This window comes from Periophthalmus magnuspinnatus, chromosome 12 (assembly GCF_009829125.3).
Source record: "Periophthalmus magnuspinnatus isolate fPerMag1 chromosome 12, fPerMag1.2.pri, whole genome shotgun sequence".
Lineage (NCBI taxonomy): Eukaryota > Metazoa > Chordata > Actinopteri > Gobiiformes > Gobiidae > Periophthalmus > Periophthalmus magnuspinnatus.
In genome coordinates, this window is record NC_047137.1 from 1,582,976 (window position 1) to 1,727,154 (window position 144,179).

General features: G+C 41.2%; 1 protein-coding gene and 1 long non-coding RNA gene across 2 annotated transcripts; one reads left to right on the forward strand and one right to left on the reverse strand.

Moving 5' to 3' along the window:
• Positions 1–720: 720 nt before the first annotated feature.
• Positions 721–1,523, reverse strand: LOC129456692 (uncharacterized). Its single transcript, XR_008648901.1, has 3 exons — positions 1,213–1,523; positions 942–1,010; positions 721–811 (listed from the first exon to the last, which is right to left on the reverse strand). It is a non-coding gene; the product is annotated as an uncharacterized LOC129456692 (long non-coding RNA).
• Positions 1,524–15,230: 13,707 nt separating this feature from the next.
• On the forward strand, positions 15,231–101,980 carry kcnc2 (potassium voltage-gated channel, Shaw-related subfamily, member 2). Its single transcript, XM_055225628.1, has 4 exons — positions 15,231–16,008; positions 84,736–85,672; positions 93,794–93,958; positions 101,661–101,980. The coding sequence occupies exons 1-4, from the start codon at positions 15,454–15,456 to the stop codon at positions 101,678–101,680; spliced, it is 1,677 nt and encodes a 558-aa protein (XP_055081603.1). The 5' UTR covers positions 15,231–15,453; the 3' UTR covers positions 101,681–101,980.
• Positions 101,981–144,179: the final 42,199 nt, after the last annotated feature.

Sequence of the window (144,179 nt, forward strand, 5' to 3'; positions counted from 1 at the left end):
ATGAATATAGAGTGCCTTTACTAAAGTATTAGGCTACTGAGATACAAAATGGTGTTTGTAAAGATGTATGTTGGTAAAGTGTGACCTTTTAAAGCCAAAATAAGGAATGATTACACATTCATGAACAAGTTGAATTTATTCAATGACATGAACTGAATCTTCTTTGAAACAAAGAGATCCTTGCAGGAGTAAAGTCTTAACACAAACAATTGTGCTGCAACAATTGCCCATAATATTGCATTTCTAACCAGGGCTGACAACAATTATTTTAGTAGCCACTAGTCAGCGTTTATTATTTCGATTGATTGACTAGTCAAACAGTTATTTCTCTTGTGAATTGAGAGCTTTTTAAATGTGTTTTTTTTAGCCAAATAAACGTAAAATCTGTGCAAATTAGCAGTTTGTGTTTTTCTTTAATAATGCAGCTGCCTTTGCTATAAAAAAAATAAAAATAATTACATGTACTTTAGAGTGTGTAGGGCATTTAACAATAACAGTAAAAAAAAAAAAAAAAAAAAGATTAGTCAACTATTTAAAAAATGTGTTGACTAATTTTTCTAATCAATTAGTCACGATTAGTCGACTAATCCCTTTCTTTTCAGAGTTATACCCCGATTCCTGACAAAGTCGCTGATATTTTGAAGAGAGCGATCAGTCAGTGTGGGATGTTCTGTTGTCTTGCACTGTTCGCATTCAATCATAGTAGCCAGTTTTCCTTTTCTGATATGTTCTTCAAAATGTCTCATCATAGCTTCAACCTCCTTGGGAGACCACTGTCGTTTCTGAACCCTTCTTGCATTTTCCAAAGAAACTACAAAACAATGGAATAAAAAATGGAACATTAAGAAAAAATATGAACTATAATTCAACTCTTGTTGCACTGTGATACTCTTAATACTGACGTTTTTCACTGAGACCAGGGACTGTTTTGTGACATTTACTTGATTGTTTCATCACTTTTGCTTTTCTTCTGGGATCTTTGGCCTTTCCATTTGCATTTTTAATTACTGCTGCAAAACAGGCAGAAAATAAAAGAGAAGGATCACAATTTGAAGATTAAACAACAACAGCAACAAAACTATTGTCACTGGGACCAAATAATTAAGATGATTATTGATGGTGTATCATCATTCATTTTATCTTCAGCTTGACTAACTTAAAATAATTTCAGAAGAGGCTGCTGAGGTGAAAACCTTTCTATTGTCCATTTACCTTGAGATGTGTCTGTTTGGTTGGCATCGATAACTAAATGAGAAAAGTAAAAGTCATTATGAACACATCACATACGCCATTTGTAAACCTACATGCTATCAAATTTGTTTTAAACTGGAATTCTCCTCCCTGAAACTACTTAAATCGGACTGTGCCGTATGTTCATCTCTTAACTCCTTCTGTTTTGATGCTCCACCATCTTACAATAAGTAATGCCCCTGATTTGCTCAAGTGTTTATCTGCAAGTCATTTTAACAAAAACCTAAAAAACATGCCATCAATCACAGATAACAGCCTGAAAGACTCAGTTTGAGGGATTACCTTGTGGCAGTATGGACATCCCTGGAGGTTCAACATGTGGCCTAGGTCTTTCCTTGTCTGCAGAAAAAAGTTCATGATAGCTCATTAAAAACACAAAAAAGAGGAACATACGTACTACAGAGTCAGTTATGATGCCATATGAAATTTTGAAAAAGTAAACTCAAGTAGGGAGAAAACAAAACAAAAAAGCTACATTTTTTGTGAATGGATTTTTCTGCAACATTTTCTGACTTATTTTCAGTATCCTGAAAATTTTAACATTCTAATTTATTCAAAACAAGCCGGCCTTTAAGTTAGACATGATATGATCATTACAATATTCACATAATTTAACGCAGCACTGTTGTAGTAACTTGTCTAGCGCTGCAAGCAAAATGTACCAAAAGCAAGTTCACCCATTAAAGGATTCACAGCCAGATGTCAAAAACATAAGACTGTATTTGGACTGAAATCTACTGTACAATTCTGTAGAAGAGAACAACAGTCTCTTGCCGTTCTCCTGTGAAGGAATAATGAGAGACCCTCATTATTCTTCCACAATAAATTTCTTCACAGTAAAATTACAGTTAGCTTGAAATACATCAAACTGTCACACTGTTAGAAGCCTAACCTTCTGATGATAAAGATGTGCATGAAGGTTTCTCAACAGGTTGCCTAATGATGCTCATCCCTGCAGAATCTGTAAAAAAAAGTTTAACACTGATCATGTGATTTTACAAATACACACTTCTTACTCAAAAATGACACTGTACTGACCACTGGCAATCTGTGAATCTGTGGGCAGATTTTCTTCCTCGACCTCACCATCACTCTCCTCACTTTGCTCAACATCAGTCAACACTAGGTTATCTGACAAAATAAATTATTACCTCAATTATGGAGATGAAATGCTATAGATTACCTACACACAGTACCATTTTGCTACATCACATATTTGTTGAAAAGTGTTGTAATCTTTGGAACTTTAAAAGACTATACCTTCGATTTCAATTTCCTCAAGTGTTTTCCCTTGCAGATTTCCCAAAGACCCTTTCTCCATAGCCAGCAGCAGTTTTGATATTTTGGCCAACTGTGTGGTAGCCTCTGGTAGTCGGTAAAACTCCCTGTGGACCTGAATATCATGGCCAAGGAAGTCTGCCACTTGGTCCAACTCGTTATTTCGGAGATTAAGGACCTGGGATAAAGTTGCGACGTGTTTGCGCAACTGTGTTGACCTGAGGAGTTGAGGGTTCTTTGCCCCACATTCACTTGCATAAAGTCTTAGACAGTCCGGTCCTCTGTACGGAGTAAGACACTGCGGTCTTACAAAGAGAAATGGGTTATCCTCTGGAACGCCACAGTCTTTTCTTTTATTTATTAGGTGTGTTAGAGCATTAACCATGTCTGGTGATAGCAGAACAGCAACCTTTCGTCCTCTTTTACCCCTTATTTCCACTCGACTGAAGTGGTTACAAAGTTTGAGTTCAAATTTTGTGAGTCCAACAGCCACATCTTCATGTAAGGCAGTGGTGTTCCTCTCAAGAAAGCCTTTTAGTTTCATTTTGGAAACTTCTCCTCCACGACGCCGGTTGAATAGTATGATGTTTGCCATAGTTGCTTTGCACAGTTCACCATATGATTGTGGTGATGACGTTTTATCCAAGTTTTTAAATGCTTCTTCTGCAGTTTTTTCGAGATGTTTGTGAAGACGTTGCACATCTTCTGTGAAAGACAGTGTGCAAGGCTTGTTAAAGTGTCTCTCATTCAAGGTAGTTAAAGCTGTGTGTGAAACAAATTCAGCCCACTTTGTAGAATACAGGGTTTTGAAAGTCTGAGTGGACTTTACCAGCTCAGAGTCTTCTGCCATTAGAGCTCTGCAGTGTATAATGTCACTTATCTTCTGCAACAAGTGACCCAACTTCAGTGCAAGGCTTGGAGTTTGGTAGCAGTGCTTTTCTTCATCAAACCCAGACACTTTCTTGACAGCTTGAATAACCATTTGAAGATTTGCAGGTCTTACAGCATCCTCAAGAGTATATATTGAGAAGTCCTTCCGAAGCGTCAACAGAAGTCTTCCAATTTCTCTGAGTTTCTGTCGAATGTACTCATATTTGGTGGGCTTTTGTCCATGTTTGTTAAAAAATGATTGAGCCAGCTGAAGAATATAGAAGTCACTGCGCACTGTAGCAGTTATCTCATCATTTTTCATCGCAGTTAACAGCTTCCAAACACCTGGTGACACCTGTTGACACAAGGCTGAGTCAAACATAGTGGCCAAAGACAAGATCTTAGTTCTTCCAATCTCTGAATTGGTTTCAACTGGTTTTGAAGAACATTTTCGAACATGTCGCCACAGATCTCTTCGGAGGTATAGGGCCTGGCAGTACATGCAGTGCACATAGTCTTTAGGATTATATTTTTTCTTAGATGTGCGTCTAGGTTTTAGCAGTCCATCTCCACTTGATAAAACCTCTGTGTTGTGGTTGTAGTTTCCCTTGTTGCGTAGCTTATTAAGCATTTTCATGCGCTCTTTAGACTTTTTTGGAAGAATCAAAATTCGAGCAACATCAGCGTTTGTCTTCACATGAGTTTTTAAGTGACGTGCAAACCTTGTCTGTGGTTTTTCACAAATGTAGCAAAATGTTTTATTTCTGAGAGAGGAGGATGTGTTCAAGAACTGCTTGCCCTCACCATCAGTATCATTCCCAGCATTTGCCTGAACTCCTGATAATTGAAGCCGATTTGTGTTGACTGTGTCTTCCAGTAATAATTCTGCAGCTTTAGGACCTGATTCTTTCTCTTCATCCAAGAGATTTTCTTGGTAGTGCCTTGTCTGTTTTGAAGCAGACTTACTTGTGAACACCTCAAAATTTTGTACTTCCAAATGGTTGTGATGATTTTTGAAATGCTCTGATCTGTCTTCACATGAGTTATTTGAATTACTGTGGGAATCAGGCACATATTCCACGTCTGATGATGTCACCTGACTTGAACTATGTTCTTCAGAGGCCTAATAATAAAAAATAATATTTTGTATTTTTAGAAAGTATATTACTGAGAAAATTAAAGCTAATACACTTACCATTGACAGAGGTTCAGTGATGTTCTTCACATGTTTAAGATAACAGTTTTTGTGCCACGACTGGCAGCAAACTAGACAGAGATATTTAAATTATTTAACAAAAATTAAAATTATTTAACAATGTCAGTATATGTACTTCACAACCAGTACATTTGATTAAATTGATTATTAATTGACAAACAATTTGTTCACCAAGCTTTAACATTTGGTTAAATCCAGTCTCTCAAAGCATCAATCAGACACACTTTGAAACCCATACAACATATGTGCAAAAAAAAAGCATTATAACATGTATTGCAGTATTATTAGAAAAAGCTGCCACAGAATCTAGCATTTAGGCAGAAACAATAAAAAATAAAAAATTACTCCTTTTTAGTTGCATGTCACCACCAACCAGATAAACTGCAGTCAGCAAGCCATGTATACCTATGTACATACATATATACACATCAGTCTTAAATATGGATGTTGCAAATTCTAAAAATTTGATGTTGCACTGACTACAGAATCTGCACAGTTTCAAGGTGGCTACTTGAAATTAGCCTACCAAACTCAATACCAAACCAAATGTTACAAAAATATAGTCAGATTACAACTATTGGGAGTGTTCCTGTGATTTCATGTTCAAATGATTAGGACCAAACTCACCTATACATCTCTCTCCAACCCATCTCAGAGGTGCAAATGGTCCTCCACAAAAAGCACATTTTTCGAAACTTGACATCTCGCCAGGGACCAGGTCATGTTCACAGTTCTGTTGACCAAAAAGTGCAATTATATGATCACATTATTTTATTCTGACATTTGGAATTCAAAACCCCAATATTTATTATGCTTACAATGTCAAAATGTGTGTATTTGGTATGTATTCTGCTACTATTTGAATGTAAAGTGAAAATTGAAAAGACATTTTCTAAGTTTGTAAAAAAAAAAAATATATATATATATATATATACATATATATATATGAATGACTGACATGCCAGGGCACCTGAAAAAACTAAATAAAAAATAATTTCCCCCCTTAATTAACCCTTTTTCAGTTGAAATACAATTCTGTAAATATAGAGAATCCAAACTGATATTTATTCCAAACTGTATTATTCTATAAAATCGCTGATACAGAGTTGAGTTTTCAAGCTTCGTAAATTTATCAGAAACAGACAACCTGAAATCTGAAGACAGAGAGCCTGAAATGACTTGGTGCAGAATTGCTACTTTGGCACAAGGTTTAAAAATTCTATAATTTTTATTTATTTATTATGAACAAACTAAATATTTGAATATTTATTTGTTGCTTTAATTTTGTGCATATCGATAATAGCATTTAGATCTTTTTGTACAGAATGTTTGTACTTGTCCAGTTGAGGAATACCCTGAAGTTTTCATCTGAGTTTCTGTATTCAACATAGTTGAGTCATTGGAGATTAATTTACCTTATCAATGATATCCAGGAATGAACAACACATAGTAACATCAGCAGGCTCCTAGGACATTGATGAATGTGAGTTTATGTTTCAAAAAACAAAACCCACAATCCCCCTAATGCTGTTATCTGTCCAGTTAGCATTATACAGAACTAGTCTATCTACAAACTGCTGAAAATAACCTAGAAATACAAAGCTCACAATCCTCCTAATGTGAGGACCTGTCCATTTGACTGTTAAACATGTTTGTAACTCTACATACTGCTGAATTATATTTGAATGACTTGATCATTTCAAAATCAAGTCCATACAATCCATTTACCTGGTCAATGTTGTCACTGAGTAAACTGCACATGGCCATTTCAGAAAGCTGGTCAAGTATCTCTTTGGGTATCTGGACAAAGACAATCACTGAGTGTGATTTTGGTTTGCTGTAAAAAACTCACATTCCTTCTAATGTCAGCACCTGTCCAGTTGACTGTTACACAGGACATGTGTGTGTACGTCTACATACAACTGAATATACTATATCTCAGTACAAAGCTCACAGTCCTTCTAATGTCAGCACCTGTCCAGTTGACTGTTACACAGGACATGTGTGTGTACGTCTACATACAACTGAATATACTATATCTCAGTACAAAGCTCACAGTCCTTCTAATGTCAGCACTTGTCCAGTTGACTGTTACACAGGACATGTGTGTGTAAGTCTACATACAACTGAATGTATGTCAGTTTTTGACTATAAAATGATAAATGTACTGGAGAATAATTTACCTGGTCAGTGTTGTCACTGAGGGAACTGCACATGGCCACTTCAGAAGGCTGGACAAGTATCTCTTGGGGCATCTAATGGACAAAGACAATCACTGAGTGTGATTTTGGTTTACTGTGCAAAGCTCACAGTCCTCCTAATGTCAGCACCTGTCCAGTTGACTGTTACACAGGACATGTGTGTGTACGTCTACATACAACTGAATATACTATATCTCAGTACAAAGCTCACAGTCCTTCTAATGTCAGCACCTGTCCAGTTGACTGTTACACAGGACATGTGTTTGTAAGTCTACATACAACTGAATATACTATATCTCAGTACAAAGCTCACAGTCCTTCTAATGTCAGCACCTGTCCAGTTGACTGTTAAACAGGACATGTGTGTGTACGTCTACATACAACTGAATATACTATATCTCAGTACAAAGCTCACAGTCCTTCTAATGTCAGCACCTGTCCAGTTGACTGTTACACAGGACATGTGTTTGTAAGTCTACATACAACTGAATATACTATATCTCAGTACAAAGCTCACAGTCCTTCTAATGTCAGCACCTGTCCAGTTGACTGTTACACAGGACATGTGTGTGTACGTCTACATACAACTGAATATACTATATCTCAGTACAAAGCTCACAGTCCTTCTAATGTCAGCACTTGTCCAGTTGACTGTTACACAGGACATGTGTGTGTAAGTCTACATACAACTGAATGTATGTCAGTTTTTGACTATAAAATGATAAATGTACTGGAGAATAATTTACCTGGTCAGTGTTGTCACTGAGGGAACTGCACATGGCCACTTCAGAAGGCTGGACAAGTATCTCTTGGGGCATCTAATGGACAAAGACAATCACTGAGTGTGATTTTGGTTTACTGTGCAAAGCTCACAGTCCTCCTAATGTCAGCACCTGTCCAGTTGACTGTTACACAGGACATGTGTGTGTACGTCTACATACAACTGAATATACTATATCTCAGTACAAAGCTCACAGTCCTTCTAATGTGAGCACTTGTCCAGTTGACTGTTACACAGGACATGTGTGTGTAAGTCTACATACAACTGAATGTATGTCAGTTTTTGACTATAAAATGATAAATGTACTGGAGAATAATTTACCTGGTCAGTGTTGTCACTGAGAGAACTGCACATGGCCACTTCAGAAGGCTGGACAAGTATCTCTTGGGGCATCTAATGGACAAAGACAATCACTGAGTGTGATTTTGGTTTACTGTGCAAAGCTCACAGTCCTCCTAATGTCAGCACCTGTCCAGTTGACTGTTACACAGGACGTGTTTGTAAGTCTACATACAACTGAATATACTATATCTCAGTACAAAGCTCACAGTCCTTCTAATGTCAGCACCTGTCCAGTTGACTGTTACACAGGACATGTGTTTGTAAGTCTACATACAACTGAATATACTATATCTCAGTACAAAGCTCACAGTCCTTCTAATGTCAGCACCTGTCCAGTTGACTGTTACACAGGACATGTGTTTGTAAGTCTACATACAACTGAATATACTATATCTCAGTACAAAGCTCACAGTCCTTCTAATGTCAGCACCTGTCCAGTTGACTGTTACACAGGACATGTGTGTGTACGTCTACATACAACTGAATATACTATATCTCAGTACAAAGCTCACAGTCCTTCTAATGTCAGCACCTGTCCAGTTGACTGTTACACAGGACATGTGTGTGTACGTCTACATACAACTGAATATACTATATCTCAGTACAAAGCTCACAGTCCTTCTAATGTCAGCACCTGTCCAGTTGACTGTTAAACAGGACATGTGTGTGTACGTCTACATACAACTGAATATACTATATCTCAGTACAAAGCTCACAGTCCTTCTAATGTCAGCACCTGTCCAGTTGACTGTTACACAGGACATGTGTGTGTAAGTCTACATACAACTGAATGTATGTCAGTTTTTGACTATAAAATGATAAATGTACTGGAGAATAATTTACCTGGTCAGTGTTGTCACTGAGAGAACTGCACATGGCCACTTCAGAAGGCTGGACAAGTATCTCTTGGGGCATCTAATGGACAAAGACAATCACTGAGTGTGATTTTGGTTTACTGTGCAAAGCTCACAGTCCTCCTAATGTCAGCACCTGTCCAGTTGACTGTTACACAGGACATGTGTTTGTAAGTCTACATACAACTGAATATACTATATCTCAGTACAAAGCTCACAGTCCTTCTAATGTCAGCACCTGTCCAGTTGACTGTTACACAGGACATGTGTTTGTAAGTCTACATACAACTGAATATACTATATCTCAGTACAAAGCTCACAGTCCTTCTAATGTCAGCACCTGTCCAGTTGACTGTTACACAGGACATGTGTTTGTAACTCTACATACTGCTGAATTATAATTGAATGACTTGATAATTTCAAAATCAAGTTAATAGAAATCCATTTACCTGGTCAGTGTTGTCACTGAAGGAAATGCACATGGCCACTTCAGAAGGCTGGACAAGTATCTCTTTGGGCATCTAATGGACAAAGACAATCACTGAGTGTGATTTTGGTTTGCTGTACAAAGCTCACAGGCCTTCTAATGTCAGCACCTGTCCAGTTGACTGTTACACAGGACATGTGTGTGTACGTCTACATACAACTGAATATACTATATCTCAGTACAAAGCTCACAGTCCTTCTAATGTCAGCACTTGTCCAGTTGACTGTTACACAGGACATGTGTTTGTAAGTCTACATACAACTGAATGTATATCAGTTTTTGACTATAAAATGATAAATGTACTGGAGAATAATTTACCTGGTCAGTGCTGTCACTGAGGGAACTGCACATGGCCACTTTAGAAGGCTGGTCAGGTATCTCTTTGGATATATATATATATCTTACATAAAGGGAGGTTGTATTTGCAGATGTTGTAAGTCAACAATATAATCACATAGACAAGCAATTAAAGGCAACTTGTCTCCATGTAAACGTAAAACAAATGTGTTCACTTGTTTCCAATGATCATAATTACAAAGCAAGCATTCCTATTATACCACAAATAAAAGATTCTATCTAGTAAAATTTGATCATGACTGCTGTAATCTCCCTCCATGAACTGTTGTCAGGCCTCATTCATATACAGCTTGAACAGGAATGGTGCAGGAACGGCTGCTCGCTGTGTGTGAACTTCACACCAAACAGTCTGAGGGTTTGGTGTGGGAAATGTTGTTTTCTGACTCAATATAAAATGTAACTGCTGAGTGATGTAGGATAATTCTTTGTGGGTTTGCAAAACAAAACTTTAGTTCAAATTGGTCAGTAGGTAGGTACTCCTGTTAAGAAAGATGAGAACATTTTCTGTGGCTGTCCTGTGTCCATGTGTGCAGGCTCCACACATACTCCAACTGTTGGTGTTAAAGAACTAATCTATTTGCAGAACCACACTGAACAAATCCGCACAGTGCTCACACCTGTAGTGCTAAGTTACAGATTGGTATAGAATGCTACTCCGTCAACTGATCTGTGTAAATACAAGCATGGACAAATACCTTGCTTCTCCATGGCCAATCAGAATCACCGTAGTTATACGTGATTTCTTCTCCTGGACTAATGTCCTTGAGTGCAAACAAACACAAATGGGGCCTTCCGTCCACTCGTATTATTTTCATTTTGCTATTTGGATTCAGATGGTCATCATTAACGAGTCTCCCTAGAGAACCATCTTCTCTGGAGGCATCGACACTGAAATACAAAAAAATAACAATAACAATCATTTTGTGTAAAGGCAGAGAATTGGGCACATGTAGTTTTAGCATGATTGAAGAATCTGCATCTACAGTTTAAAATATTCGTCAAACAGTAAAAAGCTCAACACTATTTTATAACTACATTCCACAATTACAACTACTTTTAATAACAGTGAAGTTGGAGAGTTAGTATTTACAGGAATAGAAACAAATTTAGAGAAGACACCTTAAATTAGATACATACCAAAACTGATTTCCATTAAAATGGAAATCAAACATGAAAACCTTGAGTACTTTATGATACACTTTCAACCTGCATTCTTGTTCCTTTTTTGTTATGACTTCCCCTCTGTATTCAATAAGAAAATCTCCTTTTTGAAAGTCCCGGCAGCTGAACACACCTCGACCTAAAGACACACAGAATCAGAATCAGAATCAGAAGACTTTTATTGCCATAGTCTGTGAACACAGTTCACAAACTAGGAACTTGATACGGTGAAAAAGTGCAACATAAACACACTGAATAAATACAAATACAAATAAGGGCATGCACAAAGTTAAAAAGATATGCGATTATGCGACAGGAGTTAGCAGTTAAGCCAATACGTTTGAACAATAATTTTACAAAGTAGAGCTGTGTCAAACAGATATTTATCTTATTACTAATAGCAGAGCTATCAAGTTATTTGTATGAATTAATCAAGGGACTATTTTTGTGTATTTTTTGTAGAAATCTAGACAAATAAACACCTCAATCATTTCCACATCATCATTGATCCTTTTGTTTGTAATAACACAGTGGGGTTTTAAGTTTTGCTACAAAAGAAACTTTGATAAAAAAAAAATTAAAAAAAGTAAAATGGCAACTTACCTTTAAAAGAATTTATGTATTTTATGTCAAAGTCATTCTTGTCTTTTCCCAAGGATGAAAAATAGGTAGCTTCTTGTATAGGGTTCCTTTTAGGTCTCCGTGACCTTGTTGATGCCATCTCCTGCAAAGTTAATCACTTAGCACATGATGACTATATGATGTGACGCATCAAAAATGATTTAATGGTTTAGAATGAGGGCAATGAATGAGAAATTGAGAATTGAGATAACAAAGGTGGAAATTGTATCGTATACATCAGTAATAGGGCTGTAACTATTAGTCAACTAATCGTGACTAATTTATTATAAAAATTAGTTGACAATTTTTTTTTTAAGTCAACTAGTCCTTTATTTGATAATTGTAATTGTTAATTGCACTATAAAATACATGTAAAACCTATTTATGGCAAATGTAGCTGCATTGTTAAATACGAAAACGTCAAAACACATGCACACATTGTACAACTATAAGCTTTTGTCACCATATTTCAATAATACTAATACTAATACTAGTGCTAACATCATTGACAAACTGGAACACTGTGGAGGCTCATAAGCAGCTATAAACATTACTAATTGCAGAGATTGTGCTAATTTTACTGAGTTTTCACTGAGTCTCAAGAATCAAGTCCAAACTTTTCAATGGACAGCAGAGCATTGGAGAAATGAGCTAAACTGTTTACTTGCTAAGTAGCCACGTGCTTCTCTGGCTTTTTGTCTATTTTACACCTTCAAACCTCAATAATATTTGCATGTTTTTCCTAGTTGCTAAAGGGACAAAATAAATGTAATATAGTTGTATATAAGTGCCTTACCTGGTTCACCACACCTACCGGAAACAGACCAGATGTAGCACTCAATTAGCCCTACAAATCTATGCTACACACACCTATTTACAGAAACCTGAATTACAAGGACATTGTACGAATACACAGGACCTTCCGGCAGACAGCCAATCAGAAGCTTAGAATCATACACATGTGTGAATATTCATGAGGTCCTGCTATACCACTTGCTGGCTATAGGGGGCGCTGTGGTGATACACAGATTATACACAAAAACAGGTCTATGTGTATTAGCAGGTCATCTCTTTTTTTTTGTATATTTGGGGTCTATGGACCAATAGAAACACTTCTACGCTTTTAGAATTTTTTCCAAATTAGCAGGACACCGACCCTGTCCTGCTAATTCCAAATGTCCTTCTAGTGTGGTGAGTATCCTGACCAAATGTCCTTCTAATACACATAGACAAACACACACACACACACACACACACACACACACACACACACACACACACACACACACACACAGCTGGAGTCAATTTGGAAAAACAATTCAGTGTTTTCAGTTTTGATGCTGATAGTGATACAATACAAGTTTCAGAGACTGAAAATATTTTTTTTTTAACATTTATTTCCTTTAAACAAAAATGAAATGAGACAAAACTGATCCAAATGTGTTATGTAACTGTTATTTATCTCTCAAGTAACGACAGAACAAGTTTATATAAATAAAAGTTCAAGCATTATGAGACTTTATGGGCCAAACAATTAGTAAATAGTCTTATTACATCAATTTATGTGTGTCCAACCAGGATATCGTCTGAACTGATATTTGGAGGTCAATATCCGATACCAGCATTGGATCGGTGCATCCTTAAAAAAAATATTTTTTAATTTTTTAATTTTATTTTTTTTACATTATCTCGAAAAAGTGGTGCCATTGTTCAGTCTTAACAGTTATCATATTATTCTAGGTCATCAGGTTGTCTCTATAGAAACATATTAGTTATTGCTTTTTCTGCAATGTTCCGCAGTATGGCATTAAACTGATTGATCTTGCATTCATTTTATTGCAGGTGTTTTACTGTTTTTATCGTTCGCACAATACCTAAAAACCATGTGCTATTACTGTGAGCGGGTCACAGATCTGACCCTTAACTTGGCCTGGTGGTGTTTCCTGTCTGTCCCCATAATGCTCTTTTGTGGATCATTCCACGCAAAGCAGTAACATCTCCATGGACACAAGCAGGTGGCTGACCCCCCTTACACCAGAAAAACAGTGCACCTTTAAATCATACGTGGGTTAATGTACCTGTCAAAATGTGTCAAAAATAAAAACGAAACCAAGAAAGCTCGATGATAGGACGCACATTTCATTACATCCATGGTGACTTTTGAGACATTTGTACCAGATGTCCTACCTGTAGCTGCATGAGTAAAGTACGGGGGTCATTCAATAAATAAGGTGAATTTTTCGGTATAAAGACTTTGAATACAGTTAGAAGCTTACTTTTATTTTGTTTGTTTGTTTTGCACCCTTCAGCAACCAAAAACTTGATAACTGACAGCGGTTCAATCCTGGAGCATGCTTCTTGGTCGGCCAGCTTTGTTAATCGCCAAAACTCTCACTTTTTATTTTTAATCTGCAAAATAAATTAAATCCATGTGAAAAACAAGTAAAACAAACAAACAAAATAAAAGTAAGCTTCTAATTGTATTCAAAGTCCTTGTACCAAAAAATTCACCTTATTTATTGAATGATCCTCATATCTGGTCTCCTTGAAGTCTGTGAGGCGGTGCTGTTTAAGTGCTCAGCTCATATTACGTCTCTACAGCAGCAGTAAAATGACAAACATGCATGCCATTCCTCACAGCAGATATGGACTGAGACTGACTCTGTCACTGCTGCAGAAGAGTACAAATATTTTCAGCATCTTAAATCTCCACGGACATTTCCTCAACAAAACATCCACTGTAAACACAAGTCATGTATTTAGCACATGGTCGTAGTTCCAGCAGCCAAGTTCCTTTGTAGCCAATGAAAGACACTCACATAAATGTGTGTATCCATGGAAGGGCATCTGATATGATGAAAGTTCTGGTCCATAGATGATTAAATAAGTTTGTTTGTTTGTTTGGTTAAAGAATTGCCATGGCTAGAGCTGATACTTTAAAATAGGATAAATTATAGTAAATATATAGGTTTTCAAATTCTGTGCTCAAAGTTGGTGGTTCTATCCCTGTTCATATTGTTGTCTCCAAGACACCAAAGCCAGGGCATCCGGGGCAGAAATCTGAGTTTATAGCTGTTGTTGTTGTTGTTGTTGTTGTTGTTGTTGTTGTTGTTGCTGTAGAAAAGCACATTAACTGTTCAGACTACAATGGTATCAAATGTCAGGAGAGACGACCTCGTGGTCCTGAGTGCTTAACCACTGTGCACCTGTCTCTATCAGACGCAGGTGGAGTGACGCCTCCTGCTCCCGTCTCTGCTTTAATCATTCCACTGACGGAGATGAGTCGTGTCATTATGTTGCCTTGTTGGCTTAGACTGAGACGTGCACTTTTCCCTCTCAGCGTGTCCATCGCTCGTGAGGGGAGACCTGAGAGACCTGTGTCTGTGTCTCAGAGCACGCGGAGAGGACAAGACACGCACATTGGGCTCTAACTGAACAGCACACACTTATGTCTCTGTGAGCGCGGAAACTGTCCGTCTGACTCTGACAGACACAGATGAGATCACGCGCAGATCCGTGATTGGTTTATTCTTTTGTCTGTGCGGATAATAGGGCTGAAATTGGAGCTTAATTAAACTGTCATTCACCGTAAACTCCTGATCCTGGTGCAAACGTTTGCGTGAGTGCGTGATCTCTCCTTCTCCGGCGTGGCAGGTGTGCTCTTAGGAGCCTGACGTCACCATAGCCTCTCCCTCTGCTTGTGTTTCAGAATGAGCGCACACGCACGAGCCCCTGATCTGAGCATCTTCTGAGCGCGTGTGGCGCTCGCGCCTCACCGCCTGTTGTGTGGAGGGCGGCACCGCGCGCGTCCGAGGCTGACGCGGCTGTGCGTCTGGAGAGAGGCAAGCGCGGGGCGAGTTCAGTCTGGATCCACGCACCATCGCATCCCCACGCGTTCCACAAAGCTTCCCACGCCAATCGGACACCACGCACGGACCATGGACCGAGCTCACCGCTTCGGCGCACCGAGCGTCGGTTGAGCGCGTTTTCTCCCGGACCGCGCGCGGTGACCGAGTCATGTCGGAGCCAGAGAGATGGGGAAGTTTGATGACAACGAGAGGATAATCCTCAACGTCGGAGGCACGAGACACGAGACATACAAGAGCACCCTGAAGACACTCCCGGGCACGCGCCTGGCCTTGCTTGCCTCGGACTCGGACCTGGACTCGGTTCTGGATCAGCTGCAACAAGTCCCGGGCTTTATCGAGTATAACGCGCGCACCAACGAGTACTTCTTTGACCGCCACCCTGGCGTCTTCGCCTATGTGCTCAACTACTACCGCACTGGGAAACTGCACTGCCCCGCGGACGTGTGCGGCCCGTTGTTTGAGGAGGAGCTGTCCTTTTGGGGCATCGATGAGACGGATGTGGAGCCGTGCTGCTGGATGACGTACCGGCAGCACCGCGACGCGGAAGAGGCGCTGGACGTGTTCGAGCTGAACGTGGATAACGGCGAGGAGGACGACGACATCGGGAAACGGCTGGGCATCGAGGACGTGGCAGCGGACGGCAGCGTGAGCCAGTGGCGCAAGTGGCAGCCCGTTATCTGGAACCTGTTTGAGGATCCGTACTCCTCCCGCGCGGCACGGGTAAGCGCGCGGCTCTGACGCACGGCTCGCTCCGGTGACCCCTGTGTGTTATACATGTGTGTTATACATGTGTGTTATACATGTGTGTTATACATGTGTGTTATACATGTGTCCTTCACCTGGACTTTAGGGGAATCACAGTGGTCCGGATCTCCACTTGTTGAGCGGATGTCTGTGGTAGCCCGGTATGAGCAGGTATGCGCCCGGTGTAGCGGGTTCTGTGAGAGCTCTTGGAGGCTCTGCCCCACTCACGCGCTGAGTGGGATATAACGCTGAATATTCCGCTGTGTGATACTATAATTACGTGGAGAGTTTCGCGGCTCTGCCTCTTGTTTGTTTGGCACATACACTCTCTCTCACTGTCTCTCACGTGCTCGTGTAAGGCCGCGTGCTCATGGTTTGGCCTGGTTGAGCTGTGCGTAATGATGCTTTTTGTTCCTGGCGTGGGGCGGTTTTTGGCGCGTCCTTATTGGCATATAGCACATTTGGGTTCAGGATCAGTTAAATACGCACTATTATGTCCTCATATATTCGCATATACAGCCCTATTATCGCAATAAAAAACGTCAATGATTGCTCAAAAAATTATGAAAAATCTTTGCCATCATTTAGATATTTTTTGTTCTGGTACTGTTTATCTCTTTGAAGCAATAATGATTTGACGTGAAAACAATGAAGGACACGTGCCTTATGTCGCACCTGAACAAACGCTCCCAGCATGCAGTTCCCTGTCTCATTTCAAACACAAACACACAGACACACGGATGTGTGGATCAGAGGTGTTAGTATAATTCATTTTATTTACACATATACGTATAATGTGATCCTTTACACATATTTAATGTGATTCTTTGGATCATTTCAAAGAGCTCTGTGGTTATATTTTGGACTTCACCCTGATCATGACTTTCTGTTAGTAGTTAGGAGAGGAAAAAACAAAGCTGGATTTGATTCAAACTGTCCAAACTTGAGGTGGGGCTTTGTTAACTGCTAATAATGTATAACAACAAAGAACAACAGCCTGTAGATCTGTGCCAAATCTGTTTCAAAAGCAGAAATCACATTTCTGTCTAGTGTCTGTATAAATGTGCTGTAGTTTGTGGCTGTCTGGCTGTTCTTGTAAATGAGCCAGTTTGATGTCTTTAGTTTTTCCCTATAGGCAGAAGAGCATCAGACAACATCAGCTCTCTGTCTGCATCTATAATAATGGAGTTTGTTTATTTATTTATTTATTTATTTATTATTATTATTATTATTATTATTATTATTATTATTATTATTATTATTATTATTATTATTAGTAGTAGTAGTAGTAGTAGTAGTAGTAGTATTGTTGTAGTTGTTGTTAAAAAAAGACAAAGTTTAAATCTGTCAACTGGACAAATTGTTGTTAGAGTGAAGACGTTTTGCTCCTCATCTAAGCCCCTTTTTCAGTTCTGGTCAGATTGCTGGTGGACACTGCCTTATATCTATCTGAAGGGAGGAGCTAACTACTCTGAAACTGTAAACAGCTATTGTCTCCTGTTTCATCTAAAACTACTCTATTTCAATTCAACCTTTAATGATCCTGTTATTGAATAGGGTAGTTTCACCTGAACAATTTGTCCAGTTGACAGATTTAAACTTTGTCTTTTACTATAGATCAGACCTGGATGACTAAGGGATTACACAGACATTATTATTATTATTATTATTATTATTATTATTATTATTATTATTATTATTATTATTATTATTATGTCAATGACAAACCTGGACAGAACGAAATGCTGCAACTGCATTCTGTGCATAAGCCAAAAAGTGGATAGTTTTGTCTCTAAATTAACATTTGAAATGTAGAGGGTAGGGCTATTAAAATAGAAAATTCAGATCTTAGGGAAATCAGATCCTAATCGATACTATAACTTGTATCAAAACTAAATACACATTTGAGCAGATATAAAAGTCACATTGGCAGGACACCAATGAACTTTTCCTGAATAGCTTTAGAATGATCTTGAGCAGAATAAGTGTAAGACCACATAGACTAGTATACGCCCATGGACCACTATGGAACATACCGGTACCTAGATGACTGAGGGATTACGCAGATATAAGGCCATATGGGAATAGAAAAGAAAGTGCTACCATTTAATGTTTAAAATCACATTCTATTGATTAAATAAATAGCGTTGTTTATTATCATTGTGGTATCAGAATCGGTATTCAGTACTGAGTCTATTCCATAGTATTGAAATGGAGTTTGAAATTGTAGAATCGTGACCACACTAGAGCATATTGTAAAGCAGCCATTGTTGAGAGAAACATTTTGACAGTCCTGATAAGAACCTGGGAGGGATGTCGTGTTCACTTTCCTCACACAGTTAAATATTGTCCCTCTGCTCTGGCTGCATGTCTGTGCCAAACCTATACTGCCTATTTGTGCTCATGTTACAATGTACTGTGGTCTGTATACACAAAGTGATGTACATAAAGTTCTACAAAATTGTAAAAGAAAAAAGGAAGAAAAAGAATAGAAAAAAAATTAATTAAATTAAAAAAAAACCCTTTACAATAACATAATTAGCCCAAATAAAGCATGAACAATATTTTTTTAACTACCATTAGTAACTACTTATACTTTAACCCCTAACCTATTAATTAAATGATCTGTTTTTCCAATGTATATGAGCAAAATGTGTCTTGCCCCAGTACAGATATAAAAGCAGCTATTGAGGTCAAAATAAGTCCACTGTGTGCTCTCTGCATCTAATTATAAAGCATTTTATTGTCTGATAATCAGAAAATATGTGTTAGCATGCAAGTTGTTGTTAGCTTTATGGTCTGCTCTGCTCTCTGAGAGTTGTGAAAAGTGCTTATACACTCATCATGGTGAATAATTAGGATGCTCTGAATGCATAAGGTAAGTGAGGAATAGCTTTGGACCATCGCAAACGGTTTAAAATGAACTAGTTCCTTTATTCTTGTTTTTAAGACAGTTAAATCAAGTACAGAGACTTAAGGATTTACTGAGCTTGTATCATTTATCAAATTTTTTTGTGAATTAGGTCTTGGTTCATGCTTTAATGAGGCTAATTAAGGTGCAGTTATTGTTAAATGGTACTATAGTCGTAGAAGAGAATGTTACTGAAATTTGAATGTTTACAATAATCTAAAATGATCTGAAAAACCTCAGAGTGTAATGTGGAATCCAGTCAAATGAAGCATATCACTTTGAGTAGAGGTTTTGTGTTTTTGTACTAAATGTTTGTCCCTCTCGTGTCTCTGTAGTTGGCCGTTGGACTGTGATGGTAAACCTCCATTAACCTCCCACCTTTCTCATTCTTTCATTATTCATTCAAAATGCTTGCTCAATGGCACAACTCCCAGTCCTCCACACTGCAAAAACACAATTTATACATGACTTAAAATGACTTCAGTTCAGAATATTTGAGTCATTTTTACTTTGTACTCTAAAAAATATTGTCTTTAAAGCTACAGTATGTAACTTTCTGGAGGTGGCACATCACTTTGTAAAGCGCTTTGAGTGTCTTGAAGGTAGAAAAGCGCTATAGAAAAATGTGACCATTTACCTGCATGATCCTATGGAAATAGAAAGTGAAAACCATACTACAGAACATTCTCCATGGAGATAGAAGACAGACGTTTTATGCCATACTGTGGAATATTATAGCCAAAGAGACAACATTTCCATGGAAACAAGCAGGAAGATGTGGAGATGCTTTAAATGTATCTAAATGTTTACAGTCAATCTACATACTCCAATCTTTTGTGCATAGACTGTAAGATACATTAAAGATGCACTACGTAACTTTTCTGTTTGGAAATCCACTACCTGCTTGTCTCCATGGAGATATTCATTCTTTGTCTAGAATGTTTCAAAGTATGGCATTAAACATGACCAACTACAGGTGTTTTTATGCTCAACAATATCTAAAAAAGAAAGTGAATTCTTACTGTTAGCATGGCCTCTGCACAAATCTGTAACTTGGTGATGTCATCAGCTTGTCTACGTGGGGTTATATATAAAATTATAAATGCATAAAATTAATGTCACAACGGCATACAGACATTCCAGGCAAACCAAAAACATTTCAATGGAGACAAAAATAGTTAATGTACCCTCCTTAAGAAAAGTTACATAGTGTCTCTTTAACTACAATTTATATACTATTTTTTGAAGTATGAAAAATGAAATAATAAATAACAGATTAAATCAAGTCCACTTTAAATTGTAAACTTGAAGCCATGTTAACGCGTGTATTTGTGTATTTGTTTTTGTATACTTCCACATGCATATGACCAGTCCCTTTGGAGTTTGCTGCCTGCTCTGTGCTTCTGAAAAGGTTAAACTATGAGAATGACTTAACACTGAGCTGGAGGACAGGGCTAAATTCTGTGCTACCATTTCTGAGTTGTTGTTTTTTTGTCCTGGTTGATGGTTAATATCTCTGTAATTACTGGGCCTATCCACTGGGCCTATCCATGTCTTCTCTATCACTTCAAATGTACCAAGATACAATTCATCTTTTAATTTCAAATAGCGTGGTAAAGAAGATATGGTAAATGTTCTAGATCAGGAGTCTCAAACTCGTGGCCCGGGGGCCAATTGCGGCCCACGAGATGATATTTTGTGGCCCGCAGGACAATATGAAAGTTTAATGTTAGTGTGGCATTACCATGTTGCATGTAAAAGGTTCCGCCAAATCGGTAAACCCCAAACACACGTGTCACTCGTGCTGTGTACTCCCGTCACAAAAGATTCAACAAATAACAAGGTGTATCCATAAAATCCACAATAATTGGCATATTTCTTTATGTATGTTGAACACAGCAATAACTTTTGAGAAGATTTTAACAAAGTTTTTTTGTGGAATACCTGATGCAGCCCAGCCTCACCCAGACTGTGCGTCCTGCGGGCCACAGATAATTTGAGTTTGAGACCCCTGTTCTAGATGTTCCCAATCCTAAACAAATAATGATAAGGCTCAACATTTGGAAATCATAAATTTGGATATTTCTTTAAAAAAGTGAATCTCTATATGAGTTGCATGGAATTGTTATCTGATGATGTCACTTTCATCACAATTCCAACCAGAAACGTCACAGCTGATCTTTAGCTTTGTTTTTTTCTTTCTTATTAATCAAACAAGAGACAGTTACCTTTCAAAAGTGTATGTTTAACCCATAGACTGTATATATGAATTGACATAGCTTATCTGCTAGCTCACCCCTGCTAGCAAGTAGCATGGGTGCACCCATACTCACCTCCAAATAGGAAATGAGCATGGGTTCACTTCCGGCACCATTGTCTCTGGCTCCAGTTCACTTTACATTAAAAAACTGTTGGCCCTGTCTCTGTAACTGCTGCTGTGAGACTCATCATTTTGGTCTTAAATGTTCATATTAACCTGCTCTACATGACCTTCATGTTTTTATTTTGCTATTGTGTCTGTAAAATCAACATATGAACATTAACAACAGACAAATCAGGTGCCTTCTTCTCTTCCTTCTTTCACTCCCACTAGCATTAGCAACAGGTTTGATTGACAGCGTTGCTAAGTGCCTGCTCCCTGGGAAGGGACATAAACTTCAACAGCCTTGCTCTGGATTGGCTCTTTGGTTACTACAATTCTCGGAATTCCAAATAATATAATGGCTAGGCTCCATTAGCTTCACTCCCTTAGTCCACTTCTGTATACAGTCTATGGTTTAATCACAAACTGTATCAAAAATGTATAATAATGTATGTGTAATGTAATGATGTAGTAATAAAATAAAAGTAGCTTAGCTCAGCCTAGCCTAGCTTCTTACCTCAACATCTCTCATACATGACAATTATAGTTAGCTTTAAACGACTGCAATCCCCTTTTCACTCAAGTTGTGTCATTGCAGAAAAGAAAACAGCACATTGTAAATATGTCCATTTTTTTGGACGTGGAAGTGACATCACATGTAACAATCCTATAGGCTCCTAAATAGGTATTAAAGAACTACTGATGAAGTTGTCATAAAGGGTCATCTGCCTGCCTACACTATAGATACATATGTGACGTCATCTGCAACCCAGTCAAGACATGACCTCAGAGTTTATAACCATGGCAAATGTGTACTAAAGTCACCATACTTACAGGTGGAGATTTGAACTGCATGTGGACGATGCAATAGATTTTACTGCATGTTTTCTGCTAAAATGAAGAGGAACAGATTGCTCGGAGCATGTGTCAACAAATATAAAAATACTGAGGAGTAGAAACATCATGGGATAGCTGATAGTAGATTTATGCATCACATGTTTGAAACCCTTTAAACAGCTCTGCATGTAACAAATGTTTAAACTTTAAGTCTATGCATCGTGATGAACTCTGCTCTACTCCATGTTGTTCTGACCACAGTTAGAAACAAGTACACATAGTCCTTATGGTGTATTTACTGGACTAACCTGGACAAAGCCACACTGCCAAACCTGTATCAATAGTTTTGACACTAGCTAGACTGATGTGTCTGCCTGGGATCCAGAATACACACAGTACTTTAAGAAGATGTGAGTCTGGTGAATCTCCTCCAGTTCAGATGGGAGTGAGTGACAAGTGAATTAGCCAATTAGGGACACATATGGTCCATCTAAATTTGATTTTGTTTTTTAAATGATAAGTGACCAGAGAGCTTTTTTGTTTCACATGTGTCACTGAAAAAAACAAATCTGATTGGACGAACAGGTTTGGTTAGACTCGAGATGTGACAGATGGAGTGGGGACCAGACTGATATTCCTCTGTATAAAAATGCAGAGAGACATCAGCCTGGATTTGCCAAGCAATTTTTAGTGTCAATACTGATCTAAAAGAATTAGTATTTCAAGAAGCTTAATCATATCATAACATTAATAATTCAGATCAGTATTGGTAGTATTAGTACTGTTGATTCCAGCCTTAAAATCAACTGGTATGAATCAAAAGCAAAGAAGTGGAATCACACATCCTTATCATTGTTCAGGCTTATATTGTTTATATTGTGAACAGCGATGGACCCTGTGTGTGTGGGCAGGTATTTATATATCAGTCTGTACACACATACACACAGGGACCTGCCACTCCCAACGTATATCCTTTATTATTAAGTGTGTGTGTTTGCATGTGTGTATGTGCATGTCTGAGTGCGTGTGTGTGTGCACATGTGTGTAAGTGTGTGCATGTGTGCGTGAGTGTATCCGTGTGTGTGTGTGGACCACTGCTGGGCTGTTTAGACTGTGTGTGTCAGTCAAGTCAAAACAGCCGCCAATCACTTACCTGCTGTTTATACAACTACAGAGGAGAGAGAGGAGGGGGCGAGTAGATCACACACTTATGAGAGTAGATGAGACTCTTAGAACGAGAGTAGATGAGACAGAGAAGACTACAGAATCTCAGCTTCACAAAGAGCCCAGCCATTTGTCTGTACTAGGGAAATATCAGATACTAATCAATATTAAAGCTTGTATCAACACTAGATGAGCAGGTATCGATACTAAGAAGTTCCATTCACAGGACAGAAATAAACCTTTCTTGTACAGCTTTGGAATGATCTTGAGTATAAGACCGCATAGACTAGTATACACCCATGGACCACTATGGAACCTACCTGGACCACTGAGGGATTACACAGATATAAGGCCACATGGGAATATTAAAATTTATAAATGTAGTGTCTAAATAAATATTTTTTTTTATAATCATTGTGGTATTAGAATCAGTATCAGTATGAAGTCTGTTCCTTAATATCGAAGCTGAGTTTCAAATGTTGGCATCTTGACAGCACTAGTTTGCTCTCCAGAGGGTTCAGACTCAGATCAGTTTGAATTGGGAGGTACAATAGTGTTTTTGTACTTTTCACCCGCAGAGTCTCGGCTAATGTGAAAATACTCTGGAGATTTTACACAAGTGTTTGAGCTCACATTGACTCATGAATCACTGAGGGAGAGAGAGAGAACAAGAGAGAGAAAGAGACAGGAGGAGGGAGTGGGAGAAAGAGGAGAGGATAGGAGAGAGAAGGAGGGAGTGGGAGCGAGACAGTGATAAAAGGGGAAGAAAGGGGAAGAGAGGTGTGAAATAGGAAGAGAGAGATGAGTGGAAGGAAGAGAGGAAGGAGAGAGAGATAAAGAGGGGAGGGAAGGGAGGGCGAAGGCGGGAGGAGAGAGAGGAAGACAGAAAGAGAGAGGAGAGTAAGAGGAGGAAAAGGACAGAGAGAAAGAGGGAGGGATGAGATAGGAGAGGGAGAAATGGAGGAAAGAAGGGAGAGTCAGAGAGAAAAATAAACAGGAAGAGGGAGAAAAAGAGATTGAGGGAGAGAAAGAGAAAGGATGAGGGACTGGGAGAGAGAGGGGAGAAACGTAAGGAGGAGGATATAAATACGACAAAAAGTGAAGATAGCTTTGAAAAGAGGAGGGAGGGAAGAAGAAGGAGAGGAGAGAATAGGAGAGATGGGGGGAGAGTAGGAGAGAGATGAGAGGGAGAGGGAGGAAGAGAGAGGAAAGAGTGGGAGAGAGAGGAGAGAGGGAGTGAAGAGGAGAGAGTGGGAGAGAGATGCATCCTGTGTTTAGAGCAGAAGTGTGAAAGAGGAGAGTGAAAATAGAAAAGTGATCTAATCATGGGAGGAGTTCACAAAAGAAAAACAACCACAAGAACCAATCAGACGTGAATATACACAAGAGATACGACAAGAAAGTAGCTGAGAAAGGGAGAGAGGAAGAGGAGATGAGAGAGGAAGAGGAGGGAGAGGAGGGGAGCAACTCTCTCCTCTGCATCCTCTGTGCCTCTCCTTTGCTCCTCTGTCTCCTGTCCCTCTCATCTGCTCCATCTGAGCCTCTCCCTTGCTCCTCTGACCCTCTCCTCTGCTCCTCTGACCCTCTCCTCTGCTCCTCTGACCCTCTCCTCTGCTCCACTTGACCCTCTCCTCTGCTCCTCTGACCCTCTCCTCTGCTCCTCTGACCCTCTCCTCTGCTCCACTTGACCCTCTCCGCTGCTCCTCTGACCCTCTCCTCTGACCCTCTCCTCTGCTCCACTTGACCCTCTCCTCTGCTCCATTTGACCCTCTCCTCTGCTCCACTTGACCCTCTCCTCTGCTCCATTTGACCCTCTCCTCTGCATCCTCTGCTCTGTCTGAGGAGCTTAGTTCCTCATTTGACTGGTTCATAATTTAAAGGTTCTTCACAGAATGCATCTGTCTCTCTGACAGCTGGTCCCAAAAGTGAAGTGAAAACCAGGGCCCAAAACCTTAACTATTCATAGGGTTATATAAGTAAATAGATATGCTGCTTTTTCATAGAAATTCTTGAATCAGGGTTGTGCTATAATGACATTTGAAGAGACTCATTTCTAATCATGAGTGAGGAACTTCAGTGTTTTTAATGGGCAGGTCTACAGACACTCCTCTGCCAGTACAAACATGTGGTACAATGCACTCTTAATATTCAAGGAATTATTATCCAAAGACATTTTAATTTGTATTAAAGAGGGGGTATTGCACTTTATGGGGTATTCAAACATGCAGAATTTTGTAATAATACCTCCTCTTTAAAAACTGTTAAACGCTGTAATTAGATCAGTAATAAAATATGACTCATGAAGATAAAATAAAATACAAAAATGTGAATTGTATTGAGTTGTTTGGTGACAGATGCTACAGCACTCTGAGAAACAAGAGCCTCCCCCTGGAGCTCTGCTCCCCTGCAACCAAAGATCTACACAGTTACCAAGATCAGATTCAGAAGATGCAGAGTAAATATTATCTATAGAACAGCATGATCCAGTTTCAGACGAGATAGTGGTCAGTCTTTTCCTGAAGCAGTGCTGCTCAAACTGTGGTGCAGGTTCTATTGGAGGCAAATGTCAGTTTAGGTGGTATACAATTCTTTAATATTTCTAAACGTTTCATTTGTTCATGTCACAGTTTGAAATATGTGTGGAGACTTGGCCACACAACAAAATGCACAGTTCAAATTTATAGGAGTTTATTACAAGCTAAAATGTCCAAATTTAAAATATAGTAGAAAAATGAAATGGATAAGCCCATGATAAAAGTTCCAGTCTTTCTGAGCAGTGCAGGTCGTAGGGCTACAAACAACTGGTGGACTGGCAAATGGGATGTAATTCAGCCCCAGCAAGCAGCTACTCATTTTACTTAGCTGCATGTGTAAGCTGCACATCTCCACCAGTGCAGTCCTCGCCCCGGTCACACCCCGTCCTCACAGCTACAGGCAGATTAGAGATGGACAAGAAGCTGTAGGGCATAAACAGCAGGCAGTGAACTACCCCAAAACGAATCAGATGCTCACACATGCAAAACAGCAGCACAGGTTCATCCCTTAATTTAGTTGGATTGTGGCAGTACAGCAAGTCTCTCCTCCTCTTCTCAATCTCATGGTAGTCCCCGGTCTCCATGCTCACTGGTGGCTGTCGCTCCTTGGGTTTTTTCTGGCTTCACTTTTTAAAAGAGTCAGGTGATTGAGCTGCACCTGTTGGAGTCTATGATTATTTATTCAGGTGGAGTAGTCCATTGTGACTGGAGTTCACACTGATTATAAAACACTACAGTTCATTCAACAGAAACAAAAACATGCAAAAACTTGCGCCTGCCCTCCCAGTTTCCCATCCTGGCTTTGTCTTCCTCCATGGATATGTCAGTGCTTTAACTTGAATGTTTCACAATAAAACATTAAACTAATCAATTTTGCATCTTTTCATTTACAGGTGTTTATAATGCTTTATAAATTCAAAATCTTATTGTACATATCTGTATATTTGTTTGGTCAGTTGAAGTTGTTTTACATAAATACACTTGAATTGAATTGAATACTGCGAGGGGTAGTCTCTCCACATATCTGACCACCTGGTCTGGTAGTATAGGTGACACGTTTACATGGAGATAGATGCTACGTTTGGAACATTCCAAGCAAAGCATTAACATCTCCATTAAGACCAGCAGGTGATGGACCCTCCACCAGAAAACTTTTTACTAACTATTTACTTTCCTGTAGTATAGATCAATGGAAAATCACTTCTTTTTGCTTCTGAAATTCTCTTTATTCTCATCTTTTAATTCTTACACTTGATTGATGATTTTGATCTGTTCAGATGCCAGGCAAAGAGGTGTGTCTGTAATTCTGACCAAATATGGTGAATAAATAGGATGCTCACAATGCATAAGGTAAGTGAGGAATAACTCTAGACCACCGCAAACTGTTAAAAGTGAACTAGTTCTATTTTTCACATTTTTAAGATCAGGTACAGCGTCTTTAAACTCTACTTTAGGTTAAAATGTGTTGAAGGTGCATGTGTCCAGAGCATCTCCTCTTTCAGAAAATATTCTCTGATCTATGTTATAATGTAGTTTCCTCATCACAATCAGACCTGGAGTTCATTCACACATGTTTAACACACAGACCCTGCATATTTAGCCTGAGTTCTTCTCTCAAATAAAAACACTTGTGGTATCACGCGGTAATACAGGAAGTGCTCTACTGTGTTTTTAAACTGCATTCACTTTCACTAGAATCATTTGGATAATTCAGCCCTGGAATCCCCAGTCTCTGCTGAACTAAAGGTAAAAGGAGCTGTTAACATGTAAACTACCACTTCATGACATCACAAGGTGGAATAGAGCATTTTGAGCTTTGGCGATGTAGACAGATTAATAATAAACTGTTACTCAAACATGTGTGAATGAAACAAAACACAACTCCAGATATGTTTCTAAGGTGGTAACATCATTATAATATGACTTAAAGGTCCTATTCCTGTAGAGTGTAGGGCCGGGCCACAACATCATTTTTTAAATGTCATCACCTGTTTTTGATGCTAAGTTTCATTTGATGACATTTTTCTGGGCGAGAGAGCTCTGGATTTATCCAGTGAGTAGGCTGAAGATAGTTTGCTTTGTAATTTAATTTCTAGTGAATCTTATTTGAAGTTGTGTAAAACATAGGATTTTTAATGACAGTTCCCTTAGTTTTATTTAAAGAATTGTTTCCTCAATTTAAATATGTAATTCAGTACATCTGAATTACAGACATTTTTGGTTGGAGGTTCCAAGTTCTTCGATGAGGGTTCACACTTACATATACACTTTTAATATTCATGAAAAGTAATGAATAAATGATTAAATAAAAGGACAGGAAGACTAAATGGAACACACAGAAGAAAAGGTTTGAAGGGCTGTAGGTCTTGGAGAGGTGGGCCTAATCAGGGTCCATGGCTTAAGAGATGGCATGAGAAGAAAGAAGAAAAAACTGAAAATAAGATGGGTGGAGGCTTAAAAAGTAGAAACACAACCAGGTGAAACCACAGACGTGCTGATCGACACTGATTATCTCAACATCCTCCAAGTAATCGTGTCACAATAACACATGTTGTAGTGCGATATATTGTTGAAGGAAATATAGACGATAAACGATAATATTCAAATTGCCACTGATACAATAAACAAAGTATTCTAAATCTACAATATTGTAAAAAGAAAGAAGAAACAAAAAAAACATGAACATTGAAAAGAAAAACAACAGCAGAAAAATGAAACAATTTAGTATTTAGTTTGCATCTGTAAAGGGTCCTTCACAGCTTCAAATAAAACTAGAACATACATTTATAAAGTTATTATTATGCCATGTATATAGTTGTTTACAAAGCAGTGGTGTTGAAAAGGGTTGGGTCAGGAGAAGAAAATAAGATGATAAAGGAGAAGGACAGAAAATGTTCTATGCAAAGGAATATAAATTATTGTGAGACTACTTTATCTTTTAGAAGCTCACGTGGTCTTGTAACTAAAACTCACTCACTCAAAGTGTTAGGAGAACCTTTCATGTGAACCCTTTTGTTACCTTTTGGTTGTTAATTTTGTTAAGATGTGTTTGTAATGTATTTGAATATTGATGCAATCAGACCAGTTGGCTTTTCAGGTCTTTCTCCGTAAAGTGTAACACACCCTGTATTATTTTAACTCTAAATATTACAGCCTGAGGCAAACCAGCTCGTGAATGCCACCAGGAGCATGTCTGGCCATACCTCAGTAGATACTGTCACATTCTTACTTTAAAATATATGTTCTGTCATCTCAGACTATATAAACTTTGTGATTTGGATAATTTGGAGTCTGACTTTGGGGGAGATGCTGTTGGTTGTTTATTTCTTGCAAGAAGTCTTTGCTTCAACATTCATCAGTGCCTACAAAAGGAGTCTTTTCCCACAACATTCTATACTTGTTAACAGTGCAGGACATCTTGGCTTCAGAGCTCCACTGGACAGACGTTATGTTTCCACACCAAGCCAGGTAGTGTCAACAAGTGAACAAGAACTATCTGAGCAGATTCAAAAATACCAAATAAAATGTAACATAACAGTCAACATGGAAAAAAGTGTAAACCCATCTTAAAAAAGTCTGTGAATAGAGGAGATAATCACCAGTGAGAAGGACAAAATGGCAGGCACAGAAAATTCAAAATCTCAGCTCTAGAACAATGCACATGCACCAGCCTCTCCATCTGATGCCACATACTAATGAGCAACGAAACAGCCAGTCTCTGCATCTGAGGTCACAAACTAAGGAGAAACTAAACTGTGCCAGCCTCTGCGTCTGAAGTCATACACTGCCGAGAAATGAACCTGTGCCAGCCTCTGTGTCTGATGTTACAAACTAAGGAGAAACAAAACTGTGCCAGCCTCTGCAGCTGACGTCACACACTAACGTGAAATGAAAATGTGTCAGCCTCTGTGTCCGATGTCACACACCTCTGCATCTGATACAAGAAAACTAAATAGAAACAAAACTGCACCAGCCTCTGCGTCTGACCTCACACACTAACAAGAAACTAAACTGTGCCAGCCTCTGCATCTGATGTCACACACTAACGAGAAATAAAACTGTGCCAGTCTCTGCGTCTGACATCACACACCAATGAGAAACGAGACTGTATCAGCCTCTGCATTTGACGTCACATGCTAACTAGAAATTAAACCCATTGATTCAAAGCAGAAATAACCCTCGAACCAAAATGTTTTACCGTTATTTCATAGCACCACAGTGTACTTTCAAAACATAAAGCATTTATCTCCATTAAACCAATTTTTAAAATGTACCTCAGATCAGTTGCATAGAGGTTTGACTTTTTTTAGTGAATAGATATCTTAGAAGAAAGAAAGATGTTTTATTATCCTTCAACCAGGAAGTAAGGCTTGTGCACAATTTGCACGCTCGGTTGTTAGCTTTACTGTGATGTCAAAACTCCGCACTGGTCTCTGAGAGTTGTGAAAAGCTTTTATAGACTTATCCTGGTGAATAATTAGAATGCATAAGGTAAGTGAAGAATAACTTTAAACCACTGCAAATCGTTCAAAATGAACTAGTTCTATTTTTTTATGTTTTTAAGATTACATTGACTTTAACTATAATAAGCTACAGTAAACATGATGTAATCCTTGTTGTTATTTTGAGAAGAGTAGACACAGAGAGGTCACATCACATGGTTTATGGAGTCTGTCTGTAGCTCTCTTATTACTGTCCATAAACCTCTGTGGTTTGGATCAATCACATACAAGCCTTTTCTATATCAGCCATTAAACTATGAGAGGATTATGTTTCTCCTGCTTTAGACCAGGATTAATACTGGTAAAGGTGGTCTTGGTTTAGTTCTGGTTTAGTCATGGTTTAGACCTGGTTTTGCCCTGGTTTTGCCCTGGCTTTGCCCTGGTTTTGGACATGTTTTAGTCTTGAGTTAGTCCTGGGTTAGTCTTGTAAATCCTGCATTAGATAATTGGCGTAATCCCAGTTTAATCCTAGTTCTGTATTAGTGGTTTGGTTTGAATGAGACGGATTTGGGCGACTTGTTTGCTGCAGCGAGAGGCTATCATCTGTCAGTGTCCAGTGTCAGACAAGAGAGAGGGGAGGAGGAGGGACAGAAGATGGAAAGGGGGAGAGAGGGAGAAGGAAAAAGGAAAGAAGAGAGTGAGTAGAGAGAAAGAAAGAGGAAAATGAGAATTAAGGGCTGAGGGGCGAGAAGGAAGAGGAGAGAGAAAGAGAGAGACTGAGAGCATAACTAGAGAGAGAAAAGAGGGAGAGGGAAGAAAAGTGAGAGAGGGGAGAGTTGCAGAGAAGGAAGGGGGAAAAGAAGAGGGAAAAAAGAAGGGGGAGATTGATAAGAGATTGAACTGGGGTAGAGGGGGAGGACAGAGAAGAGGGGGGAGAAAGATGGAGAGAAGGGAAGAGAGAACAAAAGGAGAGAGAGAGGAGCAAGAGGGGAATAGTGGGTGGAGTAAAGTAGAAAAAGAAAATGAGAGATTGGAGAAGACAGAGTGAGAGAGATAGAGAGATAGTGAGAGATAGTTAGAGATAGCTAGATAGATAGAGAGCTAGAGAGAGACAGAGAGAGCTGGAGAGCGATAGAGAGCTAGAGAAAGAGAAAGATTGAGATAATGAGGAAGAGAGATAGAGAGAGACAGAGAGGTTAAAGAGAGGCAGGGATAGCGATAGAGAGAACTACAGAGACATAGAGGAGGGCGTGAGTGTAAATGATGAGTGTTGTTCTGAGCCTGATGGATTGTCAGGTTCAGTCATTCTGGTGGTCTATTGTAAACAGCAGATTGTGGAGCGCTGTTTCTGCCCTCTCACAACTAACTAAACTAAATACATTTGAATAAACTGCTAAACAGTAGTAGTTAGGGTTAGGGTTTTCAGACCCCATACTTACTCCTGCTTATATATTGGACATTAAGGTTTGTTTTGGGACAGGTGTAAGCGCCACCCGGAGTCTGACCTCTTCAGAACTGTATCCCAGGCACAGAATGTATAAAGAAGTGGACTAAGGGAGTGTGACATCACCCATAGCTTTTGGTTCCACTCAAATAAAGCTCATTGAGGCTAGTAGTTAAAGACGCCAAGTTTCATATTTGGAACTCCGACCGCAAGTAACATAGCAAACAAAGAGCCAATCCAGAGCGAGGCTGTTGAAGGTAATGCCCCTTCTTGCCTGCACTGCTGGTTAGGCAGGAAGCGAATGCTGTCAATCAAACCTGTTGTTAACGCTAGCAGGAGCGACTTCGGGGAAATAAGGCACCTGATTTGTCTCTTATTAATGTTCATATCTTGATTTACTGACAAAATGGTGAAATAAAAATGCCAGGATCATGTGGAATGAGTTAATGCAAATAATTTAAGACCAAAATGACGAGCCTGACAGTAGCAGTTACAGAGAGGGAGTTAGAGAGAGGGATGATAGTTTTTGAATAGAAAATGAAGTCGAATGACCCGTAAGTGCACCTCTGCTTGCTTCCTATTTGAAACGTGGCAGCTGGCAGGTTAGCTGTATGTCCATTTATAGTGAAAGCAATACTGTCAAATAGACAAACAATTGTAGGAGTGAAGACGTTTTGCTGCTCAACCAAGTCGCTTCTTCAGTTCTGGTGGATGGAGTTATAGATGGGAGATAGATGATGTCTAAGGACCCCATTCCTGTTCAAGGAAGGACTGTTTTTTCTAAGAACATTGCTTCTTTAATTCCCCTACAAGAAGAAAATTATTGACCATTGACTGTATTACAGGCTCTATCCTGTTGAGTACTCCTCAGACCCATTGTATGCATCACATAAAATGTATAGGAGCATCATTTTAAGAACACAGATAAATTTGTTAGCAAAGTCAAGCATTGCTAATTTGGGTGAGACAATGGTTTTAATTGATGCAACTTCTCTTTTCGCATGTATCCCCACATCAGTAGCGGTTGAGGCAGCAAAGAGGACACTTCTGCAGGATACTAAGCAAAAGAGAGAACTAAACTGTCACCTGACCAAATCTGCAAACTGCTGGATCTTTTTAAATACCACATATTATTATGGCTAACAGAATGCATTGGCCTCATTTCCAGGCACTCCACCCATTCATTAGTATCAGTACGTGGATGCCAACTGGACTAAAATTAAAAGATCTGGAACCCTTTACTGCGCATATTAATGCTGTGGATCACAAACATTAAGTTCACATGGGAAAAGGAGAACAAACTACCTTCTTAGTGCATGCAGTAACTATAGGAGAGGACTGGCGACTCCAGGTAGACCTTTACAGGAAACCCAAACACACTGACTAATACCATCTGTTTGATTCACACCATCCACTGCAGCACAAACTGAGTTATCTGTACACTACAACACAGAGTTCAAGTGGTTAATTAAACATAGAGAGTAATGTGAAGGAGCAACAACACATGGAGAAAGCCCTCTCAGCTTGTGGATATCCAAAATGGGCCTTCAATATGTCTAAGAAAGCTAAAAAAAATTTTAAAAAAGGACAACAGGGAATCTGAATCTATAAGGAATGGTTACACCTTTAACCATTCCTTACACACATGGTGTGTCTGAAAACCTTCTGAGAATTTTCAGACAGTCTATTTCAAACCTACAAAGACTTTGAGACAGAAAGTGGTTCACCCAAAGGACAAAATCCTAAGCCATGAACAAAGCAATGTGGTCTACTTCAGTGAGAGTAATAATGGAGAAACTAAACAGCCACTCCATAAGAGAATGTGCCAACACCGTCACAAGAGCTCCTCTGGACCCCAGTCCACAGTACATCTCCATCTTAAAGCCACTAACCACTCCTTTGAAGATAGTGAGGTACAGATCTTAGCCAGAGAAAATAAATGGTTTGAGAGGGGAGTTAAATAAGCAATTAGAAAAGACAATCCTTCCTTGAACAGGAATGGGGCCCTTAGACATCATCTATCCCCATTTGTAACTCCATTCTCAGACCCAAATCAAAATAAAGAAAACGACAGGGCTAGGGAGGATGCTTCTGGGTGGGAAAGCACCCTTTAGGGGCCATTAGGGGCCTGAATGATTATGTTAAGTGTGACTCAGGCATAGTGCACACTTGTGAGTGTAGCTCAATAGACCTAACCTGCAAACAGAAACTGTACACAATACGTGTTTTTAGTGTCAGTGTAGTTAGCTCCTCCCTTCAGATAGATATACGGCAGGTTCCACCAGTGATTTGACCAGAACTGAAGAAGCAGCTTCAATGAGCAGCCAAACATCTTTACTCTTATTACTTTTTGTCCAGTTGAGAGATTTTACATTTTGTTTTTACTATGGATTATATCTGGACCACTGCGAGATTACATAGATACGTCCATTTATATATATACACTATAATTCCAGGTGTGACAGAGAAGACACACCCCCTCATCCTGATTTACAGTCCCATTGTTGGATCAGGGAGAAATCGAAATCTGGAAAACTGCCCACCAGACTGTAATTCGGGATGAGGGGAGGTACCAAGGTGGTACTCTCATACACCTGGGATATGGTTCTGGAGAAGTCGGACTATAGATGACAGTGGAGTCTTGTGGGTGGAGAATCGTACTGCTAACTTTAAGGAACCTTTGACTGAGAAGAGATCGCTAGATTACTTAAAAATGCATGGATGACATATAAACCCTTTTCAGGTATGTTTATGACGATATAACATGGTAAGATGCCGATTTGGTAGAACCCCCTCTTTAAAAGTTGAAGTACTTTGGAGATGCATGGACAGATTTGGGGTCCTGTCTAAGGTCTGTGATTTGAACTGTTTTGATCTTTGGCAACAGACAGAGACTCTCGACGGGAGGCAGTGCTCTCTCCATCTGCTCCTATCTTTGTACACACACACGTCTTATGGAGACATTACATTCACTAGCCATAACGGCCCAGTAACCATTTTTCCCATGGATTTGAGCAAATGTGTTTTGCCCCAGTACAGATATACTGTATAAGCAATTCTTGAGGTCAAAATAAATCACCTGTGAAGCACACATTAGCATACTAGTTTTACAGTTGTTTTACAGTGACTCTCCGAAAGTCATGAAAACCACTTATAAACTCATTGTGGTGAATAATTTGTAAGGTCTGAATTCATAAGGTAGGTGATGAATAACTGGATGACTGCAAACCATTTCAAAAGACCTAGTTCTGTTTTATTTTTTTTTCCTCCAATTGAACTGCCATCTTATCGTGGTGGGGGAGTTTGCATACCTGAATGATCCTAGGAGATATGTTGCCCGGGGCATTATACTCTCCCATGGCAAACAGGTCCTAGGTGATGGGTCAGACTAAGAGCAGTTCACAATACCCGTATGTTGAGAAATAAAACACGGATCATGACATCGCTGGACCTCCCTGCTGAAGCTGCTGACATGGCCCCAAATAAAGCAGAAGAAAATATGAAGATGGATAGTTCTGGTTTTTACTCTTTTAAAACAGTAAAAATCAGATACAGTGCCTTTAATAATTGCCTTATGTTACCCTAAACTCCAACCTTCACCTATTTTAACCCAGATCTGAACTGAACTTAAACCACGGTCTTGATTACAGACTGTATAAAGAAGTGGACTAAGTGAGTGTGACCATAGTGTTCGGCTCCAAATGAAGCTCATCCATGTTATAGGGGCAAATTTGGAGCCAAGTTGCATATTAGGAATTCCAACCGTGAGTATCAGAGTAACCAAAGAGCCAATCTGGAATCAGGCTGTAGAAGGTAATGCCCCTTCCCGTTCACACCACTCGTTTAGCAAGGAGTGGGCAATTAGCAATGCTCTCAGTCAAACCTGTTGCTAACGCTGGCGTGAGCAACCTTGGGGAAAGAAGGTACCTGATTTCCATCCATCCATTTTCTTCCGCTTACCGGGGCCGGGTCGCGGGGGCAGCAGTCTAAGCAGGGACTCCCAGACTTCCCTCACCCCGGACACGTCCTCCAGCTCCTCCGGTGGGACCCCAAGGCGTTCCCAGGCCAGCCAAGAGACATAGTCCCTCCAGCGTGTCCTGGGTCTTCCCCGGGGCCTCCTCCCGGTGGGACATGCCCAGAACACCTCCCTACGGAGGCGTCCAGGAGGCATCCTGAGCAGATGCTCGAGCCACCTCAGCTGGTTCCTCTCAACGTGTACGAGCAGCGGCTCTACTCCGAGCTCCTCCCATGCGCCCAGCCACCCTACGGAGGAAACCCATTTCAGCTGCTTGTATCCGCGACCTTGTCCTTTCGGTCATTACCCAGAGCTCATGACCATAGGTGAGGGTAGGAACGTAGATTGACCAGTAAATCGAGAGCTTTGCCTTTGGACTCAGCTCCTTCTTCACCACAACGGACCGATACAGCGACCTCATCACTACAGACGCTGCACCGATCCGCCTGTCAATCTCATGCTCCATCCTTCCCTCACTCGTGAACAAGACCACGAGATACTTGAACTCCTCCACTTGAGGCAGAGACTCACCACCCACCCGGAGAGGGCAAGCCACCTTTTTCTGATCGAGAACCATGGCCTCGGATTTGGAGGAGCTGATTCTCATCCCAGCCGCTTCACACTCGGCTGCAAACCGCCCCAGTGTCTGCTGCAGGTCCTGGCTCGAAGAAGCATCAGGACATCATCATCTGCAAACAGCAGGGATGCAATCCTGTGGTTCCCAAACCAGACCCCCTCCAGCCCCTGGCTGCGCCTAGAAATTCTGTCCATAAATACAATGAACAGAACCGGTGACAAAGGGCAGCCCTGGCGGAGTCCAACATGCACTGGGAACAGGTCTGACTTACTGCCGGCAATGCAAACACAGCTCCTGCTCCAGTCATACAGGGACCGGACAGCCCTTAGCAAAGGGCCCCGGACCCCATACACCCGGAGCACCCCCCAAAGGACACCATGAGAGACACGGTCGAATGCCTTCTCCAGATCCACAAAACACATGTGGACTGGTTGGGCAAACTCCCATGAACCCTCAAGGACCCGATGGAGAGTATAGAGCTGGTTCAGTGTTCTGCGACCAGGACGAAAACCATACTGCTCCTCCTGAATCCGAGGTTTAACTATTGGTCAGATTCAGACTCTCCAGTACACTGGAATAGACCTTACGGGGAAGGCTGAGGAGTGTGATTCCCCTGTAATTGGAACACACCATCCGGTACCCCTTTTTATACAGAGGGACCACCACCCTGGTCTGCCTTTCCACAGGTACTGTCCCCGACCGCCACGCGATGTTGCAGAGACGTGTCAGCCAAGACAGCCCAACAACATCCAGAGACTTGAGGTACTCGGGATGGATCTCGTCCATCCTCGGAGCCTTGCCACCGAGGATGGTTTGCCAGAATCTCTTTGAGGCCGTCCGATAGTCCTCCTCCATGGCCTCCCCGAACTCCTCCCAACCCCAAGTTTTTGCCTCTGTGACTGCCTGAGCTGCGGCACGCTTGGCCCACCGGTACTCATCAGCTGCCTCAGGAGTTGCACGAGCCAACAAGGCTCGGTAGGACTCCTTCTTCAGCCTGACGGCATCCCTTACTTCCGGTGTCCACCACCGGGTTCGGGGATTGCCGCCACGACAAGCACCGCAGACCTTACGACCACAGCTACGAGCAGCCGCGTCGACAATAGAGATGGAGAACATGGCCCACTCAGAGTCCATGTCCCCAGCCTCCCCCGGGATCAGGGAGAAGCTCTCCCGGAGGTGTGAGTTGAAGACCCCTCTGACAGAGGGCTCCGCCAGACGTTCCCAGCAGACCCTCACGAAGCGTTTGGGCCTGCCAGGTCTGTCCGGCTTCCTCCTCCGCCAGCGGATCCAACTCACCACCAGGTGGTGATCAGTTGACAGTCCTGGTGCCACGTGCACCGATGGACACCCTTGTGCTCAAGAAGTCCAATAACAAAACACCGCTCGGGTTCAGATCAGGGAGGCCGTTGCTCCCAATCACGCCCCTCCAAGTGTCACTGTCATTACCCACATGGGCATTGAAGTCCCCCAGGAGAACAACAGAGTCCCTGGTTGGTGCACTGTCTAGTACCCCTCCCAGGGACTCCAAGAAGGCCGAGTACTCTGCACTGCTGTTTGGCCCGTAGGCCGACATAACAGTGAGAGACCTGTCCTCGACCCGAAGGTGCAGGGACGCGACCCTCTCGTTCATCAGGGTGAACTCCATCATGTGGCGGCTGAGCTGTGGGGCAATGAGCAAGCCCATACCAGCTCACCGCCGCTCCCCACGGGCAACGCCAGAGAAATGGAGAGTCCAACCCCTCTCAAGGAGTTGGGTTCCAGAGCCCAAGCTGTGTGTGGAGGTGAGGCTGACTATATCTCTATGTCGTCTATATATATATATATATATATATATATATATATATATATATATATATATATATATATATATATATATATATATATATATATAGACGACAATGAAACCAATCCAGCCGGTCTATAAACAGGCTCTCAAAGTCCTGGATATGAAACCTTTTCGCCATCACCATTGTAAAGTCTTGAGCAAACACAAACTTTTAAATTGGGACAATCTAGTAAAATTTCAGGATGCTAACTTGGTCTTCAAAATCCTTCATGGTCTTGCTCCTCCTCCACTCTCTAAATTTTTTTACACAGAGTGGTAGAAACACCAGAGCTGCTGCCTCAAACAATCCAGTTGTGCCTCTGAGAAAAAGCTCATTTAGCCAATCTGCTTTCTCAGTTCGAGCGGTCCAGTTTTGGAACACTGTCCCGCCTCACATCAGAAGTGTGGAGTCACTCAGGACTTTTAAAATCATGGTAAAAAAAATGGTTATTTCTGAATCAAGCCTGTGATCACCAAATGTGGAATGGTGCTGCCATGTGCTGCTGCCGGCCTCATCTGTTCTGTGTTATGTCTGTAGATTTTGTCTGTCTTTGTTACAGTGTTTTACTAATTGCGTGCTTACCTGCACTAACTTTTAGAACATTTTACTAATAACCAAATTAACTTTTAATACAAATTTTGTATTTTATGTGTGGTGGCATTTTACATCTTGCCATAGGGACTGCAGTTGGAAACTAGCTGTATAGCTAATACTGGCGCATTTACAGAAATGTTGATTAATGTGCATTGTCCTTATTCAAATAAACTAATAAATAAATAAAATTTAAAAATCTAGCCGGTAACGCTCAACCTCCTGCACAAGCTCAGGCGAAGGAGCCTGAGGTGACATTCCCCAATTCCTGTAACTATCAATGAGACTTCTGCACCTCTCATCAGGTATTTCACAGTAGGGACAGTGTTCTTTTCTTGATATGCTTCATTTTTCCACCTGTGAACATAGAACTGATGTGCCTTGGCAAAAAGTTCCACTTTTGTCTCATCTGTCCATCTGTCTCCCAGAAGCTTTGTCGTTTGTCAACATGTAGTTTGGCATGTTTGAAAAGCAATGTCTGACTTTCATTGGTTAAGTTTCATAGAATTTTTATTTATTATTACTTTTGTCAGATTCAAGTTATTTCTGTGATCATGAGTTGAGTTTTTCTTTCATTAACTGAAGGGTACCAACAATTTTGTCCACGTGTCTATATACAGTTTCTGCTGTTGATCCAACAAAATGAGATTTGTGTCCCGATAGGAAAGGCAGGTCCACATGATATGAATGTGTGTACAGATTTTAGTCCCCACAATTTGATAAAAAGGTGTTAGGGGCTTTGTCATCTATTGGAAATGCATCTTCATGGAAACACTGCTTTGCTCACAATATGGCATTAAACTTGCCTTGCATTAATTAATAACTGGTGTTTTCAATTCCTAAATAACACTATGGAAATATGTGCATTCTTACTAAGTTAAGCAGTCTCTCCACAGATCTGACCTGTAACCTGGACTAGATAGATAGGTTTAGTGGTATATAGTGGAACATTTCAGGCAGAGCAATAACATCTCCATTGTGACCATCAAGTTTAATCCTTAATTGAAAAAGTTACATAGTGGGGCTTTAAGTTTGTGATTTAGTACAATTCTCCTTTACAATTTAGTCTTTATGCTGAAAATCATTAGACAAGCCTTGGATCACAATAGTACTGATCCTAAGTCAAATGCCTGTCATCTTTTTATCATTCTAAATATAAAACACATTTATACAAACAAAGAGTTTATTTCAAAGTCTGACAGTTTGAGAGTTGTATTCTGACCTCACCGTTTGTTAAGTCTGCGTGTAGTCTACAAAAGCAGGACTCTGGCTTTTGTCTATTTTGAGATTTCAGATCTAAAAATACTAATCACATGTTTATTTTCATTGCATTTGAGGCATTTGCCGTCACTTTTCTTACATAATATACTATACACTGGACTCATTACAAAAAAGCCAATCTCCAATGGCTGCAAGTGGCTTATAATGATGCTTTACAGATGGTTTTGAGGAGGCCGTGATGGACTAGTGCAACACTTTGCAAACTGTACTAATAATTTTAATGTACAGGTTGTTTTGCAGGCGTATTCAGAGAATGAAATAATAACGTCTCTCACAAATATAAGATTCAGTGCAATCCACTATCAGTCCAGGATGTGGAGACACTAGTATGGCTGTCTTTTTTTAAACCTAAATGTTTACTGTTTGTAATGTCACTGTCCTTGTCTGTTTTACAAGACAAAAGAGTATGGAATAAAGAATGAACTGAATTTAACCCTGAAGTTATCCTGGGGCCAAGGTCTTACTTACCTTCAACATAAAGAAATTGTCCCAGTCTGGAGCAGTGTCCTCCCCTCTCCCACCTGTGACACTGGTCTGTGTCTGGAGCACTATCCTCCTTCTATATCTTCCCCGTTTTCACTTGTGACATGAGTCTAAGTCCCCCCCTCCCACCTGTGACTCTAGTCTGAATCTGGAGCAGTGTCCCGGGACTCAGATGACCTTGTGATGGGCTCAGGTGGAACTATTTATACTGGACTATTCTGGAATATATACAGTACAGCAGAGAGAGAAGGGCTGTAGAGAGAGAAGGAGAGAGCCGGCGGTCGGGAGAGAGAAGAAAGGATATATATATAGGAGGAGAGAGAGATGGATAGGAGAGAGGGACAGGAGAATGAAAGAATGAGAACAAAGAAAGAGAAAAAGAGGGAGATTAGGACAGAGAGAGAGAAACAGAGGGATGAAGTACGGAGCCTCACACTGTATCCATAAAGGTTCTAATGGTTTATATCAATCTCACATCTGCTTCTCCAACTGTGTGTTCACTGTTCCGGTCTCAGTCCACACATTTAGTTTTGTATTCTGTAGTTCCTCCTCTCTTTCTCTTTCACTATAGGATAGGAAGAGAAATGGAGGGAAGGAATGAGTGAGTGTGGGATCATGTTAGGATCATGTATGTGTATGAGAGTGTAGACAGCTAAATATCAACACAACTTTATCCCTAAAAAAGGGGGAGAGAAGCCATCTCATCCTATCTCGACCTCTTTATTCATGTTTTTTCAATAGAATTGGAGTCTGTGTCAGCTGTAGCCAGAGCCCATGTTCATGACAGAATGTATTTTATTGAAGTCCATTTCATCTTTTTGAAATGTCGGAATAGTACTCTGCATTACTATTAACAATGTCCACACACCCACTGTGTATCTGTGTAACTACTTTGCCTTTGGGCTTGTCCTCTCTCCTTCTCTGTGTTTATTCTGTTATTACCTCCATCAGCTGTGGTCCATAAAGCTGTCAGGAGGGGGCGATGTGGAGGACTTCAGTCCACCAGACTAACTCTCTGACCCTGGCCAGGGTGGCTCTGTACTGCACTGGTTTTGTCCCTGGTTCATGCACTCAACTGGAGGTGATGATGGAGGAGAGAGAGGACTCACCTGCTCTGCTCTGTGACGAAAACCCACATTAAATTTAAATTTAATTTCACACATTTGTTCATTTAATTTTCTAGCATTTTTTCAATATCCAGCTAAACTGTTAGATACAACTACCCCAGGTTTGTTTTGTTTAGCTATAGTCAACCTTTCAGTTAAATACCACACATATACCAGTTACTTTATTTTATATGGTTAAACTTATTAATTTCAGTTAAACATACATCCATTCATTCTTACCTGAGTCTCCACATGGTCAGTAAAAAGAGAAGGCATGCTGCTGGCCATTTTTAAAGCCTTGTCTTTTACATGTCTTTGTGTATTTTGGTTTCAACATTTGTGTATTTATACTTTTATTTTAAACACTTTTAGTTAAATTTACTTAGGCTATCATAATTAAGCAGTTACATTAGAATACTGCTAAAGTTAAAATCTAATTGGCACCTGTGGAATTAGTACATATCTGGGGGAGGTCCTTCCTGCTAGGAGTGTATAAAAGCAGTCAGAGTTAGTCCGTTGGGGGACTTCAGTGTAGCTGTCTCCACATCTTTGAGATACAGATTTAATTTAAGTAGCTTGTTTTCTGTTTTGTGGGAATGATTTATGTTGTTTCCTTGAGTTATTTTGCATTCTACCAGAGTCATCTTTTAAATAAATTTCGTCCGGTAAAAGACTTTTATGCACGTCTGCCTCCTACTTTAACCACATTGGGTCTGCTTCCCCAAATGCCCAATAAAACTAGAGGAGTCATCACCATGGTAACCTACAGTAACAGACATCCCAGTCCAGCAGCCATGTTGTGACTGTAAACCTCTACTCAACTACTCCAAACTATAGGGAGAGCAGTCTGTCACAGTCAAATTTCTCTCCTTCCTTGTTCCTGTCTACCCTCTTCTCTCTATAGCCCTGCCATTTCCCTTTTTCCTCTTTCTCACTCCTTCACCAGTCTTTCCCCTTCATCTATTTCACTTACCCATCTCATCATTCACCTCACATTTTATCTCTTCTCCATCTTCTTTCTCTCCCTCCCTCCATATTGCTCCCTCTATCACTCACACCCTCAGTTTCTATCTGCCCCAATATCTCTCTATCTTGCCTCTCTCAACTCTCTCCCGCTTCTTTTCTCTCTCTCCATCACTCTCACTCTACCTCTTTGCCCATTTCTTCCCTCCTCTCTTTCCACTCTCTCTCATCCCTTACATACACATCTCTCCCTCTTTCTCTCCCCCTCTCTTTTGTTTCTCTCCCTCGCTTACTCCCACCCTCATCCCTCACTCTAGGTTTTTTCTCTATTCCTCTTCTCTCTATCGTCTGCCCCAATACCTCTCTATTTGCCTGTCAATGTTCTCTCTTTCTTCTCACTCTCTTTCTATTTCTTTCTCCCTCCCTCTCTAATTCTCCCTCCCTCATCCCTCTCTTTTCTCTCTTTCCCTGAAATAGAAAATCGACACAGCGACCTTTAGGATCTCTTTTTTGAGCTGGAGTTCGGTTTCAAATCAAAGTCGTCTGGAAATAGACAAACAACAATGACCAGGCACAAAAGTTTGAACCAAAGAACTTCATCTGCATCCTATGCTCCTCATCCGCTTTTCTAACCACCTCCTCTGCTCCTCTGACCCCCTCCTCTGCATCCTCTGACACCCTCTTCTGCATCCTCTGCTCCTCTGACCCCCCTCTGCATCCTCTGCTCCTCTGATACCCTCTTCTGCATCCTCTGACCCCCTCCTCTGCTCCTCTGACCCCCTCCTCTGCATCCTCTGATACCCTCTTCTGCATCCTCTGACCCCCTCCTCTGCTCCTCTGACCCCCTCCTCTGCTCCTCTGATACCCTCTTCTGCATCCTCTGCTCCTCTGACCCCCCTCTGCATCCTCTGATACCCTCTTCTGCATCCTCTGCATCCTCTGCCCCCCTCCTCTGCTCCTCTGACCCCCTCCTCTGTATCCTCTGATACCCTCTTCTGCATCCTCTGCTCCTCTGACCCCCTCCTCTGCATCCTCTACTCCTGATACCCTCTTCTGCATCCTCTGCTCCTCTGACCCCCTCCTCTGCATCCTCTGCTCCTCTGAACCCCTCCTCTGCTCCTCTGATACCCTCTTCTGCATCCTCTGCTCCTCTGACCCCCTCTGTATCCTCTGCTCCTCTGATACCCTCTTCTGCATCCTCTGACCCCCTCTTCTGCATCCTCTGCTCCTCTGACCCCCTCCTTTGCATCCTCTGCTCCTCTGATAGCAGCTGAGAACAAGAGAGGGAGATAGCAAAAGGGAGAGAAAAAGAAAGAGGGGAAACAACTAGGGACCAAGAGAAGTGGGAGGGAGAGAGAGAGGGTGCAATAGAGATATAGGGAGTGAGCTGCTGCAGACTCCCAGGAGGGCATCTGACTCTGGAATAGTCTGACTTTGACCTAAATACTCCTTCGCAGGTGCAAACTGTTTTTGTGTCATTTGGCAAGACACTTTGTCACTTTGTCTATGTATGAATGTAGTACGTGAGTGTGACTGGCAGTAGGAGTAGATAGGCAGCGGTAGCCATGATTCTGTTTGGGTGCATTCACACTTAAGATTTGATGATGTAGACTTGGTTTGGTCCTGTTCTAGTCTTGGTTTAGAACTGGCTTAATCCAGGTTTTGTCCCATTTTTTATGTTTTTATGAGATGTATGTGTGAATGCATTCCAAGTCTACCCCATTTAAAAGTCCTGTAACTGATTTTTTCCCCATGTATTTTAGCAGAATGTGTCTTTCAGTACAGGTATATTGTACAAGCAGCTCTTGAGGTCAAAATAAGTCAGCTGTGTACTGTCTGCATCTAAGTGTAAGTTTAGCTTACTAGCTATTGTTAGCTTTACCATTGCCGGAAAACTCTGGTCTGTTAAATTTGTGAAAAGCGCTTATAAAAATGGTGAGTGGTGAGTAATTAGCCTATGCCCAGAATGCAAATTGTAAGTGAGGAACCATTTTGGACCACTGTAAACCATTTAAAATGAACTAGTTCTGTTTTTCAGGTGTTTAAGACAGTAAAAATTGGGTACAGCACTTTTAAACAGCTTCTAAAATGTGTGACCTTTGCAGTAGTCTTAACACTGGCTTGTTATGAGCTGGTGGTAGTCTAACAGTGTTTGGGGGCTCATGGTCTATGTGACAAACGACCAACAACTGACCTCCTGTGGCAGCCATTTTGTGCCTAAACTCATTGATTCATTAGTGTTCTATAAATAGCCTGGCTCAGACATGTGCAGACTGTGGAGGAGAGGGGACACGCTGCATTGGTCAGTAGGACAAACATGAGAAAGGACATTCACAAATGACATCATGGACAATTTAGGAGTCACATTAAAGAGAGGGTATTGCAGAATCCATTTTTTTTTTACCTTTCTCCCATGTTATAAGGTTGTTCCCTCATCAAAAAACATGCCTGAAGTGGATTTAGTTGTCATCTATGCTGGGATGACATCCATACTGAGTCCTATCCAGACCCTCCTTACGATTAGCAGTGCGATTCTGTACAACGCTACACCCACAAGCCTATATCACCCACACCCCCAAGCGATAATTCTCCGTAAATATACAAAACTGACACAAAACTGTACACAGCAACTTGACAAGCTGATGTAATGTGCAGTAGTTTCAATAGTGGAATACATGCTTATTGTGTTGAAATAGCATTCTGAAGGGGGAGTGACTTAGCATGGAGAGCAAATGGAGGGGGGGCTCAGAGTGAAACTTATAAAACAGGTTAATATGTAGTTTTTGGTGACTATTATTTTCAAAACAATAAAAGATAACAAGGTGTCATGATCCCAGTCTGTCCTGCCTTTCTGCACTGTTTTCCCCCTCCCTTCTGTATCTGAGTCTGGAGCTGGGTGGAGATTTGGGCTCCTCCCGTGCACACCTGCACCTAATCAGCAATCAAGCTGCGCCTGGGGAGAACAAAAGGAGCCAGGACCTGACACTCAGCACCAGATCGTCCGCAAATCCATTGTGGTACAACCCTGCTTGGCTCAGTTTCATGTTTTTGCTCCTTGTGACCCATTCTAAGTTGGATATTTTTGCTCCTCGCCAGATCCCGCTCAGCTCCTCTCTCCACTACCGGTACAAATCTCACCCCTTCTGACCCATCTCACCTCTATGGGTACTGCTCACCTCGTATCAGACCTCGCTGCTCACGCTCCACTTCTGGACCATGATCGATCTAGCCTCATTTGCACATTTAAAACTGTCAATAAACATTGTTAAACTTTTCCCCGAGTTCTGTCTCGTCGGTCCTTCCTGTCAGTTGTTACGACTGGCCAACAAGGACTAATCAGACATTAGACGCAGCGAAAATACGTTACATGTGTGATTTATTGAGGGGGAGAGCACTCCAATAGGCAGAGGCTAAATTTTCTAACAATGATATAGACCATGTGACTTGATGGTTTTGTGGGAGAGTTTAGACTGGTATTCGATCACCCGCACTATCAAGCTGATGCCTCTCTCCGCCTACTAAGCCTTGTTCAGGGATCCTGGTCCATGGCAGATTACACCATTGAGTTTTGGACACTGGCGGTGGAGGTGGATTGGACCGGCAGCGCATTAAAGGCAGTCTTCATTAAAGAAAATGAAAGGACAAACTGGTTTCTCGACACGACCCACCTGACCTAAAATCTCTGATTTCCCTAGCCAACCGAATCGACAATCACCTGCAGAGCCACCAGAGAGAGACGCCGTTCGCCAGACTGTGAACCGCTCCACTCCGCCACGACCAGTTAACCAACTCCCAGTGACACCCCCGCCAGAGGAGCCCATGCAACTGACTTGAGCGCACCTGACTGTCGAGGAGTGCCTGCGCTGCCGCCAGGCGGGTGAGTGCCTGTATTGTGGCAAAAAGGGGCACTTTCTAGCCACCTGCCCGGTTCGGCCAAAAGGGGGCACCCATCAGTAGGACTGGGAGTACTGGTAGTTCAGCAACACATCCCAGAGAAGAAGAATAATAGCTTTCAACTCGACGCTACCTTGTGCTTTCCCTCTATTACCTGACCCATTTTAGCCCTCATTGACTCTGGAGCGGAGGAGGATTTCCTAGACCAACAGGTGCCCGAGCAGGCGGGGATAGGGCTGGAGCCTCTTCAGCAACCCCTTGCAGCCCTAGCCCTGGGAGGCTGCTAGCCAAAGGTTACGCATGTCACTAAGCCTGTCACTCTAGTTTTATCGGGTAACCACCATGAAGCAAGAGGGTTTTACGTAATTTCCGCTCCCACTACGCCACTCATCCTGGGCCATCCCTGGCTGGTGACTCACAACCCCACTATTAACTGGGCTAGGGAAAGGTGTCGGAGTGGAGTCCTTCTTGTCACACAAACTGCTTACAGCCTGCCCTGTCTCCAGCTGGGGGCTCCACCTCGCTCTCCAGTCATCCTCCGGACGAGCCAGATCTCTCCTCCGTGCCTAGTGAAAACCATGATCTCAGAGACGTTTTCAGTAAAGGTTGGGCGCTGTCGCTTCCTCCCCACAGACCATATGACTGATCTATAGACCTCCTGCCCCCTTGCCTTCCAGCCGCCTCTCTCCAAACTAGAATGGGAGACTATTCGGGACTCCTTAGCCACTGGCGTTATCCGTCCGTCCTCTTCACCTGTGGGTGCTGTTTTTTTCTTCGTTGCCAAAAAGGACAAAACATTACGACCATGCTTTGAATACAGGGGCTTCAACAATATCAGTGTTAAAAATAAATGCCCTTGCCACTCGTCGACTCAGCTTTTACACCACTCTACAGAGCCACCATCTTCACAAATCTCGACCTTCGGAACGCCTATCACCTGGTGCACATCAGGGAAGGGGACGAATGGAAGACTGCCTTCAAAAGTCGCCTGGGACATTTCGAATATCTAATCATGCCTTTTGGATTAACCAATGCTCCAGCAGTCTTCCAGGCTCTCATCAACGACCTGCTTTGGGACTTCCTCAATCGTTTTGTATTTGTGTACTTAGATGACATTCTGATCTTCTCTAAGGATCTGGTGCACCACATGCGCCAGGTCCTATAGCGTCTACTGGAAAATAAACTCTATGTCAAGGCAGAGAAGTGTGAGTTCTACGCAGATAAGGTCAGTTTCCTGGGGTTTATTATGGGGCGTGGACAGGTTTAAAGCCGACCCAGAAAAGAATAAAGCGGTCACTGATTGGTCTACACCCACCAACAGGAAACAATTACAAAGATTTATTGGGTTTGTTAACTTCTACAAGTGTTTCATCAGGGACTAAACTCACTTCTCCCTCCAGACAGCTCTGTCGGACCCCTGACACCCAGTCCACCTTTGAAAAGCTGAAGGACCTATTCACCTTGGCCCCGATCCTATGTCAGCCCAATCCCTCCTGCCAGTTCGTTGTGGAGGTGGATGCCTCAGACACAGGTGTTGGGGCAGTCCTCTCCCAAACCCCACCATCGATTGTACCCCTGTGACTTTTTCTCTCATCGCCTTTCCCCAGCTGAGAGCAATTATGATGTGGGGGATCGAGAAGTGCTGGCAGTCAAGCTCGACCTGAAAGAGTGGCGTCATCACTGGTTGAAAGGGGCAGAGCATCTTTTTCTGGTTTTGATAGATCACAAAAAAACTATCTTAAATTCAATTTGCTACACATTTAAATTCCCGTCAAGCCTGCTGGTCACTATTTTTTAGTAGATTCAACTTTATACTCACCTATCGCCCGGGATCCCATAACATCAAGCTGAATGCACTCTCCCGCCAGTTCTCCCAGGCGAATACTACCACCTCTCCGGAGTCCATCATATCCCGTACCTGTGTGGTTGCAGCTGCCACTGGGAGATTGAGGACCTGGTCTGGGAGGCTCAACGCACCCATCCTGATTCAGGTAATGGCCCACCTGGTGCTCTCTTTGTTCCAGATCCTGTCCGCTCCAAGGTACTGGAATGGGTTCAACTGCTCTTGGTTCGCCTGCCATCCAGGGGTCAACCGCATACTCTCCCTCTCTCATTTCTGGTGGCCCACCGTTGACAAAGACACCAGGGCCTAGGTCTCAGCGTGCCAGGGGTAAAGCCTCCCACTCGCCACTTTCCGGTCTGCTACAATCGCTACCAGTCCCAAAATGACCGTGGTCCCATGTGGCAGTGGACTTCGTGATGGGCCTTCCACCATCTCAAAGTAACACAGTCATCCTCACTATTATCGACCGTTTATCCAAGGCAGCCCATTTCATCGCCCTACCGAAACTCCTGACCGACAAGGAGACTGCTGACCAAATAACCAACCATGTATTCCGATTCCACGGGATTCCAGTGGATATAGTTTCGGACCGAGGGACCCAATTCACGTCCCAAGTTTGGCGTTCTTTCTGCGAGGGTCTGGTCACATCTGTGAGTCTCACTTCCGGTTTTCACTCCCAGACCAATGGACAGAATGAGCGGGCTAATGAGGACTTGAAGATGGCGCTACACTGTGTGGTTTCCTCTAACCCATCTGCCTGGAGCACCTTCCTGCCGTGGATCACAACACCACCTCCAACACTACTGTAGGGTCTGGGGAAGAACCAGAGCAGCCCTTTTCCGATCTGGGGCCAGGATAAAGGCAGCTGCAGACCGGCACTGCACCCCTGATCCCCAATATCAACCAGGTCAGTCAGTTTGACTCTCATCCAAGAATATCCCACTCAAAACCGACTCCCGGAAACTCTGTCCTGGGCCCCTTCAAGATCACAAAAATCATCAACCCATCCGCTGTACGACTTCAGCTTCCTCCTTCCCTCCTCATCCACCCTACATTCGACATGTCTCAACTCAAGCCCATCCATGCCAATGACCTCACTTCTGTTAGTCTGTCCCAGGGCAGCTATGGCCACAATAGGAGCTTAATACATTCAGTGGTAGTGACTAAATTATCCCCACCAATCTATAGACAGACCTGTGTCTGCTGTATTGAGCACATCCACTGCCAGCTCAGTTTCTCTTGGCCTGTGACATGGTATAATACTCCCTACAATGGAAGAATAGCCAGAGTAGACTAGAATGTGACCAGACTGGACTTTGAGGGCTTTTTACCATTCACATGATATAATATTTTTGTTCTGAATTGTAATTTAATTTCAGATTACTTCCTAATTCAATGTAATTCTTAGTCCCGAGATATCACATTCACATTCATGCTCATTCTTTATTTTGGTACAGTTTTTTTTTTTTTTTTAGGTTGATTTTTAAACTTGTTTTGTAGTGTACAGATGGGGCCTAGATTAGGAGACCATACTGTTTTAAACCTGGCTCTCCATCTGTGCCCGCTCCTCCTTCATCCGTGCATGTGCTCCCCCAGGCCTTGTCCACTCGATATAGGAACATAAATATATCCTGTACATGTTGTTGGTTCCGCTCCCGGCACTGTCTGTGTGCTGGGGAGTGATTTCGTTTATGCACACGGTCCTGGTTGTGAGGTGTGGAAGGATTTAAAGGGTGTCTGCATGGTCCCTTAGCTGCACAAACCAGCCTCGGGCAAAAATATGAAAAGAAAATAGTGTCTTTTTGGTTGAGTGTTTGCAGGTGTCCTGTAGGGTCTGAGCTGGTGGACCCAAATAGCAATGTTGTGGGGCATTCTTATTGGTAGCAATGTGTTCATATATAGGATGGTATAGGTAATAGTAGTAGAAGGAGGTGCACTATGTAACTTTCTGGTGGAGGGTCCACCTCCTGCTTGTCTCAATGGAGATGCTATGTCTGAAAGACCACTACATTACTGTTAAAGAGAGGGTATTTTACTTCTATGGGGTATTAATGGCTACCACATAACATATTTAGATCACCATGTTACCTTTTATTGTTGAAAAAATGCTATATTTGCCCAGAACAACATATTAACATCATTTTTGTCTCCCCTCCCTTACCTCCCTGCATTAACTCACTCCCCCTTCAGAGCACTATCACAACACAATCAGCGTGCATCCACCTAATGAAACTACTGCACACACAGGTTTGTATAGTTGCTGTGTACAGTTTTGTATTGTGTCTTTGTATATTAATGGACATTTATCATGTGGGAACATAGATGATGTAGGCTTGTGGACAGAGCCTTGTATATGCTTGTACTGCTAACCATAGAGCCTGGGAGAGAGACTAACCAAGAGGCTGATCATTTTTGTTGGACCCGAGAATGGAAACGTCTCTGTAATTGTGGCTTGTGTGGTAGACAGTGGAGCGTTTTTGGAGGAGGTGATGGTGCATGGGAGGCTGGGTTGGCATAGTGATCTGTTTCTATGGTAACAGCATCCAGAAAGCCCAAAGATGCTCTGCGTGAGTCGGCTGGGTCAAAGGGAGGATGACAGGGCTCTAATAGGGCTGCATTCACCATACACTGTTCTCAAACTGAAGGAGAGGCTAAATCAACTCTTTAAGGATCACATATTCATTGCTAACTAAATACTAACTGGTATGCTAGTTAAATGTTAAATGCCAACTGGTATGCTAGTCAGTGGTTATTTAACTTTGGTCTTTCACTCTCCCCATCTCTCCTTGTCGCTTCTCTCCCTCTTTCTCACTCTGTATATGTGCTTGTAGTGATTGTGGTGATCTCTCTCCCTCCTAGACTCCGCTCTTCTCCCTCTCTCCTGTGCAGACATGCTTGTAGTAACACTCCTCTCTCTCTCCCTCCCCTCCTCCTCTTCTCCTCCTCTTTTCTCTCCTTCTTTCTCTCTGTATATATTTGTATTGATACCCCCCTCCTCCTCCTCTCTTCTCTTTCTCCTGTTCATTATCTGCTTGTAGTGATACCCCCCTCTTTTCCTCCTCTCCCCCTCTCCCTCTTTCTCTCTGTATACATGCTTGTAGTGATACCCCCTCTCTCTCTCCTCTTTTCTCCCCTCTCCCTCTTTCTCTCTCTGTATATGTGTTTGGTGCTTGTGGTACTTGTAGACTTGTTGACCTTGAGAGGACGCAGAGATCAGACCTATAGATAGATCATGTCTCACTCTTTTGGATTTTGGGACGTTTGGGCTTTAATCTGACAGAAACCCAGACTACATTTTGAATCATTCTCACAGTTTCCTTTTGCTTCCTAGATGGACAGACTATTGTTTTATAATTCATGAGAAGTAGACACAGACTCTGTTGCATCTGAGTCTTAGGATCAGTGCCATTATATTCACCTGGATTTCAAATGGATGAATCTGTTCATTAAAACAAAACACAATGGAGCTGTTATTATACAAGATTCCACAAAATACTTAAAGATACACTACGCAACTTTCCTGCTTGTATCCATTGAGAAACATGTATTATGGAGCTCACAGTCAGCTAGAATAATACAGTCCCTCTGCCACACACTGGACCAGGGACTCTTTCTCTCTCCCCTTCTCCTTCTCTTTCCCTCTCTCTCTTTTCCTGAAGCAATTCATTTCATGTTAACATTACATCAATCTTGTCCCTCCTATCTTTCCTATCCTCTCTACCCTCCTCCTCTCCTCCCCTCTCTCTCCTTCCCACTCTCCAATCTGTTTCCCGCCTCCTTCTTCCTCCTTTCTGTCATCCTCGCTCCCTCCTCTCTCCCTCTTTTCTTCACTCTCTTCCTCACTCTTCTTTGCCTTTCCCTACGCCTCCCTCCCTCCTTTCTCTTCCGCCTCTTTCCTCTTTCTCCCTCTCTTTCCTCTCTCCTTCTCTTTCCTTTTAAGAAGTTTGAATTCTAAACAAAAAGGAGCTCAAAGTTCCATATTAGTCTATTGTCTGATCTCTGTTATAATCTCTCCTCATCACAAACATACCTGGAGTTGTGTTTTGTGTCAATCACACATGTTTAACACACAACCCCTGCTGTGTTCTTCTCTCAAACAGAAAACCACGTTGTGATGTCATGCGGCAATACGGGAAATGATCCACTCTGTACACCTTCACTAATATCATTTGGATCATTTCAGCCCTAGAACTACCAATCTCTATTGAAGTAAAGGTAAAAGGAGGTGTTAACTTGAAAATTACCGTTTCATGACATCATAAGGTGGAACAGGGCATTTTGAGCTTTGGAGATGTTACAGACAAATAATAAAGAGTTACTCAAACGTGTGTGAATGAAACAAAACACAGGTGTGTTTCTGATGAAGTAACAGCATTATAACACAAGAGTTCATTTTGTGTAATATAAGACCTTCAAAACAAATCTTGTTCCTATCTGTCCCTCTCACTTTATTATTCCAGCCAAATGAAGTGAGAACTCTTTAACTAGCAGTTTAGTGGTCTCAAAATCTCCTGTGTCTAATGTATGGCCCCTGATGGCACTAGGCCCCGCCTCCATCTGAAACTGCATCTCCCATCATGCTTTGTGCTCATGTCTTCCTCTCTGGAGCAGTGGGCGTGCCTCCCAGCTCTAAAATCTGGGTCAAAACACAAAAAACAATATATTTTACTCAGTCCCAAGTCTGAATGAGGCCAAAAGACTGAGAAGAAAATTGTTTTTCACAATTATCATCAAATTTCACCCCCTTTAAAGCTGCATATGTAACTTTTATGGTGGAGGATCTGTCACATGCTTGTCTTCATGGCAATATCATTGTTTTGCCTGAAACATTCCACAGTGTGGTATTAAAAATTGTCTAATATGCATTTACTCAGTTGCAAGGTTTTTACAATTTCAAATACATACAAACATGCATTCTTACTGTGGCGTAGGTGCAGTTCTGACATCTAACTGGGCCTGATGAAGTCACGTGCTTGTCTCCATGGAGATAAGTTTAATGCCATACTGTGAAACATTTGAGGCAAAGGAATAACATCTCCATGGAGACATGGAGACTTTAACAGCCACATCAAATCAATAACATCTGTAGCTTTTTACCATCTAAAAACATTGCAAACAATCAAAAGTATACTGTCAAAACCAGACTTAGAGAGACTTTTCCATGCATTTGGCTCCAGTAGGTTAGACTACTGTAATGGCCTGCTCACTGGCCTCTCATAACAAGAGTTAAGACAGCTGCAGTACATCCAGAACGCTGGCTTCCTGTGGCTCAGATAATAGACTTTAAAGCAACTCTGCTTGTGCACAAGTCTCTCCATGGCCTAGCACCTAAGTACATCTCCCACATGTTAGTACCATATGAACCATCTCACACTGTGATGACTTCAAGAACCAGCCTCCTGTTGGTGCCCAAAGTCAGGACTAAACATGGGGTGTCAGCATTTTCATTTTATGCAGCTAAAACCTGGAACAGTCTTCCTGAAGATGTGAGACAGGCCTCTACTTTGACAACACAGCTGTGCATACGACTGAAAGGGTTTTTTTCTGCACTCTTGATGTTCATTTTATGTTGATTATTTGTGATTATTTATGTTTTGATTTGTTGTGTTGTGATTTTAAATAAACTTGCCTTGCCTTCTAAAAGTGCCAGGGTTTAACATATACTGTAAATGCCATGGTTTAATGCATTTGTGAATATTTGATATTTGGAAGTCTGAAACTATGACATCATCAAAATCTAGAACAGGAACACAACTTAAGCTTTGTTTGTGCTCCAGTTTTATTAAGTCAGTGACGAGACGGCAGTCAAATTAGTGTAAGTGTGGGTGGTGGGAGGGGCCAATGGTGCTGATTAGCAGCCTCACTTCAGTCAGTCTGTCCCAGGGCAGCTGTGGCTGTAATAGCAGCTTACCACCTCTGTGTGGAGTGAATGAATAGTGATACAGTGCAGTGCTGTGAGAAGCTTGGGTTAGTCTGTAAAGAGCAGTACAAGTGTAAGGTGCTATGCTTGTCTTCATTGAGATGGAGGCATTAAAGTTTGTGTGACAGGTTCTGATCATTTTCTCATTTCAATTTAATCTAGTGGATAATACCTGCTGCAAATATAAATAATAGTTTTACACCAATCTAGAAGCAGTTTGTGAAGAAAAGTTGAAAAAAAAATGTTGAAAATGATGGGAAGCACGCTCACTCGCTTTCCGTCTCTTCTCTCTCCCTCTCTTTCTCCCTCCCTCCTTCTCTCTCATCTCTCTCCCATCTCTCTTTCTCCTCTGTCTTTCTCCCCCTCTCTCTTTCTCTCCCTCTAATCTCTCTATCTTTCTCTCTCCCTCTCTCATTTCTCCCTCTCCCCCCTCTCTCCCTCTCTTTCTCTCCCCTTCTCTCTCTTTCCCTTTCTCATTTCTCGCTCTCTCTCATTTCTCTTTCGCCCTCCCTTTCTCTCTCATCTCTCCCTCTCATCTCTCTCTTTCCCTTTTAGCTAAATTGTAAGCTATTGTAGGAAAAGACCAAGTTCTGAATGATTTATAAAGCAGTTCCATTATGATCAGAGCTTTTGAAAAATGTGAGCTCTGTGTCTTGCGTAGGTTCAAATCTCACTTTTTCTTCTTCCGGTCAAATGTATTTCCCAAACTAAAACACCACTAACAAATACTGGAATCTGCCCCTGCAGTTTAATCTGGAGATGGGTCAGAAATCTCAGGAGGAATTTGCTGTTTAAAGTCTGCTGTATAGTTATAGTCTATGACACCCGTGAATCATTATGTTATAATTTGCACATTTTAAATCATAATATTCACATATAAGGACTTTAACAAATCTGCTGACTAACTAGAAAACTGCAGTGCCCAATGGGAGCTGACCATAAATGTCATCACAACAAACCGCCGCATGTCGTTGGCCCCTCCGATGGATAGCTCCATCAATGAGGGTGTGTACCGGTGGAGGTGCTGTGTTTCAAATGTTCCATTTTCATATATTCATTTAATGTCTAGTCTGTGGAGTGGTGGGCGATGAGTGACAGGTTAGCCTGAACAAAGTTGAGGAGGGTGGGCAAAACAGGTATCACCCTGCTGTTCATTATTATATAGAAATTATATCATTCAATTTTTTTATTTGCTGTATGTTCATGGGCAAATCAGCACTGTTGCCATAGCAATTAACAATTGAAAACCAAATAAATATTGTCTAGTGAAAAGTAGTCAAAACAGCAGTAGGAAGTTGAAACCCATAACTATATATGAAACTTACAGCAGTGGCTCAGTTTTGGTTGAGTCCTGTTTTTGGTCAAACGACTCCTTGTAGTTCTCTGTGTGAATGTAATCTTGAGCATCTCAGTGTGATACATAATGCATTTTGAGCCCATAACCTCCTCTGCAGAGCCTAAACTATGTTTGACCAGGAACCCAGGGCCCCAACAACCCACACAATCCCATCACCTCTATGCAAACATCCATATTCCCAAAGCCACAGCCTTCAAAGACTACAAATCCCAGCTGTGTTGGACTACAACTCCCATCAGTCAAAATGACTGTGGACATGCACTTATACATCAGTAGTAAATACACACGTACACAAAAATGTACGGTAGTTTCATTAGCGGGATGCACGCCGATTCTGTTGTGATAGCGCTCCGAAGGGGGAGTGAGCATGGAGAGCAAAGGGAGAGGAGACCCCGAGCTTCAAAAATGAAACTGAAACTTATAAAACATGTTAATACGTTGTTTGGTGCGAATATAGCATATTAGCATATGCTATAATGTTTTTCAAAACAACAAAAGGTAGAAATATGGCAAAAACATGGCGATCTAAATATGTTATGTGTTAGCAGTTAATACCCCCATAGAAGTGAAATACCCCTTCTTTAATACCCCCATAGAAGTAAAATACTCCCTCTTTAATACAACTGATCCATTTTTTGTGGTGCATGAACTACATTTCCCATCAGTGCCAGGGGTCGGAGGTCAAAGCATCTGTGGACATATCTTACATTTATTCATAATTACAGGCACTGTGGGCACATTCAATTCTGACTCCGATTTTCTCATAATGAGCCTAATGACTTCTTTTTTTTCTTTGTATTAAAGTTTTTAATAGGTAAAGTAAAACCTTTTTTTTTGTCTTTTCCCCCTACCTTCTGTGTCTGAAACTGGAGCTGAGGCAGAGATCTTGGCTCCTCCTCTGCACACGCCAGATCATCCACGTATCTCTGTGGTACTTCCTACTTGGCTCAGTTCATGTTCTTTTGCTCCTCACTAGATCCCGCTCCCTGGACCCTGCTCTTCTCTACCGGTACTGTCCGCCCCGTCTCTGTTTCTGCTACTCACGCTCTATCACTGGACCACGGCAAACATCCCGCTCCTGACTCACCGTTTGATCTACCGTCATTTTTGCACTCTTGTAATAAACCTTCCCCGAGTTCTGTCTTTTTGGTCCCTCCTGTCAAAATCAAAATACAAAGTAATTACATAAAGAAGACAACAGACATATAATTAAAAAAATAAATAAATAATTAAATTAAAGAATAATAAAATAAAAGTAAAAGAGGGAGGGGGCGGGGTTCAGATAACATACTTTATACTGGCATATTCACCTGTTTGTCAAAGTACTTTGTGAATTTGCAAATATTTGATGAATTCTCTCTTTGCTACCTTATATTCTCCACAGAGTTGATCAAAAGTGGCAAATTCTCATGTTTAAGAAGACCAGAGAACTCTTGTGTAACATTAATACCCAAGTATTTAAATTTATCTCAAACTGTAAAGGGAGCATTTGATACATACAACAACAAATCATCGTCATACAAAGACACCTTATGTTCCATTTCCCCTCTAATGATACCCGAATATCCCACATTAGTTTTACTGCTATCGCCAAGGGCTCAATTGCCAGGGCAAACAGTAATGGGGACAATGGACAACCTTATCTTGTTGATTGGCCTAAAGAGAAGTAGGATGAATGAATATCATTAGTTTGTATCGATGCTTTCGGGTGTACATACAACAACTTGACCAGAGATACAAAAGTAGAACCAAATCCAAACCTCGACAGGGCCAAGAATAGGTAGTCTCACTCGACCCTGTCAAAGGTCTTCTCGTCCAAAGAGAGTAGCAATTCCTGATCATTTTTATTTGGGTGTAAAGGATGTTATCTTGGGTGTAAAGGATATTTAATAATCTCCTAATGTTGAAAAACAGGTGCCTGTCTTTTGTGAAGCCCATCTGATCTTGAGATACAGTATGTACAGTAGGGAGTGTATTCTCTAGGCGTGTGGCCAAGATCTTTGCTATGATTTTATAATTCACATTTAACAAACTTATTGGTCTGTATGAACTAGGCTCTAAAGGGTCTTTACCAGATTTGTGTGTAAGTGAAATACTAGCTTCATAGAATGATGGAGGCAGCAAACCTCTAACCAGAGCCTCATTAACCTGTTAACGTTTTGATGGCCCGGCCCCGGGCCCCTCGTCACTACTTTGCAACTCTACAGCAATGTACATATACTTCTGAGCCAGCCACCCAATCTACACATCAAATGAAAGCTACGATGCCCGTCTTTCCGAATATGCAAACCGTTTCCACATGCAATCACCTCAGTGCTGACAGGAAAACTGTTTTTACAGAAAAGCCAAAAATTTGGATTTGGACTTCACTTAACTTTGCGGGCTTTGGTTCTGTCATAAATCAACATATTCCCAGAAAGTTGGTCTCATTTGTTCCATACAAGTCCAGAGAATATAATCCAGTCAAGAAATTATGTCCACAAAATAAGTAAGATCCTCCATGTCCAATCTGCTGCAGGAAAGTATTCCAAACGTTTAATGTTTGCAGTGTGTGGTTTGTAAATATATATTTATTTTGACTCATACCACTTGTTTTGACTATATTTTATGTACAAATAAACATTTTATATGATTTTGATATATAAATGTACATCAGTAATGGAGCAACTAGGCCTGCAGATACAGATTCCTCTCAGTGTAAGCTTTCAGTAGAGCCCTCATTTATGTCTGTGGGTTGAAGTATTCAAAAGTTTGTGCAGTTTTTCCAAATGTTCTCCAAATGTGTCCATTTGGAGAGGTTTGCATAAATTTGGATACATCGAAAGTCCCTCCATAAAAACGCCTGCATTTACTAATAATGACTGTAAAAATGTCATTTGTATAGGTATTGTCCTCAAATTTAAAATGTGAGAGGTGTACCATATTTTCAGTTGAAATATAGTGTATTTTTGTCCCCAGCTCCCTACTGCAGCTTTCTACACCAACATTTTAACAAAACAAAAAAAAAAAAAGACTTTTTTTTATGTGTGTTCCAAAGTGTAGAAATGTTTAGCAGACATACTTGCAGTGATTCTGACAACTGTGGTTAAAAGTATTGGATGTTACCTTTACATAGACCCCAAACGTGTGTATTTACTACTGATGGTTCAATAATGGTTATCATTTGAGTTTGGAGAAATTGCCTTTGTTCTGACCTCTCCAAACTGACCCGGAATTGTAATGGGTTAAACGTTTTATAGAACTCCACAGTATATCCATCCGGACCAGGGGCCTTTGAGTTTTGAATTTTAAGTATTGCTTTTTTTTTTATTTCTTCTAATGTTATTGATATTTCTAATATGCTCTATGGTCAGCACTAACTTGAGGAATACTGACGTCTTTAAAGAAGTTGTGAAGTGATTTAGAATCCCCCTTTGATTCAGATGTATACAGTTCACCATATTATTGTTTAAACATATCATTAATCTCTTTTGGATCTGTTGTTATTTGTCCCGAACCAGTCCTGACTTCAATAATTGATCTCGATGCCTCTTGCTCTTTAATTTGGATTGTTAGGAGTCTACCTACTTTCTCTTCCTGTTCATAGTATTTACACATGTGGACAAAATTGTTGGTACCCGTCGGTTAATGAAAGAAAAACTCACAATGGTTACAGAAATAACTTGAATCTGACAAACGTAATAATAAATAAAAATTCTATGAAATTTAACCACTCAAAGTCAGACATTGCTTTTCAAGCATGCTGTTACGGCCCTGGGCCTTAAGTTCGTTTTGTTGTTTGTATTTATGTATTTTGTTTACTGTGTGTGCTCCCCAACTCTCCTCTTCCCCTTAAACCTGGCTGCTGGATCCCTGTGCCATGATTGGATGACCGATTTCAGCCTCGCCCACCTCCAGCCGCCTCCCTCCCCATTTAAGGAGATTGGGGAGACCTGCTCGGGGCTGCTGGCCTGGAGTGGCCAGTATGCCTCTGTTTGTGTAAAGTCTCGTTTGTTCAGTCACTACCGGGGGTAGTGGCTTTTGTTAAGAGACAGTTTGATCGTCAGTTCTGACTCTGTTTGTCCGTGCACAAGATTTTGTTATTGTAAAATGTATTTAGTTACTTTACCTTTGTTTTATTTGGTTTAATTCTTTGCAAGGTACCTTTGTTTATGTATGTTTAGTTCACCCCTACACCCCTGTTAATTAAATTACCTTATTTTACCATTTTACCATCCAAACAGGCCTGGACAAAAATGATGTTACCCTTAACTTAATATTTAGCTGCACAACCTTTTGAGGCAAACACTGCAATCAAATGATTCCTGTAACTCTTAATGAGACTTCTGCACCTCTCAGCAGGTATTTTGGCCCACTCCTCATGAGCAAACTGCTCCATTTGTCTCAGGTTTGAAGGTTGCCTTTTCCAGATGGCATGTTTCAGTTCCTTCCACAGATGCTCAATAGGATTTAGTTCAGGGCTCATAGAAGGCCACTTTAGAATAGTCCAATGTTTTCCTCTTGTCCATTCTTGGGTGTTTTTAGCCATGTGTTTTGGGTCATTGTCCTGTTGCAAGACCCATGACCTGCAACTGAGACCAAGTTTTCTGACACTGGCCAGCACATTTCTCTCTAGAATCCCTTAATAGTCTTCACATTTCATTCAAGACACCCTGTGCCAGATGCAGCAAAGCAGCCCCCGAACATAACGGAGCCTCCTCCATGTTTAACAGTAGGGATGTAGTAGTTCTTTTCTTGATATGCTTCATTTTTCCGTTTGTGAACATAGAGCTGATTTGATTTGCCAGTGACGATCTGTAGCCCTATATATAGCCCCACTGACTCATTATAAGATTGTAGACACCTGTGATGCTATTTAGTGGACACATCTTGGATTAACATGTCCCTTTGGCCACATTATTTTCAGACTTTTCTAGGAGTACAGTCATTTTTGTCCAGGCCTGTTTCATGAGTTTTGTTTTTTTTAAGTAATTCTGTGAAGAATGGTTGAAAAGGACTTTTATGTATTATTATTTTTGTCAGATTCAAGATTCAGATTATTTCTGTGACCATTGTGAGTTTTTCTTTCATTAACCAAAGGGTACCAACAATTTTGTCCACATGTGTGTGTCTCAGCTGTATTAATAGTTTGGTTGTTACAGAACTATACAGTGGATTAAGTTAAGTCTATAGACATTGTTTTTTTTTATACAGGTCAAATGTGGGAGAGGTCTCATATAGTTGATCTGTTTCTTTGATTTTGCAAATAATATTGAATTCTTTCTCTTTTCTCTTTTTATTATTGAAACTGCTCCATGAAATCAGCTGACCACGTACATAAGCTTTTTGAGTCTCCCGTAAAATAGATCTTGGTACATCTGGTGTGTCATTTGTGACTTGAAATAAGTTAAGAAAGAAATTGAGAAAACACCTTATCTGATCTGATGGAATAGTTAAATCTCCATACTTTCATTGTTTTTTGCCCAGTTGCAATTTGTAATAATACTGGACTGTGGTCTGACAAAATTATTGTTTTGTACTCACAGCGGTGAAATTTAGACAACAGGCCTTGATAGAAAAAAATCTATCCTCGAAAAGGAATGATGACTGGTGAAAAATAAGAGCATTTGCTTTTATCGGGGAATAATGATCTCTAGGGGTTGACTACCTTATAAGTGTCCATGAAGGCATGAATGTTTTTTGCCGATTTTGACAGTCCAGTTGCGGGTCGAGTACCAGGTTGAAGTCCCCACCTATAATGAGCTTGTGTGTGTTTATATTGGGTATTGCTGAAAAAAAACATAACAACATAAATTGATAATCATTAATATTAGCAGCATATATATATATATATATATATATATATATATATATATATATATATATATATATATAAGTGTAATCATGTTATAATAAAGCCTCCCTTCTGCCCCTACTGTGTGGTATCATTTTATCCACAATAAACGGTATTGACTTTATAATAATTATAGCAGCCCCTCTACCTTTAACATTAAAGTGGGAGTTATAGATTTGTCCTATCCATTTCCTACATAGTCTATTGTGGTCTTTATCTTTGAGATGCGTCTCCTGAAGGAACCCAATATCTGTGTCAATTTTTCAAGATGGGAAAGAATATTGCCTCACTTACTCCCTTATGGTGCGTTCACACCGGGGCATCAGGAGCATCAGGAGCATCAAGTTCACATGCAAAGTCTATGGTGGATGCATGTCTTGAGCGTCCAGGCGTTGGACGCTAATAACACCAGACTGATATGTGAAGTTCTACACATTTATCTGAAATGACTTTCTCTGAAAGTGATTAGGAAAATGCAGATCATTGTGACTAAAAAACAGCAGAACAAGACAAAAAATTAAACTTTAGTTACATCTAATTGAGAGAAAATTAACGACACCTTCTACAAAGCTCCTCCCTCTGCACAACAAACTAGTCCATATTTTCACTGAAATGGGGTAAGGTGTACCTCCTGGTGTTGCTATGTTTGTTTTGTTTGGGCATGTCACCTCCGGCTCCAACCAAACACCAACGAGTGTGATTGGTCTGAACCAATAATGGCCCAGCCCAATCGCAACAGCAATTCTCAATTCTATGACAGTTTATCTTGTTGGTCAGGTTAGATCATTGCTCCTATGTATAGTAAAATGCTAAAGATTTTGATTTATAATCTGTAAATACCTGTCCCATACTATGATTTCATTTAATGTATGTCCAAGCATGTACATAGACCTGGTTTCAGGTTTGAGAGCCTCCACTGCTATTTAGTTCTGGTCTGCTCTTAAATTTAACATAAACGTAACTCAATGTAACTTAAACTTAACTTAAATTTAAACTCAAACTTAAGCTAAAGTTTAAGCTTAACTTTATCATTAACACAGTGGAAGTTTGTCTTTGATTCACCATCACATGAGCACAACTTAATAAATAGCTAATTGAATGTCGGCTGCATTTAAAGGTGCACTGTATAACCTTTCTGCGGAAAGGTCCACTTCCCGTCTCCATGTAAATGCGCTGTGAGTGGGGTCCCCTCTGCACAGATTCGACCTGTAACTTGGCCCTGCAGAGTCATGAATTAATGAGTGGAAACCTTTATAATAGTCATAAGCTTTTTAAAATCTATTTTGCAGAATGGGTCAAACAGATGTTTTTATTGAGAAACTTCCCAGAATCCTTTTGGCTCTGTAGTAGGTTAGCATCAGCACAGATTGTAGCTGAGGTTTCACAGCTGTTAGCGGCTAATGGCTGTTACCTCGACCGCTGTTAGCCAACCCTACCATCTGCTTCATGTTCGTTGTGTTTGATCCCAGATAAACAGAGACTAACTTTTCACTGCATGACGTATGTTCGTTTGGGCATAGGCATAACATGTTCAAGCATTTGACGAGACGCGTGACAAAAACATACTCACCGCCATATTAAATCTAGTCTCAAACAAATGTAAACTCCAAAACCTACATATGCATTAACCAGGGCTGCCAACTCTCACGCATTCACATGCTCACGCATTCACACTCCTGATATTTCACGCTGGAAAAAAATTTGAAAAAAAAAAAAAAATGTAACCCATATATTTAGAATGCTCTCTCATACACACGATGTACAGTTTTATTCATGTTAAAAATGTCTTATTTAAAGTGAATAAGTCTCTGATCTCTCCTTCTCTCCTCTTGACACTGTGGCGTGTGTGTGCCCTCTCCCTCTTTCTCTTTCTCTCTGCTAGGATCAGCTCTGCTCTGCCTCTTCTTTTGTGGCTCGCACTTCTTTCTGAAAAAAATCTAAGTTATGGAAAGTGAATCTTTTCTGACCTTTTTTTTTTTTTGAGTGAGCCGGGTGCAGGCCAAACTGCCCATGGGTGCATCTGATTTTAAAAGAGTGCAAAAACAATGCTCTTCCATTGAATGTCATCATTGTACCTACTTCAAACACATAGAAATAGGCTTTACATAATTTATTAATGTAAACTTTTACATCTCTCTGCAATTATTAAACCATCACCATGAAATAAAAAAACTACAGGATGCTGACAGTCCACTCTTTTAGTCCATCCACGTGTGTCTGTAAGATATCCATACTGCCCAACCCATGGCCAATAACTAATATGTGTGTGTTTTGTTGTGCTGTAGTTTTCATTTATTTGGACATGAGGCAGTACTGAGTTTGTTGAGCTTCTAATAATATAGAATAAAACACATGCACAGCTGTTGCTGTGCATGTCGACATGCTACGGTCATAAACTGTTACAGCTTCCTACTTCTGAAGAGTGCAGACGCAAACCTCGCTACTTCCTTCTTCTCTTTGCTTTTTAATCATTTTACCTCTTCCAGTGCTGGAAAATGTGTTTAGTTATTATTTTCTTTTAAGTAAATCAAGACTATTAAACTATTTTACATTTTTAACAAACTTTCTGATGAGCCAGCAACATGTCTGGGGGAAGAAACAAAAGGAATTCTTTTGGTGAACACTGTCGAAACTATCAACAACAAATCCGTGAGTGATACTGTGTCTTTTCCAAAACTTTGTAAAGACAAGAATGCCAATGTAACAAGTCATAAAAGACAAGGCTAATATAGTTATATCACCCAAAATAAAGCTTACACTGATGTTAACATACAAACAGAAAATGGATTTTTGTGGGAGCAAACTTGCTCCTATCCCAGTTACACTGTTTCTGAGATTAGCTGCCAAACATTTTGTCAGCACACGGAGGAGTTGAACAGCTGATTGTGCACGTGGGTAGAGTTGACACCAGAATGGAACAGATTGAAATCTTGAAAAGGGATTTCACTAAATGGCACCAGGACACCCTAGGTCGGAGGTCGATGATCAACTGTTGTTGTGTCATCTGATCTGCGGCCGCATGTCTTGAACACTCGGGTGCAGAGCTGTCAACCGATCACTACCTCGTGGTGAATTGGATCCTCTGGTGGAGGATGAAGCCAGACAGACCTGGCAGAGCCAAGCATACTGTGAGGTTCTGTTGGGAGCGTCTGGCGGAACCTTCTCTCAGTGGGATCATCAACTCGTACCTTTGCTTCTCCCAGGTCCCGGGGGAGGCTGGGGACATAGATTCCAAGTGGACTATGTTCTCCACCTCAATTGTTGATCCGTCTGCTCATAGCTGTGGTTGCAAGGCCCGCGGTGCTTGTCACAGCAGCAACTCCTGAACCCGGTGGTGAACACCAGAAGTAAGGGAAGCCGTCAGGTTGAAGAAAGAGTCCTATTGAGTCTTGTTGAGGCAGCTGAGGCAGCTGATGAGTACCGACGGGCCAAGCATGCCACGGCTCATGCAGTCTCAAAGACAAAAACTTGTTGGGAGGAGTTCGGGAGGCCATGAAGGAGGAGCATCAGTCGGCCTCATAGAGATTCTGAGAAATCGTCCGACGCCTCAGGAGGGGGAAGCAGTGCTTCACCAACACTGTTCACAGTGTGGGTAGGGAGCTGCTGACCTCGAATGGGGATGTTGTCGGACGGTGGAAGGAATACTTTTAGGATCTTCTCAGGCCCACTATCATGTCTTCTGAGGAGGAAGCAGTGACTGGGGACCTGGAGGCAGAGTCATCCATCATCCTAGCTGAAGTCAGCCCTCGGTGGAAAGGGTCCAGGAGTGGATCCACCCCATGTATCTTATGTCTCTGGATGTTGTAGGACTGTCTTGGCTGACATGTCTCTGTAACATCACTTGGCTTCATCTATGGTCATGAGCTTTGAGTAAAGGACAAGATAGAAGCAGCCAAAATGACAAAAGATTTTCTGTGCGCGGAGACCGTGTCAGCAGTGCGCAATTGCGCACGCGCGCAGCTTGGAGGGAACAGTGTCGAGGAGCTTGATAAAGTGGAAGTTAAGACATTCATCTGTGGATGAATGCCTAACGTAGACAGAAGAAATAGGAACTGTCTTTCTGCTGGTGTCCAGAGTCAGGAGTAGATATGGGGAATCTGCGTTTTCCTGAAGATGATACTTGGTATATTTTTTATAATTATTGACATTTAGATTTTTTGTATTGTGATTTTAATGTCTTTCTTATTCTGTAAAGCACTTTGAATTACTTTGTGTACAAATTGTGCTATATAAATAAACTTGCCTTTCCTTGCCATCAGGTTTTGTCTTTTGTATTTAGCTGGTGCTGGCAAAGTCTATATTTATCTCTTTCAACTATAACATAGCCCTATTATTCTGCTGGACAATTCTGTGACTGTAACAACTTCAAATTGCAGATTGTAGCTTAAATCTCGCAGAACTTGGTGCCAAATAATAGGCTAAGGTTTCCTGCTGTGTGACTCCTGTGAAATAAGTGCAGATCAACTGACAGTAACCGTATAGATCTTACTAGGATCGGGCCCAAACAAAATCTCTCTCCAAGTGCCAAGCTAAAAAGTTTGCAGCCCTGCCTTAACTGTTCATCTATCAGATCTATCCCAAACTTTACTATTGGCTGTTGTGTTGGTATCTCTGTAACAAATTACAAAGTTCTGCAGCATTTAAAAACATGAAAATGGGTTCATTACAGTGAGTTACATTTAAAAATGATTATCTTACAGGTCAAATATAGGCTAGAATTAAAAATCAGATACTAATCGATACTAAAACTAGTATTGAAAATAAATACTCCTTTGAGCAGATATCAATACTAAAAAAGTTCCATTCACTGAATAGACAGCGACCTTTCCTGAATAGCTTTAGAATGATTTTGAGCTCTATCAGAACAAGTATGAGACCACATAGAATAGTATAAGCCAATGGACGGAATGGAACCTACCTGGACCACTGAGGGATTACACAGATATAAGGCCACATTGGAATATAAAAGAAAGTTCTACCATTGTTATTACTGTGTCCCTAATAGTCAAAAACATACCTGGAGTTGAGGCTAGCTCCCTTCACGCTTGTTTCACTAATCATATTTACATCTTGTGGTCATCTTGTGCTGAGCCTCAGAACTCACTCTTCAATTTGCCGTAGATAGTGTCATCGTAGGTAGAAATCCTGCACTGTTTTTAAATCCATATATTGTCACAGGATTTGTTCTGAGCATTTCCAATGTCAAATTGTGTTCATTACAACAAATACTGAATAAGTAAGTATTTTTCAGAGGAGGGTAGTACTCAGTTACATATACTTAACTTTTACATAACTTTTTAATTAAATTGTAGAGTACTTTTCTAACAACATACTTTTCCTTCTACTTGAGAAATATTTTTTATTGATGTAAATGTCTTACTTGAGTAAAAGTTGTGGTTCCTCGAGCATTTGTGTTTCTTGCAGCGCTCCTTCAAATATGATTTCGTTTGGCTCATTCTTGTGTTTATTTGAAAATACCAGATTTGTGCATTATTTAATATTCAAAAATTATAAAATTATAAAACAGATGTTACAGCTCAACAGATCCTCTTACTTGAGTAGTACTTTTCACATATACTTTTTTACTCTTACTTGTATAATTCCTTAGATCACTGTTATGTACTTCTAGTTGAGTATTATTACACAAGTGCAATTTCTGGCTATTCTACTGCCTCTAGTTGGTTTAGATGAATCTTCCTCACAGAGTCACAGAGTTTGCTGGCCTGATCTGCTTGTTGGAGGAGTTTGTGATTTTGGCTTCAGACCTGGATCTAAATTCAGACCTGGCCCAAACTCAAAAGATGCTCTCACTCATTTGTGCTTCCAACCTGAGGCGGATCTCAAACAAACTGGCAATCTAACAGGGCATAGCTGGTTTCAGATGACATCACGAAATTCTACAGGCCAATAATATTTAATAAAGATAGGAGCAGCTAAAACGCAGATTTTTACAGAGTGGAGCTGTAGGGCTTTTGTCATTTAGATGATTAATCAGTCGATGGAGTCTTAGTAGACCAAACTTTTTTTTTTAATCAACTAACCATTTTATTTAGATAATACGGACTTACATGGGACAACAACAGAAGAAGGAGTGAATGCGTGAGCTGAAGATTTGGATATCACTTATCTTAGCTGCAATGATTTCTGACATAAGCTTCCATGTTTTGGAGAAACACATTATTGGCCGACAGTTGGATGGGACTGTATCCTTTTAGGGATCCTTCAGGATCAGGATTGTATGCCCTTCGGTTAGCCATTCAGGGTGAGTCCCATCCATTAGCAGCTGGTTCATTTGTGCTGCCAGGTGCTCATGTAGAGCAGTGAGCTTCTTTAACCAGTAGATGTGGATCATGTCAGGGCCTGGTGTGGTCCAGTTTTTCATACCTGAGACTCTTTCCTGGATGTCTGCCATTGCGATGGTAACTAGATTCTGTTCAGGAAGGTTGCTGTCGTCTCCCAGAGCAAACAGTCAGTATGCATCTGTCGTAACGGTGGGTGTAGCGGACCAAAGAGTCCAGACTCGGGGCAGATTTACGGTGTTTATTTACAATAGTGCAAAAGACAGTTCAGACAGTTCATTCATCACACACGGGACGTAGGTAGCGGGAGACAGACCAGACGGGCGTAGTCCAGAGCGGGCAGGAGACATCCAGGGCCGGAGCACGACAGGACAAGGCGCGGGAACAGGAAGGACCGAGCAGGAGTAATCCAGCAAGCGGGAGCCAGGGCAGGTGATGGGAAACAAGCCAGAGACCAAGACAGGACAGGAGGCGAAGACACACGTAGGATCCCGCAGACAACGACAGGACAGACAGGGTGAGGAAACGCAGACGATCTCGCGCCGAGTGTCTAGTCCCAGCTCTTCATATGCTCCGCAGCTGGTGGAGGTAATTGCGTTGATGCGCTCCAGGTGCGCGCGGGAGGAGCCGGGAACTCCGCCCAGCTCCAGGCTCAGACAGGAGAGGGAGGGGAAGGCACACAGGGAGATAGATACTAGAGGCATCATGACAGCACATGACAGCATCGGTGTTATGTGATGCCTCCTTCTCCCGTATGCCTTTCCAGTACCATTCAGCTTCCAGCCTTGGTGGGTCTGCTCCGGTGTTATTACCCTGCCACAGGTGGTTTATTCATCTGGTTTAATTGTCTCCTTATATATATATATATATATATATATATATATATATATATATATATATATATATATATATATATATATATATATATATATATATATATATATATATATATATATATATATATATATACACAGTGTAGCGTCCTTCAGGTAGATATAAGGCAGTGTCCACCAGATCTGACCAGAACCGAAAAAGTGTCTTGAATGAGCAGCAAACTGTTTTCACTCTTACAACTTTGCTATAAATCATCAAATTACATTTCATTATCATTTTCTTTCATTTCAAATTATCTTTTAAAATACCTGGACAATTGAGGGACTGCACAAACATCAGTTCATATCTTAATGTTCTGAAGAGCACTTTTTAAAATTTCTGTTCTACCTCTGCAGTAATTTTATTGTTACATAGTCCATTTGTAACTCACTCTTAGGGGGTCAGTCCCAGCAGTTAATAATAAATAATACTAATAATGGCTTACACTTGTAATGTGCTTTACAGGCTTGTCAAAGCCTCTCAAAGCGCTACACTATAGTCATTATTCATTCATTTCCACACTTGGTGATGGTAAGATACTATTGTAGCCTTGGGGCAGACTTACTCCACCTCCGGACACTCCGGTATTTTACGTCTATGGGGTACTAAAAAGGGGGTATTTTATTCTATGGAGTATTAACTGCTAACACATAACATATTTAGATCACCATATTACTTTTTATTGTTTTGAAAATGCTATATTCACCAAAAACAAAGTATTAATATGTTTTATAAGTTACATTTTTGTTTTTGAGGCCCTCCCTTTGGTCTCTGTAGCAAATCACGCCCCCTTCAGAGCGCTATCACAACACAATTAGCGTGCATCCCATGATACAACTGTACCAATGCACATGTGTACAGTTGTATCGTGTTTTTGTATATTTATGGAGAATTGTCATGTGGGAGTATGGGTGATGTAGGTTTGTGCATGAACCCTTCTACAGAATCTTACAGCTAACCTTAAGGAGGATTTGAATAGGGCCTGGGAGAGATCACTAGATTACTCAGACATGCATGGATGACATCTAAAACCTCTTCAGGGATGTTTTTGATGAGGGAACAAGGGTATAATATAGTAGAACTCTCCAAAAAGTCCATTTGGCATAATATCCCCTCTTTAACGTTTTTTGTACACTTAAGTCTTGGCATATAACGTAGGCTAATTTAGGAATAAAAATAAAGGAGTTAATGGTTCAATCCCTGTTCTGGCATTGTCCTTGGGCATGGCACTTCACCTTGAATGTGAAGAGTGATTTCGGCCTCGCTTCCGTCAGTCCAATGATTGTGTGGCAATGATGGCACAGTGTGAGCCATTCAAACTAAATATAAGGCAGGTGTTTTTTTTTGTCTTTTTTTTATTTTAAGTTTTAAATCTTTGAATAAATGTATTACGTTATGATCTTTAGTCCCTCTTATCTGATTGAACGCCCTTCGAGACAACTGTTGTTGTGATTTTGGGCATTACAAAAATAAAATGAATTGAATTGATTATGCTATTGCTATTGTCCGTCTTGTGTGATCTTCTGACACGCTGCACTGCATTTACTGTCCGCTTGTCTTAACTGCGCTGGCTCTATTGTGTTCCCATGGCTACAGCTGTGACGGTGCATTCAGGTGCCTCTTCTTTGTGGTAGAACATTGTCGCAGCACATCAGTATTCTGCTCAGTGTCAAATCTGGCCTTGTCTTTTGTACCGCAATTTTTATTTTATATTTCTTTTTTTTTTTGTGATGCTCATCTCCATAGTAACTATACCTTTACCTCCCTTGTTTGTGAAATGAGAGAGGGGGCGGGAGAGAGAGAGAGAGAAAGTGGGATAGGGAGGGGAGAGCGAAAGAAGGGGGGAAAGAGGAGGAGAGAATGGAGTGAGGGACAGCGATTGAATAAGATAAAGGAGGGAAGGAAGAAAGAGAGGGGGACAAAAGAGGAGAGAAGATAGAGGAGTGAAGAGAGAGAGAGAGATCTGGGAGAGGGGAGAGAGGAGGAGAGCGAGAGGAGTGAGGGCCAGAGATCAGGGAAAAAAAGATAGGAGATATAGGAAAAAGAAAGCAGAAAAAGTTTATGTAATCTTTTGTTCTTATTAAAGAGAAGCTGGTCTACAACAGCCATACGAACAAGGGGGGATGTACTGAATTCTTGATAATATTGTGAATATTTTCTGAAGCTCTGAAGAAATGTGAACATTACTGACTGATACTAAAAATGCTGACGTCTGGGTTTTGCTTTTACAGTAATTTCACATTTGTGTGATATCTCACGTCTCAATTAATACATTTGAAGGAACTGTATGTAAGATTTTGATTTTAAAATTCATAAACATGACCCAACTTTGACTCCAGATACGAGCTAAACTTGGTCAAATCAAATACAGCTTTTACTGATAACAACTGTAACACTGATTTATTCTTAATTACAAAAACATTGGACATGATGGACAAGTAGTTCATGCTATAATTTGGTGTTTTGGTTCAAGACAATTATCCAATCAGAAAGCAGGGTGAGAATGCTGAAATGCAGCTGGTTTAAACTTAAACTTAAAAGGACTCTCTCTGACTCGTTCTGAATAGTTGAGATCACAGCCCCTAACTCTACCTTTGGAGCTATGTCACGGGTCGACCTAATGAGTCCAAGGCAGAGAGGAGAAGGAGCTTTAGCTGTTTGGAGAATCCAACTGTCCTATAACAGCAGTGGGAACAATGGAAATTCACTTTACCCTATAGCTGTTTAATAAAAAATAAAAATAAAATAAAAAAAAAACACAAAATGGACTATGATAATCTTCTCTGCTGCTCTGATTTAAATGAAATTTTTCAACATACCAGTGTACATAAATGACCCCAGTACATGAATGCTGTTGTTGAAAGAAAACCTCTGTAATAAACCTCACAGACTGTAGATCTGTGACCCTGAAAAGTTTAAACATGAACCACCTCCAACAATAACATGTGTGCCGTTGCACAGAAGAGAATAAATAATCTCCAGACTCCCACCAGCTGCAGCCTCTGTTCTGTCCTCTGTCACAACAAATATTCCATCAAATCCTGTCCTATAGGTCGTTTTCACACGTTATACAGTATTCTGTGTACTTTACTTTTGGGTTGACCTTGTTCTCATACACCGTGAATCACTCACCATGAGCCACATAGAGTCCATCAGTTGATCGCTGACCTTATTTCTATGACAATGCGCTTTAAGCAGACAGAGCCCTGTGAATACGCACACGCTTGCTTCCTCCATAACAGTGGCCTTTTCTTTCAGCTGTGCCTAAATACATCGTGAGTCCTTTAGCAAAAGAGAAAAAGCTTCTCACACAACACACAGACAGACCTAGGCTTACCTGTGCAGAGAGACCCAGACTCACCTGCGCAGACAAATCCAGGCTCACCTGCGCAGACAAACCCAGACTCACCTGCCCAGACAGACCCAAGCTTACCTGGGCAGACAGACCCAAGCTTACCTGGGCAGAGCGAGCAGACTGCAAGTGGAGTTGCTCGGAGACCTCCTGTTTCAAGCGCTCTCGGAGCAGCCATTTACTGTGGTCCAGAGTGCGACTGTTGAGTTCACACTGGCCCAAGCACTGCACTTCGAGGGAAAGCTCTTTTACCTCAAGTGCGACCAGTAGTGGCAGTGTGAAAACGACCTTAGTCTGTCTGCTGCTAAGCATACGACAGAGCACAGGGCTCCATCAACAGAGTTTATGCAAATGATCTACCCTTATGTCATCATGTAGCCCCCAAATAAAGCAGAAGCTGTGATGACCCTAAAGCTTTATTTTCACTCTTATATAAAGTTGGTTTTGTCCAGATAGTTGTTTTGTATAATGTCTGAGGCAATTACACTTTTAATGCATTCCAAACTCTTGGTGCAGAGATTGGCTGTGTTCCTTAAGGGAAAAAGCACACTGCATTATGAGATGCCTAATAGCTCTTTAGCGTTGGTTATGAAGCTCCCGAGGTTCCTATGATAAAGGAGCTATGAAAGGAAGCATGCAGATTCCTTTCCTAATTCCTTCTCAGACTAACTCAGCGATTAGTCGAATAGTCCTTAATAAACTGGCAGACAATGACGTGAGTTGAATTGTCAACTAAACTCCAGCACCTGCAGCCATTCACATTATCAATGGCATGGTCTGTCCACATACTAAGAATGAGACAAACTTGTGTGGATCTTTGATCTGCAGGTTAAGGCTGTGATTAGAGTAGAGTTGCTTTATACTTAGTTACTTACTCCATGTTATTGCCTTGTTTTTGAGTGCTGCCATGGAAATCCGGGTCAGATCAACCCTGGAGCCTTAAGGAAATACTTTATGTGTAAACTGTGAATCAGCTGAGACAGATCATTTGGACAAATATCACAGAACAGATCTTAATAATGACCACAGGCACTTTCTCTGGTCTTTACCGCAGCCTTGAAATGAGCCACAACAAACCACACATCATCACCCACTCAAAACATTATAGTATATAGAGCCTGTTGTGCTGCAGCTGTGGACTATATTGCTGGCAAAAACATCAAAACACATATACTAACTGATACTAAAACTAGTTCTTCATTAATAAAAAAAAATCCCACACAAGTGTTTAGAATATAATGGACTGGATCTAACTACTTTGTATTGCTTACTAAAGCATTACACTTTATTCACTCCCAACTGTGGTGGTAAGATGCTATTGTAGCGGAGAGGAGGAATGTCCCCAACCTCCCAACCTTACCTCCTCTCGGACCTCCTCTTGTTCCATCTCTTTTTCCTCCTCTTAATCTTTCTCTCTTTCCTCCTCTGGTTCCTTCTCTCTTTCCTTCTCTTTTCCCTCCTCTCGTTCCTTGTCTTGTTCCTCCTCTTGTTCCTCTTCTCTTTCCTCCTCTTGTTCCTTCTCTCTTTCCTCCTCTTTTCCCTCCTCTCGTTCCTCCTCTTGTTCCTCCTCTTGTTCCTCTTCTCTTTCCTCCTCTTGTTCCTTCTCTCTTTCCTCTGCCCGCACTTGTGTGTTTCTGTGGTGACAGGGCTGGAGTCATGAGGAGGAGGTCTGGGAGGCTCTGCAGATGTTTGCTAGTAGGGTTTTTAATTTGGACAGAACAATAAGAACCTGTTGTCTCCTCTCTCTGTGCTGTCACTGAAAACTCTGCCAAAGGGCAGCAGACTTGCATAAATTAGCCTGTTTGAGCTAGCGTCCGGAGGGAAAGGTTTAGCTAATCCTCTGTTTGTGAACAAATAGAGTGAGCTGTCAGAGGGAGGAGACCAGAAGAGGGAAGAGAAACCAGAAATGTACTGGTACTTCAAAATAATATTGCTCAAGTCATAATACTCAAGTATTTGTGAAAAACTGGACATAGCATCTGATTTATAACTAATTTCAACTGAACATAAATAGAGGGACAAAATCTTAACTGCACAAATCTATTATTTTGAAAGGAAAAATCATAACAATTATGCAGTGGTTGATGGTTCAATTTCCATAGTATAGTTGTGTCTTTGAGCAAAACATTTACCCTCATTATTCTGAGTTAATTCTTTTTTTGTTTATTGCTTTTAGGCGAAGATGCCATAAACATAGATTGTTTGCTAAACTTCAGGTATTCTGCCCAAGGGCAAATATGCTGAAAGGGAATAATCATTTGAGCTACTGTGCCTATACATGGGTTTCAGAATGAAGAAAAATCAAGACTGTGATTAGATTAGATTAGATTACTTCCTCTTTAAATACAGAAAAGATATTCACAAAGTTTTAAAAGCCTGAACAATAAGGATAATATTTATTAAACTACTCGGTAATGAATAGTACCATTATAATTGTCACTCTCCAGGCAATTTTCACCAATAAACATTCATGTAGTAACAGTGAAAGAGAATAACATGTTTTGCTTAAAGACAATAAGATAATATTGCAAATAAAAGGCAACTGAACCAGTGACCTTAGAATTAGAAGCCAAACATCTCTACCGACTTAACCAAAACTGCCTCAAATGTTCTGTTAAAATACTTTTGACTAATAATAACTTTGCAAAAGATTCAAATTCTGATTCATTTTCATAATTCAAGTTTATTTTTTCTGTCATGACAACCTCCCATGACTCACCTGTCAAAATACAACTAGTCCTGTCAAAATAAAACTTCGTCCATCAAAATAAGGCTCTTAACTCTAGTGTGAGTCAGACCGCATTAGCTCAGCCTGTCCTACGCCCTTCAGCAGCAGAGGGGGAGGTCTCCTGACTCTACCACAGCCTCCCCTCTCCTCTCTGGGCATGTGTCTGAGGAGGTGAGCTGGTGTCTGGAGGTTTGAGGACCATTGATAAACTCAACTCTGACAGAAGGCCTAGATCAAAGTGGGATAGTTTTTAGACAGGATTTACTAAATCTACTGGTGGAGGCAGAGTGACAGTACCATCTGCAGTCTGACTTCTTCTGTCACACTGCCTCCATCAGTACTTGTTTTGATACAGGTCAAGATCATTCTAAAGCTATTAAGGAAAGGTTCATCTCATGTAGGTAAATGAGGGATGATGGATGCGTCAGTTTCAGACATGCAGTTCATGTGCTGTTATATCTTTTGGCAAAACATTTCACCAGCTATATTTAGGAATATTGTGAGAGTTCATAGCATTGTTCATTGTTTGTTTGTTGGTTTTCAGCTTACTTGGTTTCAGATGAGATCACCACATTCTATAGACAATATTTAACACAGATGGGAGCAGATAAAAGGAATATTGTTGAAATGCAGATTTGTGTTGTAATACAGTGAGTTCAGCCAATAAAAGAAATGATCATGTTCAACCACAGACTGTATAAAGAAGTGGACTAAGTGAGCGTTCGGCTCCAGTCAAATGAAGCTGATCGAGGCCAGCAGTTATAGGGATGAATTTGGAGCAGAATTCCATATTTGGAATTCCGATGGTGATTATCACAGCAACCAAAGAGCCAATCCAGAGGCAGGCTTTGGAAGTCAATGCCTCTTCCGACCCACACTGCTGGTTTAGCAGGGAGTGGGCACTTAACCTCTCTGTCAGTCACACCTGTTTCTAACACTAGAGGGAGCGATCTCAGGGAAAGAAGGCACCTGATTTGTCTGTTATTAATGTTTATATCTTAACTTACAGACACAATAGCGAAAAATAAATAAATAAATAAATAAATAACAGGATCATGTAAAGCAGCTTAATACGGACATTTTAAGACCAAAATAACGAGGCACACTGCAGTAGTTACAGAGAGAGGGGTGACAGTTTTTCAATATAAAGTGAACTGGAGTCAGAATTGGATCTATGCTCACTTCTTAATTGGAATGTGGTAGCTTGCAGGTTAGCTATGTCCAATTATATATATATAGTCTATGGGTTCAACATTTGTGAATTTAGTCCAATGAGGTTCATCTGGTTTTCCATTAATTTATTTTAATAAGATTCTTTTCCAGACCAAGGTTTAGTTTGTTTTTATACCTGCTCACTAGCGCTCTTTTTCAGAGTGGTCGTCCAGTGGTCCTGTCCAGTCAGCTGATTTACAGGTTTTGGGGCCGTCTTCCAACCGGTTCCAACTTATACTTGTTCTTATACAGCTCAAGATCATTCTAAAACTATTAAGGAAAGGTTTCTTTCTGTCCTGTGAATGGGACCTTTTTTGTATTGATAACTGCAAAAAAACTGTTTGTTTCTACTTTTGATGCTAGTTTTAGAATCCTTTAGTATCTGATTTTTGACACTTTTGACAACCCTACATTCCAGACCCCTTCTTGTGCGTCTGACTCAAAAGCAACATTCTCTCTTTAAACTATCGTCGCTGCCACCCTCTGTCACATCTGTGTCATACCTCACATAAAGCGTCTGAGCTCAGAACTGAAATATTAATAAACAAGAAAGAAAAACAGGATATATTTAGACTCTGCCTCCCTATGGACCTAATCATGGAACTATTTCTGTCCTGAGGCTTTCAGATATTTACAGCGATATTAAAATACAAATACAGCTTCCCTTTATATAGTTCCACAGAGGACAGGTGACAATTGATCTAAGCTTTAGTGCACCTGTCAGATTGTGTAAGGACGGTTTTAGAAAGGAAATTGTTATATATTTATACAACCTCAATTCCAATAAAGTTGGGACATTGTGTAAAACTTTAACCTCCTGAGACCTGAGCTCTTGCATGAGATACTTTACTTTAATTTCTCTTTGTTATTTGGGCTGACTGGAACCAGATGAGTCTAAATACAAAGAATTATCTTTTTACATTATGTAGTTTCTGAGAAAAAATATGTAAATCAAATGTCCTCATATGTGGACATTTTCATCATTTTGATAAAACATTTGAATTATGATTTGCAAAACCTATTTATTAAGACCCTGAAAACAGCAACATTTGTCCTGAATGTAAAAACAAAATGTGAAACAACAATTGTACCTCTTGGAACAATGTGTCTCATGTGAAGAGCTACTGACAGGAGCAGGGGCAAAAAAAAATAATAAAAAAAAATAAAATAAAAATATTCTAAACATTCTAAACTGTTAAAAAATGAATATATATAATATATTTGCATTGTTGTGGTTCTTCATTGCTGTTATTCTTCTTCTAAAAAATTGCATTGTGGCCTAGACAACCCAAAATGTGTTGTCCACATATGAGGACGCCAGGTCTCAGAAGGTTAAAAAATACAGAATACAATCAATCAACGTTTATTTATAGAGCACTTTACAACACTCAAGGTGACCAAAGTGCTTTCCAGTAAAATCAAATTAATTATTATTATTATTACAATGATTTGCAAATCATTTTCAACTTATATTGAACTGAATAAACTACAAAGACATCATTTTTAATGTTCAAACTGATAAACTTTATTGTTTTTCTGCAAATATTCACTCATTTTCAATTGAATGCCTGCAACGCGTTCCAATAAAGCTGGGACAGGAGCAACAAAGAATGGGAAAGTTGAGAAATGCTTAAAATACACCAGTTTGGAACATTCCACAGGTTAACAGGTTAATTAGAAACAGGTGAGTGTCATGATTGGGTATAAAAGGAGCATCCCCAGAGGGCTCAGTCATTCACAAGTAAGGATGGGGCGAGGTTCACCACTTTGTGAACAACTGCATGAGCAAATAATCCAACAGTCTTAAGAACAACGTTTGTCAATATACAATTGCAAGGAATTTAGGGATTTCATCATCATCAATAATATCATCAAAATATTCAGAGATTCTGGAGAAATCTTGCACTTAAGCAGCAAGGCCGAAAACCAACACTGAATGCCCGACCTTCGATCCCTCAGGCGGTCCTGTATTAAAAACAGACATGAATGTGTAAAGGATATTACCACATCGGCTCAGGAACACTTCAGGAAACCACTGTCAGTTAACACAGTTTGTCGCTACAAGTGCAAGTTAAAACTGTACCATGCAAAGCGAAATCCAAATATCAACAACACCCAGAAACGCCACCCGCTTTTCTGTGCCCGAGCTCACCTGAGATGGACTGACAAAGTGGAAAATTGTGCTGTGGTCTGATGAGTCCACATTTCAAATTGTTTTTGGAAATCATAGATGTCATGTCCTGCGGGCCAAAGAGAAAAAGGACCATCCGGATTGTTATCAGTGCAAAGTTCAAAAGCCAGCATCTGTGATAGTATGGGAGTGTGTTAGTGCCCATGGGTAACCTGCACATCTGTGAAGGCTCCATTAATGCTGAAAGGTACATACAGGTTTTGGAGCAACATATGCTGCCATTCAAGCAATGTCTTTTTCAGGGACGTCCCTGCTTATTTCAGCAAGACAATGCCAAGCCACATTCTGCACGTGTTACAACAGTGTGGCTTCGTAGTAAAAGAGTGCAGGTACTAGACTGGCCTGCCTGCAGTTCAGACCTGTCTCCCATTGAAAATGTGTGGTGCATCATGAAGAGCAAAATACGACAATGGAGACCCTGGATTGCTGAGCAACTGAAGTTGTACATTCAGCAAAGGATTCCTTCTGCAAAGCTTCAACAATTAGTGTCCTCAGTTCCCAGACACTTTTAGATTGTTGTTAAAAAAGAAAGGTGATGTAACACAGTGGTAAACATGCCACTGTTCCAGCTTTATTGGAACGTGTTGCAGGCATCAAATTGAAAATGAGTGAATATTTGCATAAAAACATTCAGATTTATCAGTTTGAACATTAAATATCATGTCTTTGTAGTGTATTCAGTGCAATATAGTTTGAAAAGGATTTGCAAATCATTTTATTCTGGTTTTTTTTTTTTTTTTTTTTTAGTTTTACACAGTGTCCCAATTTCACTGGAATGTATATATTTTGAAGAAATTGTTATCTATTAATTTTGTAATTGTGAAATATCTGATCATTTCACTTGTTATATTGCAGTTAGTTGTCACATGAAATATGAAGCTGAACTACTAACAAGTACCAAGAAGGTGCAGGTGGGTAGAGTAGCCAAACATTGTCCTCAAATGAGAGTAAATCAGATTAATATTGTGAAGACACTAATACTCATGAGCATACTTTTTATACCAGCTGTTCTAAATGATTTTACTGATATTGCTCTAAAAGAAGATGTACTTGAAGCTGGTAGTGATCTGAAGGTTGACTGTTGGAATCCTGCTTGTGACATAAACATCATTGGTCAGAAACTGTGGCCCCTCTCTCTCGCTTGTCATTTTGGCCTTAAAAATGTTCATATTAACCTGCTCTACATGGTCCTGGTAATTTTATTTAGCTATCGTATCAGTTAATCGAGATATGAACATTAATAACAGACAAATCAGGTGCCTTCTTTACCCGAGGTCACTGTCACTAGCAACAGGTTTGATTGACAGAGTTGCTAAACGGCAGCTCACTGCTAAACCAGTGGTGTGAGCGGGAAAGGCCGTTAGCTTGAACAGCCTCACTCCGCATTGGCTCTTTGGTTGCTATGATACTCCTGGTCAGAATTACAAATATGGAACTCTGCTCCAAATTGGCCCCTATAACTGCTGGCCTCGATGAGTTTTATTTGACTGGAGTCGAACACTATGGGTAAAGTCACACTCACTTAGTCGGCTTCTTTATACAGTCTATGGTCAGGACTCATGTTTGCTCCACTGCTCCTCTCACCTCCTCTTAACCTGATAATGTTTTATTCATGATTTATTCAGCTTGATAAGTTTAATGCCAAATCTTTTCTTTGGTGATACTTGGTTTGAAAAGGTTAAGGGTCAACATCTCCATGGAGACAAGTAGATGGCACAGCTTCCATCAGAAAACTTACATAGTTAAAATTCTATCATTTTCCATTACACTGCTGTATGTGAGCGCATACATTTGAATCACATAAACGCTTGGATTCCTGGTGAGATCCTGCTGTATGTGAGCGCATACATTTGGATCAGATAAATGCTCAGATGCCCTGTCAAATCCTGCTTTATGTGAGTATCTACATTTGAATCATATTTTTATATTTTCTGTACTTGTCACTCTGATGATTCTCAAACGTTTGACCTTCTGGCACTGATGTGAAACGGACTCAGTTCTCTCATCAAACATGTGCTGAGGGAAGCGAGGATAGCCCTTTGGAGCAGACGCAGCCACCTCCCCTCCCTTTCTGCTCTGGCCTATCTCCTTCTTTGTATCTCTCTCCTCTTTATCTCTCCTCCATCTCTCTCTCTCTCTACCTTTCTCCTAGTTCGCCCCCCCCCCCCTTCCCTCCCTCCTCCTCACCTCCTTCTTCCTCTCTTCTTGTGTCTCATCATCTGTCAGAGGTGCTGGATGCGGTTGCCATGGCACCGCTGATGGAGGAAAAGGACCCAATCGTCGCTCCACTACATCACCCCTCAATTTAGAGAAGCAGAAACTAGGCCACTGTCTGGAAGAGAGGCAGAGGAGAGAGAAGGGGAGAGGAGGAAGGGAGAGAGGCGAGAGAAGCGGAGAGAAGAGGAGGAAGAGAAGCGAGAGAGAAGAGACTGAGAGGGAAGGAGAGAGAGAGGAGGGAGAGAGACAGAGTGAGGGGGAGAGAGGAGGGGGAGAGAGAGAGAGAAGAGGAGAGGAGGGACACAGACAGAGGGAGAGAGGACACTAGGGCACTGTCTGGAAGAGAGACAGAGAGGAGAGAGACAGGAAAAGAGGAGAGGAGGGAGAGGGGTGGGGAGAGACAAAGGGAGAGAAGAGAGGAGGGTGAGAGAGGGAGAGAGACAGAGGGAGAGAGAAGAGAGAGGGAAAGTGGAGAGAGGGAGGGACAAAGAAAAAGGAGAGGAGGAAGAGAGGGGGGATAAAGAGTTGTGAGAGGGGGAGAGAGAGAGGGAAAGCAGAGAGAGTAGATAAAGAGAGGCAGTGGGGGAAGGAGAGAGTGGATAGAGAGAGAGGAACTCAGATGTCGTGCAATGTCTGACGATATTTGCGACGGAGACGTCAAATATAATATCTCTGGACTCATTAGGATTAAAGCCAGCCTGTTCTACAAATTTTCAATTTTTTTGAAAATTTTTTTTCAATTTCCTTATTTTACCAAGTGTTATAGTAGTTCCTTCTCATTAAGCCTCTGAAGGTGTATTGTAAGGGATTCATGTTTAGTAATCTTTATTCTCCTGTATTCAAGACGCAATTGCTCAGAAAATCCCTGTTTTCACTCACCTCACAGACACACCCACTGCTCCTCACTGACTTAGCGCTCCTATTTTTATGTTGTTCATTTAACTGTCCATGTTTTTAAACCATTGGCATTGGTTCAAAGTTATTCCTCACTTACCTTATGCATTCTGACCATCCTAATTATTCACCACAATGAGTTTATAAGCACGTCTCACAACTTTCAGAGACCAGAGTGGAGTTTAGCATTCACACTACCACTGTTAACAACAACTAGCATGCCAATCTTACTCCACCCTTAGATAATGATAAAAAAACGCTTTCTAACCAGATGCAGACAGTACACAGCACTCTCATTTTGATCTCAAGACCTACTATATATCTGTACTGGAGCATGTTTTCACTTCATTAAACAAAAAATTGGTAGCACCACTAACCAAGAACTAGAATCAAACTGACAACCTTCAGGTCAGTGGGTTAGTGCTCTACATTAAGTTTTTAAAGAGGAGGTATTATGCAAAATTGACTTTTTTGTGCTTTTTGCCATGTTATAATGTTCCCTCAAAACCATGCCTGAAGAGGTTTTAGATCTCATCCATGCATGTTTGAGTATTTTAGCGATCTCTCCCAAGTCCCATTCGAACTCTACTTAGCTGTACAAGCTTGTACAAGACTCCGCCCACAAGCCTACATCACCCATGCTCCCACACAATAAATCTCTATAAATATACAAAAACATGATCCAGAATTTTCCACAGGAACTTGACAAACCTGATATGATGTGCAGTAGCAGAGTGCAAGCTGATTATGTTGTGATAGAAACCTGAAGGGGAGTTGACTAAGTTCAAAGAGCAAAGGGCGGGGAGACTCAGAGTGTAAAAAACAAAAGTGAAACTTATAAAACATGGCAATTTATTGTTTCGGGGTGAATGTAGCATTTTCATAACAATAAAAGGTAATATGCTGATCTAAATATGTTATGTGTTAGCAGTTAATATCCCTTTGAATTAAAATACTCCCTCTTTAATACCCTATAGAAGTAAAATACCCCCTCTTGAACCCCCTTCAGGTCAGTGGGTTAGTGCTCTACAGTTGAGCCGCAGCTGTAGTCAGATTGGAGCTTTTGATGTAATATTGTGAGTATTTGACGAGTCCCTCACGACGGTTCTATTTTTATCCTCGTCTTTGTTTAACAGATCCAGGCCTGTCTCACCACAACAAGTAGGAACTAGAGCAGCTTTCATTATGCCAGCGCTGAGAGAGAGGGAGAGAGGAGAAGGAGAGTAAAGAGAGAGGGAGAAAGGAGAGGAAGAGAAAGCCAGGTTTAATTATATGAGTACTGAGAGGGACAGAGAAGGACGACAAGAAAGGCAGACAGAAGCAGGTTTAATTATGTGAGCGCTGAAAGGGAGTAAGAAAGAAGATAGGAAAGAGAGAGGGAGAGCGATGGAGGACAAGAAAGAGAAAGAGGGCGAGAGGAGGTGGGAGAAGGAGAAGAGGAAAGAAAGAGGGAGAGAGGAGAGGGAGAGATAGAGAGAGGCAGGTTTAATTATGTGAGCTTGGTGATGAGACTCTGCTTAACTAAAGTAACACTGGATTTAATACGAGAGAAAGAGAGAGAGAGAGAGAGAAGGAAAGGGAGAGGGGGGGTGTTGGAGACAAGAGTAAAGATGAGAAAGACAGAGAGGGAGGTAGAGAGAGAGAGTGTTGTGGCTGATAAAGAGCTTGTGTGTAGACAGAGGAGGAGCCCTGGGTGCTGGAGCTGAGCTCAACTGCAACAAGCTATAGACGAATAGGAATAGACTCAATACCATAGTGCTAATAAAAACACACATTTTCATTATTAAATGGTAGTACTTTCTTTTATATAGCCTTATATCTGTGCAATTCCTCCACCTTCCAGATAGGTTCCATAGTGGTCCATGGGCAAGACATTCCCATCTCGTCTTTGTATCTACAAATGTGCGTGAGTTTTTCAGCTACGTACATTCTGAGCTCATTCTTGAGGCGTATGGATTTGTAATGACATCATCCCATTGCATTGGCAGCTCCTTGTTTCCACAGTCACTCTCTGTCTGTGGGCCCGGAGCACTGTGCAGATCTGACACGTAATCCTCTGTTAATGATTGATCCTTAGATCTGGGAGTTGTGTTTGTGTGCAGTCAAAGGTGCGATGTGAGCCTAATATGATGTAGAAGATACAGCCTTGCTCCTCACACTCCTGTGACAATGGGAATACCTGGAAAACTGAAGACATGCAGGGATTATGGAGATATATGAGTTTTTCTCTGTTATGTCATTTATCACACACAGGTTTTTATGTCAAACAGAGAAAAAGAGAGAAGGGGGTAGAGGGAGAGACAGACACAGAGAGAGAGAAGGTTGAGAGTAAAGATCCTATTGCACTTTTTATATGCTTATAGGAGCAGCAGTGTCATAGTAATAATTTAGCAGGAAATTTAGCAAAGACTAAGACATAATTAAAGGTGTTTTCTGGTAGGGTCATTTTCTTTACAGAGTCATCAAGAGCTACACTAAAGTTATTTTTCATTCACTTGGTAGTGGCAAGCTACTATCATACTCACAGCTCCCAGTTTTTGTTCCCTCTGGGTATAAGGGAAGCAGGAACAACCTTGAATCCACTATAAATAATTGCATAAAAACATTACTGACATGATTGCCTCCTTTAGCTTCATGTTGTGCTGAATGTAGAGCCTGGTTTGAGATTAACCTGTTGTTAGCATTATCAAAGCTGTATATATACTGCTATCACATGCATGAGCGCTGCATTTGCATTTTTAATCAGCTCATAAATTACCGTGTACATCTGTCTGAAAGCATTACAGTCATGTCATTGTTACACACTCAGCTCACAGGGGGCGCTCTGTGACAAACGCAGAGTGACAAAGTGGGATTTATTGCACCCCCCCCCCCCCCCCCCCAACACAGCTATGCCACAAAACAGACACTTAGCATTAGTGAATAAGCTCGCAAATGTTTATTTTTGACAATATATTAAAACTAGAAAAACAGAACCAGTCCAATTTGCAGTGGTCCAAAGTTATCCCTCACTTACCTTATGCATCCAGAGCATCCTAATTATTACCCATGATCAGTTTTTCACAGCTCTCAGAGACCTGAGGGAGTTTTGCTGTCACAGTAAAGCTAACAAAAACTAGCATGCTAACCGTTCACTTCCTGATTATAAGACAATATAATGCTTTAAAGATTTGTGTGTTCAAGATCCCTTGTCTAAGAGTGACTATATAAAATCATCTTCACACCATATTTCCACATTCAAGATCAGGAATGCATCTCTAAAGCTATGTTCTTGGTTTGGTCCTGCTTTGGCCCTCGTTTAGTCCTGTTGTAGACTTGGTTTGGTCTTCTTCTAATCATGGTAAGTTCTGGTTTTCAATAAGGTGTGTGGAAGTGAGTCTGATTTTATATGGTTTAGGATTATACTGAGGATATTTTATACCCTGCTTTGGAAGAACACACTGACATTTTTGCAGTCTCCAAAACAACAAATAAGATATTATTTTTAATTTGATATATCTCACACTTCTTCTCACCAGTCTTACCTCTCTCTTTCTCTCTCTCTATTTTTGCAGTTCGTTGCATTCGCCTCTCTTTTCTTCATCCTGGTCTCCATCACCACCTTCTGTCTGGAGACGCACGAAGCCTTCAACACCATCATCAACAAAACTGAACTGCTCCTCAATGCCAGTATCCCTGACTCTGGGCCTCAGTATGAGTTCGAGATCGAGACCGACCCTGCGCTGACCTACGTGGAAGGAGTTTGTGTCTTCTGGTTCACTATTGAATTCCTTGTCCGAGTGACGTTTTGCCCATGCAAGCTGGAGTTTGTCAAAAACGCCTTGAACATTATTGATTTTGTGGCGATTTTACCATTTTACTTGGAGGTAGGATTGAGCGGATTGTCGTCTAAAGCTGCTAAAGATGTGCTGGGTTTCCTCAGGGTGGTACGCTTTGTTCGTATCCTTCGCATTTTCAAGCTAACTCGCCATTTTGTTGGACTCCGGGTGTTGGGGCACACATTACGAGCTAGCACGAATGAATTCTTGCTACTAATAATTTTCTTAGCCTTAGGAGTGCTAATTTTTGCCACAATGATCTACTATGCGGAGAGGATAGGAGCAAAGCCCAACGACCCAACTGCCAGTCTTCACACGAAATTCAAAAACATTCCGATTGGGTTTTGGTGGGCTGTTGTTACCATGACGACGCTGGGGTACGGTGACATGTATCCAGAGACGTGGTCGGGTATGGTGGTGGGCGCACTCTGTGCCTTGGCTGGTGTGTTGACTATAGCCATGCCCGTGCCAGTCATTGTGAATAACTTTGGGATGTATTATTCATTGGCAATGGCGAAACAGAAGTTGCCGAAGAAGCGTAAGAAGCACATTCCGCAGGTGCAGGGCGGCTCTCCGTCCTACTGCAAAGCTGAGCTCAACCTGACCTGCAACAGCACCCAGGGCGACCTCTGCCACATGAAGGGCAGCCGCATCCTCGACTGCAACCGTTCAGGTACAACACACTGAAGGTGGTGGGGAGAGCTACTTTCACATGTGTTATGCCACAGTCAGTGAGAATTCCTGCTGTGCATTAATACTGCATAACATGTAGCCCGGCAACAGTGAAACATTCTATATCACTGCTCTGTCGCCATCACAATATAACGCTAAATGGGCAGAGCTAACCTGCTACCTGCCGTGTTCCAAATAGGAAGTGAGCATGGGAGTGCTTCCGGTTCCATCTTCGTATTGAGAAATTGTCACTGCTCTCTCTGTAATTGCTGTGATGAGCATTGTCATTTTGGTCTTAAATGTTCGTATTGACCCGCTCTACATGATCCTGGGGGTTTTATTTCACAATTATGTCCCAAAATGAAAATATGAACTTTAATAACAGACAAATCAGGCGTCTTCTTTTCCTGAGGTCCTTCCCGCTAGCATTAGCAACAGGTGTGATTGACAGCATTGCGCCCACTCTCTGCTAAACCAGCTGTGCAGGCTATAAGGGGCATTTCCTTCAACAGTCTCGCTTTGGATTGGCTCTTTGGTTGCTATGATATATGCACTCAGAATTCCAAATACAGAACTCGGCTCCAAATTCACCCCATTAACTGCTAACCTTAATGAGCTTCACTTGACTGGAGCTGAACGCTACGGATGACGTCACACTCCCTTAGTCCACCTCTTTATACAGGATATATGGGCCATCACGATGAAATCACCATAGTAACGGGTAAACAAATGCTTAACTGCTCTGCGTAGAATTTGGGGACTAGCTTCATTTAAAACAATGAAATAACAAATATTTGAGACAGTTACAGACAGTGAACAGACTTTTTCCATTCACAGGTGAGGTGTTTGTAGTAGTTTATAGTTGTGGTAACAAGTATTAAACAACAAGATGTGTTTTCTGCACTTTTAACGCACTTTGTGGAGAAACACAACTCTGCTGCGCTCCTTATTGATACTTAATCAATATTTAATACTTATTCAGGCTGTTTCACATTTAGGGACCTCAGCCCAGCAAAATAAGTATTGACATGAGTTTAAAAGGCTTTACTTCAGCTGAATCATCAATGTTTGCGGTGTGTGTGTTGGTGGGGGTGGGAGGGGCCGATAGCGCAGAGTGGCAGGATTGTTTCTGTCAGTCTGCCCCAGGGCAACTGTGGCTACAAAAGAAGCTTACCATCAGTGATGTGACTTAATAATGAGCAAAATTGTAAAACAGCTTTGAGAGTTTGGCTAAGCGCTATATCAGACTATTATTATCTTCTATTGTTCTATTTTGAAAAAAGGGCTCTTTATATGTTCTGTTCTGGGGCTAGCATAATCTCACAACGAGGCCATAATCTCAACTAACCCTGTCTTAACCCCAATTTAAAGGTGGACCATGTAACCTTTGTGGCTGAGGTTATGATACCTGTATGTCTCCATGGAGATGTTTTTGCTTTGCCTAGAATGTTCCACAGTGCCGTTAAAAGTATTTATTCATCATATTTTTCCAATCGGGTGCTTTAAAAGCTCCCTTTGAACTTTGCATGTTTTAGTGAGAGTGGGTATCCTCCCCATATAAATACATTTACTACTATACAGTTGGACATTTGAATGAAAGAAATTACATCTCCATGGTGTGAAGCAGTTGGTGTACCCCATTAGAAAAGCTACGTAATGAATCTTTAGCTTAATTTATGTGTAACCCCTGTGGAAATGTTCTTAGTACACTCATACATATACAGCATTTGTGCATGTATGAGAGTACTAGTCCCGTGTGATATTAAATGGCCCTATACATAAAGAGACTGTTAGTCCCACATTATAGAAACAGGCCCATAGGCCTGTGTTGGATCTCTGTGACACAGCTCACACTGATCTACATGAGCTTTGACTTGTTCAGAGCAGCTTGCAGCTCTCAGTGTCCTGAGGGCTGCAAGCTTTGCATTTAAATATATGTTATTATTTAGTTATTAATTTAGTTATTTAGAATTTAGTTATAAAATATGGAATAAACGACAGTGACACTTGGAGGGGCGTGATTGGGAGGAACGGCCTCCCCGATCTGAACCCGAACGGTGTTTTGTTATTGGACTTCTGTGCTAGTCACAGCTTGTCCATAACAAACACCATGTTCGAGCACAAGGGTGTCCATCGGTGCACATGGCACCAGGACACTCTAGGTCGGAGGTCGATGATCGACTTTGTTGTCGTGTCATCTGACCTCCGACCGCGTGTCTTGGACACTCGGGTGAAGAGAGGGGCTGAGCTGTCAACTGGTCACCACCTGGTGGTGAGTTGGATCCGCTGGCGGAGGAGGAAGCCGGACAGACCTGGCAGGCCCAAGCACATTGTGAGGGTCTGCTGGGAACGTCTGGCGGAGCCCTCTGTCAGGGGGGTCTTCAACTCCCACCTCCGGGAGAGCTTCTCCCTGATCCCGGGGGAGGTTGGAGACATGGACTCCGAGTGGGCCATGTTCTCCACCTCTATTGTCGATGCGGCTGCTCGTAGCTGTGGTCGTAAGGTCTGTGGTGCTTGTCGCGGCGGCAATCCCCGAACCCGGTGGTGGACACCGGAAGTAAGGGATGCCGTCAAGCTGAAGAAGGAGTCCTATCGAGCCTTGTTGGCTCGTGGGACTCCTGAGGCAGCTGATGAGTACCGGCGGGCCAAGCGTGCCGCGGCTCAGGCAGTCACAGAGGCAAAAACTCGGGGTTGGGAGGAGTTCGGGGAGGCCATGGAGAATACTATCGGACGGCCTCAAAGAGACTCTGGCAAACTGTCCGACGCCTCAGGAGGGGGAAGCAGTGCTTCACCAACACTGTTTACAGTGCGGGTGGAGAGCTGCTGACCTCGACTGGGGATGTTGTCGGGCGGTGGAAGGAATACTTTGAGGATCTCCTCAATCCCACTGTCACGTCTTCCGAGGAGGAAGCAGAAACTGGGGACCCAGAGGCGGACTCGTCCATCACCCTGGCTGAAGTCACTGAGGTGGTTGGCAAGCTCCTCGGTGGCAAGGCTCCTGGGGTGGACGAGATCCGTCCTGAGTACCTCAAGTCTCTGGATGTTGTGGGGCTGTCTTGGCTGACACGTCTCTGCAACATCGCGTGGCGGTCGGGGACAGTACCTGTGGAATGGCAGACCGGGGTGGTGGTCCCTCTGTATAAGAAGGGGGACCGGAGGGTGTGTTCCAATTACAGGGGGATCACACTCCCCAGCCTTCCCAGTAAGGTCTATTCCAGGGTACTGGAGAGGAGAATCCGACCGATAGTCGAACCTTGGATTCAGGAGGAGCAGTGTGGTTTTCGTCCTGGTCGTGGAACACTGGACCAGCTCTATACTCTTCATCGGGTCCTCGAGGGCTCATGGGAGTATGCCCAACCAGTCCACATGTGTTTTGTGGATCTGGAGAAGGCATTCGACCGTGTCCCTCGTGGTGTCCTTTGGGGGGTGCTCTGGGAGTATGGGGTCCGGGGCTCTTTGCTAAGGGCTGTCCGGTCCCTGTATGACCAGAGCAGGAGCTGTGTTCGCATTGCCGGCAGTAAGTCAGACCTGTTCCCGGTGCATGTTGGACTCCGCCAGGGCTGCCCTTTGTCACCGGTTCTGTTCATTATATTTATGGACAGAATTTCTAGGCGCAGCCAGGGGCCGGAGGGGGCCTGGTTTGGGAACCACAGGATTTCATCTCTGCTGTTTGCAGATGATGTTGTCCTGATGGCTTCTTCGAGCCAGGACCTGCAGCAGGCAATGGGGCGGTTTGCAGCCAGGTGTGAAGTGGCTGGGATGAGAATCAGCTCCTCCAAATCTGAGGCCATGGTTCTCGACCGGAAAAAGGTGGTTTGCTCTCTCCGGGTGGGTGGTGAGTCTCTGCCCCAAGTGGAGGAGTTCAAGTATCTCGGGGTCTTGTTCACGAGTGAGGGAAGGATGGAGCGGGAGATTGACAGGCGGATCGGTGCAGCGTCTGCAGTGATGCGGTCGCTGTATCGGTCCGTTGTGGTAAAGAAGGAGCTGAGCCGGAAGGCGAAGCTCTCTATTTACCGGTCAATCTACGTTCCTACCCTCACCTATGGTCATGAGCTCTGGGTAATGACCGAAAGGACAAGATCGCGGATACAAGCGGCTGAAATGGGCTTCCTCCGCAGAGTGGCCGGGCGCACCCTTAGGGATAGGGTGAGGAGCTCGGTCACACGGGAGGAGCTCGGAGTAGAGCCGCTGCTCCTACACATTGAGAGGAACCAGCTGAGGTGGCTCGGGCATCTGCTCAGGATGCCTCCTGGACCCCTCCCTAGGGAGGTGTTCTGGGCATGTCCCACCGGGAGGAGGCCCCGGGGAAGACCCAGGACACGCTGGAGGGACTATATCTCTCGGCTGGCCTGGGAACGCCTTGGGGTCCCACCGGAGGAGCTGGAGGACGTGTCCGGGGTGAGGGAAGTCTGGGAGTCCCTGCTTAGACTGCTGCCCCCGCGACCCGGCTCCGGATAAGCGGAAGAAAATGGATGGATGGATGGAATACACGACCAGTCAAAAGTTTGGACACACCAAGTTTTTTTTATTTTTTATTTTATAGCGTGTTTTCCGGACTATAAGTTGCACTTTTTTCATAGCTTGGCTGGGGGTGCAACTTATACTCCAGTGTGACTTATATGTGAAATTATTAAAATATATAATTTCACATCTATGTTATTGTCACACTGACAACTGCGCGAAGGCACTCCAGGCTTGTGTACCAGTATGAGAGCCACGGAGAGGAGGAAGCGGCACTTCGTCTACTTCCAGAGTGGCATTTCCTCTACTTCCGGAGTAGGCGGAGTTGTTCAGAAGCTGACGGATGAAGAATTCAATGGATTTAGTGATTTGGAGTGAGATTGAAAGAAAACTTGTTAGCTTGTTTTTTATGCTTTAGTTATGTGATTAACTGTTAATATTTTACCTTAACATAACAGAAACGTATTCAGTTCAGTGTCTTTGCTTCATATAGGTGAATAAATATGTTATGTAACGGTTGATTATACATGTTACAGTTCACTTGTTTGACCAATAGGTGGTGATGTTGTGTTTGTAATACCTGTAAGAAAATGTACTTGACTCGTTTTTGTTTATGTATTTCATTTCCCCTTATTTATTTCCCTTTCATCATAAGACCATAAATGTGATCATTTTTCATTTTGAACAATATTGTAAATGCTTAGTTTATCTTAAGTCTAGTTTAAGGTTTCAAAAACAACTTCCTGTTTTCCGTTTCAACCTTTTACGCCAATGCAAAATCTTGCCGAGCTTACAGAGCACTATTTAAGAAACAACTGAAAAGTAAAATATAAAGTTTTAGGTTCACCGGTTTGTTTACTTGCAGGCCAAAGTTGTTTGTATATTTTACATGCGTTCATATGCAATTTTGTGCGTACAGTGTTCCCTCGTTCATTGCGGTGGTTACGTTCCAAAAATAATACTAATTTTATTTAGTAGAAAGGCTGTAGAACCTCTCAACACAACTTTCTTAGACAGGCATTTACTCATATTTCTCTTGCTTAAACACCCTCAAAGTTCAAACCTTCGTAGATTTAAAAAATAAGCACAGTATTGTAGAACAAAACCAAATACTATACTGTGCTGTAAATAAAAACAACAGCTTTTAGAAATACTGTAAAAATTCAACTTTAATGATCAACCTACGAGGTTGGACACATAACAAATGCCGCTCCGCTTTAGTGTCTTTTTCCACTAAAGGCCTTGGTGTTGGTGTCTTTTTCCTAGTGAAGAACATAGTTTGTCTCTGTGCATAGAAACACTTCTGAGTCCAAAGCGTTTCTGAAATTTGTCAAACTGGCCCTTCCTGGCATTAAATGGGCTTGGTACTGGGTGAAAAGGACTTGTCAATGGCCTAGGCTCTGCATCATCTTGCTCTTCGCTGTCATGAATGTCATTGCTGTCAGTAAAGGTTTCATAGCTTTTTAGGTTTTTAGCTTTTGCGCATATGATGTTGGTATCCAGAGTAATGATCTTTTTCCTGCAGTCACTGATCCACAAAGTTAAAGCAGACTTCATCCTTACAACCCTTTTTGCACCCTTGTTAAAACTTATTGCTGCTGTCGTCCTTATGCTATTTTCTTCCTTCTTTATGTGACGAACTGAAGATTAATTTATTTCCTACTGTCGCGTAACTTCTACCTTCCATCAGCATCTCCAGAAGTCTAACTTTTTCTGCGATTGTTAGCATCTTCCTCGGTCTTTTGGAAGCAGGCGTAGGCACCTTTGTCAGTGCAGAACGTTTCATTGACATTGTGGGTTTTGTCAGGGAGAAAACCTGCAAACATACAGCACTTCAGAGTCACACTGCTTGCATTGAACATTGAAATTTGTCAAGCTGAATGCATTCTGTACTGTACAGGAGATACGGTACATCCTTTAGCCAATCAGGACGTAGAACACAATGCGTGTTCATACACTGTGAACATGCAAAATTGCACAAAAAAATAAAATAAATCTGCAAAACAGCGAGCCCACAAAAGGTGAACCACGATATAGTGAAGGACCGCTGTATATGTAATATGAGCCAGAGCTTATGTTAGATTTTATGTGTTTGATATTTCTACAATGTGAACTGGGATGAAGAAGTAAAACCACAGTATGTTATGTATTTGTATGTTTTTATCAAATTTTTATCTTGTTCAGTATCCTTGGGTGTTTTGAAAGGTGCTTATAAATAAAATGCATTATTATTATTATTATTTGTTAGCATAGGTATCTGACTAACTGTTAAATATCTTACGTAAACATACCAGACACATATTAAGTTTGTTGTCTATGTGCTGTACTGCTATTCAGCCTGTTGTCCCCTATTTTATTTTTATTATTATAACTTACCTTTAAAGATAACATATCTGTTCTTGGTCTTGGATTTTATGAAATAAATTTCCCAAAAAAATGCGATTACAGTCCAGTGCGACATATATATGTATTTTTCTTCATTATTATGCATTTTTTCGCTGGTGCAACTTATAGTCCGGAAAATATGCTACATACGGAGGACATCAAATATCTGAAGCAGAATATATGCAGGATATATGGAATTATGTAGTTAAATAACTCTTCTAAATATTTTTCAACAATGCAAGGGGTGACTACTTTGAGGATTTCAATATAAAACATAAAAATAATATTAGAGTTACTATTTTTTTTCTTTGCTACATAATTCCATACATCTTACTTTATATATTTGAGGACTTCTGTATGTATATAATATTAAACTGAATTGAAAAACATTGAATGAGGGGAAGTGTCCAGACTTTTCACTGGTAGCGTAGGTTCTATATTCTTTATAATGGATGCAACTCTACTCAAGATAGATTACTGCTGCTTGATTTGCCTCTTCATAATGGCATTTACCTGTTTTTTTTTAAAAAAAATTATTTTATTTATTTACAGTGTATTTATATCAAAAATGGGTAAGGAATATGTTTATGTGATTAACCAGGGGTCTCTGTACTGTGAGCATAGAGCAGTGGGTTGAGAGTAGGTGAAAACAGACATTTTATGAGCACTCAAGCCTCAAATTCAGCACAAAACAGCATTCTTCAAACATGCATGAATCAATCAGTATTCTTGAGCATTGATTAGATAAAACCTTTATAACATGGCTATAAGCTTTTAAAAGACAATTGAGAGTCACAACAAATGTAGAGACCGAGACAGGAAGTTACCAAAAGACCTGGTTTATTCTACATACTAGACATTGATTAACATTTTACAATAAAAAAGTGCAAAAGGTGCAAAGGTGCATAGTGCAGTCATGGCTGATTAGGAGGCCCACCCTTTAATGAGATGAATACTACTTCTTTTTTTTAACTCTTGGTTAACTCTTGTTTAATATAAAATAATGTGTAAATATGGAACACAACAAAACACCAACAGAGAATGCAAAGACTCATGCAAAGATGTTTCTGAGGCACACAGGCTCTAAATACTCGGTGGTATAAGGTAGCAAAAATGGATGTTGTTATTTAATTACTGTCACAAATAAAAAGGTAATTAGTACATTGCAAAAGAACACACAGTGAATAATGAAAACCATTTTTAGTTTAGTCAAGTTTGTCTTTGTCTTATATTTCAAATGAAAACGTGGTATTTTCATTGGCCTCTCCATGCACAGTGCTGTCTGGAGACTGCAGTGGGGGCAGTGACCTCACCATGTCGTCAGAGGAGAGGGACTCCATGAGGCGCTCGAGTACCCGAGAACAAGAGCTCCGAGGGGGGACGTGCTTCCTACTTGCTGCCAGGGACTACTGCCCTGCCGACGGAGGACTGAGGAAAACAGGTATGGAAACGCTGTTTAGGCAAAAGTACTCACAGTCTGAGACTTTACAGGCAAATTATCAAAAAGACATAAGTGACATTTTGGTTTAAAAAATCTGTTCACCTGTTGTTGGGTTTCAGATGATATCGTAACATTCTGTTGGTGGATTTCAGATTCTAGTATATGATGATGTCATACTTCCTGATGCGAGGCAAGCATAGACTCTATACAGTGTTCCCTCGTTTATAGTGGAGGTTACATTCAAAAAAGAACCCGCAACAAACAAAATCTGCGAACTATAAAACTTTATTTTTTACAATTATTATATATGTTTTAAGGCTGTAAAACCCCTCACCACACACTTCATACACTTTTTTTTACCCGGTGTTTCACCCAGTGTTTCACAATGCTAGCATCAAACATTTATGTAAATTTGTCTGAACACATTTTATACTGTACAGGAGACACGGCACATCCATTAGCCAATCAATGTATGTTTATACATTGTATAAAAAAAAGCATGCAAAATTGCACACAAAAAAAATCTGCGAAATAGTGAGACTGTGAAAAGTGAACCGAGAAATAGCAAGAGAACTCTGTATATAAATGAACATAGCTAACACTCTAGCCATCAAGCAAGCATTAGCAGCGTTTGATTGACAGCATTGCTAAGCTTTGCTAAGCCCACTCCCTGCTAAACCAGCAGTGCAGCCTCGCTCCGGATTGGCTCTTTGGTTACTATGATACTTGCAGTTGGAATTCCAAATAACGCTCCCAGATTCGCTCCTATAACTGCTAACCTTGATGAGCTTCATTTGACTAGAGCCGCTGACACTATGACACTATGGGTACGTCACACTCCCTAAGTCTACTTCTTTAGGCAAGGCAAGTTTATTTGTATAGCATTCGTACACAAAGTAATTCAAAGTCCTTTACAGAATAAGAAATACATTAAAATCACACAAATCAAAACATAAATAATCATCATAAAATCAACATTAAAAGAGAAGAGTGCAGAATAAAAACCTTTCAGTCGTATGCACAGCTAAACAGAACTGTTTTGAGCCTGTCAAAGTAAAGGCCTGTCTCACATCTTCAGGAAGACTGTTCCAGGTTTTAGCTGCATAAAACTTAAATGCTGATTCCCCATGTTTAGTCCTGACTCTGGGCACCAGCAGGAGGCCGGTCCCTGAAGTCCTCAGAGTGTGAGATGGTTCATATGGCACTAACATGTCGGAAATGTATTTTGGACCTAGGCCATGGAGAGACTTATACACAAGCAGAGCTGCTTTAAAGTCGATTCTTTGAGCTACGGGAAGCCAGTGCAGAGACCTGAGCACAGGACTTATGTGCTCGTACTTCCTGGTTCTAGTCAAGACCCGAGCAGCAGCGTTCTGGATGTACTGCAGCTGTGTTAAGGCTCATTTGGAGAGGCCAGTGAGCAGTGTCAGGGGCCAAGAGACAGTTTTCCCTTTTGATTACATTGTACTTTGCCATGAAATATCCAAAATGCACATTCGCAAATGTCGACCCTGATCATTGCTATTAGTGACCCAAAACAACAACACAGTTCTTGGGCCTAGTCACAAATAGAAATGATGGGGTTCAATGTTTGTGAATTTACCTTTTGGATATTTATGCCAAAGTTCAATATAATCAATAGGGAAAACTCTCCTGCCCTCATCTGGGCGACAGTAGTTCAGTTGGTAGAGTGTTTGTCCACTGATCTGAAGGTTGGCGGTTCAAATCCTGCTCTTGACATAAACATCATTGGTTGAGTGGTCAGATCCACTGATCTATAGGTTGGCGGTGCGATTCTAACTCACACAGATGAATGCTGTCATTGTGTCCTTGGGCAAGACACTTAACCCACCTTGCCCTCAGTGTCTGCGTACACTGGTGTGTGAATGGGTGAGTGGTTCCTTGATGTAAAGCGCTTTGAGTGCCTTGAAGGTAGAAAAGTGCTATAGAAAAATTTGACCATTTACCATCTGGGAGAATGACATTATCACATCTAGGATCTGAACATTACCAATAGGGCATTGAATATAGTTTTAATGAAGTTCAAAATTTTGTAATTTCTATCGGTCAGTGCTCAGCTTGGGGCCTCTGTCAGTAAAAGCATAAGGTTTGGAGCAGACAGAAGACTTTGAAGAAATGTGATTATATTTAAAATGGCATTGATTAAAAGTCTGTATTGTTTGTGTTCAGGAAGTGAATATAGAATGCCATTTGTGTTTGTTATTGATAAAACAAAATCAAATAAAAATTGTAATTTGTTCTTTTGGCATATCGCCCAGAACAATGTTAGAGTGGACTTTCACACAAACACTTACTGCAAAGGTTTAAAGGTCCTATATTATGTGAACATGACTCTTGTGAGTCAATATACCTGGAGTTGTGTTTTGTTTCATTCACACATGTTTTAGTAACCTTTTATTATTAGTCTGTCTACATCTCCAAAGCACAAAATGCTCTGTTCCACCTTGTGGTGTCATATAGTGGTAGTTTTCAAGACTCTCAAGAGCCTAAATATGCAGTGTGTTAAACACGTGTGAATGAAACAAAACACAATTCCAGGTGTGTTTGTGATGAGGAAACATTTTAACAGACGTCAGAAAAATAGCATAATAGGGGCCTCTTAAATGTTGACTATGTAATGTAGAGATGGTTTCCTGGTGGTCATCTGGACACTGTTTTTGCTATCATGACAATTGGGGTCCATCCATTTTGAACCTGTGGACAAAGACCACATCAAGCCAATCACATGCTAATCAGGTACTTAACAGTGTGGCAGCTGAGATAGATAATACACAATAGGGACATCGGACATCAACTTGACAAACCTGATGTGATGTGCATTCTAATTGCATTTTGATAGCGCTCTGAAGGAGTGACTGACTTAGCACAGGAACAAAGGGAGGGCGGACTCAGAACATCAAAACAAAATTGAAACTTATAAAACATGTTAATATGTTTTGGACGAATATAGCATTTTCAAAATAAAAGGTAACATGGTGATCTAAATATGTTATGTGTTAGCACTTAATGCACCCCATAGAAGTTAAATACTCCCTCGTTAATACCCCACAGAAGTAATACACCCCCTCTTTAAAACCTGTCTTCTTTACGTGTATACAGCGCCTGCTTTGTCACAATGTTAGCATTGACAGATAGAACGTTTTTTGGTGAATTTCCTTTCATGTGGTACTGCTCAGAGGAAGTGTCCGATTAGCAGCCACTTAGCCCTATGACACTCATACTAATTCAATTCAGACTTCCATTTCTGATGGAGTGTGGGTGATAAACAGGCCCTAATGGTGAGAGGCTGTGCGATCAGAAAAGTGGCATTTTAATGGGAGATGGAAGAGGAGGAGGTTTGAATAATTGGCTGGTCCTGATTTGGAGATGAGATGCAGCTTCACTCAACATGGAGATTTTTAGCCTAAAAATGAAAAGATCTTAGCAGAAATTTTAGAGTGCCCAGACAAATTTACATTAACAGAACTGCATCACGGCTATAGGTCAAATCAGGCTTCCATAGAAGATATAGAACTTAACCAGAACTAAACCACCATATCACCTTCAAATCGTCTGATCTTTGAAGCTAAGCAAAGTCGGGCCTGGTTAGTACTCGAATGGGAGATGGCTGAGAATAGCAGCAGTAACTCAGTGGTGATTGAGAAATCATCCAACAACCCAAAAGTTGCCGGTTAAACCCCACTTCACTGTTGGGGCCTTGTCCTTGTATCATTCGGAACAGTGACTCTCACACTCACTAGTCCTCGGCCTCCTTCCTTACGGCTTGCGTACAGTCTCAGGGTGCTGGATTTGGGATAGAACCTGCCATGCATGGTAGCTGTTTATTGGTGGAGGTATTTGGCCGTGGTTGCTTACCCTGTTTCTTCTTCAAGGGTCCCATTTGCTTGTGCGATACCAAGGTACTTGTAATGCGAGACCCCTTCTGTGTGGGCTACCTTCCCTCTCTTTGTCACCATCTGACTACACTTCTCAAGCCCAAATGACATTCCATTGTCTGTGCTGTAGATCCTGGTGGTGTGGATCAGTGAGTCAATGTCTCGCTCATTCATGGATGACAGCTTGATGCCATCTATGTAGAGGCAGTGACTGATGGTGGCCCCATTCCCGAGTCGGTATCCGTAGCCAGTGTTATTGATGATTTGGCTTAGGGGGTGTGTCTCCTTGGTATATATCACATTTGATGGTCACTTGTGCAAGTGGTTTGCCATTGGTCTCAAGGGTGGTTTTCTACAAAAAGTCCTAAAGAGTCAGCTCAATGGCAAGAACAAGACCCAGGCAATAAACAGCTATGCCCTGCCAGTTATCAGATACCCAACAGGAATTATAAACTGGCCAAAGGAGGAGATACAGACCACAGATGTTAAGACCCGAAAGCTCCTGACCATGCATGGCGGGTTCCATCCCAAATCCAGCACCCTGAGACTGTACGCGAGCCGTAAGGAAGGAGGACGAGGACTAGTGAGTGTGAGAACCACAGTCCAGGACGAAACATCCAAGATCCATAAGTACATCAAGGACAAGGCCCCAACAGATGACATGCTCAGCAAATGTCTCAGACAGTGGAGCGCAGAGGAAGAGGTGCTGGAGGAACCATCATGGAAGAACAAGCCACTGCATGGGATGTGCCACCGGAACATAACATAACTGAAGTGTCTGATATCAAGAAATCCTACCAATGGCTTGAGAAAGCTGGACTGAAAGACAGCACAGACGCACTCATCCTGGCTGCACAGGAGCAGGTCTTGAGCACCAGAGCGACAGAGGCCCAGATCTACCACACCAGAGAAGACCCAAGGTGTAAGCTGTGAAAAGAGGCCCCTGAGATAATCCATCACATAACTGCAGGCTGTAAGATGCTGACAGGGAAAGCAAACATGTAACGGCATAACCAAGTGGTGGGCATAGTGTACAGAAACATCTGTGCAGAGTATGGACTGGAAGCCCCAAGATCAAGGTGGGAAATACCTCCAAAGATAGTAGAGAATGACCTAGCCAAGGTCCTGTAGGACTTCCAGATACAGACTGACAGAATGGTGATGGTGAACCAACCAGACATTGTGGTGGTGGATAAACAACAGAGCAAAGCTGTTATGGTGGACATCGCAGTACCAAGTGATGGGAACATCAGGAAAAAGGAACATGAGAAACTAGAGAAATACCAGGGGCTCAAAAAAGAGCTGGAGAAGGCCTGGAAGGTGAAGGTATCAGTGGTGCCCGTGGTCATCGGAGCACTCGGGGCAGTGACCCGTGCAGTACTAGGAATAGGAAAGATACTGCGCAGAACCCTCAAGCTCCCAGGCCTCTGGTAGAGATCCCAAGCGTGGAAAAGACGGGATGAGAGACCACCCGCAGAGGGTGAGAAGGAGATTTTATTGTATATATATATATATATATATATATATATATATATATATATATATATATATATATATATATATATATATATATATATAATCTAAGTTGCTATAGTAATACTTTGGACAAATCTTATTTTTGACATTTGTTTGATCAAATTTACTCTTGGAATATGAAGTGTTACTGATAAATATTTGCTTAAAGTCAGTGAAAATGCTGTATTTAAAAGGTCCATATTACGCTATTTTCTGATCCTTGTTATAATGTTGTTTCCTCATAACAAACATACCTGGAGTTGTGTTTTGTTTCATAAACACACGCTCAACACACAAAGCCTGCACATTTAGGCAGAGTTTTTCTCTTTAATTGAAAACGCTCTGATCCATCTTCCAATGTCATATGGGAATACGTTTTTAATGTTTTTAAACTCCAACAGGAGTTGTTAACTTGAAAACTAAGCATTTTTAGCTTTGGAGATGTTACAGACTAATAATAAAGGGTTACTCAAACATGTCTGAATGAAAAAAAACACAAGTCCAGGTATGTTGTTGATGAGGTAACAGCATTATAACATGGCTAAACGCAACAAGAGTCAATTTTGCACAATCTAGGATCTTTGGAGTAAAGTCTTGTCTTTAGTAAAATGGCTAACTTTGATGATTTGATCAAATACGATAATTTTTATGCAGAGTAAGATTGGAGATTTGGTTAATTTGTGAAGGAAAATATAGCACTTGGAAAATGGCAGTTTTCCTGATTTTCTCATTGCATCCATTCAAACTGTGATTTCTATTTGACTGCAATAATTATCTACAGAAGAGATCAAATTTCTCAAATAATTTTAGATTTATTATTCACATTTTTTTCTGATTGTGAACATTCATATTGTGTAAAAGTGCAGCGTCACAGGGAGAGGAGTAACAGGTGTGTTTCTGACACACGCTTTGGTCTCACTGTCGCCTGGCAACTGCAACGGGCACAAATATACCACACATGGACACACACACACACACACCCACAGAGATAGAACATATGAAGGAATCTGACAGACATCTCACTCTCTCCAAGAATCGTTTTATTAAAAAGAACTGTTGAATGTCACCAGTGGACATCAGGAACTCAAACCTACGTCATGAACTAAACAGGGAACAACAACCAAGCAACAGCATCCAGAGATGCAGAGACACACTAATGTTTAGGGACCATTTGAAAGCCGATTATGCAGCAAACTTTACTTTCACACCTTTAATGTTTATTGCTATAATGGTGAAGAAACTGTATAAGACTATGATTTTAATTTCAATTTGACCCAACAGATATGAGCTAAACATGTTTAAATCAAATATAACTTTTACTGATAATAATATAATGCTGATTTATTCTTAATTACAAAACATGTGTTTTTTAGTTGTAATTTGGTTTTGGTTCTCAAGACGATTATCCAATAAGAAAGCAGAATGAGTCTCATATGAGTTTCTTATTTGGTTTGCCAGGTTCAGTGCTAAAATCCAGTTGTTTTAAACCTAAAAAGACTCTCTGATCTGAATGGTCACGACCAAAACCCCAGCACCTGCTGCCAATCATGAATCAGTGCTATTGCGCTCTCTGCAGCTCTGAGCTTTCACATGAGGCCTGTCCATACACTGAGAATGAGACATACTTGTATATGTCCTCTATCTGCAGGTTAAGGCTCTGGATTCACAGGTTCAGTTGTGATTGCATTAGTTTACCATTTGAAAACAGTAAGTGCACAGGCTCCATACAGTTCCTTACATACGCTAAATCTACTTTTTTAGAGCTTTCTACCATGTTATAATGTTGTTCTCTCATCAAAAACATGGCTGAAGAGGTTTTAGATGTCATCCATATTTATGTTTCAGTAATCTAGCGATCTTAGCTGTAAGATTCTGCCCAATGCTCTGCCCAAAAGAAAATGTTACCCATGCTCCCATACTGCAGTTCTTCATAAATATACAAAACAGGATTTGCTCTCTCTGACTAGCATAGAGGGCAAAGAGAGGGAGGAGTGTCAAAAACAAAACTGTTATAATACAATGTGCCAATATGTTGTTTTCTGCAAATATAGCATTTTCAAAACAATAACAGGTAACATGGTGATTTAAATGTAATGTGTTAGTAGTTGATACCCCATGGAAGTAAAATACCTCCTCTTTAATACCCCATAGAAGTAAGATACCCCCTATTTAAATATTATTTCCCTGTAGAATGTTGTGATTATATCTGAAACTCATCTGAACTCATTACACATTTGTACATTAATGAAACTGTGCTTTGTGATATTTAGACCTGTTTGTATCTCATTCAGACTATTCCTTTCCTCTCTGAACGCGGCCATGTTCTTCAGCGTGAGGAAGAGGAGGAGGAGAAGGAGGAGGAGCACTATGGAGCCATATGTCCTTCTGCCTGGACCTAACACGGACGCACTGCCGGCACTGACTGAGCCAATCAGAGCATAGAACTTAAAACTCAACCAATTCAATTGCAGCACTGATCTTTTCCTCAACTCCGCTGTTTTGGGGATACGAAAGCCTACATGGACTAAACAGTGTAAATATTCAACACAAGCACATCTGTGGGGCTCATCCAGTCATTGTCTTTCTAGAATTAGGTTCACTAGTACACTGCAAAAAATAAAAAATAAAATAAAATAAAAAAGAACCACATCTAAAGCTGTTAAAATCACATCCAGGTATTTAATTGAATTATATCACCTTTGTACATTTCATTATTTTAGGTTGATCCAAACCAGTTCGTTTGGATTTTAAAGCTGGCAGATATGAAATCTGTTCCCACCTCTGCCTTCCTCCCATCTCCTGGCCCATCCCCTTATCTGCCCCCTCCCCTCAAATGCCCCTCATCCGGCCCCTGCCTTCTCCCCAAAATATCACTTTATACCATTATTTGCAAGTTACAACTTACCTTTTCCCATTAAAAAGCCATAATAAGCCTTGTATTGTGTATCTTATTGTGCAGAATTGTTTTAAGGGCTGAAAAAGATCATTAGAGGCACAGAAATGAAAAGTCCTTTATTACAAATGTATGTTTCTAATTTGTCCTTGAGGAGCAACTGATGCTGATGCACTTCCAACTCTAGTCTCACTTTAACGAGCTCCTGCAGTCAAATTTTTTGTTTTATTTTCATTTTTCAATCAGCTTTTTCATTATTTCTCACATCCTCAAAACAACATTCACAAATCTATATTTCAATAATCTGCTCTGTCTAATCTTCAAAGTTAATTCAATGACAGTTATTCTTTCTTGTTGGTTACACAAAATTAGAGTAAAGGATCATGGTCCTTGTAGTTCCCTTTGCTTTGTGTAGCTGCTACAACAAAACAATCCATTTAAGTGGTTTGTAGTAGTTTTGGTCACAGCTTTAACTGAAATGAATAAAATAGCTAATACAATGTAAAAATATTAGCAAAAGGCTAGTCCCACAAATAGAAAGAATATCTAGACTTTTCAGTACATTACTCTGAATATTTGTCATTTTAACAGTAGCAGATGTTCTGTTTTGCAGTGTTTTTTGGTTCATTGGCTCATTGGTGTCAACATATCACTTGCTGTGATTTCCTCCTTCGCAATAAGTGTTAGGACGTTAGGCCACTAAAGACTGTGTAAACTTAGAAGATCTCCAGTATTCCTTAGAAAAACATGTGCTAAGCTTCGGTTCCTTGGTAAAAGCGTAGGTCAGATTTAAATGTGCTATTGTATTGTAACAGTAATCTTCAAGTTTTGGGGTTGCGGACTCCCCCCTCCAGAGACCTGACCATTTGTGGAGGAGTAGCAAAATGGCTGCATGTGCAATGTGTGTTATGTAGTAGTTTTGACCAATAAAGAAGGATAGTATATATGTTTATTTCTAATGTTTAGGACACAATTAAATAATAATGGCTTACACTTGTAATGCGCTTTTCAAAGCCTCTCAAAGCGCTACACTATAGTCATTATTTATTCATTTCCACACTTGGTGACTACTATTGTAGCCACAACTGCCCTGGGCAGACTGACAATCTGCGCCACCACCTATCATTTGCGCACACACCACTTTCATACTAGGCAATGTGGATGAAGTGTCTTGCCTAAGGACACAATGACAGAACTTGGTCCGAGCAGGACTCGATCCTCCGATCTTCGGGTTGGGGGACCAAAGTGCAAAGATGGTTTATGAATATGTATTGCTTATTAATCGAGCTAATAACATAACGTTAGCAAAAAAGATAAGTAATAATATACATACAAGTTGATAATAGGTGACAAAGAACAGCAGCTTATTACTTTTTTTTAAACATAGGCTAAGTGAATGTAGTTTAGGTATATTTATTTTCACTTGATAAAAAATAAACTGTATATTAGATTTGGCTATACAGTACAATGTGACGGATGCTTACCACAAACAATGAAGGGGCTTCATATGTGTGAACCTCCATATGAAGTGCATATTTTAGGCTCAAATAAAATAGGACACAAATCTAAAATAATCAACAAACAATAAACACTCTTCTGTAACATATATATAGCCTATAGCTTCAGATGCTATCTGCATCAAAAATAAAATCTAAAACGCATGCTGTAGCATGGCCACCCATTGAAGTCAATGGGCTGTGCTCAGTGGTGCATGTCGTGAGTTTAGCCTTTAGCGGCTAGGTACATCCGGTCCTGCCCTGCCCATGGACCATGTGCAGTTGAGCCCCCTGATGAGACTCTGAGCGACAAGTGGAGCGATCACGAAGGAGGCAAGGGAATAATAAATAAATTACAAATGATAAATTATAATGTTTATTCTTCCAGGAGCTTCTCAACAGTGTTCTAAACCTGTGGCTTATTCACGACAGTTTGGCTCGTTCCATTGCCCACATGCTCGTTCATGTTGTACCACATGACCGCTCTAACCAAGTACAGCTTGAGTGAACATAGAGCGTAGCCGACAACAGACAGATTTTGAGCTGAGAAAAAGTGTGTGATCTGAAAATAGGTAAAAATCGCAACAAAATTCGACCTTTGTGAAAGTTGTAGGTGTCTTGTCAGTCAAACATGAGCACTATGAGAAAAATGCTTTCTGGGAAGGAGGGATTTTTTGTTGTAGTACCAATGAGTGGCCACTAATTCCAAATTGAGACACCTCTAAGCTGTCTGTCCAGGTATTTTAATAGATCCATGGTCTGTACACAGCAGTATGCTAGCTAGTTTACTGTGTCTCAAATCTAACAGTCACTTTTATTAAAATCATGGCTCAACAAAAGCCTCGTAGAGATAAAATTGGACAGGAAGTAGTGATGCTAACAGTGAGCTTGCCAGGTGCTGCTGAGCACAGGGCCTACTGTTATCTACCCACACAATGACAGTACACATATGACTGGTTGCTAGCAGCAAAAACATTGTATTGTTTTATATTATGATGGCTAAAGCTAATTATGATAACCCACAAAACTAAATAGTATATATTAAGAGTAAATTAAGTTGTGTAAATTAATAGTAAATTAAGTTAAACTCTTAGCACCATGTTGCACAGTCAGTCATTTTGTTTGATTCCACGGTTTGGTTCTCGCCGCAGATGCCGATGTAGAAGTCCCTCTCCCAATTCAAACATGCAATGACCCTGTGTTAGTGCTGCACCACCAAAAACCAAATTATGAGCATAAAAAACCCTCAACTTTCAAAAACTACTGCAAACTCTATTCTTCCATGTCCCCTCAGCGCTGGGGGAGGAGCAAAAGTGTAGCAGACCACGTAGATAAAAACGGGGCTTCTATGATGGCTACAAACTGCACCGTAGCAAAAAACCCAAACAATCAGATCGGATTTGCAATAAGCACCAAAATCCAAGCACCGATTCACACTGTGATTTGAGCAAAGAGCAACCAGGAGCGCAACACAGGTCTGAGGAGACAAAGCGACGCTACCAGAACCGCGTCACACAGGTGTCGGCCATCTTGGACTGTACGGCAACACTACTAGCACATATTAAAATTAAGCAAAGTACTGTGAGTTTTTAAACTGATAAACGTGTATCACTTTTACAATGAATACAGCATTCACAAGTATATACTGAACAGGTTGTTAGCTTAGCTAATATATGTTGTTAATATTTACCTCTGTGTGTTTAAATTATATGACAAATAAGTATTTGATAAGCACTAAAACTGCAAATGACACTGTATTTCTTAAAATTTAGCCTAATCTACAAAACTAATATTATCAAATTATAGTCTACTGTTGATAAATGTTTTTTTTTGTCAATCTACAAATATTTTACAAGAAAGTAAGGTTTATGGTGTAAGATTTTTGCCTAAATGTGGAAGTCTATATAGTATATTTGTATATACAAATAGTTACTGGTAAATCACCAAATATGCAAAACTACTACTGTAATCACACCGGTGTACAAGCAAGTACATTTTTTATCTGCACTTTTTACATGGTTCAAAATGGAGCTCATAAGTAGCTTTATATTATTACTAGCACCTCTCATTTGAGATTTTCTTACATGTTAATTACAAACATGTAGAATTCACCAAGACAACACCAAGACTAAACCAATTAAGCAAAGATTTAGGACAAAAGAAGTACTAAACCAAAACCAAATCAGAGCTACATGCTAAGATCTAACTACCACTAAGACTAACATGATCTAAATGAAGCAAATCAGAACTAAACCATAGTCATAGGTAAGGTGGAGCACATTACCGTCATATGCATTTGACCCATCTTTCAAAATCATTGGGACAACAAACTACAATAAGACTAAACCTAAACCAAACCAGGAGAAAAGCAGGGTACAGTGAGTGTGCATTCACACAATCACGACATGAAAACTGGGACTAAACTTAAACCTACACCTAAACCTGGACTAGATGAGGATTAAACCAGGACTAAACCAAATCTGCATTAAAACAAACCAGATCCTAAGACAGGACATGCGTGAACACAAGACTAAGCTACCACTAAATTAAATTCTAGATACCCATGCATTATTATATATAAGCTCTATATAACATTTTGTAGCAATCCCACAGCATGACGTAATCACTTCCTGTACAAGATGGCCGCTCAGTGAGCTACACAAATCTGGTAGCGTCGGTCTCTCCACTGTGTTTTTAATGTGAAAGCTGTTCAGTGCACCCCTCTTACCCACAATCCTCTGGTGTAGTAACCATGCTGCTTTCCTCTTTGGGTCCACCGGGGGGCGTGTTCTCTGTGTTATCCTATAGGACTTAAAAAGGTGTTTAATTTGGAGAAGATTGTGTATTTCGTGTCAATGGTATAGTCAACACCGTGCTAAACCATCGTGTCTCCAGACGTCAGACATTTTGAACACGTTTTGTATGTTTTAGTGTGAGAAAGTTCTAGTTTGAATCTGTAACTGTGGAGACATTTTGTTTTTTGGAAAAGTGCATGCAGAAAAAATCACTTTGAACTGTAAAAAAAATTTAAAATAAAACAGAAAGTGTAAATGCTGTTGTGTAAAGTGAAGGTGCCGAGATGTGAGCGACTCACATAAACTGTTTATCTTTTAACTCTGGCTCTGTCTCTGTCTTCACCACACACTGTTCACAGGGTCATGACCACAGACTGTGCATATAAATGGACAGCAGCTAACACAGCTGCTGTGTTCCAAATAGGAAGTGATCATGGGCGCGCTTCCAGCTCCATCAACTCTGGCTCCAATTCACTTTACATTGAAAAACTGTCACCCCTCTCCATGTAACTATTATAGCGATGGCGATACCAGACATTTTTTTTTGCTTTGATCTGATACCAAGTAATAGATTCAATATGAAAGTACAGTAAATAATTTAAAATTGTCAAATAAACTCTCAATTATTTGTACTCCTCAATTTAAAGCTACAGTATGTAACTTTCTGGAGGTGGCACCATGGAATAGTTAAAACCACACTAACATTCCCCATGGAGATATATATACGTTTTAAGCCATACTGTCTAATATTAGTAAGGAACAACATTTCCATGGAAAAAAGCAGAAGCCCCTCCTCCAGGTCAAATAACAGTCAGATTTGTAGAGAATAGGAATAGGGCACATGTTTTTGTGTGCTATATAAACATTTTATTTTCATCTATTTTTGACTAAAAGTTACATACTGTGGCTTTAAACTGACATTATATTTAAACAAACATTAAATGTATGAGCAAATATATGTCAAACTAGAATATAAACTATGGAATTTAACAAATAAAACAACATTTTTGGTGAGAAATTTTACGTCTTGATATAAAAAAAAAACAAAAAACAAACAAAAACATGTTTTGACTCCTGTCAGTATCTGTTTATAAATATTTGGTATCAATATGTCCATCACTAAATAATATAAGCAAAACTCACACTTGGTCTAAGCATAATCTCAAATGTTGTGCAGGGGTCTGTATAACTATATAACTCTATGGGAGTTTCACTGTTTTTTAATAAACCTCTCAACTCCTGACCACAAATGTTGAACCTTCTCATTAGTTTGGCATTGGCGCCAACAATTTATCAGATTAATTTTATGGTTTACAATCCTTTGACAACAGTTACATCTTTGGGGGTGAATAATGGCTCCACTTTTTGAAGCTGTTGTGAAAAAATAATTTGATTTATAGTCATAGAGAAGTAGCTGAACTTTGTGCCAGTTTTTGCTTCATGTAGATAGGCCCGGTAAATACAGAGATATTAACGATAAACCAGATCGACAAGTCTGTAATCTGACAGTTACATACCAAACTCCACCGGAGAATTCTGATCTTTTAGGCCTGTAAGACACAAATGCAGATAATATTTGGTGTGACCTTGAAGATGGCCCCTCCCTCCTGTAAACCTGCTTATCTGTTACCATGGTGTCAGCGCTGTTGCCTGGTTACTGCGGCATCACTGTTGCCTGGCGACCCCTCCATCGTCCAGGTGTTTATGGACAGGTGACTTCCTCTGATTCGCACCTTTGTGTTTTTCTACAGAGCAAGCTGTGAAATCTGATTCGGTTAATTTCATGGCTCCACATGAATCCTCCCTCTCTCTCCTCTTCCTCCTCTATCCATCCATTTTTCTCTTTCTCCTATGTCATTCTTTCTCTCACTCCCGTATGTCTCTCCCCCTTTCTATTCTTTCCTCACTCTCTTTTTTCCACCTCCTCTCTCTCTCCTCCTCTATCCCTCTGTTCTTCTCTCTCATTCTCTATCCCTCTATATTTATCTTTCTCTCCCCACTTTTCTCTCTATCTATCCCTCTCTCACCTCACTCTTTTTCCCCCTCCTCTCTCTCTCCTCTATCCCTCCATTTTTCTTTTCCCTCCTTTAGCCCTTTATTCCTTTATCTGTTGTGGTATCTGTCCTGCCAGTTGTTATCAGGTCCATGTGCTCCTTCGGTCCCTTTTTAAATGGATAAAGATGTACATGCAATGATTTATGTAACTGAGTTTCAAGCATGTGCTGGTGCTGTTTAGGCTCGGGTCACCAGGTCACAATATTTTATTTATTTTATTTTTTATTTTTTCCAGAAAAGTAGTTAGTTGTTTGTCTTTATTTGTGTGTGTTTGTGTGTGCGGTGTGTTGGTGTGTAAGGGGGGACAGCTGGGCTGCCCCCTTCTTTCTCTCTGTCTCTTCCTCATCTCTTTACCCCCTTCCTTCTCTCCTTCTTTCTCTGTTCTCTTCCCACCCCTGTGTGTCCTCTTGTCCCTTTCTCCTCCCTTATCTCTTCCCCTCCCATCTCTCTCTCTTTCTGCTCCCCTGTTGCTCCTCTTCCTTCTCCTCCCCTCTCCATCTCCACTTGCCTCTGCTGGGTGGTACCTTCTTTCTATTCTTTTCTTTTTTTTTCTTTTTTTTTAATATGCTGGTGCTATCTAATGGCATACAACTTTGGTGTACACTTGGATGTTTTGGCCACCCTACTTATGAAATTAAATTTTATTGATACCAGTTTAGGAGATGATAGCATCATGAGTGAGCTAATCTTGTAGTGAACTGATAACTCAGTACAAGAATTCTATGTAGGATGGTGAGATTAGTTGAGAGTAAGATTATATAATAACAGGAGTATGGTGAATTATATGAAATATAGATAACAGATTTGTGATACAGATATGTCTGAATATGGATATTTATATAGAAAATAAGATAGGTATTTCTGTAATTTATATATCTTTTGATGTGACAAGATTTTTGCTGTTTCCTTTTATATTACGGTCCTGTGGGAGCGTGAGACAGGCCAGGTCAGATGGCCCTGCCATACTGATGGGTTCAGATGGAGACCAGGCTCAATCCAAGCCAGTCAGTAGTTAATCCAGATGACAGCCAGACTAACTTCGCAAGATGGCAGAGCTGAGCCAAACCAACGGAAACTGAGACGGGACTCAACGTTACAAAATTTAAAAGGCCAGTGGTTTCTTTTTTTTATCCACCAAATCTTTTTCACCACACAAAGACCTGTTTACATCATCATATTGATCCACATTGTCTTGGATCACATTTCATATATATTGAGTCCTTGCCTATCATATGCAGCCTATATAACTTAGAGTGAAACTGACACTAAATCTTGGCAAAAGATGACAGCTCCTAGTTATGGGGAAGTAATTGTTTGCTTTGAATAATTGATTTACTAATTTCTTTGAGTTTCACCGCTGCATTCCATAGTCTTGTATGATATAGACAATATTCACCTTATTAATGATAAATATAACAATGGTAATTGAGTAATAAATGAATTGTGATTGAGGGATCATTGTTTAACTAAACTGTTGTTTAGTTAAACAATGATCCCTCTGTCTTATAAACTATTTATAAGACAATTTTCTTTCTGAAACATGGATATGACAATTCCTAAAATCAACCCAATTGAAGTAGTAGAAAAGAGGAATCCATTAGTTCAAAATGTCGCTAAGATATCGAAAAAGTGGCCTTTATGCTGGAAAGAAATTGATTTAAGATGGCCCGCTGAAGGGACATTTTCACTTGACGTTAAAGTAAAGAGGGCTAATGAAGAAACAGAAAAGCTGACATTCAAGATAAACGAACCATATTCATATGTAAGACGTTCGCCGGAACGGGTCAAACTGTGACTACAATGGAATTATACCCATTTCTGAAAAGTAAGAAGTCAGCGGCTTTGAAAGGACTGTGTCGGAAGTGCAAGAGAATGGAAATGAGAGAAGAAGAACAATACAGGATGGAGGAGGCCAGAGGTGGCTACGACCCTGAGATTAAGAAAGTACTCGCAAGTGAAGAAAATAAAGTACTCGCAAGTGAAGAAAAGAAAGTACTCTCAAGTGAAGAAAAGAAAGCACTTGCAAGTGAAGAAAAGAAAGTACTCGCAAGTGCAGAAAGGAAAGGAAGTAAAATACCACAGACAACAAATCATCGAGAACAAGACATTGATGAAAGTGAAACCGATAGCGGAGAACCAGAAGACCTGGGAGAAGAATGCAAATATTCCTTGTCTTCTGTAATCAGACGCCCTAGGGAGGAATCAGAGAGTGAAGATGTAGATGATGTTGAAGATGAAGTACCACCCACCATGAAAATGAAATTACATTCAAGAAAGGCAAAGTCAGTGATGGATTCAAAATATATATTCAAGTTATATTATGTTATCTCACTGTTCATTTTAAAGGTACTGTAATGTAATGCTCACTCTTTATTTAGTCATTATATTCAACTATGTAAACTATGTAATCTGCACTAATGTTTGTTCTTGAGTCTTGCAGAAAATGTCTTTTGAAAGTGCAGGATCCCACGGGAAGAAGGTCACTGTGAAACCTAAAACAGAAACATCATGGGAGGATGTTTTGTGGAAAGAGTGACCTCCTGGAAATGCAAAAACAGAATATATTTCTCTGTGAATTCCCCCCCCCCTTTCAGAGTATGTGTATGTAACTAGGGTTCCCTAACTTTAATAAAAGAGGTGAAAGACGGTCTGGGCCCCCGGAGAGGGTGGTGGTTTGTAACTAGGGTTTTTTGCCTCTCCGCTCTTTCTCCTCAATATTGAGACAAAATAATCTCTCTTGTCTTCTCTTCTCTTTTGAACTGTAATATAGGTTGTGAACCTATCAGTCAGCTAACAAGATGTGTCCCATAGTTGTGAAAGAACCACACTGAGAGATTCTCAGAAACCAACTGGTGGACAATAAGCGAAAGGATAAAACGCAAGCTGTGGTCATGCCAAGTCAGCCGCAAGTAAATCAATTGTTACAACAACCATTCGCTCCAACTGCAAAACTGGAGAGGAAGAGGATGAAGAAATGTCAATAGAGGAAGAGGAAGTAACTTCAATCAGAATCAACTAAATTCTTTAGAGGCTTGTTACAGGGGTGGACAATTGGGCCATTTTCTTCGTGAATGTAACCGTCCAGACTCAGGCTTCCGAGGAGGCTCCCAAGGATGTTACAGAGGAGGCTTTAGAGGAGGATTTACGAGACAACCTTCTTTTCCACAGTCTTCAGGACCGGCAAACCCATATGTTGGTCTGGAACCTGGATTCTAGGGGTGCCCGGAGAACCCGACAGGGAGGTGTCAGCTGGTAGCATCACAACCAGAAACAGATCCCATGATTATAGTGGAGGTGAATGATTTGCCATTGAACCTGATGGTCGACACCAGAGCTGCCATCACTTGTCTACAGCCTAAAGATGCTATGAATCTTCCATAACTGATTCCTCTTACAAAACCAATATAGCTCCGCCACAAAAATCAAAGTATTACAATACCTGTACTTGTATCAGAAAAACATCGATATCACTTTTGTGAAGAGATGCTTTATGCAAATGAGATGTACTATTTACTGCACGCCAGGTGGCTGTCTAGTGGATGTGCCAGAAGAAGTCCAACACGAGTTATCACTGACTGCAGAGATGAAGACCTCGACCATATACTGGGTAGGAAATCTTAGCCCAGAAATGTTGGTGCCAGCCAAATTATGGGAGAAATTCATTAGCGCAAACCTATCTAATGTAAGAACTCCTGAATACCAACCACACTGCACCTTGAAGTATTTGTATAAGTCAAGAAAAAAATCACCACAAAATATTTTTTTTGGGCATCCTACTTGCAAATTAACTATTTTATTGGCAAATGTGTTATCTCTCAAAACAACAACAAGCCTGTATCTTCTGGCTACATTCTGACTCTGATAAGCCCTATTATCACCCACAAAGTCAGGGTATTTGTGAGATAATGAATAGTTTTTTGAAAAATCACATTGCTAAAGCCTATCAGCACATCGGGTTGAATTGGGTTACATGAGAAATTATCTACATATCCACAACGAATGAAATAGCTTCAGGAAAGGCAGTTTTACTTCCAATGCCTGTGTACTGAAGAGAACATGAGTGAAAATCACAATGGGAAGGTCCTCTTGGGAAAACTTTTGACATGTGGAGTACATTTGGAATAGGGAAATATATGTTGTTAAATAAAAGAAGGAGATTGTAATCTTTACATACACCAACTACTAATTGAAGATCAAGGAACAACTAGCAGTTTAATTTTTGGGACAAATCTTGGAGTGATGAATTCAGGAGAACCCATACCAGCAGGAGATGCTAATGACACATGGGAAGTGGTCACTTCTAGGCTACCAGTAGAAGTAACAAATCAGAAACCTACTACTCCACCTTTGGAAATGAAGGTTGAGACATCATATTTGACCACAGCCAGCCCTCAGTCTATCACTTTGTTTGAAACTGTTCCAGTGGTTAGTGGGAGCTTCAGCATTTCTTAGATGCTGGTGTTCCGACTGGTGTCGCGGAGATAAGGTTGAATGGATAAATAATTTGCGGAAAAGATTATTATTATTATTACAATAAGGGTCTTCTGAGGCCCCAACAAAATATATTTTATTTAATGATTTGAAACTGATTTCAATTATGGGCAAATGTTCACTAGTGGTAAGAAATATTTCACAGAATGATCAAGGAGATTTTATTTGCAAACACATACAGGCACAGCATAGGTTTGTGAGTCATCATTGGTTACAGAGGTACAAAGCACATAAAATAACCTTATCTGTGACTGATTTGGTTTCTGATTTGTCGTCTGAAAGCGAGTTAGCGCAATTACCTATTAAACCCAATTCTAACATTGTAAAGGTAATTAGCAGACTATGAAATTGAATAATGTTACATGCTGTACTGTTAAGTTGAATAATACATTATTGACTGTACAATACAACTTCCACGACTACTACAATTATAACTATGTCAACTATTATGACTCCTGTGATTACAACAAATATAACTTCACTTACAGTTAAGATGCCAACAGTTGCGACAATGATTGGTGACTTAGTGATGACATCAGGCACTAAAGCACCGGAAAATATGTTGAATGCTACTTTGGCCAATACAGTGGTTACTCCAAAAGCAGTGACCTCAAAGGGGGTCACTAAAGTGGCAACAACTAATGGAGCCTCAGATAGAGAGATGTACTGATAATACAAAGACGATGACAATAAAACATTCACCTTTGCATGAAACATTGAAAATTATGCTGACAACTGCACCCTATGTGAAATCTATTTGGATATTTACGCTTAATGGAAGAATTGTAAATTTAGGAGAGAAACAGTCCTTTAGGCAATACTACCACGACTGAAACTTCACCTGTTACGAGGACTGCTGAGACTATGACAATGATAATCGATGCTACGTTAGTTGAAGAATATGACTGGACTGACGTGGACGAGACACTGGTAGACATGACAGACTCGACCAGATTGATCTTTGCATTGAAATTCCTGACCATTCAGTGGTGTAATTTTGGTGCAAGGCGAGACTAGTTAAATTTTGTGTAATCTCATAAATTACACATACATCATATAAGGTTTAAGTGTTTGATTGTATTTGGGTTCCAGATACTTGTTGATGTTTTTGTTTTTTCAGGACACCAATGGAGAGTGGTGTTGGAATGGACAAAATGGACAATGGAATGGACATGAGTGGAACTTTGAGTGAAACAAAGTTCGATGGACAGTGTAATTGGAGAAATGAAAGAGCTGCGATGCCTAAAGGACTGACAATGGGGGGTTTTACAATGAGTTTTATAATTTTCTTGTAGTTTTTGTGTTTTCTACTATTTGTATGATTACTCACATAATGTTGCTCCTAATCCTTACCTATATTAATTAGAAAATGATTATTATGTTATACTAGAATGGGACGCCCTTACTTAGCTAAAATAGCATGGCCGTTGCAGCAGGGCCGGTGAGGAGTCTTTTTCCAGTGTAAGAATGTTGCTGCTGTATTACTCTCTTTCCTCTATCTTTTTCTCATTTTCTCTCATTCTTTGTCTTTCTTCTTCTCTTTATAAATCCATTTCTCCTACTTCCTTTATGGACTCTCTCTTTATCTCTGTCCCTTCTTCTTACTGACCTCCTATCTTTCCAACTCTCTCTCTTCCCACTTTCCTCTGTCACCATCTCTCCTCATCTGCTTCTCTCCCATCCTATATCTCTCTCCATCGCCATCTCTCCTCCCTTCTGCTCTCCATCTCTTTTTCTATATATCCTCTCTCTCTTCCTCTCTTTGTACTTCTCAGTCCTACTCTCTTGCCCGCTTCCCCTCTTTCCATTGCACTCCCTCACTTTCTTCACACTTTCTTCAACACCCTTATTTCTTTGTCTCTTTTTCTCTCTGCCTCATCCTTGTGTCTCTCTCTATCTTTCTCTGTCCCTTTCTTTCTCCCATCCCCACCTCAGTTTCTCCCTCTTCACTCTCTCTCTCTCTCTATGCTCTTCTCTTTTTTACTCGCCAGATTACCTTCTCTATGCCTCACTGTCTTTCCCTTCCTCTCTTTCCCTTTTGCTGTTTCTCACTCCTCTTTCTCCCCATCCCACTCTCTCTCTCTCTCTCTCTCTCTCTTTCTTCTGCATCCTTTCTTCTCTCTCCCTCTCTTTTTCCACCTCCCTTCTTTTCCTTATTCACTGCTCAATTTCATCCACGACACGTTTTCGACTATCTTTACATCCATCACCATGGAAACAGCCCCAGACACGGCTCCGAGAAGAAAAATGGAGAGAGAAAGAAGGAGAGGATGAGAAGGACAAACTGTGTGTATGTGGGGTGATGAAAAGAGAGAAGCACATGGAGAGAAGAGAAAGAGGAAGAAAAGAGACAAATTTAGATTGAGAGAAGGAGAGGTGGAGATGTTAGAGTGAGAGACACAAAGAGGAGTCAGAGAGAGAGAGTGGAGGGAGAGGAGGGGTGGGGGAAAGATGGAGGAAAGAGAAAAAGAAGAGGGAGAGATGAGAGAAAGGTGGGGTGGGCAAGTGAGAGAGACAGCTAGAGGGAGGAGAGAGCAGGAGCGAAAAGAGGAGAGGAGAAAGGGAGGGAGTGAGAGACAGATAAAGAGAGAAGAGACAAGGGAGGAGGGAGAGAGGAGGGCGAAAAGCAAAGAGAGGACAGAGATAAAGCAAGAGAGTCAAATATAGAGAGAGGAAACAGAAAGGAAGTGAGGGAGATGTGGGTTGAGAGAGTAAGAGACAGATAAAGAGAGGAAAGAAGGGAGAATGGGGAAAGCAAGAAACATGGAAAGAGAAAGAGGGAAAACAGAAACAAAAAGAGAAGGGTGAGAGACAGATAAAGAGAGGGAGGGATGAAAGGTAGAAATAGGAGAGATAGAGAGGAGAGAAGGGAGAGAGAGGAGGGAGAGCAAGTAACAGACAGAGGGTGGAGAGAAAGGGGGGCATGACAGAGCAAGAAACACATGGATGAAAGAGAGAGGAGGAGAAAAAGATAGACAGAAAGAGAGGGATGGGTGATAGAGGGAGGAGAGGGAGAGGATGCAGACAGAGGAGAGATAGAGACATAGCTATAGATAAAGGAAGCAGAGGGAGAGAAAGAGGGTAGATGATAGAGGGATGAAAGGTATAAAGAGAGGAAAAGAAGGAGTGAAAGAGGAGAGAGTGAAAGAGAAGTAGGCGATGTGGTGAGAAACAGAGGAGAGAGAGGGTGAATAAAAGAGAGAGAGCTGTTGGAGCCTAAAAATACCAAAATTGTGAGAAGAACGATGCATCTGGCAGCTTTCATTTAAACGTATAATGTAAGGAGAGAAAGCTAATGCGTATTTCTGAGCCAAATAAATATTTAAGTAATGCCACTGACTGAAATAATCTACACCTAATAATAATCGGATCATCCTTAAAACAAATCAGATTTTGTTGTAATGTTATATTTATATTCTGTTAGAAGTTAGCATTAGCATTAGCCCCGACACACAAAAACATCCCTTTGTTGTAAATAAAAGGAATTAAGTTTGAACAGTTCTAGTCTCATTTTTCAGTCTCGGGGGATTCTGCAGTGAATCAAAACCAGTAAATGTAGATCAGAGTCAATGAGCCATTTTGATATTAGCGCTTTGCCTGATCTATAAAACTTCTGTCAGCAGACGCACGTTACAGAGTCTACGACAGATAACAATAAATCAGCTATTATAATGATGATTATTCAATTAAATTCAAGTTTATTTATAAAGCACATTTAAAAGTACTACAGCTGACCAAAGAGCTTATCTCAATAATCACATTTTTGTTGACATATCTACAATAAGGAAAACATTAAACAAGAATGGAGAACATGGGAGGAGACCATGGAGCCATTGCTGTCCAAAAAAAAAAAAATATTGCAGCATGTTTGAAGTTTGCAAAAGAGCACCTGGATGTTCCACAGCACTACTGGCAAAATATTCTTTGGACAGATAAAACCAAAACTGAGTTGTTTGGGAAAAAAAAGGCACAGCACACCAACATCAAAACTTCATCCCCACTGTAAAACATGGTGGAGTGAGCATTATGGTTTGGGGCTGCTTTGCTGCCTCAGCGCCTGGACGGATTGTTATCATTGATGGAAAATGAATTGCAGAGTTTATCGAGACATTTTGCAGGAAAACTTAAGACCATCTGTCTGCCAACTTAAGCTCCGCAGAGGATGGGTGATGCAACAGGACAATGACCCAAATTCCACTAAAAAATGGCTTCAACAGAACAGAATACATCTTCTGGAGTGACCCAGTCAGAGTCCTGACCTCAACCTGATTGAATGAGATCGCTTAAGAGAGCGATTCACACATCCCAAGAATACTGCTACACTGAAACAGTTTTGTGGAAAGGAGTGGTCCAAAATTACACCAGATCATTGTGCAGGTCTGATCTGTAACTACAGGAAATGTTTGGTTGAGGTTATAGCTGGAGGGTCAACCAGTTATTAAGTCCAAAGGTTCACATACTTTTTCCACCCTGCACTGTGAATGTTTACATGTTATGTTCAATAAATACATAAAAACATATAATGTTTGTGTAGTATTATTTTAAGCAGACTGTGTTTTTCTATTGTTGTGACTTAGATGAAGTTCAGAGCACATTTTATGACCAATTCATGCAAAACTCCACATAATTCCAAAGGGTTCACATACTTTTTCTTGCAACCGTAACCTTCTTTCTGTTATACACTTCCGTGTGTTTCATTATCTAATGCTTCAAATAATTTTCTATTGTACTTTATGATAATAAGTCTAGTCAGCGTTAACATTTGGCAGGTGGGAAGTACAAAACTTGGCTGTTCTTCTCTCAGAGTTAGAGAACTGTTGTAAATATATGTGCTGCTTAAAGGTAAGCCTGTCACTATAATGATTATATTAACGTATCGTTCAATATGTAACAGATGGAACAATATGTTTGGGGTCAACATTTATTGTGTGTACATGTTCTTGGGACAATTTTGATTACTTTTTATCTATACAATAAGATTTAAGCCGTAAAAAGTTGAATGAATATGTGTCATCACAGATACAAACTAAGAACTAAAGTGTTTCATTCTGCTGTTTATTTAGTTCAGCTCTGTTTTTGGGGTTTTTTTCTTGTTTTTTTTGTTTGTTTGTTTTTTTTACAATATTGTAGATTTAGAATAGTTTTTGTGTTTGTTCAAAATGTGGTATTATGACAGGCCTACTTAAAGGTACACTGTGTAACTTTTCAGATATGGGGTCCACCACCAGGATATCCCCATGAAGATCATTTTGCCTGGAATGTTTCACAGTATGGTATTAAACTTATTAAGTCACTTTACGGAGATGTTATATTAGAGTCTATTTTTAGTTTATTTCTATGTCTATTTTTTAAATTATTTTAAACTATTTATCTATTATCTATTCCTTCTGTTCTTTAACTGTGCAGTGCAATACTGGAATTTCCCCACTGTGGGAAAAATAAAGGCATATCTTATCTTATCTATCTAGTGCATTTATTCAATTGTATTGATGTATTTATTCAATTGTATTGATGTATTTATTTATATGGTCACCTCTCCATAGATCTGACTTGGTCTGCTGGCATTACCTGGGGACAAGTAGGTGGTTTGTCTCCAACAGAAAAGTTACATTGTGCATTTTTAACTGTATTTTCCGGGCTATAAGTCACACCAGCGAAAAAATGCATAATAATGAAGAAAAATACATGTATAAGTCGTACTGGACTATAAGTCGCATTTTTTGTAGAAATTAATTTTACTAAATCCAAGAACAAGAACAGACATTTTATCTTTAAAGGCAAGTTATAATAATAATAATAAAATCGAGAACTACACCTGAATAGCAGTACAGCAGGCTAATGTAACACATAAACAACAAACTGAATATGTGTCTGGTGTGTTTACGTAACATATTTGGTCTTACTTCTTCATCACATCAAATATAACATAAGCTCTGGTTCATATTACATATACACATAAAATTCATGGAAACTCATGGAAAAATATACATACCACTGTGACTTTCTAGTAAACAAACCAGTGCACCAAAAACTTTATATTTTACTTTTCAATTGTTTCTTAAATAGTGTTCTGTCGTGTAAGACTTCGCATTAGCGTAAAAGGCAGAACCGGAAAACAGGTATTTTTTTTTACTTAAACTAGACTTATGGTTCAGAAGCCCTTCATGAAGAAAAATACAACAAGGCAGTTTACGTCGCCCGGACTGGCGTTACCGGGGCCCCACCCTGGAGCCAGGCCTGGGGTGGGTGCTCGGCAGCGAGCGCCTGGTGGCCGGGCCTTTTCCCACGGGGCCCGGTCGGGCCCAGCCCGAAGAAACGACGTGGGGCCGTCCTCCCGTGGACCCACCACCTGCGGGAGGAGCCATGAGGGGCGGGTGCGGAGAGATCCGGGTAGCAGTCGAAGGCGGGGACCTCGACGACCGGATCTCCGGACATGGAGACTAGCTCTGGGGACATGGAATGTCACCTCGCTGGGGGGGAAGGAGCCTGAGCTTGTGCGGGAGGTTGAGCGTTACCGGCTAGATATAGTCGGCCTCACCTCCACGCACAGCTTGGGCTCTGGAACCCATCTTCTTGAGAGGGGTTGGACTCTCCATTTCTCTGGCGTTGCCCGCGGGGAGCGGCGGCGAGCTGGTGTGGGCTTGCTCATTGCCCCACAGCTCAGCCACTGCGTGTTGGGGTTCACTCCGGTGAACGAGAGGGTCGCGTCCCTGCGCCTTCGGGTCGGGGACAGGTCTCTCACTGTTGTTTCGGCCTACGGGCCAAACAGCAGTGCAGAGTACCCGGCCTTCTTGGAGTCCCTGGGAGGGGTACTAGACAGTGCACCAACCGGGGACTCCGTTGTTCTCCTGGGGGACTTCAACGCCCATGTGGGTAACGACAGTGACACTTGGAGGGGCGTGATTGGGAGGAACGGCCTCCCCGATCTGAACCCGAGCGGTGTTTTGTTATTGGACTTCTGTGCTAGTCACAGCTTGTCCATAACAAACACCATGTTCGAGCACAAGGGTGTCCATCGGTGCACATGGCACCAGGACACTCTAGGTCGGAGGTCGATGATCGACTTTGTTGTCGTGTCATCTGACCTCCGACCGCGTGTCTTGGACACTCGGGTGAAGAGAGGGGCTGAGCTGTCAACTGATCACCACCTGGTGGTGAGTTGGATCCGCTGGCGGAGGAGGAAGCCGGACAGACCTGGCAGGCCCAAGCGTATTGTGAGGGTCTGCTGGGAACGTCTGGCGGAGCCCTCGGTCAGGGGGGTCTTCAACTCCCGCCTCCGGGAGAGCTTCTCCCTGATCCCGGGGGAGGTTGGAGACATGGACTCCGAGTGGGCCATGTTCTCCACCTCTATTGTTGATGCGGCTGCTCGTAGCTGTGGTCGTAAGGTCTGTGGTGCTTGTCGCGGCGGCAATCCCCGAACCCGGTGGTGGACACCGGAAGTAAGGGATGCCGTCAAGCTGAAGAAGGAGTCCTATCGAGCCTTGTTGGCTCGTGGGACTCCTGAGGCAGCTGATGAGTACCGGCAGGCCAAGCGTGCCGCGGCTCGGGCAGTCACAGAGGCAAAAACTCGGGGTTGGGAGGAGTTCGGGGAGGCCATGGAGGAGGACTATCGGACGGCCTCAAAGAGATTCTGGCAAACCGTCCGACGCCTCAGGAGGGGAAAGCAGTGCTTCACCAACACTGTTTACAGTGCGGGTGGAGAGCTGCTGACCTCGACTGGGGATGTTGTCGGGCGGTGGAAGGAATACTTTGAGGATCTCCTCAATCCCACTGTCACGTCTTCCGAGGAGGAAGCAGAAACTGGGGACCCAGAGGCGGACTCGTCCATCACCCTGGCTGAAGTCACTGAGGTGGTTGGCAAGCTCCTCGGTGGCAAGGCTCCGGGGGTGGATGAGATCCGTCCTGAGTACCTCAAGTCTCTGGATGTTGTGGGACTGTCTTGGCTGACACGTCTCTGCAACATCGCGTGGCGGTCGGGGACAGTACCTGTGGAATGGCAGACCGGGGTGGTGGTCCCTCTGTATAAAAAGGGGGACCGGAGGGTGTGTTCCAATTACAGGGGAATCACACTCCTCAGCCTTCCCGGTAAGGTCTATTCCAGGGTGCTGGAGAGGAGAATCCGACCGATAGTCGAACCTCGGATTCAGGAGGAGCAGTGTGGTTTTCGTCCTGGTCGTGGAACACTGGACCAGCTCTATACTCTCCATCGGGTCCTCGAGGGCTCATGGGAGTATGCCCAACCAGTCCACATGTGTTTTGTGGATCTGGAGAAGGCATTCGACCGTGTCCCTCGTGGTGTCCTTTGGGGGGTGCTCTGGGAGTATGGGGTCCGGGGCTCTTTGCTAAGGGCTGTCCGGTCCCTGTATGACCGGAGCAGGAGCTGTGTTCGCATTGCCGGCAGTAAGTCAGACCTGTTCCCAGTGCATGTTGGACTCCGCCAGGGCTGCCCTTTGTCACCGGTTCTGTTCATTATATTTATGGACAGAATTTCTAGGCGCAGTCAGGGGCCGGAGGGGGCCTGGTTTGGGAACCACAGGATTTCATCTCTGCTGTTTGCAGATGATGTTGTCCTGATGGCTTCTTCGAGCCAGGACCTGCAGCAGGCACTGGGGCGGTTTGCAGCCGAGTGTGAAGCGGCTGGGATGAGAATCAGCTCCTCCAAATCCGAGGCCATGGTTCTCGACCAGAAAAAGGTGGTTTGCTCTCTCCGGGTGGGTGGTGAGTCTCTGCCCCAAGTGGAGGAGTTCAAGTATCTCGGGGTCTTGTTCACGAGTGAGGGAAGGATGGAGCGTGAGATTGACAGGCGGATCGGTGCAGCGTCTGCAGTGATGCGGTCGCTGTATCGGTCCGTTGTGGTAAAGAAGGAGCTGAGCCGGAAGGCGAAGCTCTCGATTTACCGGTCAATCTACGTTCCTACCCTCACCTATGGTCATGAGCTTTGGGTAATGACCGAAAGGACAAGATCGCGGATACAAGCGGCTGAAATGGGCTTCCTCCGCAGAGTGGCCGGGCGCACCCTTAGGAATAGGGTGAGGAGCTCGGTCACACGGGAGGAGCTCGGAGTAGAGCCGCTGCTCCTACACGTTGAGAGGAACCAGCTGAGGTGGCTCGGGCATCTGCTCAGGATGCCTCCTGGACGCCTCCCTAGGGAGGTGTTCTGGGCATGTCCCACCGGGAGGAGGCCCCGGGGAAGACCCAGGACACGCTGGAGGGACTATGTCTCTCGGCTGGCCTGGGAACGCCTTGGGGTCCCACCGGAGGAGCTGGAGGACGTGTCCGGGGTGAGGGAAGTCTGGGAGTCCCTGCTTAGACTGCTGCCCCCGCGACCCGGCCCCGGATAAGCGGAAGAAAATGGATGGATGGATGGATGGACTTATGGTAAATTTAACATTTACAATATTGTTCCAAATGAAACATTATAACCTTTGCGGTCTTATAAATGAAGGGGAAATAAATAAGGGGAAATTAAAAATGAAATGTATAAAAGAAAACAAGTCAAGTAAATTTTCTTACAGGTATTACAAACACAACATTGACATCTAGCGGTCAAACAAGTGAACTGTAACATGTATAATCAACCGTTACATAACATATACGCACATGAAGCATAGACAGCAAACTGAATATGTGTCTGGTATGTTAACGTAAGATATTAACAGTTAATCAGATAAATAAAACATAAAAAAACAAGCTAACAAGTTTACTCTCGATCTCACACCAAATCACTAAATCCATTGAACCATCGGTGTTGCTTCTGAACAACTCTGCCTGCTATGGAAGTAGATAAAGCGCCACTCCGTAAGTAAATGAAGCACTGCTTCCACAGGGCTCTCATACTGGTACACAAGCCCTTGTGCAGTTTTCAGTGTGACAATAACGAAGATGTGAAATTATATATTTTAATATTTTCACATATAACCCCAGCCAAACTATGAAAAAAAGTGTGAGCCATAGTCTGAAAAATATGGTATTTACAAATAAAAAGTCAATGATATGATGAAGGCAGAGGATGATAGATCCCCTCTGAGGTCTTGACACTGGTGGATGTGAAGGGGAGGAGATGGGGAAGCTGAAGATGCTGATGGATCTGCTCCTGTGGACGCAGGATAACAAGAGAGAGAGATGAAGACAGAAGCTGAGGAACAAAAGTGACCTTTATCATTTTTACAATTATTTTACACTCAGCTGCCTAGATAAGAGTCTCTTTGAAAGTTAAAATACATTAAAGATACACTATGTAATTTTTCAGGTGGGGGTCTGCACTTACTTGTCTATAATATCCCAGTGTGATATTAGACTTATCTTATCTTGTCGTACTGGACTATAAGTCTTGTATATATTCAAGTCGATGTTTTATTGTTCAGATAATACCTTAAAAAAACATTGCTGCCTACTGTAGTAGCCTATACGTCTTGCCTCGCTACAGATCTGACCTGTAACTTGACCTGGTGACAGCATCTGCTTGTCTTCATGGAGAAAGTTTCATGCCATACAGTATAAAATCTCCATGCAACAGCAGGTGACTGACCCTCCACCAGAAAAGTTACACAGTGAACCGTTAAATGAAACAGTTTCTTCGCACGGGATTACGGGATGTCTGTAAAATGTAAATTACCTCTCAACATCTGGGTTTTGTGTGTATTCACATGTTTTAAAACATGTCCATAATCTGCCACTTTTTACCATGGATCTTTTAAAATAAGGGTCAGTATTCTAAGTTTGTTTTTAGCCTGATGCACCTGTACATCTCATCAAACTTGTTTCTTTCTTACCACGCTGATGCAACCATTAATTATAATGACCTCCACACTGTCACACTCCGTATGAAATAGCCGCGATCTCTCTCTGTTAATCTGCCGCTCCATCTAAACTTTACAAACTTTGCACCAAAAGCATCCGAACTTTTCCAAAGAGGCTCCATGCCATGCCCTGGAGCCTAAATGTGGCTGCCTATTGAAGTCACTTGGCCATGCTCAATGGCACATATTCCAAGTTTAGCCTTTAGTGACTAGGTAAGTGTGACCGGTGGACTTCTGCGTTGTGTTGTAAGGGTGCTAAGGAGCCACAAGACACCGCGGGAATTTTTGGAGTCACCTTTAATCTGTTTCATAAAAAGTATAAAACTTTATGAACATGTGCCGTCGGTCCAGCCCACACTATACAAAAGAAGACAATGAACAAAGTCAACAACTCCCCGCACTTGCTCACATGAACAAACAAAAACATCGAAACAATACAGGAGCTCAATAATAAATTAAATACAAAGAAAATATAACCATAGATGTAAACAAAGATAAAGACAATTAAAAGACGACACTTGGGATTACAATGAATGACTGACCTCTTCCCAATACCGGTTTGCAAAGGGAAGAGGCGGGAGTCAAACCCCGAATTTATACCAGGAGCAAGGCGAGGGACACACGAAGAAGAAAAACAAAGAAGAAGCGGCTGGAGGACCAAGGCTGCACATAAAATCAAAACACCAGGTATGGACAAAACTGTGACAAATAAAAGCAGAATTTTGTGTAATTATGCATTAATTATACATATATATGAACCGGTTACATAAATCCAGGCCTGACCTGCCAAGCCACCATGCGCAGTTGAGCCCTTCCCCCATGAGGAGTTGCACAATGAGAGCGAGGGGAGCAGCCATGAAGGAGGCATAATGTTTATAATTCCGGGGCACTTCTGAATCATTTTCTAAACCTGCGGCTCATTCATTACATTTCAGCTTGTTCGCATTGCTTAACTTAGCTAGAGTGGACAGAGAGTATAGCTGAAGTTAACGATCAAAAAGCGTTTGTTTAAGACAGTTTGTGATCACATTACACTCTATGAGAAAAATCCTTTCTGGGCAGGCAGGATTTTTTGGTTGTATTACCAATGAGTGGCTTCTAATCCAACTTGAGACAGCTTTAAGATAGCAATACCGTATCCAGTTATTTTAATAGATCCATGCTTCATGCTGCTGGTCCTCAGTTGGCATAACAACCGTCTTGTACTTCCAGGTCACATCTTTACTGCTGTTTGTTTTTTACAAACATCAATAAAGGTGTTGCAATTTACTTTTTTATTGCAAAAAACAAAAAAACAAAAAAAAACACCAAAAAAACAACAATAGCTGGATTACAGTATGGTCCATGACGATTGAATATTATAAATTTTGGTCACATCTGGACCTAAAATGAGCCATAGAGACATTTTAAATCACTGTTAGCTTCAATAAATTAATAAAAAAATAGATCAAATCATTTTTTCAGACATTTATGATTCACATGGGGCTAGAACCACAGACAGCATTTGCAATGATTACAATTTACCTGAGGTTCCTATCTAAAACTAATCCCATGCCAATAGGGCTTAAGGGAGCCAATGATGAACATATAAAAAAAATACAAAATGTACTAGATTCTATTACATCATGTTCTTGTCAATTTAATGGAGATGAGTCGTCTTTCACAGATCTGCACGTTTGACCCTCTGAGCTCCATTTAGTTTAAAGCACCGAAACACTGCCAGAATAACTCCCAAAATGCTTCACGGAGGAGGGGAGGAGAGAGAGGAAGGAGGGAAAGGAAGAAAGAAAGAAGAGAGGCGGGAACAAGAGCAGAGGAGGGTGGAAGAGAGACATAATTATTCTAGAAAAAATGTAATTGTAGCTTGTCTATTCTTTATCATGTAAATGGACACATTTATACAGGACTTTTCTATCTCCCCTGGGCACAAGAAGGAATCATTCACCCATACACACACATTCATACCCTCTGCCAACTGAGCTAAAACTGGGAACAAGACTTGAAGCAACAACCTTCAGATCAATGGACAAACGAGCTGACAACTGACCTTCTTCCACCTGTAAGTCCAAAGATGGTATTACCTTTACCAAAATGTCCAAATGTGTGTGGACTATCCCTAGATCAAGGGTTAGGGTTAGGTCAAGGCACTGTACCTGACTCACTTTCTTAAAACCCTGAAAAACAGAACTGGTTCATTTTACGGTTTGCAGTGGTTCGAACTCCACCTTATGCATTCGGAGCAGCAGTGGACTCATTTTGACCTCAAGAGCTGCTTATATAATATATCTACTGAGGTTTTGCACATTTTGCTCAAATACATACTGATATCCATCCATCCATCCATTTTCTTCCGCTTATCCGGGGCCGGGTCATGGGGGGAGCAGTCTAAGCAGGGACTCCCAGACTGTCCCTCACCCCGGACACGTCCTCCAGCTCCTTCGGTGGGACCCCAAGGCGTTCCCAGGCCAGCCGAGAGACATAGTCCCTCCAGCGTGTCCTGGGTCTTCCCCCGGGGCCTCCTCCCGGTGGGACATTGCCCAGAACACCTCCCTAGGGAGGTATCCTAAGCAGATGCCCGAGCCACCTCAACTGGTTCCTCTCGACGTGTAGGAACAGCGGCTCTACTCTGAGCTCCTCCCGTGTGACCGAGCTCCTCACCCTATCCCTAAGGGTGCGCCCGGCCACCCTGCGGAGGAAACCCATTTCAGCCGCTTGTATCCGTGACCTTGTCCTTTCGGTCATTACCCAGAGCTCATGACCATAGCTGAGGGTAGGAACGTAGACTGACCGGTAAATCAAGAGCTTTGTCTTTGGGCTCAGCTACTTCTTTACCACAACGGACCGATACAGCGACCGCATCACTGCAGACGCTGCACCGATCCGCCTGTCAATCTCACGCTCCATCCTTCCGTCACTCGTGAACAAGACCCCGAGATACTTGAACTCCTCCACTTGGGGCAGAGACTCACCACCCACCCGGAGAGGGCAAACCACCTTTTTCCCGTCGAGAACCATGGCCTCGGATTTGGAGGAGCTGATTCTCATCCCAGCCGCTTCACACTCGGCTGCAAACCGCCCCAGTGCCTGCTGCAGGTCCTGGCTCGAAGAAGCCATCAGGACAACATCATCTGCAAACAGCAGGGATGCAATCCTGTGGTTCCCAAACCAGACCCCCTCCGGCCCCTGGCTGCGCCTAGAAATTCTGTCCATAAATATAATGAACAGAACCGGTGACAAAGGGCAGCCCTGGACAAACTGTCCATAACAAACTATGACAAACTATCTCAGTATTTTTTAAACAAAGGGAAAGTAGTCTGGTCTCCACTCTCCAACACATCTGGAGTCAGAACCAAATATGTTCATCCAATTAGATTTGTTCATTTCAGATTAACAATTAGGTGCTTCACTCATTAATTCTGTAGAAATCCACCATGTTTTCAATCCCCTGTGATTTTTTTTCCTTCTTTTTTTACTGTTAAGCAGCCATATTGGTTTTGATTCATACACACCATGCATGTCCCTGATTGGCTATTCCACCTGTCAATAACTCTGGGAGATTAAGAGGTGACTCACATGTTCGAAACAATGTACATAATCCCGAACAATTATAAGGAGGACAATTATAAGGAGGACAACAATCAGTCAGAAAATCATAATTTCTTCAGCAAACGCTAATTTGATTTTGTGATAAACCACTGAACTTCTTAGTATATGTTGCATGGATATGCTTCACAAAACAAAACTGGTTCCTGTTATGTATGACCTATGACCTCTAATAGGGCAGTATATATATGAAAAAAAAAAAATCTCACCCTCCGCAGGTGGTCTCATCCCCTCTTTTTTCCACACTCGGGACCTCTACCAGAGGCTTGGGAGCTTGAGAGTTCTGCGCAGTGCCTTTGCTGTTCCTAGTACTGCACTTTTCAGATTGAGATGTCTGATGTTTTCCTGGGATCTGCTGAGCCATTCCTCCAGTTTGGGGGTCACTGCCCCACGTGCTCCGATGACCACGGGCACCACTGATACCTTCACCTTCCAGGCCTTCTCCAGCTCTTCTTTGAGCCTTTGATATTTCTCTAGTTTTTCATGTTCCTTTTTCCTGATGTTCCCATCACTTGATATTGTAATGTCCACCACAACAAATTTGCTCTTTTGTTTATCCACCACAATGTCCGGTTGGTTCGCCATCACCATTCTGTCAGTCTGTGGAAGTCCCACAGGATCTTGGCTCGATCATTCTCCACTACCTTTGGAGGAGTTTCTCACCTTGATCTTGGGGTTTCCAGTCCGTACTCTGCACAGATGTTTGTGTACACTATGCCCACCACTTGGTTATGCCGCTCCATGTATGCTTTCCCTGTCAGCATCTTCAATTCAATTCATTTTATTTTTGTAACGCCCAAAATCACAACAATAGTTGTCTCGAAGGGCGTTCATGTTTTGGTTGATGGGGGAAACTGGAGTACCCGGAGGAAACCCATCCAGACACGGGGAGAAACATGCAAAACTCCACACAGAAAGGCCTGGGTGACCCGGGGATCAAACTAAACCTTCTTGCTGTGAGGCATGAGTGTTGCCACTCAGCCACCGTGCTGCCTACACACAAAAACTGACAACTAGAATGTTGTGATCAATGGTGTCAAACGCTGCCCTGAGGTCCAGTAGGACCAGGACTGAAGCCAGCCCGTTATCAGCAGCTATTAGTAAGTCATTTGTTACTTTAAGAAGTGCAGTCTCTGTGCTGTGGTGAGCTCTAAATCCAGATTGAAATTTTTCAAATATATTATTGTCCTGCAGGTGGCGGCAGAGCTGTTTCACCACCACTCGTTCTAGAATTTTTGAGAGGAAGGGAAGATTAGAGATAGGTCTATAGTTGGCTAGTTCATCAGGATTTTGGTTAGGTTTTTTCAAAAGGGGTTTAATCACAGCATACTTAAAGGACTGAGGAACGTAGCCATTTTCTAATGAGATATTTATTATGTTATGGATGGAATCTATTATTACGGGGAGGGCTTCTTTGAGGAGTCTGATTGGAATAGGGTCGAGCATACAGGTTGATGGTTTGGATGACATGATGGCTGAGGTAACCTCCACCTCATCAACAGGAGTAAATTTATCTAATATTATTAGAGGATCTATGTGGGATATTGGTACAGACTGGATTAGCTCAGAGCTGATTTTTGGAGTAGCTTTGTTGATTTTGGCTCTAATGGTTGTAATTTTGTAATCGAAGAATTGAAGAAAGTCATTACAACTAATGTTCGAGGGGATAAGAGACTCATTAGCAGTGTGGGAGTTTGTCAGCCTGGCTACAGTGCTGAACAGAAATCTGCTGTTATTTTTGTTTACTTCTATTAGATTTGAATAGTATCTGGTTCGGGCGATCCGCAGAGCGGCCTTATAAGTGAGCAGGCAGAGCTTCCATGCCTTCAGAGACTGCTCAAAGCTTCTCTGTGCGTCTTACATGTTGTTTGAGTGTCCTGAGCTGTAACGTGTACCATGGAGCCGGAGGTCTTGGTTTAATGCTTTTCTGTTTTAGCGGAGCTACAACATCGAGAGCAGATTTTAAGGTGAGTATTGTTCTGTCAATCAATTGATCAGTGACAATTGGATTCAAATTATTTTCATTGTCACATGACATATCTTTTAATAATGGCTCAATAATTTCTTTAAACTCTGTAACCGATTTATCTGATAATGTGCTGGATAGTCTTTTAGTATAAATTGAAAGGTAATTAAGAAATGGTCAGAGAGTATAGGGTTTTGAGGAAGGACAATTAGATCATTAATCTCAATACCATAGGTTAGAATGAGATCTAGAGTGTGATTGTGACAGTGAGTCGGCTTATTCACACTCTGGGTGAAACCGATCCCATCCAGGAGCGCGCCAAAAACATTACTGAGGCAATCACTGCCGTTATCTACATGTATGTTGAAATCTCCAACTATAACAATCCTTTCCCAATTCAAAACTAAACTTGAAATGAAATCAGAAAACTCTATCAGGAAGTCGGCATATGGACCAGGAGGTCGATAAATTATTATAAATATAACAGCTTTTTGTTTTTTCCAATTGGGGCACGTAATGGAGAGTGCGAGGCTTTCAAAGGAGAGGTATGTATAGTTGGGTTTGGGGCTGAGAATTAGACTGGAATGAGAGATGACGGCCACACCACCACCTCGACCTGTGCTCCAGGCACTCTGAAAGTTCATGTGACTTGATGGTGTAGATTCGTTTAATCTAACATAATCATTTTCCCGAAGCCATGTTTCAGTTAGGGCTAGCAGATCAATATTAAGGTCGCCAATTAGTTCATTTATTAAAAGAGACCTGATGTTTAGCAGTCCACATTTTACACACTTATCATTTTGTTTATTTGCAGCACATTTATTTATTTTTATTAAGTTATGAGATCTGACAGCTTCCTTGTCAGAGTTTAGGGGTGTTTTATTTGTACTTTGTACGTGGGGCACACACAGTCTCTGTCTGTTTGGAGCTGTTCTCGCTGACTGAGCTGTGCCTCACTGGTCTAAACTGCTCCCTAACGTCACTATAGCTGTGCTTCCCTGAGCTATTCCGCATGCTAGTCTTACCTGGTCAATCTAGACTAGCAATCATATTCTGAGCTAACAGGGCGGAGCCAGCCTGCGTGGGATGGATGCCCTCTCTACGTATAAGCCTAGGCTTCCCCTCAAATGCCCTCCAATTATCTATGAAGACGACACCATTCTGCAGGCACCAATTGGTCAACCACTGGTTGACTGCTGAAAAGCGGCTGTTCATTTCACAATTAGTGTAGGTTGGGAGGGGGCCAGAGAAGTACACAGACTCCGACATCGACTTAGCCAATTCACAGACTGCAGCTATCTGTAACTTAACCACCTCTGACTGACCGCGCCGAGTATCGTTTCCCCCCGCGTGTATAACGATCCAGCGGTACCTATTCTTACTTTTCTAAGATTCCCCTCGATGTCACCCAGTCTGGCTCCAGGATAACACCGCGTGGAAGCTGCAGGCAGTTCCACATCCCTGACTATGGAGCTCCCTATGACTAAAGTGTCCCGGGTCCAGCTCAGGGGAGCAAACCTGTTCTGGACGGGGAGCTCTCTACTCTCAGCCCTGTGTCCCTGGCCTGTCCTAGTCCTACGCTTTCTGCTAACTGTCACAAACCTGTCCTGGTCTGATCTCGGCTGCACGGGTTGCGCTGGGGGGCTAGTCTCGCTAGCTATGCTAAAGCTACTGCGGTCCGCGGTCCCTACTGCTGCTACCTGACTGTAACTCGGGGTCAGAGCCTCCAATGAGCGGATCCGCATTTCTAACTCTGAAACCCTGGCCTGCAGGACTGCCACTACACTACATTTAACGCAGCTGTCCCTGTCATCGTCAAATAAGCCAGGGTCATCACTCCACATATGGCAACCAGGGCAGGGAAGAGCGAGAGAAGCGGAGGAAGGTTTAGCCATGATGCTAGTCGGCTAGGCTAGTTCAGGCTGAACCGAGAGCTAGAGGGGCTTAATCCACGAAGTACGGAGCAATAGATGCTGAATGAAACTTTGGTGTTTTAACGAAGTATTCAGGCACTAGTGTAGATGTTAGAAACTGCTTTTAAAACTGTAAGGATTTGTGGATTAACAATTTCAGGAAAGAGACGCTAGATATACAACTCGCAAAACAGAATGCACTCACCCAGAAATGACGTCAGACAATCCATCACATAACCTGCAGTTATGTGATGGATTGTCTCAGGGGCCTCTTTGCACAGCCTACACCTTGGTGTTACGGCCCTGGGCCTTAAGTTTGTTTTGTTGTTTGTATTTATGTATTTTGTTTACTGTGTGTGCTCCCCAACTCTCCTCTTCCCCTTAAACCTGGCTGCTGGATCCCTGTGCCATGATTGGACAACCGATTTCAGCCTCGCCCACCTCCAGCCGCCTCCCGCCCCATTTAAGGAGATTGGGGAGACCTGCTCGGGGCTGCTGGCCTGGAGTGGCCAGTATGCCTCTGTTTGTGTAAAGTCTCGTTTCTTCAGTCACTACCGGGGGTAGTGGCTTTTGTTAAGAGACAGTTTGATCGTCAGTTCTGACTCTGTTTGTCCGTGCACAAGATTTTGTTATTGTAAAATGTATTTAGTTACTTTACCTTTGTTTTATTTGGTTTAATTCTTTGCAAGGTACCTTTGTTTATGTATGTTTACTTGCCTTTTGTTTAGTTCACCCCTACACCCCTGTTAATTAAATTACCTTATTTTATCGTCTTGGATTTCTTTTTTTTATTACCTCCCTTCCCCCACACGAGCTGGGTTGTAACACTTGGGTCTTGTCTGGTGTGGTAGATCTGGGCCTCTATTGCTCTGGTGCTCAAGGCCTGCTCCTGTGCACCCAGGATGTCTCCGTGCTGTCCTTCAGTCCAGATTTCTTGATATCAGCCACTTCAGTTATGTTTCGGTGGTACATCCCATGCAGGGGCTTGTCCTTCCATGAAGGTTTCTCCAGTACTTCTTCTCTGCGCTCCACTGTCTGAGACATTTGCTGAGCACGTCATCTGATGGAGCCTTGTCCTTGATGTACTTATGGATCTTGGATGTTTCGTCCTGCACTGTGGTTCTCACACTCACTAGTCCTCGGCCTCCTTCCTTACGGCTCGCGTACAGTCTCAGGGTGCTGGATTTGGGATGGAACCCGCCATGTGCACTTTTGTCATTCCCAGGTTTGATCCAATATGGCCGACTTCCTGTAGGTTTTAGGGGAGGACCATGATAGATTTTTATGATGACTTTTTTCCGGGTCGGGCTCTCATTGGCCCAATGAAGATCAAAGTTTCAGTTTCAGGCACTACCAAGTCATCTTCCCTTATTTTTATTTTTTCTCAGGGTCTTTGGTGACAATTAGAGCTTGTGGAGTTCAAATTTTTGACACCACTCACTGCCACGTCGGGGGCGTGTTTACTACTTGATTTTTAGGCATTTTTCATGCTCTGGATGCAGTTTTAATGAGTCCCTCGCCGGGACGTTGTCCCAGGCTTGGGCCTAATAATAATAATAATAGCAAACTATGGTAAGCATACCAAGTGAAAATACTAATGGAAAGCAATAATATGGGCACAAAAGTTGACCAGAAAACAAAACACAAACCACACAGTATACAGAGTATGTAACAAAATAATTAATTAATCATCCCATTCAAAGATTTAAAATTTAATAGCATATTCTCTAACTCTCCATTGCCAAATGTTTTTGATTAATCAACAAAATAACATAAAGTCGCATTTGTAAAAATTTATAAAAATCATGCTTTAGTAATCCATATTCTTCACTTAAATCGGAAAAAACAAGTTTTTAAGTATGTTATTTTTAAATAACTGATGAAACTGCATTAATCCAATTTTTTTCCAATTTGACAACAACGATTTTCCAATTGAGCTTAGGAGGTCACGGTTTGAAGATATTCAATATTCATTGAAAGTCCACAATGTTTTTTAACATCTTGAAAGGTACACAAAATGTTATACACAACATAAATGCTCGATATGGGAGGTAGCATTTTCATATTATTAATAAATGGCAATGAAGCCAATGAAACAGGAGAACACAGTTCTCTCTCCAGCTAGCTTTCACTTGACATGACCAGTAATAGAATTGGAAGTTGGAAGCTCCAGACCCCCTTTATTTTTGGCTTTGGATAGCATTTTGTAGACAATTCTAGGTGTACCTTTTTCCAGATAAATTGGGTTAAATGTTTATTCAGTAATTTAAAGATTGATTTGTCAATGTAACATGGTAATGATTGATACAGGTATATAAAACAAGGTATTACATTCATTTTAATTACATAAATCCTCCAAGGAGTGAAATGGGGAGGAGATTCCAGTTTTCTAGTTCTTCACTATTTTTTCTAAGCAGGCATATAGCTCCTTTAGATTAGATGCTATATTTACCCCCAAGTATTTAAAGCCCATCTGTGTCCAGGAAAAAGGGGACAATTCTTTAAGTTGCTTAGTTAGATTTGTATTGGAAAAAAACAAAACATAAAAACAAAACATTCTTTACCTTTTTTTTTTTTATGTTAACCCTGTAGCTTGATACAGCTCCAAATTTCTCAATAGCTTCTATTATTTGCAGAATAGATTTTTGAGGTTCTGTGGCATATAGAACAATGTCATCTGTGTATGAGTGATAAGATATATTAATTATTTGTGCTGTTGTATTCGGTGGTTAAAAAGGTTTGTCATCACACTGGGGTCTTCATGTTCGTGAGTTCTTTCTGCAGGGCTATGTTAAAGATATCATGTATCAAACAAAGATACGGGACATTACTGAAGTAAACCACAGAAATTAACTAACTTCATACCAGAGTTTAGTAGCAAAACGTCTTCTCTAATTCTCCCTTGAAATGAATGGGATTCCCACTTAACCGGAAGTCATTCGGTCAATAGGAAAAGCTTATAGTTTTGGCTGATTCAGATAATTAAAAATTGTGTTTATTGCATCTTACTAAAGAGGAGCTATTATGTAAAATTTTACCCTTTTATGTAAAATTTTGCCCTCTTTAATACCCTATAGAAGAAAAATACCCCCTTTTTAATTCCTCATGTAAGTGAAACACCAGCTCTTTAATGGCTGCAGAGTCCTCCCTGTTTTCTCTGCTCGGATCGCGACGCTGAATAATTCAAACATTACCCGATCACAGTCGTAAACTCACTGCTGCTCTGCTCCTCTGTGTTAGCGTCACTTCACATGGGGCTAAATGTACCAGTGCTTTATTATACGTACATATGCATATATACATATTGTAAACATATGCAGATGAGATGAGGTTTATGCACTAATGCTTTTCTGTCATGAGATAAATGTAGCGTGGAGCTGTAGAATACATTACTGTCATAGTGTGTGGGGATTTGAATAAAGATGAAACAGAATCAAAACATTGCTCACTTTTTTATCCATTGACCAAACCACTTTCTCCTCGATATTTAATAACATATCTGGTGCTTAAAAGACTGGAATGAACTGTCCCTAAAATACTTACCTGACAAATCCAGACTGATGTCTCTCTGGATTTTTTTATACAGCAGGATATCAGTCTGTTCCCCACGCCCACTGTTGTGTCTCGAGTCAGAACCAAATATGTTCATCCAATTAGATTTGTTTTTTTTAGTGACATGGGAAAAGAAGTAACTTTCTTTATTTCTTTATTTTTTCTTTTAATAGATTGTTTTTCCAGACCAAGGTTTAGTTTGTTTTCATACCTGACAGTTAGGACTGCTCACTGGTGCTCTTCCTCAGAGTGATCACATCATGTTATGTCAGCTGATTTAAACAGGTTTTGGCTTAAATCAGCTGGCTGGATATGTCACAGAGTTCAAATCTTCATCAAGTAATTAGATGCAGACTCGTAAACTCTGGTTTATATCTTGTTTAGTCCAAATTTAGACTTTTATTTTTAATCTGATTCATACATTATTTAGAGTTGGTTTAGTTCTGCTTGTTTTTAACTATAACTTTTATGCAGCCCAGATGGAATCTAGTATTTGCACAATACTAAAATTTCAAACTCTATATTGAAACTAAGGAATAGACCCATTCTGATACCTCAAAAAAAAAAAAAAACAACAACAAAAAAAACCAAAAAACATTTATTTAGAAAATAGAATGAGATGGGATATTTTTACTATTGATATGCAAACAATGAGTATCTAGCTTTGAGACTACTTTCAGTATCTATTCTAAACATTTACAATTTACCTCATAACTAATCTATACCTGTATTTGTGTACAGTAAGGCAAATAAGTATTTGAACACCCTGTGATTTTGCAAGTTCTCCCACTTAGAAATCATGGAAGGGTCTGACATTTTCATCTTATGTGCATGTCCACTGTGAGAGACATAATCTAAAAAAATCTGGAAATCACATTGTATGATTTTTAAAATAATTTATTGTTTATAATTTATGTTACTGCTGTGTGGTGGAAATTTAAATATATTCATGTTGTGTCTTTAAATGCATTTGATCTGTGTCTGTCAGACCCAGACCAGACATTAAAATGTGTGAAGATTCTGTCTTCATCCCAGAGGAAACTCGTTGTTGTTCTATCTGACTAAGTGTAAAATTTCATTATCATATGTGTGTGAAACAAAAGTCACTCTGCTTTGAAATGTATGTAGCATTGTCATTCTGGTATAAAATAGTCAGAGCACAGATGTTCAGGGGTTTAGATTTGGACTTAGACTGAGAGGGGAACTGGGGGAGAGGCCGGGAGGCTACCAGCCTGTGGCCAGGGCAGGCCTGGGCCCTGTCCTGTCTGTAGCTGCTGTAACAAACGATAAACCTTTTTTTCTGTATTTCAAAACTCACCGAGCTTCGCAAATGGATTACTTTTCAACTAGAACTGTAATTTTTTCCACAACAGCTGCAAATAAGTATTTGAACACCTGTCTATCAGCTAGAAGTCTGACCCTTAAAGACCTGTAAGTCCACCTTTAAAAGGTTCACCTCCACTTCACTTATTATCCTAAATTAGAAGCACCTGTTTGAGGTCGTTAGCTGCATAAAGACACCTGTCCACCCCATACAATCAGTAAGACTCCAACTACTAACAAGACCAAAGAACTGTCAAAATGCAGGTGAAAAAAGATCCACTGTTGGAGCAATTATTAGAAAATGGAAGAACATGACTGTCGGTCTCCCTCAGACTGGGGCTCCATGCAAGATCTCACCTCGTGGAGTCTCAATGATCCTAAGAAAGGTGAGGAATCAACACAGAACTACACGGGAGGAACTGGTCAATGACCTGAAAAAAGCTGGGACCACCGTTTCCAAGGTTACAGTAATACACTAAGACGTCATGGTTTAAAATCATGCATGGCACGGAAGGTTCCCCTGCTTAAACCAGCACATGTCCAGGCTTAAGTTTGACAATGACCATTTGGATGAACCAGAGGAGTCATGAGAGAAAGTCATGTGGTCAGATGAGACCAACATAGAACTTTTTGGTCTTAATTCCACTCGCCGTGTTTGAAGGAAGAAGAATGATGAGTACCATCCAAAGAACACCATCCTTACTGTGAAGCATGGGGGTGAAAACATCATGCTTTGGGGGTGTTTTTCTGCATATGGGACAGGACGACTGCACTGTATTAAGGAGAGGATGACCGGGGCCATGTATTGCAAGATTTTGGGGAACAACCTCCTTCCCTCAGTTAGAGCATTGAAGATGGGTCGTGGCTGGGTCTTCCAACATGACAATGACCCGAAGCACACAGCCAGGATAACCAAGGAGTGGCTTCGTGAGAAGTGGAGTGGCCTTGCCAGTCTCCAGACCTAAACCCAATGGAAAATCTTTGGAGAGAGCTCAAACTCCGTGTTTCTCAGTGATAGCCCAGAAACCTGAATGATCTAGAGAAGATCTGTGTGGAGGAGTGGGCCAAAATCCCTCCCACACGCTCCTTAAACACACCCAACACGTCTCCCACATGCCTCTAAAACAATATGTAAGGTACTGTGTGCGTCTGGCATGCACTGATTACTGATCCATCTTCAACCGAGTTGTCCTTGGTCAGAAGGAACAGGCAAAGTCCACTTGTATAGTTCAGGGATGTTTATTCAGGAGGAGGGAGCAGGTGACATGAGGGACTGATTGTTACACAGGTAGTTTTGTGGTGGTGTATCACTGTATAGATGTGTGTTTATGTGTGTGTGTGTGTGTGTGTGGTTATGTGAAAGAAAGACAAAGTATATATGCATTAGCAACACCAGAAACACTAATAAGCTATACAATTAATGAACAGAGAAAATGGCATGTTATAACACAAAGAACCACACGGGGCGCTCTCACACAATAAATTAACTATGTAAACCTTAAGTGTTCGTATAAATGTAATAATGAACAAATTATTACATTTATACGAATGGGCAAAAACTGTACAAAATATGGATGTAGGGAAGAATATTAGCTATTGCAAAAAGATGGACAATGGATGGACACAATTGAAGCGTTGTTATGTGGTAATTGCACGTGGAGCACATCGAACGATAAAAATACACATTTGTGAAATAAACTGGCTAAATACAACATTCATGCCCAATTACAAACAATACATCGTATGAACGCTCACAGGACTCATATACACAAAATTAAGCTCCGCTCCTAATACTCAAAAGTCCATTAGTTTGGAGAAGTGCTGCCAGTATCATCTGGCACTTCCGGAAGCCCCACTAGTTTGGTTACAGGGCGAACATAAATACTGTCTTCTGTGGCTCGAACAATGCCGTCTGATCCTGAGAAAACCTTGGTGATTGTGCCAACAGGCCACAGTCCTCTGGGGAGATTTGCATCTACAATCATAACAATTTGTCTTACAGCAACATTATCAGTAGATTTCCTTCATTTTTGTCTCAGCTGAAGCCCAGGGAGGTAGTTCTGGACAAAGTGCTTCCAGAAATGGTCGCTGATGACCTGTCTGTATTTCCATCTCCTGTTAGACAGAGCATCATGAGGGCCATACACTGCCTGTGGTAATGCTGCATCATGCTGCCCCATTAACAAGAGGCTTGGAGTTTAGGATGCCCTCAACCCTTATTGGCATTGTAAGCAAGACGACGGTTCAATGTTCCACGATTTAATAAGGTTAGGCTGAAGCATTTTTTTGTTTATCAGTCAATCCCTAAAATAAACAAGGAGCTCAATCCATAGCTATCAAAGTGCTAGAAAGTGAGTAAATGTATGTCACTTGAATTAATGTTTGTATAGCGTCTGTGTCGCATGTGTTGTGATGTTAATGTGTAGCAACGGAGCCACTGTTTTTATGTGCAAGACAAATTTCAGATCTCTGATCTGACAATAAAGTATTATCTATCTATCTATCTATCTATCTATCTATCTATCTATCTATCTATCTATCTATCTATCTATCTATCTATCTATCTATCTATTTTTCCACCACAGCTTGAACTGAAACTGTCACCCCACTAAGAAAAGCAGACAACCAGTCCAAACCCATGTAAGTAAGAGGACTGCTTTTACTAACCTGTGTCTTGAGTTTTGTCTCTACAGACACCCTGGTTCTTTCTCAGAGGGAGTTTTTCCTCTCCACTGTCACTCAGGAGTCCAATCTTGGGGTCTTCATCAGTGCTGCTTTAGCCCTACTCAGTACTACAAAACTCATAAATATTCTCTATTCAGACCCCTTCAGTCACCATACTTGAACCTTTACTTGGTTGGTATTTTTTTACTGTTTATGTGCCGCACCACCTGGCACTAGACTATGTACTAGACTAGACGCATGTACTCGATTCTCTTAACTCTAGGGCTGCATGATTTTTTTTTTATTTTTTTTTATTGAGATTTTTCTATAAACAGACAGGATATCTTGTTCTTTGTAGAGTATCTTCTATTGTCTAAATAACTGCGGCTTTGGGTGTGATAATGCATTAACTCAAATTGTGATTTAAATTTGATTGTGATACATTGTGCAGCCTTTTTTAACCCTTCCATTACTAGTTTATCACTTAAGAAAAGGGTAATACACAATAACAACACTGCTAGTACCTTCAGATTGAAAATAGCACAAAATGAAATGCGTGTTGTTGTTTTTTTTGTTTTTTTGTCTACATTTGACCCATCCTTCAATGTTAGACGCACAACATGGTAATAAAAAGGTAGGTGAAGGTTCAATGTAAAAAATAAAATATATTGTAAAGAGGGGGTATTATGTAAAATAATTTTGTGGTATCTTTCTCACAATTTTTACCATTGTTCCTTCATTAAAAACATGCCTACAGAGGTTTTAGATGTTTATGCATGTTTGAGTATTTTAGCAATCTCTCTCGAGCCCTATTTGAACCCTCCTTATGGTTAGCAGTATGAGTCTGTGCACAGCTCTGCCTACAAGACTACGCCACCCATTCTCCCACATGACAATTCTCCATAAATATACAAAAACATGATACCAAAACTGTACACAGCAACTTCATAAACCTGATGCACTCTGATTCTGTTGTGAAGTGATAGTGATAGTGCTGTGAAAGAGGAGTGACAAGGAGTAAAGGGAGGGGGCTCAGAGCTTCAAAAAATGTATAAGACATGTTAATTCGTTGTTTGCTGTGAATACAGTGTTCCTTCGTTTATTGCGATGGTTACGTTCCAAAAATAACACGCAATAGGCAAAATCTGCGAAATAGAAAGCTTTATTTTTTACAATAATCATATGTATTTTAAGAGTGTAAAACCCCTCTCCACACAGTTTATACACTTTTCTCAGATAGGCATTAACATTTTCTCACATTATCTGTGTAAACCCTCAATCGTCCAGGTCTGATCCATTGCAAAAGAAAAATCTGTCAACTGGACAAAACTTCTTCAGGCAAATCCACAGCTGTGCCGTGGACTCACCGGTCTCTCCTTTTATGCCTAACTTATACGTGGAACAATTTGAACAGGAGGCTTTTGCCTCTCTTCCAGGTACTCCACCCACACATTGATATCAATATGTGGATGACACCTGGACTAAAATCAAAATTTAAGATCTGGAGCCCTTTACTGCATATATTAATGCAGTGGATCCAAACATCAAGTTCACATGGGAAGAAGCCAAGGAGAACAAACTGACCTTCTTAGATTGTGCAGTAATAATAGGAGAGGACCGGCGACTCCAGGTAGAAGTTTACAGGAAGCCCACACACACTGACCAATACCTGCTGTTGGATTCACACCATCCACTGCAGCACAAACTTGGAGTTATCCATACACTACAACACAGAGCTCAAGTTGTGCCCACTAACACAGAGGAAAAAGTGAATGAGGAGCAACATGTGGAGAAAGCCCTCTCTGTTTGTGGATATCCAAAATGGGCCTTCAATAGATCTAAGAGAGCTAAAAAACAAGACAACATGGAATCTGAACCCAGAAGGAAACTATTCCTTACACTGCGGGTGTGTCAGAAAAACTTCAGAGAATTTTCAGACAGTATGAGATTCGTGTCTTTTTCAAACCTACAAACACTTTAAAACAGACACTGTCTAAATTGTCTAAATACCCCCTTGTTAATACCCTATAGAAGTAAAATACCCCCTGATCGGCTTCCTGGATTCACTCTGCCACTGCATCCAACAGATCAGTGTGTGGATGCAAAACAACTTTCTCCAGCTAAACTCAGATAAGACTGAAGTCATCATCTTTGGCCCACAGAAACATAAAGTGTCAGCAGTCACATCCAGTCTCTCTCTCTAAAACCTTCAAATCAGGCTAGAAATCTAGGAGTAATAATGGACTCAGACTTGAACTTTAACAGCCACATCAAATCAATAACATCTGCAGCTTAAAACTACCTAAAAACATTGCAAAAATCAAAGGTATACTGTCAAAGCCAGACTTAGAGAGACTTATCCATGCATTTGTCTCCAGTAGGTTAGACTACTGTAATGGCCTGCTCACTGGGCTCTCCAAATTAGCCTTAACACAGCTGCAGTACATCCAGAACGCTGCTGCTTGGGTCCTGATTAGAACCAGGAAGTACGAGCACATATGTCCTGTGCTCAGGTCTCTGCACTGGCTTCCTGTAGCTCAAAGAATAGACTTTAAAGCAGTTCTGCTTGTGTACAAGTCTCTCCATGACCTAGCACCAAAGTATATCTCCGACATGTTAGTGCCATATGAACCATCTCACACTCTGAGGACTTCAGGGACTGGCCTCCTGCTGGTGCCCAGAGTCAAGACTAAACATGGGAAATCAGCATTTAAGTTTTATGCAGCTAAAACCTGGAACAGTCTTCCTGAAGATGTGAGACAGGCCTCTACTTTGACAATGTTTAAATCCAGGCTCAAAACAGTTCTGTTCAGCTGTGCATACGACTGAAAGGTTTTTATGATTGAAATGTTTTTATTCTGCACTCTTCTTCTGTTTTAATGTAAATTTTATGATGATTATTTGTGATAATTTATCTTTTGATTTGTGTGATTTTAATGTCCTTCTTATTCTGTAAAGCACATTGAATTACTTTGTGTACGAATTGTGCTATACAAATAAACTTGCCTTGCCTTGCCTTCCTGTGCCCCGCGCTGTCTCCAACATCTGGCATTCCCAGCTCCAAAATGTATTTTTGTTTTGGCATAATAAAGAAGCACATTAGGCATTTCCAATTAAACTCCCACCAAATATGAATGTTTGTACACTTCCACTGAGATTCACAAACATTCAAATCGCTTTTAATGCTTGATTTTATGTTGTAAATTTTTGTGATATTTTATTATTGTATCCACTGTGAAGCGACTTTGAGTGTCCTGAAAAGCGCTATATAAATAAAATGTATTATTATTATTATTATTATTATTCAGCCAATCGTAATTTGATATTATCAGACCTTCTTCAGTCTCCCATTTTTCTTTGATGTATTCTGTTGAATGTGATTTTTTTTTTGCCAAAAACCTTTTATAAAACTTAGCAATAGCCCCTTTGATTGTAGAGTTCTTATAAGCTTTCAAGAATACTGTAAGTATTGGGTCATTAAGGACTGTTTTGACCGTTATGTTCAAAATAACTGCAATTTCAGTGTTTAGTCTTCCAGTGTTTAAAAGTATTGTCCATTACATTAGGTCTAAATCCAGGATCAAAAGCACACCAGTGTATGATTTGTATTTTATCATCTAATTTAAATTCTCCTTTTACTTTGATCAATTTTTTAACTGAGTTTTAATAAATAGATTTTTAATATCCTTGATATAACCATCCAAACTTGTATGGTCCAGGTCTGGGTATTGGTCTTTAACTAAAAGTTCTATATCTCTCCATCTAGCTTGAAATTTTAGAGAGCACATATTAAAAAGAGGCTTGAGTTGTGCAGCATAAAAATATTCCTTAAAGTTGGGTAGGCCATGCCTCCTTCTCCTTTTAAAAGCTATAAAGTTTTATATTTAACCCTGGGTCAAAATATAGCCTCTTTATTACCCCATAGATGTAAAATACCTCCTCTTTAATATCATATAGAAGTAAAATATTCCCTCTTTAATACCCCATAGAAGTAAAATACACCCTCTATAAGTGAATGTGTTTGGAGTTTGTTTACAGTAAATGCCTGAAAAATGCATCTATATCTTGTTCTTCTCTACTGCATATTTCCTCTTTCTCTCAAACCAGGCTCATAAACTAAAGGCTGCTGTCCCTTGTTGCTATAGAAACATAAACTTCTGAAATTGAACTGTCTGTGTCCAGATAATTAGAGCAACAGAAAAACATGTAGGAGACTGGACCCTAGGAGGAGATGTACAGCACAACAAGCCACTGTTTAAGGCTGTAAAGGAGTGAGATAGAGTGGGAGAGGGCAGTACGCTGAAGGTTACACACATAGCCCGTGTTCGGCTCCAGTCAGATGAAACTCATCGAGGCTAGCAGTTGCAGCAGCAAATTTGGAGTCGAGTTCCATATTTAAAATTCAAGCCGCGAGTATCATAGCAACCAAAGAACAACTATGGAGCAAAGCTGTTGAAGATAACACCCCTTCCCGTCCACACCGCTGGTTTAGCACAGAGTGGGTGCTGTCAATCAAAACTTTTGCTAATGGGAGTGACCTTGGGGAAAGAAGGCAGCTGATTTGCCTGTTATTAATGTCCATATCTTGAATTCTAGATTCAATACCGAAATAACAAAATACCAGGATCACGTAGAGCGGGTTAAATCCATGGATCTGTTAAAATAACTGGATAGGGTATTGTTATCTTAGAGCTCTCTCAAGTGGCCACTCATTGGTACTACAACTAAAAATCCCTCCTGCCAAGAAATCTTTTTTTTCATAGAGCACAATGTAATCACAAACTGCTCGTGTTAGGCTGATAGGCCACCTAACTTTCACAAAGGTTGAATTTTGTGCCGATTTTTACTTATTGTCAGAACATGAACTATTTCTCAGCTCAGCTCTTTTTAATCATTAGCTTTAGTTACACTTTATGCCCACTTTAGCTAAGCTCAAGTGCTGATTGGTTAGAGCGGTCATGTGATACGACATGAACAAGCATGTCAGAGATGCGAACAAGCCTAAAGGTTGTGAATGAGCCACAGGTTTAGAACACTACATTATAATTTATCATTTGTAATTTATACTTCGCTGCCACTCCACTCACTCTCGGCGCTCAAAGTCTCATGGGGGGTAGCTCAACCGCTACATGGTCCATCGCCAAGGCAGGACTGGATGTACCTAGCTACTAAAGGCTAAACTCACGACATGTGCCCATTGACTACAATGCGCCGCCATGTTTAGATGCTGGGACTTGGTTGATACGAACATTTTAAGACC

Excerpts from the sequence above, each read along its gene's own strand:
- kcnc2 (XM_055225628.1), top strand. The coding sequence starts at position 15,454 with ATGGGGAAGTTTGATGACAACGAGAGGATAATCCTCAACGTCGGAGGC. Across the intron at positions 16,009-84,735 it reads ACTCCTCCCGCGCGGCACGG|TTCGTTGCATTCGCCTCTCT; the intron begins GTAAGCGCGCGG and ends CTATTTTTGCAG. Across the intron at positions 85,673-93,793 it reads CCTCGACTGCAACCGTTCAG|TGCTGTCTGGAGACTGCAGT; the intron begins GTACAACACACT and ends CTCCATGCACAG.